Here is a 144,179-nt window from a genome sequence, read left to right as displayed (position 1 = left end):
AAAACAGCTTTAATTTTTAAAAGTATAAAAACAACTATTAATCTGACACAGGAGTACTAAATAACTTTCTTGAGGAGATAAAAATTGGCATGATTCCTAGTTCTTGAAGAGATTTTGTAAGTGAAATTGTGTTATGTCAAGACAATTAATAAAGCATTAAATGTCATTAAATTACGTAACATAAAATTGTATTAACAAATCATTAATAATGATTTTTATTTAAATTTTTTTATGTTTTACTAATTTGACAACATTGAGTGAGATAAATGTACTGTAAATTAGTATTTCTTTTTTATAAGAGAATAAATTTTTTAAAAAATGAAGCTGATACATTATAATGTACTACTCTCAAACTGGCAAAAAAAGTTCCACAAATTTTCAACACGTAGTAAAACAGTTCTTATTATAAATGCTTTAAGAGATTTTTTTAAAAATGTGTGTAATATTTTTAGTGTTTTAGGTCGATTCAGTGTAAGCTAGTTTTCTCATGGAAATGCATATGCAGGAAACTGTACTTAATATTTCAAACATTATTAATTTTAAAGCCTAATATCAATTTTAATTATTGTTAAGGGTGCGTTGAGCAACAGCAAGTGCAATATTCAGATATTTTTTTCAATTTTTAAAGTGTAATTTTATAATAAAAATCAGAGTATCATTCGGTTATTATATTTTAGACATTTGGTGCGATATGCTATATGAGAGAAAACATTTCTGAAGGCTAAGACATTTGTGAAAGAAAAACTTTGAAAAGTAAGCAGAAAATATCTTGAAGAGAGTCTTTCCTCATACGTATGAGATGACCGACACACAATGTAGCTGTCAAACTCTCAAACGGGTGAGCACACAAAACTCAACGACATAAGTGACCAAAAACACTTTTTTCTTTGTCTGCTTGCTTGCCTTTAGAGCTAAGTAAGTTTTGCACATGCGCAGCAAAGTTAAAGTCTCTGAGAAAAATGGTGTTACCATTTTTTTTTAAAGGAACAAGAAAAAGGCGAAAATTTGATTTTTAAAAAAAATGATTCAAATGAGGGTAGTATTAGGGGGACCGGAAAGCAATGTCGTTTCGGCGCATTAAATATTCGTTAGTCTTAAAAACCAATTCATTTTTTTCACCCATTTCGATTCATTTTTGATCAGGCATTGAAAAGTTGTTGCTAGCGAGGGTGAATACATTATTGATTAGAAATAAGATCTCGATAACAAATATCAAATGAACCGAAATGACATTATTTTCCGGTACCCCTAATATATACTTAACGCTATGTATGAAAAAAGTAAAACAGCGAAAATAAAGCACAAATAATGTTACAAAAATGGACATACTATAGATTCGACTCGCATAAACAATCTTCCTCAGTGTCTTTTTTGCGTAGACACTAATGAAAGCTCTTGTTAATAGAACCGAATCTATAATATGTCCATTTCTATATTATTATCTTTGCTTTATCCTCGTCGTTTTGCTTTATTCACTACAATTATTCATACATTCTACGATATTAAATTGCATATTTCAATATTAAATAGAACCGAAACTATGATATGTCTATTTCTATATTATTATCTGTGCTTTATCCTCGTCGTTTTGCTTTATTCAATACAATTATTCATACATTCTACGACATTAAATTGCATATTTAAATATTAAATAGAACCGAAACTATAATATGTCCATTTCTATATTATTATCTGTGCTTTATCCTCGTCGTTCTGCTTTATTCACTACAATTATTCATACATTCTACGGCATTAAATTGCATATTTAAATATTAAATAGAACCGAAACTAGAATATGTCCATTTCTATACTATTATCTGTGCTTTATTCTCGTCGTTTTGCTTTATTCACTACAATTATTTATACATTTTACGACATTAAATTGCATATTTAAATATTAAATAGAACCGAAACTATAATATGTCCATTTCTATATTATTATCTGCGCTTTATCCACGTCGTTTTGCTTTATTCACAACAATTATTCATACATTCTACGACTGTAAATTGCATATTTAAATAGTTTCTTTACATGCTATCCAGCTTTCACCTCATTCCCCTCTCCAGCGTTATTTAAAAAAAAAATATTCGAATAAATTATCAGAACTGCCAATTATCAATCAGTTTTTAAAGATCAAAGTGATCTAATCATGACATTAATAATAAAATATCTGAACTCAGTCATTTTCCTGAAGCATCATTTCCGTGGTCAACTACGCGTGAAATGTTTCTTCATTGATACCATTGTAAGATTCAGCATTTGCAAGACTCTACTGATAAGATGATAAGGGATAATTTATTTATTTCTAGACGACAATGATGAGTTTCGAAAATTTAGAAGTTGCTGCAATATATGGCAGAATGATGTTTTAATTTTTCTGTTTTAAAAGAAACTCAAGAAAATATTTCAAGACAGAGAGACAAATTAGACGTTGCCAAAATGAATGTTAATCCAGGTATTCGCGTTGATAAATGAACAATAGAACAATTTAATATTATTATTTCTTTGTAAATGGAAGAAAGAAGCTTAAAATAGTGAGATTGTATTCATTTTATTGGTTAACCATTAAATTCACGTTAATATCGTATGAACTAAAAAAAAATTTGTTCATAGACGTGATTGCATCGAAATAAAATTTAAAAAAAAGAAAGATTATTATTTGGGGGTACTAAGGTAAATTTAATTTACGAGGATTTTAAAGAATTTTGACTTAACATTTCAACACTATAATTATTCAGATAATGTTTGAAAATATTATTTATTTTTATTTTTTAAAAACATTTCATAAGTTGAGAGCCCTTGGTGATTTTTAATTCATCCAAAACATCAGTTAAATGTTTTATTAGTTCATAGCCCTTTAACGTAGATAAGACATCGGTATCTCTTTTATGTATTTTTTCTAACGCTCTAATTACAAGCAAAAATATATTTCGGTATTTTTCAATTATAAAAAAACTGTCTAATAGAAACTAAAATCTGTTAGATTATCGGAATTATATTTTGTTTCAAAATATAAAATCCCCCCCCCCAAAAAAATTACATTTTTTTAAAATTCATATTTAAATATTTATCTATAATTGATAGTAAATTAAGGAAATTTCAATGATAAATAACTGTTTCTTTTTGATCAAAATAACTATAAATGAGTGTAAATTTGAAATAATATTGTTTAGAAGTGAGCAGTAATTAGAAAATATCACCTTTAAAAATACGTAGGTGTTTCATGTTGTATTTTATGACCATAAATCAATAAAATGCTAAATATAATATTTTTTACTTATTTTGACGTAAATTAATACAAAACAATGAAAAATATGTTTAATAAAAATTCTGTTTTAAGGTAGATAGATGGATTGCTCTAAAACTAGTGACATTAGATATATTAGTTTCGATGTTAGACATTAGTAGTTAAGAAATTAATTCTTTAAGTAGGAATCAATGTGGTTTTTGTCACCTTTTTAATTCCGTCGAGAAGCAATTTTTATTCACGTGATGACGTTTTTAATGCGGTCATAAATAATCCATCTAATATTACCATAATAATATATAATATTGCAGAGAAACTAAATATTACTCGAAATAAAGTTTATGTTGAAAAAAAAGTACACATTAGACACGTGTTATAAATATCTTATTTTAACGACGCGTAATTAGTTCTTTTCTATAACGCACTTATCAGTTTGCACCGCGAGGGGCATATTTAAATATGATATACTTCATTCACTACCGCGTAATATCTAAGGGGATAAAATTATGAATTAAAAAAAAAATACTCATTTTTTTGCAGCTGTCATTTCGATAAAGGTTTGAGAGGAACAACCGGAAATGAGGTCTTTTTCAGACGTTTTTGCCCCCTACCAAATAGGAACACACGTTGTTTTTTCTTAGCACAGCCTTTGTTGCCTAATTTCCTTTTTTTAATACTGCTTCAGTAATGAGATTAATATCATTTTTGTTCATATCATTACAATTATTGTTTCAGTATTTGAATATCGAGGCAACATTATCATACTAATTACTGGGTAATAATGTACAGGGTTCAAAAATTCTGTCGGGTTCGAGTACCCGATGAAAATAGATTTTTTCTAACCGGCCGGTTCCGAGTACCCGCAAAACTTTTTTTTGGTACTCGACCGGTTCCGGTTACCCGGTAAAATTTGCATTTATTACCTAGTTGGTTCCGGTATTATTTTATTTTACAACCTGGGTTGAACAGCCGACCCTATTCTCAGTTTAAGACGATCAATGTTCAACTCCGTAGCTTCTTAATTTTGAACCCAACCCAGAAGACAAGAGAGCTCCTGAATCAAGCACTGGAACAAACTAGCCTTTGTGGAGGACTTTTTGATGGAACTAACCAGCATTTGCGTTACGTTTAGAAGTAAACGACGATACCCTCCCATGGTTAGCCCGACGGTAAAGGTTTTCTAAACCATGATTCATCTACTACTGAAGATGTTTAACGTCAGTACGATGGTCGGTGCGAGCGAGGAGTAGAACTCGTCCAATCAGCCACAGTTGGGATTCGAACCTGGGCTCGTCTCAGAGGGAGGCAATCGCTCTATCCCCTGAGTCAACACTGCCCAAGGCAGCATTATCACACTAATTAGCGATGTAAAGGGTCCAAAAATTGAATCCTTTACTCGGTTCCGGGTATCCGGCAAAAATGTTTTTGCTACCCGATAAAATTTAATTATTATTATTTTATAATATATATCTATATATTATAAAATTTATTTTTAATTTATACCATTAAAATATGTATGCAAAACAATAATAAAATATATTTTTAATAGACTTGAGCTTCTATTTTTTAGCGAACATATTTCCCTTTTCTAAAGGTGTCCATTTTACCAAGATTTTTGATTTCTAAGAGGGAGTGAATCAAATTTTTGTAATCATTTTGTGTGAATTATTTGTATGGATTAAATTATTGTTCTCGATTCCCCACTCTTCGAAATATCCATTCAACATTGAACCATCCTGTCGGTGCTTTGAACTATGATAGGGTGCCAATTTTCTACTAATTTAACAACGTGTCAAATTGAATCAAATGTCAAGCATCATGTAAACAAATTTAAATCGTAGTAGATAATACGGTTCAACATGACAACAAATTTAGATTGCAGCAAATTAGTAGAATAGTGTTCAATACCCTTCAAAACTTTTAATAATGTACCGAATTTCCTTTTGCATACTTATAATATGAAAGAAATATGTATTTATTATGTATTTATTTTGCACTGTTCTTAAACAGTTTTTTTTTTATTTATATTTACAGCCTGACTCGAGGCTTTTTTTATTACTCAAAAACACCTATGAGAAAATTTGAAAACGTTACTTTTTTTTTTCTTTTATAAAAAAGAAGTTTCGTCACAAACAATATATTAAATATCGAAATAAATGAACCTAAAAAACACGCGGAAAGAAGCTTTTTCAATGGTAAGATTTTATCAGTTTTGAAAATTAAATTGGAAAGAGTTGACATGTTTCGAGCACTCAAAAAAGACGCCCATTATCCAGATTGATCAATGTGATAGATGAAAATAAAGCAAATTTTAAAATGAAAAAGGAAAAAAACTGTGCCAACGAAAGAGTAGAAAAATAGAAAAGAAGTTATATTTCTCATCATTAATATTTTCCATTTTTCTCGCTAAAAGAATTTAAGTTTTGAATCACCATGTTACAGCTGTACATAATTGGAATATGTCTACTATCCGAAGAAGGTTCGGTCCCAGTTACTTCGGATAATCAATGCTATATTTCTACTCTTAACAATTTCATTATATTGCATTTAAATTTTTCAGGAAGTTTTACAAAATTTTTCTAAGACGCACATCTTTGAAAAAGTTTCAGTTTATCTTATACATTTACATATCCCGTTTAAAAATTTTGTTTTACATCAATTATAAACTTGACAAATGAAAAAAAAAATCACTAAAGACTTTATACGTTAGAAAAAACTATAAATAAATATTTCAAAATAAAACAAACCTTCAATTCTTAGAAATGTAATTTCATTTAAAAAAAACTACATTTAGAGGTCAAATTTATTAGTTTAGTTGTAATATTAATTTTTTGTATATTTCAGTCTAGAAAAAAAACTAGTCATTTCAGTTTATATTTTCCAAATTATAGCTACTTCCTTATCCTATTAAGATATTCAATTATAGTTTATGAAAATCTATAAATTCAATTAAGTATATCAAGAGACAGGTTATTTTAGAAAGGCTATTGCCCGAAAAACTCCCCTTCCCCCATATCGAAAGAAAAACATAATATTCCTATTAAATAAAATACGTATTACTCCAAGAAATTTATGTGCATCGGTTTCCATGGTAACGCTCTATGCTTCTCTTTAGCACTTTTTTTTAAATGTATATTCATTTTTTCTTCTCTTGAAAGCGGTCAAAACTATCATTAATGTCTGTTGAAAGTTAATTTTACTTTTTCAGTGAACTGATTCTAATGAATATGTTAGTTAATGATATGAAATGAAACTATTTCTTTGGTATTTATTTTTAAAATACAGTCAACGCTAGATGAAACGACCTTCATGGTCTGGGAAAAAATGAACGCTATAACTTAAGGTTGTTATATCATGAGAGTACGAAAATACCGTAAATGTTTACTTGTGAGCTGCGATGGCTCAGGGGATAGAGCGTTCGCCTTCCAATGCGGTGAACCGGGTTCGAATCCCAGTCGATACGAATTCCGCATCCGGCTTACACCGACCACAATGCTGATGTGAAATATTCTCAGTGGTAAACGGATCATGGGTTAGAGTCCCCTTGCCGTCAGGCTAACCGTGGGAGGTTCCCGTGGTCTTCCTCTCCACGTAACGCAAATGCGGGTTAGCTCCATCAAAACGTCCTCCACGAAGGCAAAATTTCTCTCAATACTCGATCCAGGAGTTCCCTTGTCTTCTGGATTGGGTTCAAAATGACAAGGCAAAGGAGTTGAACGTTGGCAGTCGTAAACCCATAAAATTGGGTCGACTGCTCAGCAACGGTTATAAAATATAAAATAAAATGTTTACTCTTAGCTAAAATAATGCAAAGATAAAGTTAAGTAAGGATTAACCTTAAAAAAGAATTTGGTAAATGACAGAAAAAGTGATAATAATGCAACTTTTTTACTATATTTAGATATGTATAAGAGCATCCTTAAAAATAATACTTAATAAGTGAAAAATTCATTAATGATAATATATTGATTAGGATCTGCCATTTTTCGATAAATAACTTGTGTCAAGATAACAGCGAAGACCACATTTTATTTTTTTTATTTTTTTAATATCTACCTGGAGAATGAACTTCCGTCATATAGGCATCTAAAAGGCAGATTTGTTGGTCGCTCTTTTTTTTTTTCTTTTTAAATTTTTTTTTTTTTTTTTTTTTTTTTTTTTTTTTTTTTTTTAATGACGGGCACTTGGGACATTGACCCAGTGGCCTCAGGAATGCCAGAACTGCTACTCTCTTCTCGTTACCCAGTGGGCACCTGTGGCGAAGTCACGGCAGTGGAGCAGCGTCGCCCACGTCACACAACCACAAACCCGTTTATAGGGAGGGTCACATTCACACACACAGAGGAGAAAGGACATAGAACACACAGAGAGAGAAAGAAGCATCCATGCTCTGAGCGGGATTTGAACCCGCAACCATCGGCTCCGCAGTCAGGCACGCTAACCACTCGGTCACCTGGTCGGCTAGTCACTCTTTCAGGGGCACCATATTAGGTGAGTCAACATTGCTCCCACAGTAAGGACAGATAGTACAGAGAAGGGAAGAATATCCATGCCTTGCAAGGAATTCGAACCCAGAACCTTTCTGATATAAGTTTAGTTACCTAACCCCTACACAGGCCAGTCGGCGAAGATCATATGTTTTGACTCGAAAATAAACCACATAAAGGGACCGACATTTTACAGAAAGCGTGAATACAATTTTTAAACAAGAAAAGTATGACTGATAAATTTATTGCATCCTGAATGATCATAAATTTTAATCACCTAAAACTTATGAACAAAAAAAATTCATGTTAATCTTCCTTCATTTAAAGAGGATTCAAGAATTTAACATTTATTGAGTGGTTAAATAATAAAATTATATAAAAAATTAAAATTAAATTAAATTAAATTAAGCAAATAAATAAATAAAAAATTCTTTAAACCTTTTTCTAAATCAAATGACTAAATTTCAATCGCTATATTAGAATGAGCGGTTCAGTGTGGACGTTCTAAAGAACATTAAAATAACATTACGCCAATGCAATAGCAAATGAGACTTTAAGCTTCGGTCGTTATAATGGAAGGATTACTGAAATAGGGGGTCGTACAAAGCATAAACTGTAATTTTAAAATTATTTTTCATGAGTGTCTGAAAATATCAATAATTCGTACAATGTATCTTTTCTCTAGTAATTTCATGTATATATGCATTAAAAAACCAACTAATCAAATGAAAGATAAAGCGAATAAAATTAAATCTAAGAGTTTATTAAATAGGATAGGTATAATATTTTTTAGATTTTTCTGAAATAAAGATGAATTGCGTTTTTAATTTTGCTGATATAAATATTAGTTGCATATTAGTGAGATACATAAAAAGTCTAAAAACATTGTACAATCAAAGCTAAAGCTTATAATTAATTATTTTTTGTACAATTGATTAGTAAGTTAGGTTATATTAATAAGTTAGTTATTAGAAAAAGTAAATGCCTCTTAACACGTAACTATGCAAATCTATTTACCAATTAATAAAAATATTAATCTAAGCCTTTTTTGTGCCATATTCTTTACAGTCAAAGCTGAAGACATCTGTTTAAAACATCTGCTTTTTTTTAAGGAAAAAAAAAACATTTTTTAAACAGAGAGAGGACAATTTTTTTCAACCATCAGAACCAGTTATTCGCAGCGATTAATTTCTTGATCGACCGGGCAATTGAGCAATCGTAAGACATTCGAATCCATTTTTCTAGGATATCAATCAGTCAAGTTTACAGATTTTAAAATGCTACCGTGACATAAAAGTGCTACGTAAATTCATAATAACCCTATTTAATTTCATAATAATAATAATAATAATATTAATAATTAACAGTATGGAGTGAAAGCAAGTCTATTACGTAAAATTTACACTCTGTTTTTACTCACGTATTTATTAGCTACTGATGTTGTCTAACTTAATAGTGTATTTAGCTTCGTTTTTTTTTTAAAAAAAAGTGTCGTAAGAGTGTCTTCTGTGGGGACGATGTCTCATAATTTACAGATGTCTTCTAAACAAAGGGACTTTTGACAAACCAAAAATAAAGCTCCTCAGGGAATGCATTGATGAGCAGTTATTTAAAGCTTCAGTTTGGCTCCTTTACAATGTCCTCTTTCAGCATTTTTACACCTAATAATTTCAGACTTTCAAACAAAAATATTGATTAGACATTAAAATGAGTTCACTCAATTAATTATAGGGATAAAGAAAAATATTACATTTCGCATTCAAAATTCCTGTGTTATATTTTCTAGATATCATGATATTCGTGCTCTTAATAGCATAAACTTATTGCTATCACGTGTAATAAAATGCAAATTATATGGATTTTTTTTGTATTCATGCTCTGAACAAAATTAACGGATTGCTTCTACAATGCTATTTTCTGTAATTTTCTTAACCCTTTGACTCAGATGGGACACCGGTGTCCCTGTTATATATTTTTTCTGACGCTCTAATTACAAATAAAATGTATTTTGACTTTTTTTAAATATATTTTGATACAAATTAAATATATTTTGATTTTCAGATGGGACACCGGTGTCCCTTTTATATATTTTTTCTGACGCTCTAATTACAAATAAAATGTATTTTGATTTTTTTTAAATATATTTTGATTCAAATTAAATATATTTTGATTTTTAGATGGGACACCGGTGTCCCTTTTATATATTTTTTCTGATGCTCTAATTACAAATAAAATGTATTTTGATTTTTTTAAAATATATTTTGATACAAATTAAATATATTTTGATTTTCAGATTGGACACCGGTGTCCCTTTTATATATTTTTTCTGACGCTCTAATTACAAATAAAATATATTTTGATTTTTTTAATTATAAAAAACAGTTTAATAGTTACGAAAAAGACCTGTTAGATTATCAGAATTATATCTGTACTAAAATATGAAATCCATAAAAAGTAGCTTGAAAAATATTTGCTTTCATTCATACTAAAATATTATCAATAATTGATTTTGTAATTTAAAGAAATTTCAACGATGAATATCTGTTTCTCTTAAATCAAAATAAAGGCAAATAAGTGCAAATTTGGAAAATTATTAATGAAAGTAAGGCGTGTGTTAAGAAGATTTTACTTTAAACGCAGAGAAAGACATCGGTTTTTCTTGCTGTATTTCATAATCATAAGTTATTAAAATGCTAAATATATTATTTTTCACCCATTTTGACTTAAATTAATACAAAATAATGAAAAAAGTATGAATAATATATATACCAAATATTCTGCGTCAAGGAGTTAATAATTTATTGGTTACAATGAAGTTTATATCTTAGCATTTCCTTTGCAAATATCAGGCCCGGTAACAGAATTGACGGAGTGAATTAGCAGCATTATCCTCATAAATCCAAATTTGTTTGCAAGTGAAAAATGGTGTAAGACGATTAAAAACGGTGTTATTACCAACCAAATTTAGCTTATCTAACAAATATGTAGCAAAATGATGCATAAAAACTTTTTTAACAATACAATGGCACTAAAAACGTTCAAATCAATCCTTAGACAAGTTAAGTCTGTAATCAAGCAGCAGAAAAAAAATCTTTAATTTTTGTTCTTTACGATGTTCTCAAATTTCAACTTTTCAATTTTGATTAGAAACTAATTTAAGCATGGCTTAGAAATGAGTCTTAGCAATTTCCCCCTATTTGTTTATTTGTTATTTGCTTTTAAAAAATAAAAAGAAAGATAAATGAAAAATGATCTGCAGATACCGTAATAATGTGAAACAACCACTATCGTGCTAACACAGGTATAAAGAAAATAACTGGGAAAATAACTTCCGTATTTATATTTTCCTGTTCAATACAAAAACCATTCTTTTAAATTCATTTCTTTATTCTCTAAACGCCATTTAATATCAGGAAACGTATGTAGTACAAAATCATTTCATTTTACGATACAAAATTAAAATTTCTCACTGTTTTAAAAATCCTACAATAATTTTTCAAATCTGATATACAATGGAAAATGGGTTTTTTTCCAGTGCTAATATTTTCTATTTCTTGATATTTTTCAGTCCAATACAAGAATTGTTCTCTTAAAGGCAATTAAATTTAGACAAAGAGAAAAGTTGATGTTGAAAAAAGAAAGAAAGAATAAGAACTTAAAACACCTGCCTTACATTTACCCCCGTGCACTAACGGAGAATTATTCTTCTTTTATATGTATTAAAAGGGAAAAACATCTGTCCCAAAATGTCACAATATAAGTTATAATGACCTTTTCCTCATCACATCAAACCAGGTTTGATAGGAATTTTTGCTTCTTTCTCATATTATGATATCAATTTTATTCCATTGTTAAAATATGGCTTCTGACTTCGCATGTTCGAGTTTTTTTTATTTTGATATTCACATAATTTTACTCCTTTTGCCTAAATCGAATTTTTAAAAATGATAATGACTGTTTCATTGTAACCAAAAGAAAAATTAGAAACGGAAATACTTCTGGTATACATTTTTGGAAATCAATTTTATACTTATCTGTGTAAATATGTTTAGAAACGTCTGTTTTTTAAATAATTTTAAGAGTTCACTTCATGAAAAGGCAAAATAAAAGCATAAACTGATCAAAGTAATAAATTAGATCTGCATAAAAAATAATAAAGGCAAATGGTATTAAAATAGCTGTTTGTTCTGACATCAAGATTTTAAAAAATGTAAAGTTGTTTGTAAGAAAATTAATTCGAAAAATTCAAATGGAATGTCGTAATAATTCACTTAATGATGTCATCGTGATGTTTCTTTTTATTTTATTATTCAGGTTACTTTACTTCCGTTGACAAAATCGCATTTTTAAAAATGATGACTGTTTTGTTTTAACAAAAACAAAAATTAGAAGTGCAAATACTTTTAGTATATATTTTTGGACGCAATTTTATTGTTATTTTTGAAAATATATTTAGGAATACCTGTTTTTAAAATATTTGTAAGAGTTTTCTTCATGAGAAAGCAAAATAAAAGTCTAGACTAATCAGAGTTCTAAAATTAGATCGGTATAAAAAATGATAAAAGCAAATGGTATTAAAATAGCTTTTTGTTGTGACATCAAGAATTTAAAAGATGTAAAGTTGTTTGCAAATCTTAAGAAAATTTATTCACGAAGTTCAAATTTCGTGATAATTCACTTAATGATGTCAATTGTAATGATTTAGATCGTGATATTTCTTTTTATTTTATTATTCACGTAATTTTACCCTTATTGACTAAATCACATTTTTAAAAATGATAATGATCGTTTCGTTTTAACCAAAACAAAAATTAGACACGAAAAATACTTTTGGTCAGCAATTTCATCAACAATTAACAATTTTTGGACACAATATTTTTTCCTTATCTATATAAAATTTTTTAGAAATACCTGTTTTTAAAATATTTTTGGAGTTTACTGCATGAAAAAGCAAAATAAAAGCATACACTGATCTAAGTATTAAAATTAGATCTATTTTAAAAATAATGAAGTCAAATTGTACAAGAATAGCTTTTTGTCCTGACATCAAAGTTTTAAAAAAATGTAAAGTTGTCTGTAAATCGTAAGAAAATTTATTCGCAAGGTTCAAATGTCGTGATAATTCACTTAATGATGTCATCGTGATTTAGATAAACGACTCTTTGTTCTTTCAAGCAACAAACAACAAAATTCATTTTATTTTTTACCCTAAAAATAGCTATATACAAAAAACGCCAACAGTAAAAAAAGCCTTTTTTTTTATCCCACAAAAAAACTGTCTGATATTAACTATTCAAAAAGAAGAAAGAAAAGAAGTAAGCAAGACGCGACATATTAAATTTTAATTACATAATTGAATTCATATTTGTTTTTTGTTTTTTATCGATATAGTTCCTACATGTCTGCGCATTTAAGTCTTCAATCTTTCTGATTGAAATAGAATCATTTGTTATTTTCTAATGATTCAGTTCCTTCCTCATTGAAAGCCTTCAAACCTTATGAATAAGAAATAAACAACAATTTCTTCCTTGCTTACGTCCTGATTAGTGACTACATTATTTCATATGCTGTATCCTCCCATTTCTAAAAGGAAAAAATTCGCCCTAAGAAATGGAGCTCTCATTAAACCATGTTTTTGAGAGGTGGGACACTTTTTCTTAGACGATCATTTCTTGATTATAAATATTGCTTTTGGTAGTTGATCGAACTTGTTGCTTAGTTGCAACGCAAAAAGAAAACTGACAATATGGAATTATGGCGTTGGAAACTAAAATTGTCAATTAGTAAAATTTTATTATTTAATCAACATAAGTACAAAATGAATTCAGGATGAAAACAATGCGGATTAAAATAAAATTTAGAGAAGCGTTATTCTTTTTTCACTTTGTGAGGATATCTGTAAAAAAGAAGTTTAAAAACAAAACAAATAAATAAAATTAGTAATTTACAGAGTTCATATTATCTGTACCTCACAAAATGTCAATCAAGAATTTTTACTTACAGTTTCAACTTCATGCTTCAAATTGTTTTTCGAATCATGATTCGAATTGGATTTATGACTTGAAAACGGTATTATGAAACAGTATTTGCAAGATTTCAAATTTTGTCACAACACTAAAATAAGGAATTAGTATTTCTGTAACCTCTTCAAATTGTATGCTTTATTTTTTTACTTTACAAAGATAAATTTATTTAAGTAAAAATGTATTAATACATTCCAAAAAAGAAATATTTTATAGAAATATGTAAACCAATGTTTTAAATTTTTAAAAGATAAAATGTTTAAAATTCGTGTGTACTTAAAAAAAATCAAAATATAATACTATAAATATCATAGTTTAATATTGGTAGTTAAATTTCATACAGTATTTAGTTACCCTCAGCAAGAAATCGAAAGCAGGCGCTGCCATAGCAAACAGCTTGAATCAAGAGTGCTTGTTTTGCAAAATAAAACTTCACAACACCACGAAATTATCCATCTATTGGTTAAATTCGCATCTGAGAGAAAAAGATGAGATAGAGTCAGCCTAAACCCGACGCGGATTCGGGCTCGTTTACAGAAAAAAGATTTCAAATGGGATCGAACTCATGATAAAATATTCATAAACTTTTTTACTAATCGTAAACAAACATTTGGTTTAGTTCTTGAGTAAAAAAATTTAAATTTCATTAAGTATTAATAATTACATAGATCTGTTAACACTAATTGTCAAATGACTTTTATTTAGCTTATGATTTTGATTTTCTTTTTTAATTTTTGTTACAGTCACCCTGAATTTTCCATCGGATTTCTTTTCACTTTTTACTTAACAGGTTAGTGATAAAAAGGTTGACCCATTTCTTTGTTTATACTTCAAAGGTTTGATATATTGAAAAATTAAAATATCAAGCTTTAGACTATTCAAGATAGAAGAGTTTTGCATTAAGTTGTCACTGGCACAGTTCGTTGCCGCACTATTTTCCAAAGCACAACAGCACAATAGTACAATTCTTCAACGCTACAATTCGTAACCAGATTCCTAGTGAAATTACATTAAACCAGAAAACCATTTTTGTTTAAATGGGCTTTAAAAGTTTTAGAGTTTTCAGACTTTTTTTTTTACAATTTTATTTTTTATGAAAACTTGAAAAAAAAAACGCGTTGGTTTGCTACTACAACAAGTTGTATTCTCGACATATAGTATCTTCAATTATTTTTGTTTGAGAGAAATTGACAAAAACAAACTGTGCGCGACGAGTGGTCCTGTTTAGAGTGCCTAGAGTAAAATACAGGCACTCTAGTCCTGTTTCCAACGAGTTGCGCATGACAAATTGACCTACGGCAAACTGTGAGCCCCAACAAGTTTTACTGTCCCTTGTTTTACCTAATTTTATGTAAAAAAGTATTCAACAATTACACATTCATTAAAAAAATATTTATGAAAATTCTTTTATCAATTCATGACATCAGAATTTTTGTCATATACAATGAACGTAACTGTTATATAAAACTTATTACTAGTATATATACTTATTCTTTTTTCATATTATCCTTTCCACATTTATATTTTCTAACCGTATACTTAGATTAAAAATAATATAATATTTGTATCAACTAGTTTGCATTAAAATGAAAGCAATATAATGATAACTTTGAAAATTCCCTCTATCAACAACGATTCATTGTGAAATTATATTATACCGGAAAACTATTTTTATTTTAAAAAGTTTTTAAAGGTTCTTTTATAGTTCCCAGACATTGTTTTTATAGTTTTAAATCTTATACAGAGTGAGAAAAAGCGCGTTGATGCTACTACAACAAATTGTGTCTACGACATATAGCATCCTCAATTATTTTTGTATACGAGAAATTGTCATCAAGACAAACTGTGCTCAACGAGTTGTCTTGTTTCCAACGAGTTGCGCATGACAAATTGACCTACAGCAAACTGAAAACTCTAACAAGTTTTAGTGTCCCTTGTTTTACTAAAGACGTATTACGCATTCAAAGAAAAAATATTTATGAAAATTCTTTTATCAATTCATGATATCAAAGTTTTTATCATATAAATCGGCTACAACGAACATAACAGTTATATAATACTTATTACGTTTTTACATTACACCAATACATATACTTGTTCTTTTTTCATGTTATCTTTTCTACATTTATATTCTCTAACCGTATACTTAGATTAAAAATTTAAAAGAAAAGATTTGTATCAACTAGTAAGCATTAAAACGAAAGCTATATAATGTTAACCTTGAAAATGCACTCTAACGACAACTACTAAAAGGCAGAAAAAATTAGATGCTACTACGCACGTTTGAAGATTATTTTCATCAGCCTTCATTCAAGAATAGAATACATGTGTTGAGAAAATCACGTTTCGTTTCAAGTATAAACTATATTTAAAAAGTAACAACTTTTTTGATTTACATTAATGTTGTTCAACCTCGTCATATATTAATTCCCAAGAATAAACATTATAAACGGGGTTTTGTTTTGAAGTTAAGTCGATTAATATTAATGAAAATTCTTTTCTAACTTTTTAAAAATAGTTTATTTAAATTAATTACTTATATTTTCAGTTTAGTTTGCTATAATTTGAGAACGGGATCTTTTAGCAATTATAAACAGTTTTTAGGTACTGAAGTGTTACCTATCACTCAAACTAAAATTTTATACAGTAGAATCGGTCTATAACAGGGAACTCGGGAAACAGAGAAATGCTCGTTTAATCCAGTCGCTTGTTATATCCGAATTCAAGGTTTGTTTAAAAAAATAATAAAAAATAAAAAAATAACTTTCCGATTTATATTGATGGTGGTCAACCTCATCAAATATTGATTCCCAACCGTAAACATTATAAACGAGGCTTTGTTTTGAAAAGTTATGTCGAATAATTTCAATAAAAATTCTTTTCTAACTTTTAAAAAATAGTTTATTTAAATTAATTACTTATATTTTCAGTTTAGTTTGCTATAATTTAAGAACGGGATCTTTTAGCAGTTATGAACAGTTTTTAGGTAGTGAAGTGTTACCTGTTACTCAAACTGAAATTTTATACAGTAGAACCCGTCTATAACAGGGAACTCGGGAAACAGAGAAATGCTCGTTTAATCCGGTCACTCGTTATATCTGAATTCAAGGTTTGTAAAAAAAAAAAAAAAAAAAAATATAATAATAATAATAACTTTTTGATTTATATTGATGATGGTCAACCTCATCAAATATTGATTACCAACCGTAAACATTATAAACGAGGTTTTGAAAAGTTATGTCGAATGATTTCAATAAAAAAATTTCTAATTTTTAAAATAATTTGTTGAAATTAATTGCAGATATTTTCAGTTTAGTTTGCTATATTTTAAGAACGTAATCTTTTCGCAATTTTAAACAGTCTTTAGAGGTAAGGTAGGGAAGTGTCATGTGTCATTCAAACTGAAATTTTAGACTTTAGAGCCAGTCTATAACTAGGAATTTGGGAAACAGAAAAAATGCTCGTTAAATCCGGTCGCTCGCTGTATCCGAATTCTAAGCTTGTTTAAAAAATAATAAATAAACGTGATAAACATTTTACGTGAATTGCTTTATTTTAATTAATTTTAATAACATATTGTGATATTTCTTATTCATCTAAAAGTTTGATAACTTCATGTTTTTTTTATTGTTTTTTTCCTTGCTTACTGATAGAACTTTTTTTTTCAACGTTTGAAACAACTGAATAAAAAGCACGTTTTCAAGATAAGGTAAGGGCCCGGAATTAGCTTTTCTTACAAGTGACTCTTAAACTGGAAATGATTCTGAAACTAAACTTGAAAATAATCACTCGCCACGTGGAGAGGCTACAAAAAAATGTGGCGACTTATAAGCAACCGGGGTTACTTTTTCCCATCGTTTTATTTGTTTTGAAAATCGTTTAATGATAAAAGCTTATCAATGGAGAAAAACTCTGAAAAACAGAATTTTCTTTGAAATGTTTAATGTCTCCATTGAAAATTTTGACCCTTCAGAATCCTCCAACTTGTAATGGAAAAAGTCATGTAGAAGGAGATTTCTTTAACAATTCACATATTTCAAAGTTGTAATGTTTACAGTAAATGCATTTTGCTTCACCAAATATTTTTAAATAAAATTTTTGAAAGTCAGTATGTTTAACTTAATTTTTTCACAACCCAACTGAAAATTTAAATTTTCAGGTTTATCTGAAACCCCTTAGGTTATTCTCTGATGATAATTAAATTTCTTCCAATTCCCCCCCCCCTTCTAGTCTGGAAATGAGGCAATGGGCAGTGTCCAGTGAGGGAGGCATTCCCGTTTTCTCTCTTTTTTAATTTTTCATCATTTTTGTTACTCTTTGTTGCTTCCAAAATTATTTTCCTCGTTAAATTTGAGAAAAGTGAAAAAATTGCTCTCTTATCTAGTACATTTAACAAAACATTAAATTTCGCTCGTTAAATCCGAAATCTCGCTAAAAGTGGGCTCGTTGTAAGTGGATTCTCCTTATATCGGGAGGAAAAAAAAGTTTTGTCGTTTTCAAAGTAGTTATAAAATTATAGATTATTGAAATTTCCTATTTTTTATTGAAATTTTATCTAAAATAAACCCTTAATTACTACTTATCATGAAGTGCAGAAAAGTAACTAGGCAAAGTAGCATTTATTTCAAGCAAAATGGAGTTCTATTATAACCCTGTAGTGTTCTAAATAATTCAGGTAGTTTGAAAACAACTAGATTCCAAATTTTAGCTTCCTAATTGCCAATAATTGTTACGAAAATTATTTTTAATATAGAAAGTGTCCTTATGTGTTTTATTTATATCAACATTTTATAAATATTTATATTTGAAAGTCAGGAAAATGTTTTTAGGCTCCTTTTCGAAACTTGTTAATAACTTTCGCAATAAATTCCTTTCTAAAAATGACTTTGGATATTAAAATGTATGCACTTATTCGCCTTCGGTAACCAATTTTCTGCATTCTTTTCGTAATTATTTCGTATTATCCAGCTTCGTAATTATTTTTCTTTTTTAGGCATAGCTCAAATTTCTTGGTTATCTTCTTCAGACTTGCCTCTTTGTGGCTTCCATTTAATTATTCTCAATTTGTAGATTTAAAAAAAAGAAGAAAAAAATTGAAACTGCGCATTTAATTTGACATAATCCTAAAAACAGCGACAAAAAAGTCTACTAAATAATGAAAACAATGCAAAACGAAAATGGTGAAACTCGTACCCGGACTCGCCCTTTTGTGACTCCCTATTGATTCTCCTGTAAAAATAATAGGCAAAAATAGGAAGAATGCCATCAATCACGCTTCTTAAAGGCCGAGAATGCAATTGAAAATGGAATGGGGAAATGCTTTTCTGCAGCAGTGGTTTATGAGTTAAAAGTAGTTCATGAGTCATCTTGGAAAATATGAGTACACACTTTTTATGTATTTTACATTAAGGAAAAGCAATCTTAATGGTTACATTGCGAATTTATGTACAACGAAAACGTATATGAACAGATAGCGAAAAATGGAAGAAAACTTTTATCTATCTCGCCGACCATCTATATTTATACACGAAATTATTCTAAATTATCAAACAAGATCGCATTTTGTTTATTTTAAATAAGTATTCTGACTCAGTTTATCAATTTATGGGGCGTTTAACTAAATTTTATATGAGATTTACGTTATGGAGATTTTTATTACATATTATTGAAATAAAGTTAAAATTATGATATTTATACAATTCTTTATTATATGTAACGCATATTTGCTGTTTCAATGCTATCATAAAATATTCTGACGTAATATTGTTGTTTAAGGAATGTTTTAGCTAAATTTTATTTAAGATATACGTTAAGGTTGTTATAGTAATAGGCTTAATATATTTAGTAAATGCCATTTTAAAAAAATTCTATTTATTTGCCAAATAACAAATGGCAATTTTATTTACTAGAAATTGATAAAAATTACCATATTTTATTTTACAAATAAATAGTTTTTTTTTTATTAAGGCATTTATTGTACACACTACCTTACAATAATGGAAGGTACAATTTGGTTTTTGATATTTTTTTGAATTTCTCAAGAAATACTTAAAGTACTATTTTATAATTTTAGAAGTATTTGGGTCATGCGATTTCTCATATTTCGCAAAAAAGCTTAAAGCTTTCAAGGGTTTTAAGGACCGACAGTAAATTACAAAAAAAAATTATTTTTGAGCACCCTATGCCAAAAAAATCAGGCAATAAGCGTGTAACTTGTTTTGATTACTTTGGTTGTTATTTGCAAGAACTGCATTAAATTCCGTAAATCTAGCCTAAATATTTATGGAGACATGAATATTCTAATAAAAAACTAATTTTTTTGTCGAATGGTTTTTTTGTTACAATTATAAAAATATTCAATAAAATCAAACAAAATTTTCGGAGCTATAATACAAAATTATTGTTCCAAAATTTGAATAAAAAAGTTAAAAAATTCGAAAGATATGAGTATTTAAAGTAGTTCTTTTGTACTGCGCATGCGAAGATAAAATTTAAAATTATATTTTTATTTTATGGTGAATAAAGTTTTTTATAGTGATTATCTAAAAAACGCAAAAAGTTTCAAACTGAATATCTCATACCTAATGCTTTAATTGTCTTTCTTTCAAGTTTTTGAATAAAATTTTAAATTACGATATATATAAAGCTGTTGACTACTTTGTGGCTTCCATAAACTGGTAACTAGAATTTTATCCAAAACTTTCCTAAAATATTCTAAAGCAATATAATTATTTGTGGGTGTTTTAGCTAAATTGCATTTAAGATTTACTTTAAGGTTGTTGTTTTTTATGTCTTATTATGTATGCAATTAAATGTCAAACTTATGATATGTATGTATATAAAATTGTAGACTATTTGTAGCCATATATTGGAAACTAGAATTTTTTTGAATTGTTACATTTGAATTGTTATAAAAGGAAATATTGCATGTATATTTTGACGTCTGGATCAATGTTAACATTTCATTCTTTAACAAGTCCAATAAGCTATTTGAGCAAATAAGGAAGCAAAATTAAAATAGAATAGGTCGGGGGGGGGATATTTTTTTGAATGAATGAATAATTTGAACTGCGTATCAGACATAGATCTTTTTTATTTTCGATAAAATAAACAACTATGTTTTCATATGGCAAACGTCAATGCAATACTCCTTTTTCTTCATTCAATATCTACTAAGACAAGTCAAGAATTAGATTTGACATTTTGCTTTTTATTTTTTATCTATTTTATTTTTCTTATATCATTTCAATGCCATTTCCTTTTTATTGATCAGTTCATCTTAAGACGAAACATCGAATAGAATATTGCTTTTATTTTATCCGTATCATTCGTCCCCGCTTCTTTATGTGCCAACACTGTAAAAAATTGGATGCTTAAATTTCACGAAACTTTCTTTGCTTTTGACGAAACCGTTTCCTGGTATATGCATCGAGCAAAACTTTCGTCAAAGTATCAAAATAACTATCGTCATTTCTTCGGTAAAACGAATTTCATCAAAATTAAAGAAGTTTTTCGTCATTCGACTTTAAAAAAAAATAATAAATAAATAAAACGCAATAAAAAATTCACATAAGTGGATTAATGTCGCTTAAACAACACAAGAGGGCCAGATAGAACAGAACGAAAAATTACGTGAATGCCCGAAACGGAATTCGAGCCCGGGATCTTCCTAGTACGAGACCAACTTCCTTGACCACCAAACAGGCCGGTCAGCTGGTTTTGTCACTCTAGTTTCGACAGTCTAGTCTTTATTCTCGTCAGTCATTTCCGTCATTCCAGTCTCCCGCAATGCACTGCAATGAGGTTCCGAGATAAGATAACATTTTCGTCATATATTTGTGAGTTCGCGTTTAGTCGCAAATAACGTGATTCCCTGAAGAAATGATTCGAAAAAATTAACGGATTACAGTTCAAAGATTGCTGAATCATCAAAAGTGAGAGTTTTATTTCTTAGAGTGAATTTGGGGCAGTGTATTAATGTAAACAAAATAAAAAAAATGAAAATTCATCATAATTTTTATCAAACAATATTAATCCAATCACGTCATTTGTTGAGTGAGAATTGTCACGCATTCATTTCAAATAAATTAAAAGTGGTAGTCAAATATTCTGTTCTAATGACAGGTACTAAAGTCTTACGTCTTACAACTGGCCGGAAGTGTTGCTCATTTTACGTTATCCAGTGGGCACCTGTGAACCTAAGTTACGGAGGTGAGTAACATTACCCACACCACACTGTCACAGATACCCGTTCACATATCACACACAACAGAGGACAACACATAGAGAGAAACATCTATGCCCAGAGCGGGAAGCTTAAGAAATTTGGAGCGGGCTCTTAAAGCTTCGTGTCGTAGAACAGACCTATTATTCTGACCAAAGTTTTAACATACCCAACCTAATTAATATCTTGCGTAAAGAACGATCAAAAGACGCAAAGTAACACACTTCCTCGTCTAAATAATTTATAATTTTAACTGTCTATTTCTTGAGTATTCTCAATTAAAGTAGCAGCCGGAAGTGATATTCACAGCATTCAGAAATATCTTTTGCGTATAAAATACGCGCAATCAACAGAATAGCTGCTATATCAGAAAACTTTACTCATCAATGTAACTATAAAGTAATGGTTTTTATTACATAATTTTTCTGTACCTCTTTTTAATCTAAAATTAAGTTGTTAAATTCGGTTCTTAAAGATGATATTCATCAAGTTCAAGCTATGATTTTCAATTAAAAATATTTTAAAAAATTATTATTTAATAATAATATTATTAATATTATTAAAATATTATTATTATTAAAAATAATATTAATAATATTTTCAATTAAATAATATTATTATTAAAAACATTATTATATTATTTGCAATTTTAGTAATAATATTTTTAATTGAAAAATATTATTATTAAAATTGCACTATGAAACCGATTTGTTGTAATTTGTACATTTTAGCGTTAAAAAATTACGTAGATGAAGGTAAAAACATTCATGTTTAATAATGTAAGACGTTTTTGTCATTTTAAATTTAAATGCTAAAAGGAATAAGTAATTTTTAAAATATTTTCCATAAAAATATCTTGGGACACACAGATTTTACAATTGTTTAATTCCAAACAGCATTATTTCTATAAAATCATATTTTCCCAAGGGAGAAACAAAACAATATTTTATTTGCCCTAATTCGAATTATCTACATTTTAATAGAGATAAATGCAAAAATGAAAAATGTTTGTCTTATTATACTACTTTTTATAACTTTTACCTACTAATCATAAAGAATGCGAAACGAAAAACGCGTTCTAGTTATTCCGAAACAAGTTTTCAAATTTTATTTCCGTACACCGTCTTTTTGAGAATAATATTTCATACGGAAAACTCAAATTCGAAGACTTTTGACAGTTCCAGTGAAAAGAAACAAAGCGCAAGTTTAGAATTTTCAGTGATCCATGTTTCATAACTTTGCGAAACAAATTCAAAACTTTTCTATCTAAGCACAAAAAGTAATTTAATTTCAAGTTTAGCGTGATTAATTCTAATTTATTTCCTCATTCAAGTTGCATCTCCGTTAACTATCTTCTCAAAATAACACTTGAGTTGAATAGAAAACTCACATTCAAAGATTTCTTAGAGTCCCAATGAAAGGAAACAGACAACACACGTATTTTTCCGTGTCAGATAGATTTTTAGAGACACTTTTGATTAATGTTTTATGGCTTTGACAAATTAATTAAAAGTTATCCCTTCAAAACTATTTTATTCAATAGATTTCGAAAAAAACAATTTTTAATAATAAAGACATTCATTTTGGTTTAATCTCCGTAAACTCCTTTTTAGTAGCAATATTTATTTCTCCAGGAAAACTCAAATTCATAGACTTTTGACAATCCCTATGAAAACAAACAAACATGTTTACATGGATAGTTTTCTTTAACGATTTTTTTTTGACGAACATTTTATTACTTAGACGAATTAATTGATTCAAAATTATCCCGCAAAAGTTATTTTAACAGATAGCACGAAAACCAATTTAATTCCAAAATACTCATCAGTAAGCTCTTGAAAACAAAATATCTGGTCCATACGGAAAACACCAATTCGAGGTCTTCTCAGTCTCAAACAAGATAAACAATCAAACCTCAACGTAAGTTTTGACCTTGTCAGCTAGTTTTTAAAACGTCTAACATTCGAAATTTTAATGTAGTTGCCATTAAACGTTTGACCTCGAACTTTCAATAATTTACGTAATCAGTTTTTAAGTGAGCTAATAAAACTACTTTGCCACCTAAAAGTTTTTTTTGAGGGGGATTCTCCAATTTATCTAAACATTTATGATAAAGAATTCTGAGCTAGAATGACCTCGTTACTAACATAGAAAAGGGTTCGCTTATGATTGTCAACCGGGAAGAATATAAATTTTCTGATTCGACAGAACAATGGTTGAGTTCGACAGTGATTTTCCTCACAGATAATAAAGGGAAGAGAGTGTTTCGACTAAAATAAAGGACATTTCTTCATCGCTTTGCCTTTTCACTGCCCATTTGAAGATTCGGGAAGCGAAAATATTATATCGTTGAATTTATTTGAATTATTCTTGATTTATTTTTATTTAAAAGCCACAAATTATTTTCTGCTATTTTAGAATTCTTTCCATTCCTTTAATGTTACTTTCAGATTTTGGAAACGCGTTCACATTGTCGTTTTCTGAGCATCTTTTCAATATTTTCAAAATCGCAGAACGCAGTGTTATATAAATTATTATTTTTTGGAACACTATGACAAATTAAAACAGTCTATAATTTTTATCGTTATTGAATTAGTTTAATAAATTTTTATAGTGATTTTATAATTTTTCACTCATTTAGGTGATGCTCGATATAACGACCTTCGTAGGCCGGGTGAAAACAGACGTTATAACGTTTGGTCGTTATATCAGGAGTGCACAAAAATATCGTAAATATTAACTAATAGTTAAAAAAAATGCCTTATACTAATAATAAATATGGGATCTAGCAGAAAAATTGGTAATAACGCTACCTTTTCAATAGCAATATATGCATAAAAGTGCCCTTTAAAATAATACTTCATAGGTGAAAAATGCATTAATTATAATTTGCTGGGATAAATAATATGCTTCCAGAAAATGCGAAAACCACACATTTTCACTCTAAAATAAACTGCAAGAAGGGGACAGATATTTCACGAAAAGAGTGAATACAATTAAATAGCATGACTTTAAGCCAAGGAAAATACCTTTTTATATTCTTTGTTTAAGCATCGAACGATATAGTAAAAGAGTCGCTGGCATGGAGGTCGTACTAGAGAGCATAATCTGTATAATAATTTCAATGAAATGTAATGTTTTGAGCGCCATAACTCGTGGATTTAGAAATATATATCTATTTGTTGATCTGCAGATAACAAAAATCAATTTAATATAAAATTTGGTCCCAGTTTATTAAGCATTAAGGGACTCGCTTCACGCAACTGAATCTTAAGCTCGTATTGTTAAAAAGCTTTATTTTTTGGAACGTTTTTAAAAACTGAAAACACGCAAAGCTTGATATGTTTTCTAACGATAAGTAAACGATAAGTGACTAATTTATGAACGCTCTTTTAAAAAGTTTGATCAAAATTGATTAGAAAATTTTTTAAAGATTTAACTTAGGTAAATCATGAAAAATTTGCTTAATAACAAATAAAAAAATAAATAAGACTTTTTCTTCTGCTGCTTAGAGTTTTTGAATTGTTATTGACTATATTTGATTGGCTGCTTTCAAGGAAGAAAATACTTTTTAAGTTTTGATTTTAGAGATCGAGTTTAAATAAATTATAGGACACATTCAGAACCAATTTCGCATTAAACCAAGCTCACAAAAATAAAAATTAGTTACACATAAATATGTATTTTACGCAGTATTTTCCTCAAAGTATTCTTGACATTTTAAAATGAAAGAATTTCCCGATTATTTCAAAACTTTTAGGCCAGGTTTGATATGCAATCGTCATTTTATTATTCAACTAATTCAGCAGGTATGCTGCGCTTTTATCAGAAAAATGGCTTTCATATTTGAAACTAGTTCGCTAAATAGAAATGAAACTAAACTGAACTCAGTGGCGCGACAGTCTATGGAGAGCCAAGGCCTTCTGTGTCCATCTCAGTTTTCTTGACCTTGGGTTCTGAGATGCAGGAGCAGATGTTCCGGTTAGGCGGTCAGCCGAAAGCGGAAACCCCAGTGTTTAGTTCCCAAGCATGCTTGGTACTCATTTATCGACCCACTGAAGGGATGAAAGGCTGGAAACGAAACCAGTTTAAATATTTCAAGCAAAAGCAATTCTCTTAATCCATAAAATTAAATACTTCCCAGTTATGTCCAAAAGGCAATGTTCTATAAAAATACACCCAAGTATGACAAAAACAATAATATCCTAATAGTAATGGCACAAATCGAAGTTGATATACATGTTCAAACTTGATGAGCATCACAGTAAGATAGTCCAAAAATGATGTAGCAAAACTACACTTGATCAGGGTTAAAACGGTTCTGAAACTGAACAGATTCAACCCCTCTAGCGACATAAAGGGTCTCATAACGAATTTTTACACTGTTCATGAGGTTGACAAATGTTCGGGGTTAATAAATCCCACTCTTTTATTAAGATCATTTTTAATCCTACAATATTGCTGAGAAGAGGTGGCAAGGTGAAATTGCTCTGTCAAAAGTAATCCAGACATGATCGATGGGATTTAAGCCTGGAGAACTGACTGGCCTGTCTAATCTCCAAATATCATCAGTTTTAGTGAATTCTTTGAAGAGCCAAACTCTGTGTAAACGCATGTTGTTATTAGTAAGATTATACTAGAGGAAAACAGCGCCTTTGAATAATCTGATATGGGGCTTTAATATGACAGCTTTAAACCTCAAAAAGTTTAGGATATCTCCTGGTCACTTCAGACCACAATAGAACCCACATGAATTTTCTCAGGTAGCCTCAACATGGACACAGGCGCAATGAACCCATGTTCTTTTAACTGGCGATCCCTGATTCAATTTGAACAATGATACTCGACATGCTCTTACTTTGGGTTAGAGAACCAAGGATCAGGTATCACCCTTCATCATGGAAGTGGTCCACTTTGTATTTCGAGGTGGTATGGTGTTTCTTTGAGGTCTAAATTTTTGAGCCATTAAGTAAGATTGTGCAGAGGGGCGCCGTTGGTCATCTAGTTCAGTTTTATGAATGAAAACAAGAATCCACGTAGTGTTGGACTGATCAAAGATTACCCCTAGCAACTTCATGTGATTAAAAACTGTCCTAATAAGGGAGTGGAATATACTTTTTTCCCAAAACATTAGATTCATTGTCCATTAAACAGCACAAGAATTCGTTGTGAGATCTTATTTCTGTCAGAAGGGAAGGTCATGCCACATATAAAACTTATCGCAAGTGTTATTTTGTTAAATCGTTTTTGAACTAATTTGCTGATAAATACATACCAATGCTCATCAATTAATGATCGTTTAAGCTATTGTCTTTTTTCTGTCATCGTTTCGGTTATACTTTATTTTCGTATAAAATTTCACGTGTTCACATCTCTTGAGTCATTCGAAAAAATTTATTTGTTCGTAAACTTATGGACATGAGTGTAGTTACATTGAACATCCATAAAAGCAAGAAGATTCAGTTGCAGTTTTAATATCCCTAAGTGTTTAAAAATCATTTTTTATTCCACCAATGCCGTGACCGATTATACTTATTAATACTTAAATATGACTGGTAGTGTATACCTCCTCTTTATAATAGCGACGTTCTGAGAAAGTAACCCTTTTACTTGTCTTCGTTATTATTTATCAAAATGGGAGACTCCGCACCCTCCTCACTATCACTCGCCAATAAAAATTTAAATTCACTATCATTATAAAGAAGAAAGCAAAAAAAAATCTATCTATGTTTATTTACATAAATATTAAATCGAAAAATAAAAGACTAATTGCAAGTAGACTGTTGGGGTAAGTTTAAAAAAAGATATTTAAATTTTTTATCAATCTTTCAGGATGACGTAAAGAAATTTCATTGAAAAAAGTCCGAAAACAAACCTTAAAATTTAATATATCAAAAACTGACTCTAATATTAGAAAATTACAATATCATTTTATCTTCAGATAAAATAGTACGTGATTGCAAAAAAATATAGTGTGTTTTTCAATGGGGACCGTTAAAAAACAAAAACTATTTAATTACTCTAAAATTAATTGAACCTTATGAAACAAAGTGCTCATCTTCAGACATAAGAGTACATGGTTGCAAAAAGAGAACAAGCTGCTCTTGTTAATTTTTTTCGCTAAACTGAAATACGCGAAGCACAAAAAAAAAAAAAAAAAAACGAAATTGAAATTTAACTTATAATTACTCAAAAATTAATGTCCGCATCAATAACTTATAATTACTCAAAATTTAATGTCCGCATCAATAACATTTTGATAAGTATCAGAATCTTTTTTAAATCATTTTTCTAAAAATGTAGAGCATTTTATATTTTTTCATTGTTTAGTTTTTGCATTGTTATAGTAGGAAGCATACTCGGCGAAGATTTTCCAAAACTGCAAATTTACCGCTAGTATTTTATTTTTTTAACACAGAGAGATAATTTGTCACTTTCCAGCAAAAAAACTTTTGATGGCTTTTTTCAACAGTAATATTTGTCGGCAGAAGCGTACCATTCAATTGGAACTGTTATAAGGATGATAAAAGCTAGATTCTAATTTATGACCATTTCAATTGTGTTTAGAATTTAATAATTTTATTTTTTGTACTCAGTTGAAATGCATTTATAGTGCTTAAAAAGCTTTCCTTGCAACACTATTTACGTTAGAAAAAAATTTAATTTCAAACAATAATTGAATGAAAAAGAAAACACGTTTTCAAGGCTTTTGAATATTAGAAACATATCACCTGTTTAAGATTTTAAATTAATTTTATTTTTGGCTCAGGATTTTTTTTTGTACCAGAACCTAAACTCTGTTTGTAATTTTTTAATTCAAAACTGTTTTTATAAAAACGACTAGGTTTTTTTTTATAATGAAGTTTTAGATTTTGTAAACAATACATGATTTGTTTTGATAAATTAAGTTGTTACGCTTATGCATTATAAGTCATACGTAAACAAGTGAATGCTGAATATGTGTGTAAAAAGCATTTATTTTTCTAAAAACATTATAAAAATTTCAGCAATGCAGTAATTTTTTTGAAACTTTCTATAAGAACAACAATTTAATAAATGTTTGACGTAAAAATACTCTGAAACATGTAAAAAATTATATTATTATTTATGAATAATTCTCATGAGCAGAATGCAAATAAAATAAAACATCTAAATCACTATTTCAAAATTATAAAGACTACCAACTAATTTTTTTCTCATCAGAAATGGAAACTAATTCACCTTGACTCGCAGTTACTTTGTCTTTGAGTGTAAATTAAATTAAATAATTGGTTTGACAACTTACTAAGTATAAGACTTTTATTAACTATAAATGCGGTTCCAAGTTCGTGGCGGGGTGAATTCCACGAATTCATAATTTGTTTTCTAAAATCAGTTAATTTTTCAAAATTTCTAAAGCTTTTGTGTTGAAAAATGTGATAAAATCCTGGCTGGAAAATATTAAGAGAACGATAAACATAAATGAAAATAATTTAGCAACGTGCGATATCGAACCAAAGTACTGTTCATTTGTATAAAATTAGTAATATTGCAAAAAATTGAAAGAAATATTCTTTCATGTCTTTTATATTTCTCTTTTATAGCTTGCATGATGTGATACCTGTGAATACAATGTATATTTTTTTTGACTTTGTGTTCCCACAAAATGCTTTAAATTTTTTACGAATTTTTCCTGCGACAAACTAGGAAACCTAACTATGATTCCCACACGATGTATGTAAGAAAAGGTACAAGAAATAAGTCACTCCTAAACAAATTACGAATAGCATCCTTTAATACCCTGTAACCCTGCCTCTGGATTTGATAACAGCCTTTATATAGCCAGGAAGTGAGTCCACAAAGTTTTGCAAGTATATGCATCGCATCTAGTTTAAGCTACTATAGATTTTGACCGAGAAAATCCATCGACTTACAGGGATTCTGTTTTCGGCGTTTTACCCATTGTTCCAAGATGCCTCACGAGTTTTCTATGGGGTTCAAGTCAGTTAACTTTGAAGGCCAATCGGGATGCAGCATAGCGTTCAAAATACCTGCCATGTATTTTCTCAGCTCAATGGATATTGATGTTGTCATTTTGAAAAATAGGGATATTAACAGTACATGTTGAAGATGTTGGTGTTGAATATGAAGATTTTGACTGAACGGCTACACTTAATGATACAGAATGCTAAAATAAACGAGCTGGTTCATCCAAATGAGGATAAGGTATGCTTTGTGCTACGTTAAATAAAGCAAACCAACGTGAATAAAGTCCAAATAAAAATGCAGAAATGGACATACTAGGTTTTCGGTTCCATAAACAAGAACGTTCCCCCACGTCTAAATACAAAGCTTAGGGTGGGCTTAGATTTTGTGTTTAGAGACTGAGGAAAGTTCTTTAATAATAGAACCAAAAATGTAGTATGTCTATTTCTGTACTTTTATTTGTGTTATTTACCTTGTTTTTCTTTATTATGGGCTATGTTATTGATCCCCTCAGTGAGCAAACCCCATCTATAATCAGAAAACATGCTCAAAATACCACCCCAATCTCTATTAGAGCATGTTTTTTTACAATTTAAATTTGAAATGTAGTATCATACGTACTGCTAAGTAATGACTTTACTTATTTCAAAATTTACATTATATCATTATAACATTATTCAGTTAATATTTTTATTGACAAAAAAAGGTTATTCAATATTCTCAAGTCAAAATAAATATATTATATTGAAGGGAAAATTTTTAATTTTCTAGACTTTTTTACAATTTTTATGTAAATCAAATTATTTATTCGTAACATTTTGAATTAATACTGTTATGTAAATTTTATAAATCCACGCTCCTTTGTAAATGAAAAATAATCATAGTTAAAATCAATATTTGTAAATTTTATAGCTGCTTGTAAATCTTTGATTTGTAAAGATACTACTATATAACAATTGTATACTTCAATATGTATCAAAGATATTCCTATGCAATATTTGTATCTATGTAAATAAAATATACACCCATGAAGCATTTGTATAAAATGAAGATTATCCTATGTATTATTTTATCTCCTATGTAAATAAAAAATGAGCCTGTGTAGCATTTGTTTAAAGCGAAGATACTCCTATGTTACAGTTATATACTTTAATATTATTCAAAGCTTCTAGTATGTGGCATTTCAAAATTATTACTATTAGGAAAATAAAAGGTAAAGATGTAACTCGCTAATCAAAAAAAAATATCGCTTGGGCTTCCTAGCGGAATTTTTTCAAGTAATAATAGTAAAAAAATAACGAAAATTTAAGTAAGCTAAATTTGTTAAGAGTATTTTAAAGCTGGAATCAATAATGAAATTCAAAATTTAAAAAAAAAATCCTTGAAAATTGTATGCAAGTGAAAATTACTCTTTTTTAGCAAAGAACTTTAGAGCTTTAAAAACAATTTACAATATCAGCAAATAAAAAGAACACTTTGTGTAAATATACATATTACACTTAAAATTGTTTAGTTTAAAGTAGTTAAAACTGTTCTTCGAAATGATATTCAATCATTATAATTCCGAATGATACTTTACGCACTTTTAAAACCGATAACGGATAAAAATAACAACCAATTTCTCTTTTCAAGAGTGACCTTCGAGTTTATTGATAGTTAATAAATAGAAAAGAATTTTTCTAAACCGGATCACTTTCATTTCCCTCAAAAAATTCCGTATGATTTTTAATATAAGAGAAAACAAATATTTGATTGAATGACATTTTCTTTCGTTTGCAAGAATATATAGTCACACATTATTGATATATTTAATAGAGATGCATTGTTTTTTTTTTATATTTAGTTGGTGGCAAATAATAAGGATGTGTCGATATGCGTTTGAATTGTTGTGCCAATAATAATCTTTCCGGAGGGGGTTGTTATCTGTTGGGCGCAGAATTTGTTGTGCGGGGATATTCTAAGAACTCTATTTGTAGTGGCATCCACAAATCTTCTAAGGTTACCGGATGAACCTCTAATAAGTGTTTATTTATTTTCTCATCTTTACCAGGAAGTTCTATAGCTTCAAAAAGAAAACTAAATTACTAGGTGAACATTTTGACATATCTACAAGGCTATCTTCTTTATGATAGTCTCCGAAAATGAATCATTTTACCTTATTTAGTTTGTCTGCGTATTATGAAACACTCTCGGTTAAATCAGTTTAAAATTGAATCACAATATTGTCTCTTTAAGCCAAAATACCTTTAGACTTGCAGCAACTTTAGCCCTTTGGTGCAGATGAGACTTCGGAGTTCCTTATATATTTTTTTTTTCAGACGCTCTAATTACAAGAAAAAATATATTCTGGTATTTTTTAATCATATAAACAGTCTGATAGTTTCTAAAAAAATTATTACATTATCGGAATTATATTTAAACTAAAGTATAAAATCCAAAAAAAAAAATTTAAGTTTCAACTCTTTTTAAATTCACATTCAAAAATTTATCAATAATCGAATTTCTAAATTAAAGAATTTCTAATGATGAATAACTGTTTTTCTTATGTCTTGCTTCATGCTGTATTTCATTACAATAAATCATTAAAATGTTAAATTATTTAAATGTTAAATTTCATTATCAAAATGCTAAATTATTACTTATTAAAAAATAATATACTTCACTTATTTTTACATAAATTGGTACAAAATAAAAAAAAAGGAAAATAATATGAAAAATCTGTTTAATAAAAATTCTGTGCCAAAGGTGTTAAAATATGGTGTTAAAATAAATAGTATTTTCTTTTGCTTTGAACCATAAAATCGCGTAATAAAGTTTAAGACGGATTAATTTTCATGATACTTTATCAATTTATATCTTATAAAAAATTCTTCTCAAAAGGTACATTTTTGACACTGTTGCTGTCAACTCTGCCAATGTAACAAAAAAATATTGAGCGATTACTTGATAACATTATAAACAAATGGCGTCATTCGATTTAATTGACTATCGGATCTTTACGTTCTAGGACTCAATCTTAATGGTTCGAGAGGGTGACCTCAAATATGCTAATTAATTAATGCAGACGATATTTGAAGTTATTATGTTTGATTTCGTAACTTAAAATATTGTCTGCACTATTTAATTAACATATTTAAGGTCACCCCTTCGAACCATTAAGATTGAGTCCCAGAACGTGAAGATCCGATCATTGGGTCAAGAGTTATCAGGGAGGACCGTTTCTTTTATTTTGCGCATGCATATGTATAATCTGCATAACAAAAAAAATTAAGCTTAAATTAAAAAGTATGGTCGAAAGCCTTAGATACAATAAAAATTTGCATTTAATGCTGCCCTTGGTATAAAGTATGCACCCTTTAAGTTTTTATTCATTTACTAATAAAATAATAAAACTTTCATTTACTCAATTTACAAAATTCATTTATTAATAAAATAATAAAACTGTATTTCCCGCGATTCGTGGCGTAACGCTTTTAACATCTATCCGCTTTCTAACTGACTTTCTAACTAATTAATAATTATTAAGTGTGTTTTATTTAAAATATTTTTTTTAAAATTTAAATTAGTTTTTTTGCAAAATCTAAACTTTTGAAAGCAAAAAATTCATGGATATTTTATCATTTTTTAATTAAAATATATGAGTTATTTAAAAATTGTAATTTAGTAATTTAACTATTTTAATGTTTTAACTAAATTTCCTTTACTTTGTAAAAAAATAATTAAAGTTTTGTTAAGTTTATTTTGGAAAATATAAACAAGACTACATTATAATTTTTCTTAAATTCGATAGATAGTAGGGATTAAGTGAAAAGATGTATTTATTACTAAAAAGTAAATTATGTCATTGAAAATACTGGATTTTTTGGTAATACGTATATATTTTTTAGCAAGAATTATAATGTAATTTTATTTACATTTTCATAATTAAATTTAATAAAAACTTTGAATATTTTTCACAAAATAAAAAAAGACAATTACTTAAATTAAAATTTTTTAAATTGCATGTTCTTCTTAAATATTTAAAAAGAACATGTAATTTAAAAATTGTAATTGATTTTAATCAAAAAATATAAATACAGCATCTACCAATTTTTTGTTTTGTTTTTAAAAGTTTAAATTCTGTAAAAAAATTAATTTAAATTAAAAAAAAACTATATAGTCATATCTATATAGTTACCAATCATATTAAATCAAAAATATAAATCAAATATCGCAGATGGGATTTAAAGCACCGTTCTCTCAGCTAGAGAGTGGATAGCAAACCGAATTCACGGGAATTAAAAAGTTTTATTACTTTATAAGTTAATGAACTAATTCATTACCCCAGAAGCAGCAATATCTAACGTTTACAGCCATGCTCTTTAATTTAAGCCTAATTTCGTTTCAATACAAATTTTACAAAAGTTCAGTGAGGAAGAAGCCATCTTTAATAACTTTTCATCCTAATGATCGGACCTTCACATTCCAGGACTCGATCTTAATAGTTCGAGAGAGAAATTTAAATATGCCAATTAATTAGAAGAAACGATAATGTCTGATGTCTTATGTCTGATTTCGTAACAGTGAAGTTACGAAATCAGACATAAGAACGTTATTTTTTTGAAGAAACATACCTTTTTTTTCTAAAGACTTGGATTTCTGATCCTCAAAATATAGAGGATAGCCAATAAAAATATGGTCCAAATACACTAGTATTGTTAAAATTACCGAATGTTTCTACATGTACGACCAATTAACAAAGTGATAAAACCATGTCTTATGGTTAGTCATTTTTTAAAAGTCATAGCAAAAGAGCTTCAGTAAAAATTATCGTACGTTTTAATGTTCCCTAGGAGCCAGAAACTATGTAAATTTTACCATATTTTGGTAGTTTTGACCATACTTTTTTTTTCACAGATTGATCGAGATATATAAATTATGAGCTTGATAAGAGAAAGTAGCAAGTGATATTCTAAGAAACCGAAAAACTTTGACTTTAAAAACATGTTTTTAAAGCCAAAAACATATTTTAAAACATGTACATGGCTTAAACCATACATATATGGAAAAAGGTAACGATTAAAAGCAACGACCATAATAACTAATTTAACAAAACATTTATTAAACAAATACAAGACAGAACAATTAATACAAATGAAGCCATTTGTCTCGTAAGCCTCATAGCGTTAAAAACGTGTTTTTAAAAGCTATATGTATGGAACTAAATCTTTTCTCCTATCAGGTCGTGGTTTTTAATGAGAAAATGTATTTAAATATCTTTCTGCTGATGATATATTTTCTAAAATTGATGTACTTGAATCCCCTAAAATGAAATGAATAGAACTGTCTACACTGTAAACTTTGAAGCATTCTCAACCATAATAACAATCAGGTTTGCTGCAACCTTAATATGGTGCTAAGTTAAGCGTACGTCTTAAACTTGATAACAGAATACTGTGGTGCAACTTGAACAGAAATCAAATTAACACCTTATTAAGGGTGCAGCAAATTTGCACCATTCAAGATATCGGTTCAACGTTGAACTGATTTTCCTAAAAGTGTAGACAATGTTATCAATGGATAAGCAAAATGGCAAAACATTAAATATCCAATTGAACAAATATTGAATTCAAGATATTTGTATCAAAAATTAAAAAATAGAAATAATGACGTACTCCTTTTCTTATTTTAGAGTCACGTTGCTGCTTAAAACTGTTTATTTATTTATATATATATATATATATATATATATATATATATTTTAAATTTAAAGTTTTCATGAATTTGCACCATAATATGGTTCAAGATATCAGTTCAACGTTGAACTGATTTTCCTAAAAGTGCAGACAATGTTATCAATGGATAAGCAAAATGGCAAAACATTAAATATCTAATTGAACTCAAGATGTTTGTATCAAAAATTAAAAAAATAGAAATAATAATGTACTCCTTTTTTATTTTAGAGTCACGTTGCTGCTTAAAATTGTTCATTTATATATATATATATATATATATATATATATATATATATATATATATATATATATATATATATATATATATATATATATATATATATATATATATATATATATATATATATATATATATATATATATATATATATATATATATATATATATATATATATATATATATATATATATATATATATATATATATATATATATATATATATATATATATATATATATATATTTAAAATTTAAATTTTTCATGAAGACCTACATTGTATTTTTATGCTACACGACAGGCTTCGTTTCTTCAACTGATCATACTTTTGAAAACTCGAGACAAGATGGAATTACAGCCTTGTCAACCACATTTAAATAGAACTCCGGTTGATCACCTGTTCGCATCGTGATATCAGCTATAATATTCAATGAGAAAAGAATGAATATTCAATGAAAGACATGAATTGAATAACACACACCTCAGAGAAATCGTCTCAATAGTGAACGTTATCTTGAACTATAAAATCTCGCAAATTTTCACAGCTACAATAAGGGGTTGCATTAAACCGTGTTTTTGAAGACGTTCAACCGAAATATCGATTTTTACTATAGCCAAAAAAAAAAATTTTATTTTATATTATATTCGACGTTGAACAGCCGACCCAATTCTTAATTTACGACTATTACTGTTCAACTCCGATTTGATTAAATTTCGAACCCTACCCAGAAGGCTAGAGGACTCCTGGATCAAGCATTGGAACAAACTTGAACTCTTTTTAATGGAACTAAGTCGCAACCGCATTAATTGGAAGAGAACGGAAACCACACATGGTTAGAGCGACGGCAAAGGGTTTCTAACCTATGATCCGTCTATCGCTGAGGATATTTTATGTCAGCACTGTGGTCCATACGAGACGCAAGCAGAATTCGCTTCAACCAGCCATCCCTGGGATTCGAATCTGAATCACCTCATTTGGTGGCGACCACTCTATACCCTAAGCCACCGAGGCTCAATATTAAGAATTATTAATTTGCATGATAATGTAATTTTTATCAATCTTTTATCAAGATTGTTTGAAATATGCATGGAAGTTTGAAATATATATGATCTAAAATTTTCCGCATTGAAGGATTTCGCACATTGTTAAGTCACAGCTTTAATTTGTGTTCCTTGATAATCATTTTTTATTTGAAAAATGTTCTTCTTTCGAAGGGTTAAGAGAATTTAACAGTGAAAATAACATTGATTTAATTACAAAGGTACTCTAAAGGCAAATTTCTAAAAAAAGGCATTTTCCTCAATATTTTCATGCATATTTCAATAACATTTTTTTGTTATACTTCAATTCAAAGATCGTTTCTTTAACAGACCATTCTTTCGAAGAGTCGGGACAAGGTGGAATTATAGCCTTGTCAACCACATTTAAATAGTAGAAGAACTTCGGCTGATCACCTGTTCGTTTCGTGATATCAGCTGTGTAAATGCAATTTATAGCAAATAAATGGAAGGTCTATCGTGCCTTTCCTTAAAGAAGAAAATATTTTTTCTGAAGAGCTCATAAATTTAACTTAACTGTTAAGAAATATAGTATAATCACTATTTTGCGCTTCGTGAAACATTTGTTTGGTACAAAAGATAAATTTTGCAAGCGATAATTTAGCTACTTTTTTTTAAAATTAAAAATACGTTTCGAATATAATACTTTTGTGAATTGCTTTTCTTCAAAAGAATTAACTTTCAGTTAGTTCACTAACTGATTCATCTTAAGGCATGCGACTTCCTAAATATTATTATTTATTTTTTTCTGTGTTTTTCCTTAAGAGGCCTTTTTTTCTCCACCCAACTCAACAGTCGAAGGGGTGGAGACGGAGGAGGAAAATTCTAAATATGTTTTTAATTCTCTTTCGTAAATTTTCACAAATAAACTAATGGTGAATATTTGCGTCATTCGGCAGTATCTTTCAATACATGTAAAATACGAGGCCATTTACCCAATCAAAATTTGAGATGTAATGCGTGCAGTACTTTGGACAAAGTTATTTCGATACAATTCTGCAATCGACAGTTATGAAAACATGTATAGTATGCAACAGTCTGTTTATAGAATTTTATAAATATATTTGTTTTTGAGCAATAAATGTTAAAAGAATTATTAACATCGTCCAAATCGGTTTTGATTAGTTTAAACTGTAATAAAATTAAATTTTTAAAAATCTAAAAACTGACAAATGTGTAGTTTTAAAATACTCAAAACCACAAATCGCATGGATTTTCTAAGAATTATTATACGCTATTTCTCCAAATCTAATAAAGTATCCCCTTTATTTTCGACCATTTTTAAAAAGGGCTGTGCAGTCAAATAATAGTATATCATCACAAGTTTGTTAAATACAAAAAAGGACATAAATAAAACGCAAATCAAATAAAAACTTAATCTGAAATCTAAGATGGCGTGGGAAAGGACCTCCTAAAAATTTCGAGCTTGTAATTAGTTTCGAATTAGATTCACAAGTTAACAAAAAATGGAATAAATATAAACTAAAATTTAATAATCTATAATAATTGACTTACGGTATAGACAATTAAAAAGCATTTTTTACGTAAACAACATGTAAATTAAGCTTAAAATTATGATCCTCAGACAGTTTTTTGTCTTCAGCCCACAGCAGATATTCAAATTATTTTTAACATCATACTTGCGCTATATTTTTTAACCGTGTTCTAAAATAAAAAGTTAATGAAGAGATTACTAACGAATAATCAATTCAGATATCCAAAATTTGAAGAAAAAATAAATAATGCTTAATCTCCTAATTAAAGTTAGGTTTAGGCCAATTAACTCTTCTGACAGCAATTTTGTTTCCCCTTCTTTAATTATCTTGTAAATAGAATTTATTAGGCAATTCTTTTTGCTTCATACGACCAATGAAATGGGCTTTACGCTTTTAATTACTTCTTTATAAAGAAATTTTCAACCCGAATAAACATTCATTTAACATTAATAATTAAAGGTTTGTTAGTCACACTTTTTTTCTTACTTTAATGATTTACGACTCCAAATGTGTATATCCTAGCAATTTTATTTCTGATAATTATTCGAAAAACATACAGCGTTGTTCCCCAATCATCGCTCTTGATGTATATTGTTAGACTATTTTTCAAAAAGTGTGCACATTAGGAAATTAATATTTAAGTAAACTCTACTAAAAGACGAAATAAAAAAAAACTTCAAAACCTGTTTGATTGCTGATAAAAGAAAAACTACTAGGTGATTATTAAAAACTATTTTCTTTTTCATTTCAACAATAATTAATCACAACTACTGAAAACAGCATAAATAAAACTCTCAGAAAAATCATTTCAAAGTTGGACCATATTATTGCCATCTTAAACTATAATATCGCGCATATTTTCTGCTACCTTTTTAAATTGAACCATAGTTTCTCATAATGAGGTTTAAGAATTGTTTATTTGCATAATAGCGTAGTTCAAAGGGGCACCATATCCAGGTTACAGCAAATTTGAACGATATTATGGTTTAACAGGGCAGTGTTAAATATATTCTTAGCTTACAGCTTTAATTTTTGTTCTCAGAAAATAATTTAGTTTGAAAAATGTAGTTTCCACATTTAGAAGGTTAACAAAGTGTAAAGCAGTGAAAATAAAATTTTGACCATGATGATACTACAAGTTAAAAACTTGTAAGAGTAAAAAAAAAAAAAAAAGAAAGATAAAAGCTAATTTTCTAGCAATGTATTGCTGAGACCACTCTTCCCATTTAATTTAATTATGACAAAGTAATCATTGGAACTATATTTTAGACAGAAGGAAGAAGTATTTGTGACTTCCGTATGGTTAAGGTAGTTGAAGGAAATTAGTATTTCTTTGGTGGTCCAAAATCAAATTCTGACTGATACTTCGTTGGTCGCAATGATAACTAAAATATATCATTTATTGCAATGACTCCTTTGTTGAAATCATCACGCCTCTCAAAAAGTAGGTACAATGTTCAACTATATTATGAATACCAAAATACAGTTCAAATTTGCTGCAGCTTTATTAAGTTATCAAACTAAACCATGTTTCAGTTCAAATTGAACCATGATATAGTGTAGTTATTTTTAAGAAGGATTAATTTGCAGAATAATATGGTTCAACTTGTCACTATATAAAGGATGCAGAAGCACGCACCTAATCCAAAATCTGTAACAGTGTACAGCAAATGTTGAGAAATATTTGCAGCGTAGATTATTTTTGGAAGGAGAAAATAATATTAGTAAACAATATCTTAATCTAACTTTTAATGACGCTTAGACGCTAATCAGTAGATGGTCCAAAATATCTAACAGTGCACAGTAATTGTTCAGAAATGTTTGCAAAGCAGTTTTTTTTTTATCGGGAGAAAATAATGTTAATAAACAATAACCCAATCTAATTTACAATGACGTTTAGAGCTAAACCCTTAATTTACTTGAAAATGAATAATTAAAATGGAAAAATTATGTTTTATTAAAGTCTCGAGAATCGAAAATATATTCAGGTACCTGTAACCAAAAATCTACAAAAATATAAAAAAGTTAAAAGCCATCTTGTTATGAAATGGAAAAATAGAAGAAGAGCTTGTATTTATCTTACATTTTACTAAATTATTGAACATCAGTTACAATTTTTAGTCGCCATAACGGCGGGGTTTGTAGATCCCTGCCTGCAACAAATGATTTAATCAATAGCCTTTTATCTCGGTTTGATACTGTTAAATTTTCATCCGCAGATAAGAATCATTCTGAAAAAAGAAGGAAAAAGAAAGAACTTCGAATTGCTGCTCTTGTTAATGCTCTGGGTGTGTGAGGAAGGAGAGGTTTTTTCTCCTTGTGTAGAGACACCTAGACTACGTAAGCGTGATAACGTCGCGTAACACCCTTAAACGCACTTATTCGTCACTAAATATTACATGTTAGCTTCTACAAGTTTTCCGCTAGATACAATGCGTCCCCACTTAATAAACCTTGTTGTCGTGCCATAATTTTACACAACGAAATCCAATTAGAACCAAAAATATATATTATGTAAGCCTATATCTAAACGTATATTTACAAGGAGTAACTCACTTCCTGTTCCATCTAAACAGGAAAAAAAATCGAATAGATAAAAAAGGAGGGGGGAAAGTGCTCCATCGAAATAAAGGTTCCTCTAATTATAGCTAAAATACCCACTGTATTTATATCTGACATAATAAATGTGATTTTACATACTATTTTACCAATCCCAAGAAAACAATAGCATCAATAATATATATCCGTAGTTGAACAGCCGACCCTACTTCGGGTTTACGACTACTTATGTTCCACTATGTAGCCTTGTAATTTTGAACCAATCCAGAAGACAAGGAAACTCCTGAATCAGTACCCCGAGAGGTATTGATTTGTTATGGGAACATGGAGGACTTTGCGACTCGACAGATTTAACGAGCATCAGTCACCATTTACTATACGGGGAGTCTTCGGCCGGCAGGGATCGAACCCACGAACTCTTGAACATGGGCCCAGTGTCCTACCAACCAAGCTATGTCAAGTTTCATTGATGGCATTCTTCAATTTTACCGCAGACTGAAACTGCTACTTTGTTGTATTTATAGTCTTACCAAAGACGCCTCTTCACTTTTTCCTGGAATTTGAGGTCATGAAAAAGGGTAGGTCGTTTATGACATGCACCCTATTATTCAAAAACCACCTGTTCCTCGTTCTTATTTCCAGATAGGTTCTTTTCAAATTTCAGATACCTCCGCTAGATAACAGGATAATAAGTAAAAATATATCTTATTGTCTACGTCCACCGTGATGGTTTTCACCATGTAAAAAGTGCTCTACTGAACAATTTCAAAATGTGGCTTATCATTATATTGCCCAAGTTCTTAAATTAAATTAGTCATTTTAGCGAGAAATCATTTCTACAGTAAAAAATTCAGGGGATGATATATTTTAAAAATCCTGTGTACAATTATGATCTAGAATTATACATGCAAAGAAATCAATTTTTAATATGAAATTGAGTATTTTAAGTAATTTATAAAAAATAAATCATTAATGAAAAGCATGGAGCAAAATTTTACTGAAGTTTTAAGTTCAAAAATATCTGAAGCTGACTCAGGGTGAAATTTTTGTATCATGTCTACCTTATGTGTTTCCATGTGTGTATTTGAAGCATTTCTTAGCACAGCTTCTGAACCAAGTTTCCAAAAATTTAGAAAAGCAGCGAAGAAAGAAAAGTCATTAAGAAAAATGACTAAGTTTTTCCTCGTCGCTAAGAGAAAAGGAGTCAATATCACTTATTCGTTTCCAGGAAGTGGGAAAATTTATTCCATCTGTAATGTTTCTTCCCGATAGTAATAGTTTTATGCAACTTCACCCTCACGTGATCTAGGAGTATAAAATATAAATACACTAATTAATTATTGTATTTGGCAGTGAAACCAAATTTTTACCAAATTTTTTTAACATTAATTTTAAAACAGATTTTAAGAACTAAATTAGTTAACTTCCGGATTAAGTTTATATATATATATATATATATATATATATATATATATATATATATATATATATATATATATATATATATATAAATTTATAAATTTGCAATGAAAGTAAAGAAAGTTACTAATGTTTATAAACTGCACATAAGCTGCAAGTACATCGAACCCATATAATAAGTTAGGTAAGTAGGTACTTAATTTACGTCGCCCTATAGCTGCATAATGGGCTACTGACACCGGTCTGGAGAACATATCTTAGTTTCCCAGACAAACATGTCATATAATAAGATAAAAATACAAAGGAAACTAGTAAAGAAGTAAGAGGAAAAACATTTTTTATGGAGAAGAAGAAAATCTACTAAAAATAACAAAATTACTTCGAAAATTATTTCAAAAATTTAAAAAGAAATTAAACGGCCAGAAAAATTACAAAGAGATAAATATTTTTTAAAACATTAAAAAGTCAGAATACAAAATAACAAAAAAATGTAATCTCGTTGTCAGCTTACACTATTATATCCGTAAATTAGAGTGCTTTCTAATATTGTATCAATATAACCAAAGCAAAATATATCAATACATTATATTAATTATATTGATACAGTAAATAAATACTCACACTATTGTATTAATTAATTTTGTTTTGACTATGCTGATATAGAAAGCATTCTAATTTGTGAATATAATCGTGTGAGCTGACGACGAGATAATATCTTTTTGTTGTTTTGTTTTCTAACTTTGTCATTCTTTTTTGAAAATTTCTCTCTAACTTTATTCTTATATATCTACAGTCGAACCTCTATTTAACGAAGTCGCTAAATCCCGATAATAAGTTCGTTATTTGGAAGATTCGTTAATTAGAAAATCACCTTTTGAAATACTTCAACAACACAAAACAGGTTTTAAATTCATAAACATTAGACACAATTAAAATAGCAATTGATGCACCTTAAACTAGTATCTACTATTTATTTTAAACATCTTAAGCATAGAAATCTGCATGAAAAGCAAGAATAGAGCAAAACATTATCCACTGTTACATTATCATGCTACATACCTTTTCAACTAAAAAAAGTTAAATTTATGTATAAAACTACAGCTGCATTTATTATAAAACTATTTATAAGCATACATTACCACATGCTTTCTTAAGTTTAATTGCTACTTATAAAATCCGTAAATTTTGTCTGAATTTTTCGTTTGAAATGCAAACAAAAAGGGAAAGGGATTTTACTGCTTTCTTTAAAAGTTAAGTGGCTTCGAAAATCAATTTAAGGTCATTTCCCCCATTTATTGCGTCAACAAGTTTGAAATGTTCTGAAATATTTTGGGAAATAGGGAAAGTGGATCTCAAAGAAAAGTTCGTTAAATAGAAAGTCGACTGTATATATATATATATATATATATATATATATATATATATATATATATATATATATATATATATATATATATATATATATATATATATATATATATATATATATATATATATATATATATATATATATATATATATATATATATACATGTAGATTAGAGAAATCGCTTATCTATTTTTTAAGCAAATGATATAAATGGAATGATATAAATTATTTAATTAACTGATCATCACCTTGTCGTCATGTTAGCCATACGAAGTTTTCGTGGTTTTTCTCTCTGTGTTACGTAAACACGGGTTAGTTCCATCAAAAAATCCTCCACCAAAGCAAATTTCTCCCTATAATTTATCCAAGTTCCTTGTCTTCTGGAATGAGTTCGAAATTACGAAGCTACAAGGTTGAACATTAGTTGTCGTAAACTCAAAATTGAGTCCGCTGTTTAACGACGCTTACAAAATAAAATATGAAATGTGCTAAACCGTGTTTAGTTTGTGCTATTTTTAATATACCTTCGCGTACATCACACGTGAAATGATATTTTAAATACTTTTTTTTTTCTAATACTCGCAAAAACGCGATTGTTTGTGCTCAGAAAAAAAAATGATAGACCATGAATTAATTTTTAACTAATGATCAGAATATGACGTGCTGTAATTCAATCTTCATAGTTCGGAGAATATACTTTATGCAAATTAATTAGTGCAAAAGATATTTTAGTCATGAAATCAAACAAAGAAAGGTACTTTGCCTGAATAAACATACCCCTTTTATGATTATTATGATTGCTTTTTTTATTTCATTTCCTGACGGACTCGGAATTTTGACTCTTTAGAAATGTAGGTAGTCACAATCTGTGAAATATGGTTTCAATAGTTTAAACGGGAGTTAGTCAGGAACCCATTTCACTGAAACTATTTTCGCAAATAAAAAAATTTACACACAACTAAAAAAATTCACTTACTTACAGATAATTCAGTGCAAAAAAATATTTATTATTAATTTATTTTAGTTTTATTAATAATAATGAAAAATCTATGGTATAAAACTTTTTCAATATATTCGAACAATATAATTTTCAAAGACAAAATTCAAAGGGATTCGAGTACTTGCTAACTCTTCTGCTTTTTTGTATAAAGATACGTAGTAATACAACTTTAAAATATGTTTAACTAATCGAAATTAAAATGTTTATGTTATTAAAATTCTAAATTTATAATGTTTTTCAAAATTTCAGAAGTTTAAGAAATAATTTGCAATCATTTTGCTCAATTATGTTTAGTACTAATATTTGACACAGAATTTTTAACAGATTTTTCGCAGAGCATATTTAACGCAGAAATATATTTCTCATACTTTTCTCATTATTTTGCATTAATTCAGATGAAATTAATTAAAAAATATTATATTTATCATTTTAATAATTTATGGTCATGAAACATCAGTGTCTTTTTCTGCTTTCTTTCAAACGCGGTTCACTTTTAAACACTAATTTTTCAAATTTGCTCTTATTTGCAGTTGTTTAGATCTAAAAGACATAGTTATTCATTATTGAAATTATTGAAATTTCTTTAATTTTCAAAATCAATTATTGATAAATTTTTGAATATGGTTGAAAAAAATTCTTTATATTTTATATTTTAGTACTAATATATTTCCGATAATCTAGCAGAGGATTTTTAGAAACTATTAGACTGTTTTTTTATAATTAAAAAATACTGAAATAGATTTTTACTTGTAACTAGAGAGCCAGAAAAAGATATATAAAAGGGACACCGGTATCTCATCTGCGTCAAAAGGTGAACATTTTCCAACAAAAAATAAAATTTTATTTAAAAAAAATTTTCTAAGTGGTAAAGTAATTTTTTTTTTGCCTTTAGGCATACGTTAAAAAAACTAATGTTTTTATAAAACATGGCTTTTTTTAGTTAAAAAATACCTTTTATTTTTTGGCATTATTTTTACTTAATTTATTGAAATAACTAGAGAAAAGAGAAGCAACAAAAATCAGAAAACCGTAAATAAATATGAAATTTATTCTTTAAATAAAGCAAAAATTTGCTCAAAATGTTTAAATATACACTGTTTAGTTCACTAAATATATGAAGGTATTAATAATTAGGGTTTTAAATTTTTTTCACAGCGTAACTTATATTTAGATTTAATAATAATTTCAAGTTCTAAAAATACTTAAAATTTTGTTTTTACCTCCTATAAATTAATGCTAATTCTATTTACAAGAATTGTCAGTTGATTTTTTTAAAATAATGTTTATTAATTATCTTTATCTAAATGAAATAAGTGACGAATTTAAAAATTTTTTATGAAGTAAGTAAGTTAGTTAGGTAAGACAATTATTAGGTAAGAGTATTTGTAACAAGTTTTCAAACAAATTTTAACTACATAAATTAGTTAATTATTGAAAAACAATTGTCTTATATTTAAATCGAAGATTTATTTGAGCCAAAATAATTAAGAACTCAAATAAACTTCGTGCAAAAAAATGTCTTTCACTTTTTTAACTGATTATTAAGCTAGACCAGACAATAGCTGAGCGTAAAAATAACAAAATGATTGGCATGACAACAAGACGAAAAACCGCCAAAAATAAAGTTTCCAGAATTGCATGAGACACGCAAATAATTTAGAACAAACTATCATATTTGTTTGGATAAAAAAAAAATAAAAAATAATTAAGACAGCATCCAAATAGATAATTTACACATATATTAAAATAAGATTTTTTTACAAATATATTTTATTTTTGGCTCTTGTAGAGATTTCTTTTCCGTTCTTGTAGGAATGAAATCACCAGCAATGAAAAGAATCAACTGAATCTTTGGGTCTAAATTTACAGCAATCGCTTATTTACTTATTTTTTTTAATTTATTTTAGTTTCCTTTATTTTAATTTTCTAAAATAAAAAAAAACATCAGTATCTAAATTAATGAAAAGTGAAAAAAAAGTTATTTTTAAAATTGCTATTACAAGAGTACATATCTTCTTTATATCTTCTATATATACAAGAGCATATATTCTCTATGCAAAAAAAAACTGTATTTGAATCCCAGTCTTAAAAATAAAAGAAAGACTACATTCTCAACCGAACGTCTAATGTGGGTTACCATTGATAATTTGCTTTTCAAAAAATAAAATAATAAAAAAATTATTAAATTAAATTCCGATATTCGTCATGGGAGCCTTAGAAAGCCATTCAAGGATCCTTGGTTCTGATTCCAGCGATGACTAACAGATACGAATTCTGTTCCCGATTCGCACCGACCACAATGTTAACACGAAATATACTCAATAGTAGACGGATCAAGGGTTAGAATCCATTAGCCGCCGGACTAACCGTGGAAGGTTTTGTGATTTTTCCTTCCATGTAACGCAAAGGCAGATTGATTTCATCAAAAAGACCTCCACGAAGGCTACTTTGTCTAAATTTTTGATCCGGAACTTTAGTTGTCTTTTCGATTTGATACAAAATTACAAGGCCTCGAAGTTAAACATTGATATTCGTAAACTCAGAATTGAGTCGGCTGATCAACACCGGTTATAATACAATAAAAAATAGTTTAAATATGGTATAATTAATATTAAAACGACATGCAAAATGGACACTTTATGATTGGTGATTTTTATTGCAACTTTTCAGTAAGCGAATATTATTAGCTTGGTAAACTATTCATCCAGCAAATATGGAATATTTGATCAAGTCAAACAAATAACTAAACTAAAATTTATACTCTGGAAAATTCCTCAGGATTTAAAGATAAATCTCATAATTTCAAAGACCTTAATCTACTATCTAAATAAGTTCAAATCCAATTTCAGTTTTATCGAAATTAAGATTAAAATTTAAAAAAAAATTATATCAAATAAAATTCGAAAAATTATTTCAAAAGCTTATACATTTAAAATGCATACCAAAAAAAATTTTTTAGTCAATAAAAAAAACACTCTTTATTTTGCTTCAAGTTTATTTATTTACACAGGATGCATTTGTTAAAAAAATTTTTTGTTTTGTCTATAAAATTTGCAGGCAACCACTTAATTAAAATAAGGTATGTCTTTAAAAGAATTAGTCGTCTCCCGCCTCTTTTAAGAGAGTAATTAGGTTTTTTAATTCCGCAATTTACGCCTACGGGTAAATAAATAAATCAACCTGAGTAAAAAGGAGCTTTAATCAATACCAGCGAAAATAATACACAGTGAGGCATTTTTATCTTTATTAAGTAATACGCTAAGTAATCTTTACACAAAAAAGTAAATAATAACTCTTTATCAACAGTATGTCAAGGACTGCTTGCCGAAATGACACTCTAAATGTTTTTTAATCATAGCCACTGAACTCTTCAAATACAAAAATTAACAACTAAAATATGTAACACACATTTAATTGCTTTCCGAAATGGAATAGATGGCAAAAATTCACTATTTTTTTAAAAATTTGATTTCTCAGAAACTAGTGAACCAATTTCGCTCAAATTTGTATTTAAGTTTTTTTTCTTCTTTTTTTGTCCTTTAATTCTGTATAAAAATTACTTTCTTCAAAATGATGTAAAAAATTGCGTACCTTACAAAGCAAAATTTTTTCGACCATTATTAAATATAATCATAAAAAATATATATTTACTAATAGTCATTTTTTTTGCATGGAATTCTTCGGATAAATGAATTTCATAACTGTGCACAAAAATGTTTTCATTTTCGAGACACAGCGAAATACGCAAAAATTAAAATTAACATTAAGCAGTCAAAATTTTAAATATTGCCTGCATTAATTAATTAGCATATTTGAGGTCATCCCTTTGAACCATTAAGTCTTAGAATGTGAGGATACGATTATTAAATTAAAAGTTATTCAGTGTGGTCCTTTTATCTATTGCGCACTGTACATACTTTCAAAAAACCGGTTCAACTTAAGACCACAATACCGATTATTTTAACCATAATATGGCGTAAATTTGCTGCAACATTAAATTGTTAAATTGAACCATGCAGATGTCAAAGTTGAACAAAACTACCATGAAAAAAAGTTTATGACGTGCAATAATAAGGTTCAATATAGCACCATATTAACGTTGAAAATTATAGCACTAATTATTATTTAATTAAAGTCAACCACTTAAATCAAATCAGATACGCGAAAAAGGAACAAAATATTTAAATGAAGTATTACCACACAGTCAAATAAATACTGATTATTTAGGTTTGATTACAGCGTGTTACTATTTAGCTTGCTTACAGTGTGTTGACGTCTTTGCTAGAATGAAAGTGGGTTGACTGTCTTTCTCGACAAACAGATTGTATAGCTGTGTGTTAACTATCTTGTTTGATTACAGTGTGCTGAAAGTTCTGCAAAGTGGTAAAAAAAACTTATGCGGTTATGTTTAATAGCCATTTATCAGTTTAAACAAAATAAAACTTTTACTGTTTGCGTAATTATAATCTATTTATCCAATATTTTAAACGCATTGACATGCTTGTATTCAAATTTTAATCCCTAGAAAATAAATTTAGCAACACAAACCTCATTGCTGTAAAACAGGGTGATTGTTTGATCGTACTGGATTCAACCTTACGATTTCCGTTACAAATTGGATGTGATTTTGTTTTTAAAAAAAGTGGAAAAAATACAAAAGAATAAACAGATAGACATTGAAAATAAATTATTTTTTATTAGCTTGCCTGATATCTCTGATCTAAACTTACAATCATAATAACTTCTAAAGTGAATAAATACAACGCCAAATATCTTGATCCAATTTTTTCATTACTTTTTTTTATTTATTAATAAACTTTTCATCACAACACACTTAATTTGTGAATCGTTTAAAAATGGTGAAAATGATTGTATCAAAGGTCATATATCCTTTTTATAGTATCCTTTAGGTGATGTGTAAAGCAAGAAATCAAATTAAACCGATTCTCATTCATTGTTTGCATATTTAAAATATATTAATTTACTATTTTAAATATTTTGATATGTTTATATTCGTATTTTAATCACTACAAAGCAAATTTAACAATATTAGCCTCATTGTTTAAAACGGTGTGATTGTTAGAGGTTAAGTACAGATGCCTACGGTTGCATCCACGCTGGATTCAGCCTTACGATCTTCGTTACAAATTAAATATGATTTTATGTGAAAAAAAGCAAAACAAAAGACAAAAAGCTAAAGAGAAAATATAAATTGAAAATAAATTATTGTTTTTATTAATTGGCTGATATCTGATCTAAACATACAACTTCTGAAACGAAGAAGCGCCAAATATCTTGATCCGAATTTTTCATTTTTTCTTTCTATTTGTTGATAAATTTTTTGTCACAACGCAATTAATTTGTGAATTAATTAAAAATTGTAAAAATGATGATATCAAAAGTCATATTGTGGTACCGATTGTAGTATTTAGGTATCCTTTAGGTGATGTGTGAAGCAAAGGCATCAAATTAAACCGATTCCCATTCATTGCCAGCATATTTAAAATATATTAGTTCACTAATTTAAATATTTTGATATGTTTATATTCATATTTTAATTGCTATAAATTTTTTTTTACAATACAAGCCTGTAAACGGTGAGTTGTAAAACAGTATGAAAGTATGAGGCTAAGCATGGGTACCCAAGGTTGTATCCATGGTGGATTCTAACTTACGATCTCCGTTACAAACTGGGTATGATTTTATGCGGAAAAAAAGCGACAAGAAATACAAAAGGCTAAACTGAAAATACAAATTGAAAATATTTTTTTTATTAGTTAGCTAATATCTGATATAAACTTACAATCTTATTAAAGCGAATGCAGCGCCAAATATCTTGCTCAGAATTTTTCATTTCTTCTATTATTTGTTGATAAACTTTCTGTCACAACACGCTTAATTTGTAAATTATTTAAAAGTGGTGAAATTTATTGTATCAAAGGTCATATTGTGGTACTTAAGTATCCTTTAGGTGATGTGTGAAACAAAGGCTTCGAATTAGACCAATTCCCTTTCATTTCTGATAACTACAATGTTAAAGAATGAAAACAAATGCTTTAACAGTTTATACAAATAAAGACTACGCAGAGATAACCCAAATACTACGAGGTTATCTAATATAAATTGAAGCAGGTTCTCAATTTCTCATTCGTCTTCTTATCACGGAGTCCTTGGTTCCTATTATCTTTTCAATGAGAAGAAGAGTAAATCACGTGATTGATAAGTTGTAATTACGCCTTTCCTTTTTATGACTTCAACTAAATTAAATTCAAAAACTGTGTAGACTTTTTTTTTTTAGGATTATTACTTTTATTTAAGCAGATTTGCAAATACAAACCTTAGTTCTCCATAAGTAAATCACTCTGATTTTTCTTCCTTGTCTGAAGTAGTTTATCTTAACTTGTTTTTAACCCTTTCTAGCTAGAAATATTTTGGTGATGGTGGAAAAAAACATTAAATTTTTCTTATTGGTTTGTATAAAAATTGAGAAAAAAAGTTTTCAATAAAACAGCCTAAAAATAAGCGCTAAATTTTAATTTCAAAGTACCTCATTTAGTTTTTCTTTTCCACTTCATTCCACTTTCTATTCCATTTTTTATGAAGTAACGAATTCCATTTCCTTCTAGAACGATTTTTTTAGATATTTAAAAGAAAAATTACCGTAGCACATTTTGTAAATGCCCTATCTTCTACCTAAGCAACCACAACAGTTACTAGAACAAAAAGGCTTCATTAGTTAAATTTAGTTCAGTTAAAAGTCTTAAAAGTTTAAATTATTTAAACATTTCTCATCCGAATTATTTTCGTGATTGAGAAAATCTTTTTCCTCTTTTTTTGCGAAAAGAAAATACAAATTTTAAATCTAAAATCAAGGCTTTTAAATTAAATTCTGTCTTTTCCTTCATTCCATTTTTTTATAACCGGCACAAAACGGTCGACCCAATTCTAAGTTAACAATTATCAATGTTCAACTCTGTAGCCTTGTAATTTTGAACCCAATCCAGAAGATAAGGAATTCCTGGTAGCATTGGTGCAAAATAGCCTTCATGGAGGACTTTTTTGATGGAACTAATCTGCATTGGCGTTACACGAGGAGGAAAACAACGAAAATCTTCCATGGTTAGCCCGATGACAAGGGATTCTAACCCATAATTCGTCAACCACAGAGGATATTTTACATCACCACTATGGTTGATGCGAGCCGGGAGTAGAATTTGTATCGATCAGCCTTCGCTGGGATTCGAGCCTGGTAGCTCTATTCCATTTTTTAATAATAAAAAAAATTCCTTTTTTTGCTGAAATGATTTTTTTTCTGAAATACTTTTAAAAATATCGCGTTATATGTTTTTTTTAATATCTTATCTTCTACCATTAACCAACCCTAAAACAACCAGGAAAAAATAGGTTTAATTTATTAGCAAATGAACACAAATACAAATCTCTTAAGTATTGCGAGACGCGGTGGTTCAGGGGATAGAGCGTTCGTCTCCCTGTGAGATGACCCAGGTTCGAATTCCGGTGGTATCTGATTGATACGAATTCTGTTTCCGACTCGCACCAACTACAGTGCTGACGTAAAATATCCTCAGTGGTAGACGGGTCGTGGATTAGAATCCTCTTACCTTCGAGCTAACCATGGGAGGTTTTTGGAATTTTCCTCTCTATATCCATTGGGTTCAAAAATACAAGGCTACAGAGTTGAAGATTGACAGATGTTTACTCAGAATTGGGTCGGCTATTCAACACCAGTTATAAAAAAAGAAGAAAAAAAATGCAATAAAAAACTGAAACTCACACTTGGCATACGTATGGATAATATCTTATTTAAAGAATTTCCATTATGCAAATAATGTTCATTCGACAAGAAAAATAACTACATGAAAAGAAAACTATTATTAATTTCAGAAATTGTTTGGTTACAAGCTCAGGCTACAAAATTCTTTTTTTTTTTTTTTTTTTTTTTCTTTTGAGTTATTGAGTTCGTTACGCTAGATTTGTTTAAAACAATGTGTTTAAAACGAAAAAGGAGGGAAAACATTAAAAACAATTAGTTCTAAAATTAATATATTTCCTAAGTACTTTCAAATATTTTTTTATGTGAAACAGTATTATTATTTCAAATTTAGTTTCATTCTTTTGATAATGAATCTTAAAATAGACAAACACGATAAAATAGAGAAAAGAATTGAAGAAAGAAAAAGTAGCTTCCGATTATTTTTCCTTCCTTTCTATTTCATTTTATTAATTATTGGGCAATAGAGGCAATTTTGAAAAAAAGTATCGATTGTAATTGTGTTTTAAAAGTCGATGGAATTAAAATTTAAGAACAATTCATCTTTTGATTACTATCTAACATCACAATAGGGGGCTTTATGATGATGGTTTTGATGGAGAGCAAAATTTTTATGTGAGTGAAAATAAATAACTAAAACACTCTGCATAACTTTTGATGGAATGGTCAAATTTTCACGTAATAGCAATTAAACTTACTGATTCACGAGGGTGACCTCATATAAGCTAATTAATTTCTGCAGATGATATTTTAAGTTGCGAAATCAGACACAAAACGTACTTTCTCTGAATCGATATAGCTTTCTAGAATCCTTACCCTCAAAATGTAGCAGCAATCTGAAAAATATTGAATGTCTTTTCAAGTCTGTCAAGTTCATGATGCTCATTAGAATTTTTATTCAAAAAGAAAATGTTTAAGAATCAATATATTTTTCTTTTTCTGTTAATTTAACATCTAATATTTATTTCAGTTTTTAATGAAAGCAGAACATGTATAGCTTTAATATTCTCATATGAATAAAAAATTTAAAAAGGAAAGCATTGTTTTCGTTTAATATTTTTACTTAAATAAAGGGCATTCTCAGTATTTTTATTGCATTTACAGGGATTTTTTCTTTTATCAAACTCCGGTCTCTAGCTATCAAGATTATTTTCTAGACATGTTGGAATAATAAATTCAAATAAATTGTTTGTTTTATTAATGCCTTTAGATTTTTTTTCTTATTGAAAATTTCGGCCTCGCAATGTTAAAGTATAGAATATTTTCTGTGCGAATTAACAATGATTATAATTGAAAATGTAGTTGTAATCAGCAACTTTTACAGAAAAAAAAATTCTTATCAGAGCTTTCAATTCTTAGAACTGCATAAAAAAAATTATGGTTTTCGGCAACAGCGATAGCTCATTTGGGATCCATCAATTTATTTTTTGGAAAAAGAACGATTTGAGTTGAAGTCAAATATAAAATCTGGTTTGTATCGATTTTTTTTATTTCCCTTATAAATCAAAAAGACACCTTGTCATTATGCTTTAGATGCATTTTTGGCACAGTAAATGAAAGTGATAAATAAATGTTTTCTGATTGATCGGAAATGATAAATAAAAGTTTTCTGATTCTTGCAGAGATTATTGGGGACGGACCAATGTCATATATATATATATATATATATATATATATATATATATATATATATATATATATATATATATATATATATATATATATATATATATATATATATATATATATATATATATGTTGCTACGTATTAGAACCACTTGAACGTCTTTTTTTTTTTTTTTTTTTTTTGAGGAAATCAGGAAATTACCTATGAGGCAAACATTAACATTCAAACCTAAACAGTTAAGAGGTTCCGTCTTATTCGCGCTGTGAATTAGATGGGTAGCTATTGAAGATTAAAATTAAGTAATGTTGTTAACCCTTTAACTTGTGCGCTCGAGTTAATTCGAGCGTGCTAAGCGGGCCAAACTGTGCACACTCGAGATAATTCGAGCGGCGTTGCATTTTATGCTGCTATAATTTTTCACACTCGAATATAATCGAGAATAGAAAATAACAACGTGAAAACTGAGAATGATTTTTTATAAGAATGATTAAAAAAAATTTTGTTCGGTTTTTTTTCCAATAAGGGGTTAATATAAGTTACGTTAAGGCAGTGCTCCTTAACCTTTTAGATATAATGGACCCCTTTTAAAATTTTTTAAGAAGTCATGGACCACCCCCCTGTGAAAAAAATAATAGCGAAAAACGTCAATTACTAGAAAACATTTAATTTTATTATTTTAATAGTATACAAAATTTTTAAAATTGAAATTTTTAAAGTGTGAAGGTTGCTGCTGCTTTTCCTTACTTAACAAATTGAATTGGGGGAAGGTTTTCAACAAAGCAAACAGGCATATCATGTTCAACATTCAATCGATTTCGATGTTATGTTTTTATTGTCACAATTGTGGAAAATACCGCTTCGCAAAGATACACTGTAGCAAACGGAATTATACCTGCCATAACTCGCTTTACAAGCAATGGGTAGGCTTCCAAACGTTTTAAAAATTAGGAGTAGTCAGCGGATCCCCAAAATATAACTCATGGACCCCTTAGGGGTTCATGAACCACAGGTTAAGTAACCCTGCGTTAAGGGGTTAATATACATACAGATAAAAAAAAATTCCGCAATTTTCTTTCTGCTAGATTTCAGTTTTATAGAGATGAATTACATCTTCATTCGAAATCAACATATGGTTATTCGAAATTAACTGTTATTGTGTTTTCAATGTTTTGAGATAGCATTATTTTGGAGAAAGTTTTCAAAAACTTTCATTTTTTCTTTTTGTCATTCAAGTTTAATTAATAAAAGGAAAAAAAATAATGCTAAATTGATTGTACTATCAAATCTAACAATCTTGAAGATAGCTTTCAGTGATATTTCCGGTATTTCAAAAGAGATTAAAGTATTTCATGAAAGATTTTATTTTAGATTATCAAAGTTTACTAATAATATCAATTTTCAAATTGGCGGAAACACTTCATTCGTAAGGTACTTTTCAATAGGCTATCTATCGCTATCACATCGTAAAAAACTTAGTGTAATTGTAGTAAGAACATTCATATTTTTAAATTATTTTTTAACAATTTCAAAAAACAAGTTTAAACTATTTTTTTTAAATAATGGATACATAATATGGATAGGATAATTAGATAAATTGTAAAAATAAATCATTAAATTGTGAAAAAGAATACATAATATGGATAGGATGTTCCGTGGAACCACGCTTAATACATATTTTTAAATTCTTTATCAAAAATGAAAACAAAAGTATGCGCATCATTGAGGGTTGCAAATTAATACTTTAACGAAGAAAAAAAAACTATCTAAATCTGACCAAATACAGTAGAGAATGGCGAATGTAATAAACATCAAAACAGATTTCAACTGGAGGTTGAAGCTTGATTTAATTTCAACTCTTCATGATTCCTCCTGCAATCAAACCTGCTTTGTTTTTCCTGTACCGTGATTTGTCAGATTTAGAAAGTGTTTTTGTTTTTCCTTGATCAAATATTAATTTGCACCACGGAGTATGTAATTTTTTTGATTTTCATTCCTAATAAAAATACTAAAAACACAAATTAATATGGTCTATAATATATGACATCCTGTAAATGTATAGATAAAACTTTCGTAAAATTTAATGGAAGCAAATTTTATTTAAGTCAGAAAGCTAAAAAAAATTATTTCGTTTGCTAAAACTTAAGTGCATCAGATTAAAGGTTAAAGGGGAGGTTAGAGTATTAAGAGGGTACTCTACTAAAAAGATTTCCTTTAATCAATTGACTTCCGAATCTTTTTTATTTATTTATATTTATTCTCCACTTTAAGACTGTAGTTTTTATCTTATAATATAGTTCATTATATATAAGAGCTTGTGGCAGTATAAAGATAAATCAAATTCAAAACGAATAAACATTCTCTTAAACTTTATGTAAACTGTTCAAGAGGACGTTTATGATTTAAGAAAAAAAAAACTTAAATTTTGTTAAATAATAATATTTTTTCTAGTTGGGAACTTGTAAGTACCTATCCAGAAACAATCCTAAGAACAGTTTGTTGTAAAAATGTTACATTTAAAGAACGTGCTGAATATCACTATATTTCCTCAAACCTTTTATATTGATGTTTTCTGTATGATGCATTACCATCAAAGGGATGGAGAGATAAAACGTAATTACAAAGTTGAAACGTGACTTCTCTTTTACAGTCCCTTTTCCGCCTCACTGGGTAAACTAGGTTTGTTATAAAAACAGTTTAACATTGTTTTCTACTGATAAAGTTAGCCAACTGTTCTGAAGTTGGGATGTATCAACGGGACCCAAGTTTGAATCCCAGTGATGGCTGGTTGATGCGTATCCTACTCCTGGCTCACACCGAACGCAGTGCTCTAACAAAAAATATAAAGAGTGGTTGGTAGATCATATATTGAGTCCCCTTGCTATCCTATTTTATAATCGGCGTTGTATAGCCGATTCGATACTGAGTTTACGACTATCAATGTTCATCTCCGTAGCTTTGTAATTTTGAACCCAACCCAAAAGACAAGGTAACTTCTTAATCAAGTATTGAGATAAACTAGCCTTTTTGGAGGACTTTCTGATGGAACTAGCTTGCATTTGTATTTGCGTTGCATAGAGAGGAAAACCTCCCACGGTTAGCATGACGGCAACGGGATTTAAACCCATGATCCGTCCACCACTGAGGATATTTCAAGTCAGCACTGTAATCGGTACGAGCAGGGAGCAAAATTTGTATCAACCAGCAACCACTGGAATTCGAACCTGGGTTACCACATCGGGGGACGAACGCTCTATCTTCGGAGTCACCGCAACTCTCCCTTTGCGGTTTGGCTTATTGGGAAAAGTTTCGTGGCTTTCCTCTCCATGAAATACAAATGCTGGTTAGCCCAACTTAAAATTCCTCACCAAAGGTGAGCTTGTTCCAATGATCAATTCAGAAGTTTCATTGTTTTTTGAGTAGGGTTCAAAATTAGAGTTGAAAATTGTTATATCCGTAAATCTGACATGGATCCGCTGTTGTTTTTTATAATAAAATAAAAAGCGGTATTAACATAATTTAAGATTATTAAGTTAAATGCCGCGTTATTTTTAGTTGATGAATACAAATCAAAATTAAATGAAATATTGACATATTTCAACCGAAATACTCAAATAGAATTTTTTCATTGTTTCTAATATTTGTTTTTAGAAGTCTCAAATTTTGAAAAAGGCATTTTGTGCAACCCCTCGAATTATTTATAATTTTTACAGTACAACTCGTGCATTTAATAAATAACAAAGATGATTTATAATGATGATTAATCATATAAAGTGTTAAAATAAATAAGAATCAATACCAGCTTCATCAAATCAAGCAAAAAATAAAAACTTATTATCATTATTTTAGTATTCTTTTATAGAAATCTAAGCTTTCCTTAATATTTTTATTGTTAACACAGCTGACTTACTAGTTCATACTTTCATCTTTATTGAGAATATTAAAAAAAGAGTAAACTTTGAAATCATTATTTTTTGCTCCTCAACTCAACGGTTATTATTTACTTTTGTCTCTGTCACTTTTCTGAGCAATGTTTATTTTCGAAATGATATTTTTGATAATACTTCCTCAATACTAAAGTATTAAAATATTATTTCTTAATAAATAACTGTACAAAATTTTAAAAAATATATATGTGATTTTCAATTAACAATGGAATTCACGGATAATTATGAAATAATTAAGAAAGTAACTGTAACTGCAACGTTTCAAAACTATTTTCCCCTCTCGCATCTTGGATATAAAACCAATTTTAAGATTTTCCTTTTTTATGCTTTTTAGGTGAAGTATGTGATGTTAGATACACAAAAAAGATGTTTGTCTTATGATGTTTGTCTTATACACAAAAAAGGAGACATTCTTGAATGTTCAAACTACCGGGGTATCAGCATGCTCTGCACTGCATATAAAGTCTTTTCAAAAATTCTATTCAACAGACTTAGCCCCTATGTAGAAAACATCATTGGTGAATACCAGTGCGGCTTTAGGAGGGGCAGGTCTACAACTGACCAAATATTTTGCATAAGACAGATTCTGGAAAAGACCAGGGAATTTGGAATTGGTACCCACCACCTATTTGTGGATTTCAAAACTGCTTACGACAGTGTAAACCGGAAGCGACTCATTGAAGCTATGCGAGAATTCAATATCCCGGACAAGCTTGTACGACTCACCACACTTACACTGTGTAAGACCATGCAGAAAGTTAAAATCCAAAATGACTTCTCGGAACCAATGGAGGTAAAAAATGGTGTAAGGCAAGGCGATGCTTTGGCATGCCTACTCTTCAATTTGGCATTAGAAAAAATTATCAGAGATTCAGGAATCAATACCAGAGGACATATCTTTCATAAGTCTGTCCAAATTTTCGCTTTTGCCGATGACATTGACATCATAGCTCGAACACAATCTGACTTAAAGCAAGCCTTTCTATCCATGGAAAAAGAGGCAGAAAAAATGCATCTCACTATTAACCAGGAGAAAACCAAGTACATGCAATGCACCAAAATAACTGATTCTACAACTCACTTGCAAATTGGTGAATACAAGTTTGAAAAAGTAAACAGTTTTGTTTATCTTGGTTCTGAAGTCAACGTTAATGGCAATATCGCACCCGAAATACAAAGAAGAATCAATAGTGCAAGTAAATGTTTCTATGGATTAAAAAAATATTTAAACTCAAACCTACTAAAAAGAGATACTAAACTGTTAATTTATAAATGCTTGATCAGACCTATCCTAACATATGCCTCAGAAACTTGGACAACAACACAGAAAGATGAGAATTCCTTGGGAATCTTCGAACGTCGGATCCTAAGATCCATTTTTGGGGGCAAACAAGTTGATGGTACTTGGTACAGACGTTCAAACTCACAACTCTATCGGGCCCTTAGAGAGCCTGAAGTTGTCAAGTACGTAAAAATTCAAAGAATTAAATGGGCTGGTCACATCATTCGGATGAACAGAGAGCGTCCGACAAACATAATCTTTTCGGCTCGGCCCATCGGATCAAGGCCCAGAGGTCGACCAAAGCTGAGATGGGCCGACTGCGTGGAAAGAGACTTTTCAGTCTTAAAAGTCTCAAACTGGAAGACAACTGCCAGGCAGAGACAGGCCTGGAGGAAGTTGATTGAGAAGGCCAGGGCCCACCTGAGGCTGTCGTGCCATTGAGGAAGGAAGGAAGGATGTGATGTTAGATTTGGAACTTTGCTTTGTTAGATTTGGAACTTAAAAAGCTTTTAAAAACTTTAGAACTCCCACAGATCTTATGACAAAAATTAAAACTGAAAAATTATGTGTTTATTAGTAATTTTAAATACGTAATTCAGTATTAAAAACTTTAGAACTTTTTTTCAGCATTAAAAACTTTATTTTAAAAACTTTAGAGCTCCCACAGACCTTATCACAAAAATTAAAACTAAAAAATTATGTGTTTATTAGTAATTTTAAATACGTAATTCAGTATTAAAAACTTTAGAACTTTTTTTCAGCATTAAAAACTTTATTTTAAAAACTTTAGAACTCCCACAGATCTTATCACAAAAATTAAAACTAAAAAATTATGTGTTTATTAGTAATTTTAAATACGTAATTCAGTATTAAAAACTTTAGAACTTTTTTTCAGCATTAAAAACTTTAGAGCTCCTACAGATCTTATCACAAAAATTAAAACTAAAAAATTATGTGTTTATCGGTAATTTTAAATACGTAATTCAGTATTGTTAATTTGTCTATAATTTTATGGATTTAGATTTTTAAAAATTTAAATTTACTTCTGTTTAAAATGAGGTAAACCGATTTGGATGGCACTAAAAAATCATTTTAACTTCATTTTTATAATTTTTATAAATTTTATTCAAGAAAATGTTTATAAATTTTATCAAGTAGTACAAATGTAGAAATATAACCATATTTTAATGAAATCTAAAAACGGGAAAAAGCAAAATACGAAACTAGCTTTTTAAAAATGCAGATTGCATCGGTATAATTTTGACAGAAAAAATTCATGTTAATTAAAATACACCACGTGCTATACTTCTCCGATTCTGATTTGGCGACGACTTGGCATTTTATGTTTGGAAAGATATCTGAGTCTGTAAAATAAATAAATAACGTTCACTTTCTTAACTTTCAGTAATATTTGATATTATACAATTGTCTGAGTCTAGATTCATAACAAAATTACTTTCATTTCTTTTTAAAATAATGAAAACTGATTTGGATAAAGCTGGAAAATTCCTTTAACATAAATTGCATAATAATAAAGATATTTTTATAATATTTAAATACAAGCAAAAAGGAGGGAGATAGCCTAGTTGATAGGACGTTGGGTCTATGCTCAAGAGGCCGTGAGTTCGATTCCAGCCGGCCGAAGACAATCCATGTGGTGACTGGTGCACATTAAATCTGTCGGATTAAAAAGTCCTCCATGTTTCCATTACAAATCAATAACTCTGGGAAGGGGCGTAGTGGCTCAGGGGATAGAGCCAATGAAGTAAACCGGACTTGTATCCCAGATATTCGAATTCCGCTTGCACTGACTACAGTGCTGACGCAAAATATCCACAGTGGTAGACGGATCATGAGTTAGAGTCCCCTTGCCACCAGGCTAACCGTGGGAGATTTTCGTGATTTTCCTCTCCTTGTAACGCAAATGCGGGTTAGTTCCATTAAAAGTCCTCCACGAAAGCAAATTTCTTCCAACACTTGATCCAGGAGTTCCTTTGTCGTCTGGATTGGGTTCAAAATTACAAGGCTTACGCAGCTGAACATTAGTAGTCGTAAACCCGAAATTGGGTCAGTTGTTCAACGACGGTTATAAATAACTCTGGCGGTACTGAATAGGAAATTGATTGTTTCTGATTCAATTCAAAATTACAATCTGTTAATGAATGAATGAAGTATGAATGAGTTCTCCCTGGAAAACGGGATGTGATGTGTGTGTGTGTGACTAAAGTCGTATTCTTGGCCATAGTTGGAGCCACTATAAAACCAGAAGCGCACCGTCTGCCTTAAATTCGCTTGGTTTCACCTAGCAGGCTTGCTGGTATTGGCAAGTGGCATTAGAAACAACAGAAACAACAACACAGACGAAAGTAAAAGACTAAACTATATTTTTAAATATGCTGAATTGCATCGGTATTATTCTGTCAAAAAAAATCCATTCAAAATCAAATATATTGCGCTTTCTATTTCTTCGATTTTAGCTTGGAAGACGACATTGCGTTTTACATGTTTCGAAAGATAACTCAGTCGACTAAAGTAAATATCAGTTTTAACCGCTCTTTATTATGTTTCAGATACTCACCTTTTCCTCTCCTTTGTTTTTCTTACTGTTTAAAAAACTTTTCTGACAAAACGCATCATAACATTGTAAGTTTAAAAAAAATGTCTTAAGAATTCTCATTGGTCAAATAACACTTAAAAACAGTTTCATTTAACATTATAATCAGGAGTTTTCTTATACAAAACTTCAAATAATCCCTAAAAGACACTATTTTACTTGAGAGATATTGACAATTTCTTGAAAAAGGCCTATAGATACCTGAGATACCATGCAAGATCCCGATCAAGGAACATACTGAACCTACTGAACTTAAATCAGTGTTACTGTGTAACTATTAGTTAGGCTCATAGACCACTATTTAAAAATAAGTTAATGTTTTCTATATTTATAAAGAACAAATCAGCGTAGCTCAGAGAAAATACCGTACTGTTATTAAAATAAAAAAAATGATAAAATTTAAAGTCTGCAAACTTTGAAATTGTAAAAAGTTATATTTTCATACAGACTTCCCAATACTGGCTTATATCGGTAGTCTATAAAATGAATGTTTAGTTATCTATGGTTATATCACATATACATTGTCGCGAATACAATAACAGAAATATTGAAATACCCTTAATATTTTACAAATAAATAAAATTAAAATTAAAAAACAGAAGTGCAAGGATTAAAAAAGAAATTAAACTACTTTTTCCTATTCTACAATGAAATAAAGATAACTACGTATTTTCTTCGAAACAAACATTCTTTAAGAACTGTCAAATTGTCCTAAAACATAAAATAAGAATTTATTCTACCCTAAGGCCTTGAAATATATGATAGAAAATGAAGTAAGATCAGTGCAATCTAATCAAAAGCAGGCGAATGACTGACATTGAAACGGAAAAAAAAATAGTTGAAACAGCTACTTGCCTATTACTTCTGCTTTTTACTAAAATTCAAAACAAGATATGTATGTATACATTGGTCAGCAAAACAAGGATATCGAATCAGAAAGGATTAAGAAATTACGGAAGTTAGCGTGCTTAATTTTTTTTTTTTTTTAATTTGAGTCAAATAAATTTTAAGTATCATCTTTAAAATAGCTAGAATAAATATCAATAAAAATTGTTAGTAGTAAAAAATTTAATGTTTTATTGAAATTCCGCAACTATTTCAGTATTTACAAAACAGTTCAGTTACTAAGTAGTTGAATACGAAAATAATAAAGGATAAGTTAAGAATTGTTTTAAAATTCTTAATTCTTAATTCTTCAGTTTAGAATTTTTTAGACTTTGATATGTAAAATTTAAACTTTAAAATAGAATATTTAAGCTTTTTGTCCACTATTAAAAATTAATGTTATTAAAAAAACAATAATTGAACTTTTTTATGAAAAATCGTTGAAATATGGCGAGGTTCTTCCACTTTAAAAATTATTAACAATGTTTTTGGAAGCTTTTTCAAAAGAAGAAAAGAAAATTGAATGTAAGTTTCCTTACACTTGAGACAAAACTATAATTTTTGACTAGAAATACTATCTTGTTTTAAAGAATAATCTAGGTTTAAGAATGGGCAAATAACTTAAATATTATATTATTAAAACTATTTTAAAAATCTCTAATTCCGCGAGAGATGTTTCCACTTGAATGAAAATTATCAAAATTAATAATAATCCTCAATTTTTCCAGATTTTTACGAGCCCAGATAACGCAGCTTCGAAACTACTTTTTAAATATTAAAAAATAGATCACAAAAGTTTTTATTTTCACAAATCTGTGAATTTTCTTTGACTTGACGTTTTGTGTCATTTTCAGAACTAGCATAGTGGGCGTTGCCTAAGATTAGCTAAATTGAACCAACAATCAAGAATAACAACCTTCGAAAAACAGCCTATATACCTTATAAATATTTAAAAAACAATTGGATTATTAACGCTTTTCTTTTTTCACATAACTATGGTTTCTCTTTAGTTTGACATTTTACGTCATTTTCATAATTACCATAAAAAGCTCCGACTAAAGGAATGGCAAAACTTAGACATACAGTCATGAATAACAAACAACTGATTAACTCCCAATAGTCATCAAAATAGCATAATATTCGCTAAAAAGTGTTATTTCATATGCAAGAACGTAACTGAGGAACGTAACAGTTCGAAAATTATTTTACGTTTTTATGATTTAACAGAAAACGTTATTTTAGTTTCAAATCATTCAACTGCAATTGAAATGAAATACAATCGTAATTTCCTTCGCTTCTTCCACTGATTTCTGAACAATCACACGGGCTTCGAAAAGATTGATATCAAAAATTTCCTTTTCCACTTCTATGTTTTTCATTGGTCATTGGTAAAAAAAATTTTGATAAATTTGTCTTAAGCTTTTTATAAAACCTTTACAATATGAAGTTTTTATGTCATGTTGGATAGAAAAAAGGCAAGCTAGATGGATTGCAAATTTTAAATCATTTTAGAATGGTCGGACAATTGTTAATGAATAACAAAAAAAAAATATTTTTTTAAGCTGAAATTTGTGGCCAATTGTTGATAGGCCTTCTTCAAGAACTGTACTCGTTATCCATGCCTTTTTGGTTACTTTTTTTTATTTATTTATTTATTTATTTTTTAATTTGAGACAAAGATTAAACGATAGAAAAACATATCGGCTTCATCGATTTTCTTTCTACGGTCATGTTATTTCCAACGGTAACAATTATTCTTTTCTTACTCATTTTTCCCTATGACATCTTTCTTCTTTCATCTTTACGGATAAGCATCTGAAAAAAATACAATTTTTTGTCTGTGTTAATAATATCAAGAGGATTGTAGCTCGCTAGTAAGGAAGGTAGTATATTGCGAATGTAATATTCTCCAACTTCGGATATACTGGCATTTTCACGGGACATGACTCTCTGTACAATTACATTTCGTAATTTAAATTTGTCAAGATATCCGGTACTTCCTTGAAATGATTTATTCCCAATTCTTTTTAAAAAATTCTACAGCTTGTTTTTGTACGAGACCAGCTTGAAGAGGAACTTTTCTATCTCGCATTTGTTTTACCCATTTAAATACGCCATTCTTGTTTGGGAAAACTCGGTTGTTTCAAACATTTTCTATCAGATGACTAGACACGGCTCTTCAACAGATTTTCTTATTCTTTTTCACTGTTAAAAGATAATTAGGGAGGAATTTCGATTTCAGTGGTGATTCTTTTTTTATTTCTATAGCCATTTAACTTCTTTAGTTAGTCTCGGTTTCTCCCGGACGCCTAAGGTTTTAAGAATTCTTTTTTCTCCTGTTTTTAAGCTTCAATACAGTTTTGAATCACTGCTTAATTTATACCACTTCTCAAAACCCCTTATCAAAAGACTGGCAAACCAAACAACTGTGAAACTACGAGCAGAAACCAGAATTTTCCAACAAAATATGCTTTAGAATGACATTGCACGTGATCAAATGTTATTTATAACAATCTTTTAATATCCAGAACTATGTGCACCACTTCTCACATCTCAAACTAATTCAAATTTCTACCCAGAAATAAAAATTTGAAACTATCATTATAACCCCAGGGTACCTGCCTGGAGAGAATCATAGATAAGGAAGTAAAATGGAATCAATCTCACAAAGCTATACCATGAATAAGCACAATACCATGAATAAAAAAAACTAAGTCCTTTTGCATTCTTAATTTTCAAAACTTTTCAAATTTTTTTTCTGTTTTTTTTCCAATGGCCTCCTGGGAAATGACCTACGTCATACAGGCACCTGAAGGACAGATTTGTTGGCCACTTTTCCAGGAGCACCATATTAGGTGGGCCAACGTTGCTTCCACAGAAGGGACAGATAGTACAGAGAATGAAAGAACATCCATGCCTTGATGGGATTCGAACCCAAAACCTTTCTGATGTAAGGTCAGTTACCTGACCCCTACACAGGCCGGTCGGCACTTTTCAGCGTAATAATAAACAAAACTGCAATTTAACCATATGCTCTTATTTACAGTTTTTTTAAAATAGAGATATCAAGCCAGAGGCTGAAATATATTTGACTATTATCTTTCATTCAATTACAGTAAAATTTAAAAAAAAAAATAAAAACAAGAGACCTTACTTTTGAGATAGCCCTCATAATCTATTGTAAGACCAAAACAATTATGTCATAATATAAAATGGGTAGTCCTTAATGTAAAGTATTGATAGCAAACAAGCCTTAGTTTTAATAATTAAAGTTTTTTTCCTTCTTTTTTTTTAAATATTTCTCTGTCATTTTAACACTGAAACATGTATATGATTTAGAATATTCTGAAATTTAAGTTAGTAGTTTTAAAGAATAAAATTTGTAACGAGTTTAATTTTAATCGCACAATGAAAAAAAATAGTTTAAAAGGATTTGATAATTTGATTATAGATTTATAAATTTCCATATGACCGTATACATTATTTTTAATGCTTCAACTCATGAGCTAATTTTCAGAACTTTTTCTATAATATATTACCCTCCTAATTTATTGCAGATGATGAAAGAGCTTTTGATTTACTGCTAATCTGATGAAATTGAGAATTTTTTTTTATTTTTCATGGCCAACTCGTGATAAGAAAGTGTTTATTTACTTGCTACATTGTTTACTGTGAGGAATGTATTGAAATAGCATGAGATATAATTCATACAAATAAAAATGTTATATTTTAGACGACAACATATAATTAGCACTTTATTGCTGCATTTTTAAAATAAATACATTCTTAAAATACAGCATACAGCAGTCATATGTGGTCCAAAATTAAATACTTTTCACTTAATTGTCTTAAAAAACTATTAATGTATTTTAAAATTTAACTTATGGTTCAGTTAAAAGCATATTTGGTTTGTTTTATCCCACTATGTTAATGAAATTATTTACTAATTGTGAAAATCATTCATGATAAAATTTACATAAAAGTATTTGTATTATGAAGCAGTCATTTTTTTTAAAGGTTGAGCTGTTGTAACAATGGATCTTCATGTTTTAGGACTCAATCTTATTGGTTCAATCTCAGGGCTACCTCAAATATGCTAATTAATTAGTGCAGACGATATTTTAAGTTACGAAATCAGACACAAAAGCGTAATTTTTCTGAATAAACATACCTTTTTTTCGACGAATTTAGATTTCTAACCCCAAAATATAGGAGTATCCGTGATTTGGTCCAAATAGTTTGATCAGGAGAGTGGTCCAAAGTTTTAACCCCTTAATGTCAATTTTACTTTTTGTGTATTTCGCCATATCTGGAAAATTTGCTTGTCCAAAGATAATTCCATGAAGAAAAAAATTTTAGTAAATATTTCGCATTTTTTATTATTTTATTTAATAAAAGTCGAAAAACTTTTGTAACTCAATCCAGTATTTCAAGATATATTAGATAATCAATAATTTTAAATGGACTTAAATGACATAGGAGACATGATTGGCAATGCTGCTCTAAACTTGAATGGTATTACATGCTCAAAATAGTGAAACTAACGGTACTTTTAAACGGTATACTACACCAACATATAAAATGCATGAAGCAATAATAATAAAGAATGGCCGGGATAGTCCTGTTGATAGGACGTTGGGTTCGTGTGCGTGAGAAAGTGAGTTTGAATTCCACCGGTCGAAGACTCTCCGTGTATTAAATGTAGACTGGTAAACGTTTAACCTGTCGGGATCACAAAGTCCTCCAAGTTCCCAAAACAATTCAATACATCTAGGGGTATTGATCGTTCTCTGATTCTGTTCAAAATTACGATCTGTGAATCAATGGAGTATGACTAGGTTTTCCCTGTTAAACGGGCTGTGACGTCTGTATGGCTGAGGTCTTATTCTTGGCTAGATGGCTCCATTGAAAAACAAGAAACGCACCCTCAGCCTTAAATATTCGCCTCATTTCAAACAGGATTGCTGGTATTGGCAATTGGTATAAGTAACAACAACAGAGCCGCGTAGCTAAGGTGAAAGAACGTTCGCCTTCCAATGAGGTGAACTGGGTTCGATCTTGGCTGTGGATGGTAGATGCAAATTCCGCCTTCTGCTTGCACCGACCACAGTGCTGACGTGAAATAACCTCAGTGGTAGACTGATCATAAATTAAAATCCCTTTGCCGTCATGCTAACCGTGGCAGGTTTTCATGGTCTTCCTCTCCATGTAAAGCAAATGCTGGTTAGTTCCATTAAAAAGTCCTCCACAAAGGTAAATTTCTAACAATACTTGATCCAATAGTCTCCTTGTCTTCTGGATTAGGTTCAAAATTACAAGGCAAGTCGTAAACCCAAAAATTGGGTCGGCTGTTCAACAACGGTAATAAATTAAAATTTAAAAAAAGTAACAGCAACAAAGTAATAGAAATTATTATTCGTTTATCGTTTGCTACGAGACATTTGTGGAAAAAAAAGTGTTAACATATAAATTCAAAAAATTTATTATCGAATATTTATGAGTTAAATACCAAACAGTAATAAAATTTTCCACAGATTTCAAATATGTAGATATTTATACTAAATCTTTAAAGAATAGGGTGGTAGAAATGTAAACAGGACAAATAAATGATGCAGAAATAATAATGAAGTATTACAACAAATATGTACATAAATATCACATGCCGAAAAGTGAGTCAAGCTGGTTTTTCTTTTTCGTTTTACCATCACGCATTTAACTTTTTTCAAAAAGAATATTAATTTTAAAGAATTTTATGCTCGCTCAGTTCTTCTTCATTACTGATATTCTTGAATCTGTAGTTGATTCTACCCTCCTCCTTTAGCAAAAATATAAACAAAATTAATGCAATCAATTCCATAGCAGTGGAATATTGCACATCGTATCGTAATATATTCAATGCTTAAAGGTTAGGCTTGCCGTGAATATACTAATTGCAAATTTATGAAGCAAACTGCTTACACAATTATGACGTTATCATAAAATAAAGTAAGCATGATCTTCTTTCTATTTTAGTTAACGACTGAGAGAAATTGAAATTATTAAAGGGGAAAACTAGGTTATTGTTACTAAGTAATTATTATTAAACTAGATTGAGATGTATTTATTAATACATCTAGAACTAATTTTGAGAAACTCAGCAAATTTTAAAAACTTTCAAAAAAAAGGGAAAAGAAAGAATAATACAGCATGATATAAATGCTCTTTTATGTTTACTTTATACATATATATATATATATATATATATATATATATATATATATATATATTGTATTTGTATACTCAATCAGTGTAACTATACTATACTATAGTTTAGATTAAGAAAACATTTTCTGTAACGTGTTATGTAACGTAAGAAGTGCAATTTTTTAGTAAAAATTATTTTTAAGTTACTGTCTTCTTTAATTTTTTCGTTAATATTTTGAAATTATAGGTAGAAATCATACTTACAATCAGATTTGTACCCTTGGTGGTTCCCCACGAGTAATACACCTTTATTGTAAGGCTAAAAGAAGAAGAAAGATTTAAATTCCGAAAACCTTTAATTTTCTTAATACTTTAAATGTTGTTAAAGTGAAAAATTGATTTTAAATGTTGATGAGATTTTAAATGCTTCTCTAAGTTTTTCACTTTAAGCCAGCGTTTTCCAAACTGGGAGGCGCGCCTCCCTAGGGAGGCGCGGACTAGCCTAAAGGGAGCCGCGAAAATTAGTCGCAGTGAACAATTTTCCAAATTACTGCTAAAGTTTTCTATGTAAAAAATGAGAGAATAAATGAAAAAATGCCATCGTACTTTATCGCGCATAGTTCAACTAAACATTTCGTAACTTAGCATCCATATACCTAGACGTCCTAGACCCCGGCAAATCTTTTGAACTAAGGCCGTCGTTAATTTGGCGACACTAGCTCCACTCGACCAACACAACTTAGCAAAAGCCAGATGCGCGCGCACTAACGCCACTAGATGCCACACATCCAGAAAAGATCGACAACGTTTAGCTCACCAATTTGTTTCGTGTCACAGCTAATATTTAATTGGTTCAGCAGTGTTGGGTTGTGTTTCTATTGTTATTGACGTGATTGCCCACTAATAATAGTAATAATAGTAAGTAATTTAATAGTTTTAATTTTTTCGAATAATATAATATTATTCCGAATATTTCCATACAAATGGATAAGTTTTTGATAGGATGTAAGCGAAAATCCACTAATAATGAAGATTCTGATGTTGGCACAAGTAGTTGTCCTGATGTTGGAATACAAGCCACAAGGAACAGGAAGGAAGAACTCCCAAGACAAGGAAATACGACTTATCCTATTTATCGTTCGGATTTACTAATATTATTAACGATAATGTGGAAAAACCAATGTGTTTGTTGTGTTCAAAAGTTTTAGCTGCTGATAGTATGAGACCCGGCAAATTGAAACGGCACCTTGAAACTATTCATTCTGAATACGTTGGTAAGCCTCAAGAATTCTTTCAAAGAACATTGGATGAGTTATCTAAAAACAAGCAAAATTTCAAAAAAATTGTTCATATTCCATCAAATGCATTACTAGCATCATTATACCTAGTGTCGTACAGAATCGCGCAATGTAAAAAATCCCACACAATAGCAAAAACCTTAGTTTTGCCAGCAGCTATTGATATGGTCAAAACAATGTTTGGCCAATCTTATGCGAATCAGCTGCGACAAATACCGCTTGCTGATAATACAATTGATAGAAGAATTGATGATATATCTGAAGATCTTTGTGACCAATTAGTTTCTCGAATGCGTACTTCAAAATTCGCCATACAAGTAGATGAAGCTACTGATGTAGCTAAAGACGCATTTTTAATTGCATATGTTCGATATGTTGACGATACTAATATGATTGAAGATATCTTATTTTGCAAACCAATTCCTGACAGAGCCACATCCAATGAAATTTTCAAAATAATAGACAGATTTTTGAATGAGAACGGCATAATGTGGAATAATTGCATTGGGCTCTGTGCTGACGGTGCACAATCAATGGCGGGACACAAAACTGGTCTTCAAACACTAGTTGAAATGAAAACACTTGAGGTTCTCTGGAAGCACTGCATGCTCGACAGAGCAGCTCTCGTATCAAAAACTATAAGCGAGGAACTTAACAATGTTTTTGCAAAAGTAACGAAAGTTATAAATTACATAAAAAACAGTCATTTAAAAGCAAGGTTGTTCGTCGTTGTTGTTGTTGTTAATTTACGTCGCACTAGAGCTGCACAATGGGCTATTGGCGACGGTCTGGGAAACATCTCGGAGGATGATCCGAGGACATGCCATCACAATTTTGATCCTCTGCGGAGGGGATGGCACCCCCGCTTCGGTAGCCCGACGACCTGCGCGCGAAGTCGAGCACTTTACGGTAGCACAGTTTAACGAGGACCAATACCGCACACCCTCGGTCCCTACGCAGACTGATCCAAGTGGTCACCCACCCGCACACTGACCGTATTCAGTGATGCTTGACTTCGGTGATCTGCTGGGAACCGTGTCTTAACGATCAGTCCACTGCGGGACCAAGGTTGCTCGCAAAACTGTGTGAAGATATGCGAGCTAATTACACGTCACTTCTGTACTATTGTGAAATGCGTTGGCTATCTCGTGCAAAAGTGATTCAAAGTGCAGTTGAACTCAAAGAAGAAATTGCTATGTTTCTCGAGGAAAATCATAAAGAAGACGGCAATATGTTTAGGGATGATAATTATATCGTTAAACTTACATATTTGGTTGACATTTTTGAAAAATTGAGTGTTCTTAATAAATCAATGCAAGGACCTCAAATGCATTTGCTTATACAAAAAGACAAAGTGAAAGCATTTATTAAAAAAGCGGAGCTATGGAAATCAAATTTGCAAAAAAATAAGATTGACATGTTTCCACGTTTAAATTTATGCACCCGAGATAACATAGAAGCACACAAAAATCTCTTTGTGGAACACTTGAATGGTTTGTTGCTTCAATTTTCGAATTATTTTGGTGATCTTGATTTTGCAAAGTTTGCGTGGATACAGAATCCATTTATTGACAAAGAAGATGATGAATTTGGATTGACAAGTATTGAAAATTTTTTTTTATTGAATTATCTTGTGATTCTACATTAAAACATAAATTTCAGACTGTATCTCTGGTTCAATTCTGGTTGAATCTTCATACAGAATATAACACTTTGTCAAACGAAGCTTTGAAAGTACTGCTGCCGTTCGCAATATCATATTTATGCGAAACGGGTTTTTCAGCCTTGGCTGCAATGAAATCCAAATATCGAGCTCGTTTAGTTGCAGAAAAAGAGCTACGGGTAGCTATATCGACACAAACACCAAGATTTGATAAACTTTGATAATAGACAAGCACATCCATCTCATTAAAAACAATAATAAAATATCGTTTTCCATTAGTTTGTATGAATAAGTTTTATAAGAGTAAAAACGTTTGTGTTTTTATCTTATGAAATCTTCAGGGGGGGCGCCAAATTATTAAAAATTTTTAAGGGAGGCGTAGTAACATCAAGTTTGGAAACCACTGCTTTAAGCTATCATACATTTTTTGTAATTGTAAATATGAAAGAGAAAGACATGCTGTAACACTTTAGCATAACACTTTGAAACACATGAAGGCATAACATTTTCAAGACTTACCACTTTTTTTTTACTGTAAAAAAACATAAAAGTAATGACAAATGTAGGAGAAATAATTAAAAAGTAGAGTACAAACATTGCTATATAAAAAATTATATTATATTAAACGTAAAAAAATAATGCTTAAAAATAAACCATTGCGACTTCATTGTTGCTAATTTATTTATTTCAAATAATAAATTTTTTTTCAACAGATAATTCAATTAGAGTTTATTCTAATTCAATCCGCAAGAGCATAAAGTTAGCAACGAAAACACCGTTTCCAAGTAGAAAAATTACTCCAACAATACAACGCGAGAAAAATAAATGTTATATTCAGGATTTTTTAAAAACTGATATATTTATTTCGGATTTAGTTAACAAAACAAATATTTTTACATTTGTATTTTAACTGGGGAGTAACTAAGGAAGATATCCGAAATATTGAAAAATTGAAATACAGAAGAGAGGGAGAAACATTTTGCAGATTAACGACTTATTTAACAAAAAAAAGAGGAAAATAAAAAGAGAGATTGTGTTGAGGATTTTGTGGAACTCTTGTAACTTTATTATTAGCCATTTATACCATCTGAATAATTTTTCTTTAATTAGAGATTTCTTCAAAAAGCTATTTTTTATTTGTTCATACTCCATTCATATATACAAATGTACTCTCACTAATTAACCATTTCCTTAAACTGTATACCAATTTTACTTAACGGTCTTAATAAAGTTTGCTCAAGATCAATATACTAAGCTCTAAAAGAAGAGTTTGTGTAGTAAGGTGAACAAAGAGCAAAGGAAATTTAGGGAAAACATTAAGTTTTATGATGGGTTGTTTGAATTAGCTAAGGAGAGCATTGATATTGTAGAGAGATTAACATCACAACGAGAGAAATTCTAAAAACACATACCTACATTTTCCTTTTTATAATAATATACGAAATAGTTTGATATAAAAATTATTTAAGAATATTTCTACGCAAGCGTGGAAAAAAAAGCTAAATACGGAAGTAATTTTTCAAAATAAAAAGAAAGCTAGATATTGTTTTAAAATTTTTTATTTATGTCCAATATTGATGTCAAAAGCTTGTCACTCCTCTAATTTAATTACTATTTTGAATTCCCTGAGAGGTATAGATAGCAATGTCAAGTGAGTAAATAGATAAATTGAAAATTGTACTGCTTTTGCATAAAATTTAACAACTTCTAACTCCTTAGTTTTATTGAATTAAGTTCAGTTTCCTTTATCCTACTTATTTGGAGAGCAATGTTTAAGTTTCCTCCCTTTTGACCTGTTCAGTAAATTCAAGACAAGATGGCGCTTTAATTCCCCGGAAGTAAGGGAGCAAACTTCAGCTATCCATATTGAGCATAAATCGTAACTTTCAAAATTATTTTCTGCCTTCTCCCAATTATTTTCATATTCAGCATTTATTGAAATGCTCTTACTTTATTGCGAGAAAATGATAAAAGTAATTAGATTTAATTTTTTTAAATTAAATGTTCTTTTATGAAAGACTATTCGATAAACATTTCTCGGAGTAATTCCAATCTTACGAAAAAATAAACATCTTTATCCATTTATATTCAAGAGCAATGAAGCTCTCGAATATTTGAAATTGTTTCGATTAGAGATAATAAAGTTAAAAATTAAACAACAAAGAGGCATCACCAATCAAACTTTCACTATCTTAAGTTTCAACATAATTTCCTTTATGATATAAATTTCGAAAGACTCACGCAGTAACTACAATCAAAATAACCCAAAGCGATTTTGATAGTGTCTTTCATATCCTTTGTCCTTCAATTTTTGATTCGTGACGAGATTCCTAACAGCTCATCATAAAATTTCAGTGGCATTCTAACAAATTTTATTCTATCGAATGCAACTTTTTCTGAAGGTTTTCAGAAGGTAACTTATTTATCCCCTCACAAATATTTATCGAATGCGTTATCAGAAGTGCTTTAAGAATTGAAATGAAACCCTCAAGTTTGAAACCATGTTTTTTTTTACGCTTTTTTTATGATAATTTTGTTACATTATAAGAAAAATTGGCTCTGTGTAGGATAGTGATAAGTTGTTTAATTTAACAATGTTTTTGTTCAAATTGAAACATAATAATGATTAATAAAGTTCAAAAAAGTGACAATCTGCATAGATGCTATATTTTGCATACATGATAATTTGCATGATAATGTTCATATATGAGTTAATTTGTGTAATAATGTGCATGTTTATATTTATTCCCTGACAAATATCAATCGGATGCGTTATCAGAAGTATCTCAAGAATTGAAATTAAACCCTTCAGTTTAGAACCATGTTTTTTGCACTTGTTTTGATGGCTCATGGTTCTTGAAATACGGTCACCCGATTGCCATTGGCGACTAATAAATTTAAAGCGGCGACTATATTTTTAGCTTTTTAGTTACGATCTGATTTTTTTATTTTTAAATATTTATTTAAAAAAAATAGGTCTGAAAATTGAGCTCAAATGATATCCCCTACACATTAATACACCCCGACACTAAAAATTATATTTTTCCTTATCTTTTCACCTTTTTCCTTATCTTTTAAACTCAATATAATTCGAAACGAGGTGAGTATAGCTAATATTTTTACTGGCTACTAGAAATATTTGATGGTTACCATTATTTTTCGAATTCTAGAGACCTGTTTATGGAACATTATCAGGAAAATTAGCTCGACGCAGAATCATAATAAGGAGTCTAATTTAACCATGTTTCTGTGTCAAATTGAACGGTAACATCGATTAATAAGGATCAAAAAAACCTAATTTGGATAATAGTATGGTTTAACTGTTTACCAGTCAATGTTCCAAAATGGTATTTGGACTCAATCTTAATTCTAAGAGTCTTAACTCAAACTCAAAATAATATTATTTTTGCCTAAATCTAAACTTCACATTAAAGTATTTTTTGCGTTAAGTTTGTATTTATCTCCCTAATTTTTTTTTCCTATTAATTTTTGAAGTTCGCTATAATTTGTGAATTTTGCTCCCACTTGTACTTTAATTTACCGAAAAGCTAATTTTTATTAGAAAATTACAGTACTTACGAGTTTTTTAAAAGAGCAATATACTCTACAGGTCAGTATCTAGTAATCATAATTTTAAAATTTGAAATTTGAAACATTTATTCAAAAACAAAAGCTTCATTTTTTTTTCATCACCGGCATTCCAAGAGTTCGATTTCATCTAACGTATTGTGCTATGTTATGTGCATTTCAAGAGTTCTATTTATTAGACTTCATTTAACTCGTTGAGTTATGTTATACACTTAAAAAAATTCCGGATGAAACTACGGTATAAGGCACTGGCACTATGGTTGCATCATCAGTAAATTCCATTTTTACCATGAAATACTATATCATATTTTTAAATGAATTCAGTGATTTTACTGTAATTTTTACTGTAAAAATTACTGTATATCAGATTGTTTGTTCCGTGACATGTTCCGGTAAAAATGGATTTTACCACAAAAAGTAACGGCATCCTGAGTGTCGGCAACTTTTACCATAGTTTGATTCGGAATTTTTTACAGTATGTACATTTCAAGAGTTCTATTTATTAGAGTTCATATTCCGCATTGAGCTATGTTGAGTACATTTCATTCATTTGTTGTTATGACACTCATTCAAGAAATATAATGATATTAAAAAGAGATAGAGTTTTACTTTTTGAAGGTCAGGAAGTAAAATGAATTTACAGGTGACAAAATAAAATTGAAAAGAGTTATCGCAATGCTTAGAAAGTCAAAATATGTACTTATTCATTTTCAAGGAATTTTTCGCTTTCGTAAAATTCTGACAACAAAGTCTGAAATTCTTTTAGGGGTGTTACACTTTTCCTAGTGTTATTTGACAAGGACAGAGTTTGACAACAACTTCGTTTTTTTAATGTGTTTGTCACACAAATTGAATAGATACTCTTGCTAAGCATAGTTTTTCCTAACTTTTTTGTGAATTATGATATTTTCAGGATAAACTTGATGATGAATCTCATAACAATGCGACTTCTGCGACATTCCATTATCTTATAGTGATCTTATAGTACTGTGATCGGTGCGAAGCGGGATCGAATTTGTATCAACTCGCAACGGCTGGGGTTTGAACGTTGGTTACCTCATAAGGAGGCGAAGGCTCTATACCCTGAGCCACCGTGACTCTGATAAGACTTTTTCACATTTGATACGTACTTTTTTATAAAAACTAGCGTTGATGCTAAAAAAATTGATTTCCTTGTTTAACATCGAAAAGACACATTTTGAGCTATATCTAATCTTATTGGCGCGCATTTTGAGTTTAATGCAAGCGCGCTTTTCAAACAATATTTCTTTCTAAAACACGTCTTTTGTGCTATATCCAAAATAAAATTTTCGCCTATGATATACTAAAAGAAATGCACCAGGACACAAATACATTGAATTCAAATTCTACCTTAATTTGTGAAGAGAACATCTTAATCAGGGCCCGAGCTAAGCATTCGCCACTTCGTCAAATGCGATAAAATCGTCAATTTGGCGAATAAAACTGTGCTTTGGCGAAAGTATTGACGAATGATTTTTTCCACTGGAAAGAAGAAAAAATAAATTTAAGTAAATAAAAAATTTTAAGATTTGCATTTGGCGAAGACTTTCGAAAATTGGCGATTACTTACGATATTTGGCTAATTTACTGGCTAATAATTTGAAATCCTTAGCACGGGCCCCGTTTAATCTATATTCTATATGATTTGTGAGATCAAGGGCAAATTTTTATTTGGTAAAGAAAAGAAAGAAAAATCACCTTCAAGTATAATGTGCAACAAATTTATGAAACATACCCCATTTAATTATTCAACTTAATTACAGATAAAATTTAAATTGTCTTAATTTTATAATCAATTTTGAAAGAATTAAAAATGAGCTTACATCTAATTTTTTTAAGTTAGACTGTTGCCGGAAAAGTTTGGAAAAGAAAAAAATTAACTCTCCAATAGTGAGTTTCAGGAAAAGCTTTTAATTCGACAGCAGTTTTTGAAAAAAAAAATAATAGGTTATTCCGTAATCTTGCTTATAAACATTTTGATTATTTTTAAATTTTTAAAACTGTCAAACGCAAAGCGTTAAGTATTAAAATTTTTAGAATAGTGTTTATCTTTAACGCTAGAAAACATTTTGACTCTCACATTCATTCTTAAAACTCTCACACACAAAGCCTTTAGCATTGAAATTCGTAGAGTATTGCTACTACTTAATGCTTAAAAACATTTGAAATATTTTTTAAACCTTAAAACTGTCATACACAAAACTTTTTGTATTGAAATTTGTTGAGTACTGTTACTACCTAATGCTTAAAAGCATATTGATTATTTTTAAATTCTTAACAGACCAAATCCCATTTGAGATCAGATAACGAACTTTTTATTTCGTCCTTCGTTCGTGAGATTTTCGTTTCACCAATTAATTTTTTTCTACGCTTAAAAGCACGTGTTTTTATTCCCTATGAAACGCTTCACGTTTTATACCTGATCGGGAAGTGGTGATTAGTGTTTATGACGAATCAAAATTTGGTTATAACAATATATGACAGTGTCTTATTTATCTAAATTTGTCATCACCTACTTGTTCAGGAATCAGAGAAAAACATTTATAGACATTTTAGAAGAAAAAATATACGCTTTGATGCTGTTTTTAATATCTTGATTATTAGCTTAACATTTATTCTAAAACATTATTGTACTTCAAATTGAGCTAATTTTGCTTCAGGATTCAATTAATCTTCCTTCAAAAAATCGGCTCAATGTTAAACCATATATCTATACTTCTAACCATAATATCCTTAAGATTTAATTCAACCTAATTAAAGTATTAATTTGAATTAAAATATCATATTTCAGAGAAAAAGAGTTGAATTTTTTCCGATATTTCGGATTAACGTGTGTTAAGATTTTTAAAATAATATATTTTTTTGCTTTTTTAAGAGGTCGTTCAAATATTACGTAAGCACCAAATGGGGGTGGGGATTGGCTTTTGCTTATTTTTACTGATAAGGTGGGAGGAGAGGTAAGAGCAATTAGTTTGAACGACATTAAAATCTCATTACTTTTATTTTTTTAATGTTAAAAAAATTTAACAAAAAATTTGGGAAAAAGTTACACTTCGATAAATTTTTAATTTGTAACAAAAGTTAAGTTTGCTGAAAGAATGTCATGCCTAAAAAATTTTGACATATCAGGAGAAAACTTGAGGTTCCGCTTTCATCGCCTGTTTCAAATGTTAAAACAAGAGCTATAAAATCTTTGAAAACTTCCTTGTTCAGATTATTAGATTATTTTGAAATAAAGCAATTTTTTAGTTTTTTTTTGTTGCTATTTTAGTGTTGTAGATTTTAAACTACGATGGATTATGACAAATTTCCAAATAATAGCCGTTATATGAGATAATATTTATCTTTAAAAAACTGTTGTTCAACTATGTATTAAACCCTTTGATGCAGATGGGGCACCGATGTCTCTTTTATATATAGTTTTTTTTCTACTACTCTAATTACAAATAAAAATATATTTGGTATTTTTTAATTGTAAAAAATAATTACTAAATAAATCTGTTGAATCCTTTGAATTATATTTGAACTGAAATGCAGAATCCAAATACAAAATACAAATACGCAATACAAAATGTTTCAATTAGGAAAATTACTAAACATGAAGTTATTAAAATACTAAATATAATATTTTTATTTATTTTAACCTAAATTAATACAAAATAGTGAGAAAAGTATGAAAAATATATCCAATGAAAGTTCTGTGTCAAAGGGTTAACCATAGTGTCAGCTTTTTATAAAAATTAATGCAAGTTGTATAATGTATCTATATCATTCATGATGTGATTTTTCTTTCCACAAATACCATTCTTAAAAATCTTTGACATTTTGCCTATTTTTTGCAACACCAACATGCTAAAAGATGCTTGAGAAGAACAAAAATGCTCAAAATTTTTGTGATCTAAAATAGATCTTCCAAAAAATCTCTAAAAAAAGATAACGAGTTGTTAAAAGTCGCTGGATTGTAAATTAGCAACCTGGACCACGTATCAAAGAATGGAAGATGGACTAAATTTTTTGAGACCATTCATGCTAATTTGACCTGACCTAGTCTGGCTTAGGCAAAACTATTCATACGAAACTATACTCTTTATTTCTTTTTCTTTTTTTTAAAAAAAATAGGGAGAGAGAGATTCAGTAAAACCGTCATCAGATCTATTGTAATAGTGTGTTGCAGCTTTTTTTTTTAAAGATCCAAGTCAGTGATTCAGTGGCGCTGCAGCCACACAAAAAAAATCAGCCATTTACTTGCATAATAACATTCGCTAAAAAAGTTTAAATTTTTTTTTTATATTTTAGAATTGCAATCGCGTCTAAAGTATAAAAAATAATATATCTTAAAGCATAAAAAAAGAAAAAGCAAACATTTGATGAACATAATTTGTACTAAGAAAGATAAAATGTTATCAATGAGAAACTTTCTCTGCTAAATTCGAGTTTAATTGTTAAACTCTTTCGTCTGTTTTACATTGAGGAAAATCTGTAGTTGTTTACATAAGCAATGTGACTATCTTGTCTGTTGTGTTAGAGATAAGCTTCGGTACCAAGTTCATTGAGAATATTTTTATCAGTAATAGCCACATAAATAGGAGAGGATTAGATTAGATTCATAATTTCCTTGGCGCTTTGACAGTCAGTTGACCTTTTTATGTTTTGACAATTATTTCTGTCAAAGTCTTACATGGAAGATTAAGGATGATCGTTTTTCTTATGCAATACAGCTTTCCCTTTCTTTATACATAAATAATTTTTTCGTTTCGTTTATTCGCATGTTTTTTCTTCTTTTTATATATTAACATATTTTAGATACATGTTTTCACTTATCTCTCCAGATGTATTTTCATACAAAATAATTTTTTCGTTTCATAGATTCAAATTTTCTCTTATTTATGTTTTCATGTATCTTTTCAGAAGAGTTTATTTGCGTAAATAATTTTTTCGTTTCATATATTCACGTATTTTTGATACATGTTTTCATGAATATTTTCATACGTGTTTTTATATATGAGTAGCATAGATTCAAATCCTGCTAACTGCATTTTAGAATATTAACGATTGAAATAGACCATCATTTAAATTTTATCTCAGCTTCGTTATAGACAAATTCTTCTTTTTATTATTATTTTTATTTTTTGGGTTTAAATTCTTTTTTAACTAAAACGCTAATTAGCAAGTTTAGTAGTAAAAGCGGTTATCCTATTTTCTTTATTTCCCATGTTTCATCGAAAATGCTGTTTGAGTCTGAGCTAAAAATTTAGCTTTTTCGAAAAATACTCTAAAATATGGTTTGACTAAAGAGAAATGGGATGTTGTGCCATATAAAAATTGTGATAGCTACAGTAATTAAAAACTTGAGTAGAAATTAGAATAAATTCAATCTTCTAATTCTGTTAATGTTTCAATCAAATAGATTACTTAAAAGATTGATCATAAATGTATTATTTTTGTAGTTATCACTGTACGTATTTTGCATTAGTGTTTTGGGGTAAATTAATCCCAATTTTCGTTCAATATGCTGCTATTCTGTTAAAATTTTTGAATACGTTTTAAATAAATGAATCTACATCAATTTAACTTTATTAAAAACTGATGAAAATTAAAAAGGTTATCAAGTATACTCCTTTCATACGTCTCCAAAAAGGAGAATAGTTTCATATAATCTCCTTGATCATAGTACGTATTTCTGAAAACGTTTCAAATAAATGAATCTCCATCAATTAAGCACATGCTGCTAAAATTTTAGGAAAATTTAAAATGTTATCGAGTATACTCCCTTCATATGTCTTCAGAAAAGAGAACAATTTCATATAATCTCCTTGATCATAACACGCATTTCTGAAAACGTTTCAAATAAATGAGTCTCCATCAATTAAACACATGCTGTTAAAATTTTAGGAAAATTGAAGATGTTATCGAGTATACTCCCTTCATATGTCTTCAGAAAGGAGAATAGTTTAATATAATCTCCTTGATCATAGCACGCATTTCTGAAAACGTTTCAAATAAATGAATCTCCATCAATTAAACACATGCTGTTAAAATTTTAGGAAAATTGAAAATGCTATCGAGTATACTCCCTTCATATGTCTTCAGAAAGGAGAATGGTTTCATATTATCTCCTTGATCATAGCACGCATTTAGTTTCCCAGCATTTCAGTTATTAAATATTTTAAATTAATAATTTTGTGCAACATAATAATAAGTCACATTTTCAAACTGCTCCAAAGAGCATTTTAAAAAGCCTTTTCAGTTAAAAGCACCGCAGTTTTTATGTAGGAAATAAGATGTTTCAATGAAAACTATATTTCTATATTCTTTGGTGTTATCTAAGCAAAATTCTGAAAAATTTCGAAGTATCTACTTGGAAACAACACAAAAATACCGTAATTTTGCTGTGAAAAATTGTGGTTTACGTCTTTAATACCAAAAGTGCTATAAATTCAGTTCAATACAAATAGAGGAACCGTAATATTATACGAAGGATATTTTTCTATTTTTTATACATAGAACAAATTTATTTTAAAAAACAAGTCATTTCTAAGGTCATCGCCACATTGTTTCCTTTGAAAAAAAACCTTCTTAAGGCAGGAGGGAAAAGGGAAATAATAATATTAGAAAATGAGCGTTATTTATTTATTTATATTTGCAATGCAGTGTTATTTGAATTGTCCTCATCGCTTCAGCAACATTGGAGTGAAAAAGAAGAAAATAGCGGTTTTAAAGAGTGGAAGTATATTTAGGTTGCCATCACTGCCAAGAGAGTCGTTGAAATGTCAAAACGACATGTGACATTTGTTGTTAACTCTTATATAATTCTTTTTTTAACTTTAACATTTCACAAATGGCATCGAATATTGTTTGTTATAGCATCCATTGGTAAAGATATTTATGTCCTCTTTGTCGGCATCAGTCTTACTCGTAATCAAGGAATTATAATAAGACGATCTATTTCAGCAGCAAAAAAATCTGCATTATTATTAAACAAATTATTATTTATAACGTTATAAATATCCAATGTGTTTCTTATTCATCGCCTTTCATGCAGATTTTAAGAATCGCTGTCAAAAATGAAGACATTTGCGTATATGGGATCGCAAATTATTGGGCTGTTCTGAAAATAATTTCGTTTTTCTTTTTAATGAGAATAAAAGGCAATTTTCATCGTGATTAAATATTTTATTGAATCACACTTTCAGATCCAATACCTTTTGCTATCTCTCTGACAGTAGTAGGACTTCACGTGCATCAAACTTTTGTTCTTTGCCGACAAAAAACTGATCCAAGTGATTTTTGACATCCTTATTTACTTTACTGTCTAAAATTTTGCAGAGATAGGAGCATTTCTGGACTGTTCAACGACGGTTATTAAAAATAACTCTATAACTTTGGGAGGCTTTGGGCAAAAAATTTTTATGTGGCCTTAAATGAATCTCTTACCTTAGATTTTCTCTGATTTATTGAGATACATTGTGTTTTTTTTTTTTTTTTTTCTTCTTCTTCCTGAATTCTTTTTTACGTATGAACAATTTTAACTTTTTTTTTTCTCTATTATAGTTTTTTTTCTTCAAGTTTTTCGTTATCATTGAATGATATATCAGGTGTCTTTATAAAAAAAAATCCCCACTATATCAAACACAGGAGCGGGGCTTTCGATGACGCCGGGCCTATAGCTACAGCCTCGGGCCGGCTCTGGTTGTATAAGAAATCGTGTTACGCGAGAAAAATATATCACGTGTCTATATAAAATGAGGAGAAAAAAGACTTAATTGAATAGATTGCATACTGAAAATTCGGAACCAAAAAATTTTTTTTCCAAACTAATGTTTGATAAGTTTTAATTTCATATAAATTATATAAAAAAATATTTATATATAATTTTCTTGAATAAAATTATTCTAAATGACTGTTTTTTTTTTTTTTTTGTTTTTTGTTTTCTTTTTTTGCGAAGTTACGCGATGAAGTTGAACTTTATTTAAATGAAGTGAAAAAATAATACATGTTTCTTAATAAAATTATTCTAAAAAGTAGTTTCAGCTTTAAATTTATGAAGCATACTACTAATGCTCAATTCCGTAGCCTTGTAATTTTGAACCCAATGCAGAAGACAAGGAAACTCCTGGATTGGGAGAAATTTGCCATCGTGTATGATTTTTTTTATGAAACTTACCCGCATTTGCGTTACATGGAGAGGAAAACCACGAAGAATCCTACGGTTAGCCTGACGGCAAGGAGACTCTAACACATGATCCGTCTACCACTGAGGATATTTATGTCAGCTCTGTGGTCGGTGCGAGTCGGGTGCAGAGTTCGTATCGCTCAGAAGATTTCTCAGAAGATTAAAAGTTATAAAAAATATCTAAAATCTTATTTGAATTTTTTTTCAAAATTTAATTCACTGGGTGTTTTATCAATTTAATCGTTAAAAGGTGAAATTTTGAAAATATTATCAATGAATGTGCCTAAAAACATGCATAGCAAGAAGGTATTTTAGTATATAGAAATAACCCGTCATCCATTCAAAAAATAACTAAGAATTTCATTTTTCTTCGAATGTAATAGCGTCTTGGGCCATGTTTTTACTTTCACGTGTTTAATTTGGTCAAAAAACTTGAATAACATATTAAAATTTAATTTAATGTGCTTTACTAACAGCAAAAACTGTTTTTTTTTCTTCCTTTTTTAATTTTTGTTCATTTTAAATTATTAGTTTCCTTACTCTTCAGGATGGCTTTCTTCTGTCACCTATATTCATTTTTTTAGAAATTGAAGTTCAATATTTTTTTTATCAAGTATAAAAATTGACGAAGACATATTTAATTAGATGTTAGGAAGAACTGTTCATAACACCTTTTCATTGATCTGTTGTGTTGTTAAAGTTATAAATTGAAAAATGTGCAAAAATACAAAATAATAGTTTCTAATTATTCTCTTTTTTGTGTTTCTCAAACGATTGTGTGTGTGTATGTGTATATATATATATATATATATATATATATATATATATATATATATATATATATATATATATATATATATATATATATATATATATATATATATATATATATATATTATTATTATTATTGTTAAAATAGGGCACTTTTTCTTCTACAAGACATACTAATTTAATTTTCTCAGTTAAATATAATACACAAGGTGATTTTTTTTTAATAATTTAAAAAATTCAAGAATTTAATCAAATAATATGAACTGTCATCGGTCCTACTACTCCAAAAGTGTATTTTAGATCAAGATCTGAAGTGCCAGAATAATGAGCCATTCCGTCAAAATGTGCTCGTAAAACGAACGAAACTTGACAAACAGAAAAACTAATTGGGCTGTGAAAATAGTACTGTCAGAAACTTTTTTACCCAAAACATTACACGTAGTACAACGTTGGCTGATCACGTGATATAACGTTTCTATGGCAACGGTGAATGCTTGCGATCAACTTAGTATACAGGAAAAAGATGCTACTTTGGAGAAAGTTTGTTCTCCATACACCTTTAATCTGGAAACGGCGCTGTGACATTTCGTCACTTACAGGCAACCAATAAGAGAAAGTGTGCCTTCAGTGCCATCTATGATCGAGCAGATAGTGACTATTCAGCAGATGAGAGAAGTAGGATCTCTGCACATTGTGACCTTTGTGGCTGTTCTAAGAGTCTGCGACCTTGTTGAAGATTTCCGTGTTTTTAAGATGTATAGTTGTGTCCGTTAGCGTGTATGCGCTCAAAACTGACAGTATTTTTTAAACGTTAAAAACTGTGGATTACTTTTGTGAATTAGATAGTAGAAACATCTTATAAGGATAACATTACCGGTACGTCCAATTTTTTTTCTTCTTTTCTTTAAAATTAAAATGTTATGTAACAAGACTCACTAAGTATCATTTGTTTTGATTTCCTAATTTTAAGAAACAAGTGAAAAATTTCTTTTTATTTGTTTCATAAAATAGCCTCCCATTTTTAGATTTTAAAAATAATTAAATTGAATGTTTTGTTTGTTTTTTTAATTTGAGAAGCGCTGCGTTTAATTGTGGAAAAGAATATTTGACAGATGGAATAAGGCTTTGCGCCTTATGTTTTATTAAACCGAAAAGAACATTAATGAACGTTGAAAATTTGTTCATTTCTTAATATGTGTTTATACATTGATTTTTTTTTTATTAATTTCGATCAAATGTTTTGAAAATCTTAAAAAAAAAATCTTATGCTCCTGTCATGCATTGGGCCTGTCATTTGTCAAACGAGAGATGGATTCAGATATTTTTTTCGTTTCTTTTGAGTGATTGTTTTTCAGTATTATATCGATTTTCTTTACTAAGAAATACTTTCCAATTTAAAATTATTGATTTCATTTTATGTATTTTTAATTTTAAAAAAAAAGGCTAACTTAGGTAATTCTTTGAAGGAAGAAATTTATTGTTACTATTATCATGAAACTCAAGAACAATTTTAAAAGATAATAATCCTTATTAAAGAGTATTTTCTAAAATTTTTTTGCTCTTAAAATAGTATTTTGATAAAGCATATTGTATTTTATTAACATCTTCATTAAAATACAATTTTTTGAAAATAGAGATTTGTTTTGTAATTAGTAGATTTTTTTTTCTGAAATTAGTAATTATTTTTGGAATTAGTAAAATATTTTTATTTCTCGAATAGAAAAATCTCTTTAGGATTAGAATCAGCAGTATTTCTTTGATTATAATATTTCCTTCTAACTTTTTTTTTTGTTTTTGATTTACCGAGAACATATTTTTTACTTTTAAACATTTTTATTACCAAAAGCTAAAAATCAAATAAAATATTAATTTATTAAATAAAATTTAATGTGCCTTCTAAATTTAGCACAATTTACGTTACTATATACTAATAAATAAATTTAGCGTAATAATCGTTACTATATAAATTACATATAATCATAAATTATTAATGAGATAACATTTTTCTTTTTTGCTTAGAAATAGAAATTCCAGCTCAACAAAGGTAAACAAAATTATAAAATCATCTGCGAAACATATTTCATTATTTTTTCATACCTAAATAGTATAATATATAATAATAAAAATAGTATAATAAATAAAATATTTAGTTATTTTCTATTCATATATTTAGTTATTATACTATTATCATTATACCTTCTCTTATACATTTTTTTAAATAATTTTTATGTTAAAAATTAACATTTCTGAAAACGTCGATTATATTCAATTCTTATATGCGTTACATATACTTTAGGTTTCTTTTTATTAAAAAAAATAATTTTGGATCTTTTTATTAAAAAAATAATAATAAAATAAATTAATCTAAAAAATAAATGTTTTAGATTAATTTGTGGTATTTCGAGAATATTTTTAAACACAATTCCATCTCCAGTCTCACATGGCAATTGGAGATGAACGATGCGGCGAAACTGTATTCCCTGCATTCCACATGGGAAACCTGATGACGTTTCACTATGTTTATGAAAGAGTAATTCAATAATTTAGGAGCTATTCTTTCCGTTAAAAAAAAAACCGGAAAGATTTGTGATTGTTAAATTGATTATTATCTTTTCCTTTGACCTTTTCATTATTCGTTTTATTTACAAATGATGTTTATTGCAATTGAAAATATTAAGTAGCATCAAACGCACCATTGAATGGTACATAAGGGGGAGGGGGCATAAATAATATACACTCATGTCACAAAAATCGTTTTTAATCGTTTAATTAAAAAACAACGTACACGCATTTTTATGTTTTTCCTTTAGATTTTTTTTTTTTTTTTTTTTTTTTTTTTTTAATAATTGATTTTAAAAAAACGAAGCACGTGGAATTGTTTCTGTGAGTTTTTATTGTGTTATCTTACAAGACAATCTTAATGCGCGTTTTTTTAAGGGTTTTAAAATTGTAATATTATGTTTCTTGTAATTGAAAATATTAAGTAGCATCAAACGCACCATTGAATGGTACATATGGGGGGAGGCATAAATAATATACACTCATGTCACAAAAATCGTTTTTAATTTTTTAATTAAAAAACAACGTACACGCATTTCTATGTCTTTCCTTTAGATTTATTTTTTTAAACAATTAATTTTAGAAAAACGAAGCACGTGGAATTGTTTTTATTGTGTTATCTTACATGACAATTTTAATGCGCGTGTTTTTAAGGGTTTTAAAAAATTCAAATATGATACAATAAATACAAATATGATACAATTCAAACGCGATACAATGAAGCGCAATGTTATTGCAATTGACACGGTGACGCAACTCAGTTCACTTTTTTTTAAACTAATTTCAATCATATCGCACAATTTTGAGATCAGCATCATTGTTGAATATAGTGTAGAATTATAAAAAAGTACCAAAAAAATTATTATATGTAGTTTTAATGAAATTGCTTTTCATTATAAGACAACACCACGAAAGTTATTTATTTTTATTTCAAATGCCAGGCGTTTAGCAACTAAGCCATTGGCCTTCTAGCTTCCCAGTATTTTTGTACAACAGAGTTAAAAGAATAAAATGCAGTGCATGTGTCTAAATGTTCCCAGTTCATAGTTTGTCTAGAGTTACATAAAATACGATTAGGATAATTGCTTAGTCCAACTTTAAACAAGTGAGCAAAAAGACAGTCATGTTCAGTTAAAAGACGAAACATCGTAACAGCAGAGGCTCGAGGAAAATCCAGAATAATGGAAGCCAGACACTCCCAGATTTTATCCTTTGCATAATTATTAAGTAGTAGTTTATGTCGTTTGTTAAATTCCAGTTTTATCATTCGTTTTGCTGAATGAAAAGTCAGCAGAGCCTTTGACCTCTTGAGAGTGGTGGTACCTTTTCTAGCTAGGAAGTCAGCCTTCCACTCCATTGCGAGAGGGAGCCCACTGCAAAACTATAGTCCACTACAGAAAATTTAGAGGTGATCGACAGGCATGGACACGTTTCGAGTTGCACGTTTCATTACTGGAAATAGTAGAGCAGCTTTAGAATCGGAAAGGACAATAATTTTATTAAAAATATGTCCTTTGGCAACAATCTGTTCCAGAGCCATGCAAATGTCCTCTACCTCTCCATCGAAGCTAGTGGTAATACTACTGACAGCTCTGTAAGAAGAAAAATGATCACAAAAAATACCAGCTCCCGCACCAACATCCTCATTCATCAAGGAACCACCAATGTACACATGATCCCACTGGCCATTTGGATTTCTATAATTAATACGCAACGAAAGTTGAGTATTTTGAAATATAAATTTTCACAGCGTCTCTGATATGCAGATTTGATTAAAAATAAATTCCCAAAATTACATGTCCATTGGAGACAAAGAATCATAAAAAGAATATTCATCATTTCTGCAACATTGATATACATTCATTCGTGGAATGTTCTTGCTGTTTGGTTTATTCATGCCTGCGTCATTTTCAGAGGAATTTCAAGTTCTTTAAAATCTATTATTTCAATTTTCACTCTTATGTTTACTTAAATTTTTCCGTTATTTTACAATTTATTACAGAGATTTTAATTTTTCGTACGCGTATCTCCGCAAATTTTGATATCTGAATAAAAAATAATTTTATGCACTCTTATAATATTTAACTGACCATAATAATTTTTTTTTGTGCTTCAAGAAGATAGTGTGAAAAAAATTAAATTGTAAATTTTTGTTCTGCATGATAAATTTCATCGCAAGTATACGCCTTAACATAAGAACTAATATTAGATTGGATCAAGTAAATGAGCATGATTAGTCAATTTATTTGTTTAGAATAGTTTAAATAAATATAAACGAAAATAATACATTAAAACATTGAAATTGAGTTGTCTTAAATCTATATTTTATACGATAAGAACTATGCAGTTAATAATTTGAATTTTACAAACAATATCGTTATAGAATATCAGAGTGATATCTTTGCAAAGCAAAATTTATTCTTTTTATTGATTTATTTACTTATTTATTTTCAATGTGGTACCTACAATCAAGGTTTAATGGAGAATAAGACATTCTCACTCAATTCTTATTTGATTAAAAGAAATATCGATATAAAATCCTTAAAGGTAATTTTAAGTTATCGTCTTCATTTTATTTTTTAAACTTTAAAATCAGGCTCTCTCATTGATGCAAAATAAAGTTCACAACCAATTACCTAAGGAAGAAACAAAGATTGACCATGCACGGAGAAAAAAATTCTGGTAAAATTACTGTACCGTATGGTAATAACAATTTCTGGTTGAAAAAAGTAATTCTGTTTAATAAAATTAAAATATACATTATTTAGATATGGTAACGATTTTCCAGAAATTCTTGTTTTCAAAATTAAAGTTCTTATTACCGCACATTTAGTAAAATATGCGTTACTGGAAAATGTATTTAGCCGAATAAATGGTTTTCATGATATGTTCTATGATGCCATAAAAAATTACCAAATTTTATAAAAATTTTTCTCAAATTAACTCTATATTACAGTTAATTTTACAAAAATTAGTACCGTAATATTTATGTTAAAATTACGAGTTTTTTGTATTCCCATAGAGCCAGAAATACGGTAGTTTTAACCATACTTTTCTATCTGAATATTGATTTTTAAAAATTTCAAAAGAAATTTGAGATCGCACAACTTTGCATATGTAAGAGCTACAACTAAAATCATAAGAGATTTAATTCCAAACAGTTAAAGGTTACATTACCATACAAATAATTTTTAATTTTCAAAATTATAGTAACTATTAGAAAATCAACAAATGCAGTAAAAAAACTATCCGAAACATTTATTTAAATTTCTCATAAGCCTTCCTCTTAGACGTTAACATATAAAATTTAATAAACATATAAAATTTATTTTGAATTTTTTTTGAAAAAGACAATCTTTTACCTTCTTTCAGAGTGTTACAAAGTACCATTTATCAATCATGGGGATTTTTTTTCTTTGTATATGATAATTTTTTGCATACATTGCGAGAAATTTTTTTGTCTTATTTTCTTAGTGTTATGATGTATTTCAAATGAAAGTGCTTGGTGACAGTCTTTAACTTTAGTAAAAATTGGCGAAATGTTCACCTGGTTATTTCATTTTTAAAATCGACTTGACTTCTTCAATGGTTTATTCCGTTAAGTTAATTTTCGTTTTCCGGCATTACTTAAACCTATTCTAAACCAATGAAAAATCTCCTACCTTCTGCTCGTTCAACAAAGCAGGTTTCTTGAATGCAGCAATAAGGAAAAACTGACTTTAGTACTCCTGGTAACGGACGTAACGCTAAAAGAGTCAAAAATTTGTGCGTTTTCAGTTTGTGCGCTTGCCTGTTTTTCCATTAAAAAAATATTTAAAAAAATCGAGTAAGCTTAAAACAACTATTGTGCTTTTACTTCGCGTAAAATTAAATTTGGTGGCATTTCAAAACAAAAAGGTAATATTGCATCGTACATATTAAGTACAAATCAAAATAAAGTTCAAAATGCAATTATATACAAATTGCAAAATTCAATACTACCAGCGATTGACATTTCATATAGCTTCCGTGTACACTGTAAAAAATTCCGAATCAAATTACAGTATAAAATACCGCCACTTTGTATGCAGCTTCCGTAAAATCCATTTTTACTATAAAATCCATTTTTATCGTAAAATATTCTACCATAATTTTTACTGAGATATTTATTTAATTAGAATGATGCAGTTACTTTAGGGTAATTATTGCTGTAAAAATTACGGTATATCAGATCATTTTGTTCCGCTACATGTTTTGGTAAAAATGGATCTTAGGTTAAAAGTGCCGGCACTGTTAGTGCCGGTATTTTTTATCGCAATTTGATTCGGAATTTTTCACAGGGTAAAACAAAATTGCTAATATATGGCAATTTTAAAAATGTTATTCTTAAGCAATATTACAAATTATACTACCTGGAAATATTATAAATTGCTAAGATATATTACAAATTATATTACTACTACTGCTATTAAGATATTGAAATAAAATATCTGTTCGCGTTGGTTGTAAAATGTCCACGTCTGCACAATACATTTAAAAGATTTGTTACTTGAAGCTAGTTCTTACATTTATGACTAGTGATATACAAGAAAATCTAAGCAAAATATAGCTCATTCTTTTGAAAATTCTAATGTATGACAAAAAAAAGCTGTTGAAATATTTTTGTTTGATACTCGCGATGACATTTATGGCTGATAACGCTGGTTTGTGATAACCTACGTCATTATAAGGAAACGAGCAAAACTGAGAGAAATACGGCACCACATTCTTAACTTTAACAAAGAAACTGTGCGAAAAACATATTAATGTAGTGATAAAGGTACGAAAATGGTCTTCGTAAAGTAAGCATATTTTAAAAAAAGATAATTGTGTCTTCCTGCATGGTGCCTTACCTGTTAAATGGGAAAAATATAAAATAAGGATTTTTAAATATAAATATTTCTTCGCAATTTTTAAGAGTATTTTTTTCGATTTTTACGAATGATTTATGATATATTTGTGAACACGTTTTTTTTTTTCAATATAGCTCAAATGATTGTTATTACAACATTTTTATACATTATTTATTTATTTTTTTGTGGTAATATTCATGTGGAAAAGTTTGTAGTTTTACCCTTTCAATTTTAAAGTTTTCAATTTTGTTTCAGAGATATCATGTTACATTAATAATTTTTACATTAATAAAGAGAATATGGAAAAAATTATCAAAAAATTTTTTTTTCTTAAAAAAGGCTAAAGCTTATATTATTTAATAATATACAATCAAAACCAGGCACAGATTTAAGGAACGGCATTCGGGACATGTGCCAAGTACTCCCAACTTGTAAGGGGCCCCACCCCAAACTATATATATATATATATATATATATATATATATATATATATATATATATATATATATATATATATATATATATATATATATATATATATATATATATATATATATATATATATATATATATATATATATATATATGAATTTTTTTTTAACTAGTTCGGCTTTTAATTTGTAAGGGCCTCCAAATTTTTTTAGTACTGTTTCCTTCATAATTTGCATCATTCTCACCAACGATTCTTTTAATTTTAGTAGTTCTTCATGGTTTAGGCAAAGAAAATATTGAATTCTGAATGATATGCTGCATGTTGTTTGCAATGCTGCATGTTGTTTGCAATGCTGCATGTTGTTTACAATTTGCTGAAGTGTAAAAAATTATCTTTTAATTCTATAATTTAAAACTATGCATGTTAATTGTAACTTGTCGATTCTTTCAGCGAGCCTCCAATTGGCTTTGTGCCCAAGGCCCCGGGCCCTTGTCGAAACTCAAACTACACAGTAACAACAACAGGAAAAAGAAAATAAATGCAACACTTCAAAATCTCTAGGAAACTGGATTCATAAGCTTTTCAGTAAATATGCAGCTTTTTTTTAAAAAAAAATTTAAGTGATTTAGTCTAAATCACTCAAATCTAGGAGATAGTTATTCATAAAATCGTTAGAAGTGATTTTCCTAGTGATTCCTAGTGATTTTCTAGCTGCACTGCAGGTTTTTTTTTACTGTGCAACATGCAAATATTTAGTTGCATAATTTATTAACGTTGCGTTTATTAATAGTTGAAGAATTTCTTGAAAACAAGTGCTAGGTGAAGTTTTATTGAATTAAAGAATTTTAATTTTACAAAATATAACAAAAGTCAGTTGGAAGCTCATTATTACAATATATGTTATATTATATACTATATAATTACATACTATATGTTTTTAAAATAAAAATTGAGTTATTTAAGAACTAAAAAATAATAATAGCGTTTTGCAGTGTACATCTTTTTTCTAATAAGATAATAACGTGGTGAACAGCAGTTTCGATCAGTTTTAGAATGTCATTTAGCATCTTATCCCCCAAAACTTATTATAATGAATATTAAATGTTCAAACATAAAGTTTTACAATAAGTGTTTATTTATCACTCTTCTGTATTGTGTTTTTTTAGCACAATTTTATCCGCTACTTCTTTTTTTTATCCGACTGTTTACCATCTATGTTTCTTTGGTTTCCATGATATTTTTTGAAAACTGATTAAGAAAAATACTAACTAATTAATGTAACATTAACGAAATATTTATATATTCTTCAAACTAACCATAAATGGAAAATAGATGAATCTAATAAATAATATTTTTTAAAAAATGAAATGTATATAAATTCACCAAATCATCAAGTTTTTATTATTAATATTTTAAAATCGCACCTGTCAATAGTTTTAGCACTTTAAGAGTCATGAAATCAAAATAAAGTATATTTGTAGTTTCGATTGACAATCACCTTTTTGTTAGACATACAAAAGGTGAATTGGTTGAGTAGTTTTACAGTAGACAGTTACATAATCAAATGATTCAGCTTCATCGACTCTTAAATAGTCTGCTCTGAACGTAGTTTGCCTTTACGTGATTCTCTTATTATGTCAGTCACATAAAAAGTTCATAAAACTATTTTAATTAAGGGTGTTGTCTTCTATTGTTAATCTATACGTAAGCTAGATTCATACTGCTTTTTTTTTTAATATAAGCTAAAAATAACTTTTAGACTTAACGCACAATACAGAATTTTTTTTAAAGTTTTTTTTTTATCTAAAATGTATCTAAATGTATCTCCTTTTATTTAGAAGCAAAGTTTTAAAATTTTAAATTAATATACGGTTTTAAAAACGTGCCATATATAGCATCAATTGTTCAACAAATATCTTTTTTTTTTCTCTCCTTAATTTGTTGTCTTTAAACCCTTTGACGTAGATGGGACATAGGTGTCCATTTTATATATTTTTTTCTGACACTAATTACAACTAAAAATATTTTTTGATATTTTTAAGTATAAAAAATAATCTATTAGTTACTAAAAATTTTTTTAGAATATCGGAATCATATTTGAACTAAAATATAAAATCCAAAAAAAAAAAATTAAGTTCTTTTTTTCATTTATATATATAGATTTATCAATGATTGATTTTGTAAATTCGAGAAATTTCTAAGATGAAAAACTGTTTCTCTTAGAACTTCAAATAGTGCAAATGTGGAAAATAATTGTTTGGAAGATTTTATCTTTAACGCAAAAAAGATACCTATGTTTCGTGTTGTATTTCATAACCATAAAATATTAAAATGTTAAATATAATATTTTTCTCCTATCTTGACCTAAATTAATAAAATATAATGAAAAAAATATGTTTAATAAAACTTTTACTTCAGAGGTTCAAAATAAGCCATATCATAACACTTTTGGACGTAAAAAATTATTTTACAGCAATAATTTTCAATCATAAATTTAATTGCCTAATATGTTCAAATTCATACAAATGTATTCTAATATGAAAAAAAAAGATTAAGAGAGCGATTTTATAAATAACCGTTTTTGATATAGATTTAAAATTTTTTGTTCTTAAAAAAATATAATCTATTATTGAGATCTTTTTTGGATAACATATACTTACCGCCCTTACCGTATATAACAATATATAACACAGTATAAAACGACAACGTATAATAACAATTGCTTAGTGTAGATACCAATAAACGGTAAGATATTCAAAACTTATGTTACTATATTTATTCGAAAAATTATAATTTTCCTCTTTAATATCAGATGCTTCTAATATAGTTTTACAACACATACTACAATTTATTAATTTTTGAAAAACGCGTGTTTAAAAATGCTCAAAAGACAGCTGCCAGTTTATAAGGAAGTGAGGAGAAATGTTTCAAAATCAAATATGAAACGATACTAGATTATTTTCTTTGGAAATTCGTGTCACACACCTTGTTTGTATGTAAATAGTAAAGTACTCAACTAATCCAAACGACTTTTTTTTCTGCACTAGTTTTATCATCTATTTATTTAATCTATTTCCTGTTAGGTTTTATCTTTTTTTTATTGTTATTATTTTACAATTTCTGTCAAGTTAACCGAAACTGCATAATTTACAAATTTAAAAAACCGTGCAATGATTTCTTTTTTAGCACTGAAGTTTTTTGACAATATTGTCATTTAAGAAATAATTTTACTTTTAGTTTTTTTTTTTTTTAACTTTGTATGTTTACTTTTTTTTTCTTTTTTTTTTTTTTTTTTTTGGCAAGGTTGAAAATAATTCGTAAGATGACACAGCTATTGTTAGTTTTAAATAAGGTTAAAGCAAATGCTGTTTTAGGAAAAAAACTATTAAGATTTTTTAAACAAATAATTAACTAAAGCATTGCATACCAGAACTAAAAACCAACTATTCTCTTAAAATACACCACGTCCCATCGGAACTTTATTAAGACTAAAAAGAGGCACAATGGAATGACAAGAATTTTTTTAATAATAGAAACACAAATTCAAAATAAAAGTTAGCAATTATTTGAAAGCAATATTTATTTTTTTCTGAAAGAGGAATTGTTATAAATAATAAGAAATCTTCCTTCATATAACTTTGACTTACCTTCTTTTATTTATCTATTTTTTTTAATATTTAATTTATAGAACATAGATTTCTTTTTTCAGCTCAATTCTGTATATAAAAGTAAAATTTATTAAACTGGTATTTTTTTTGAAAAAGCATTTATAAATTTATATACACCTATTATTTTATTTTTGTAAAATTAATTAAGTTGGCTTAAATGTTGACAATTACTTGGGTTCCTTACTAATTCTTCCGTTTTTTTCAAATCCGTTTGTCAAATATAATGACAAATTTCTGAAATCAATTTTATAATCAATTAAATATTACTTACTACTATATTTGGTAAATGTGCGGGCCAGGTTGCCGAGCGGTTAGCGTGCCTGCGGTTCAAATAGGCTGCGGGTTCGAATCCCGCTCTGGGCATGGATATTTCTCTCTCTCTCTTTGTGCTGTCCTCTGTTGTGTGTGTATGATGTGTGAATGTGACCCACCATATAAACGGGTTTGTGGCAGTGTGGCGTGGGCAATGTTGCTCGCCTCCGTGACTTTGGTTCACAGGTGCCCACTGGGTAACGCGAAATGAGCAACAATTCTGGCATAGTATAGGCAAAGATTCAAATTCAGTGCCTGCCATTGGGGAAAAAAATATTTAGTAAATGTAACTTCGCTAGAAGTGGTTTCATAAAAATAATTGCAAGATATTAATGAATGCAGAGCCTATTCTATAAAATAATATTATTAAGATTACGCGAGAACTTCTTTCCATATATATCTTTTCATACAATTACATTAATATTAATAGATTTTTTTAAGTTTTTAAGTTAATTTTTATCACGTGCCAAAAAAAAATTAGATTGTTTGTTCAGTTTGTTCATATTCACTGCGTAAAATTGCAATCGATTTTATTTTGATAATTTTGTAATCGGGGAAAAAAAAACCAAGAGAAGAAATTATATTTAAGGGAAATTTAAACAAAGTTTTTACAGTCTGATATTTTTGTTAGCGTGCAAAAAATATTTAGAGACATTTAATAAAATTATTTCAAAATATGTAACACTTAAAGAAAAATTGAAATGCATCAATTTTTTTACTAATTAAAAGCAATTTTTTCTCACTTGATTGGATCGACATTTAAGAGTTAAACATATTTCTACCGTGAGCTGAGTCTCACGGCAGAAAAAACCACCTCATGGGTATATTTTTAAAATCCTTATCAAAAACAAAAATTAATCTTTCCCATATGCGATCGTATATTATTTAAGAACAAACAAAGACGATATCGAAAAATGTTGAAATACGAGTGAGAAAAAGCGAAAGGAAAAACATTTGAACCAGTTTGATTGCATGATGAAACAATCCTTTCAACTCCTCTGTACTTCCCCCGGCAATGACACATGTTAGAATGTTTTTTGTCCTTCTTTCCAGAGTGGTGATTCGCTGGATGTATAACGGTCCCCCCATTTTTTGAGTTTATGACTACCAATAACTCCGTAGCCTTGTAATTTTGAACCCAATCCAGGAGACAAGGGAACTCCTGCAACAAGTTTTGGGGAAAATTTACCTTCTTAGAGGACTTTTTGATAGAACTAACCCGCATTTGCGTTACATGGAGAGGAAAACCAAGTAAACCTCCCACGGTTAGCCTAACGGCAAGAGGACTCTAACCCATGATCCGTTTACCACTGAGGATATTTTTCGTCAGCACTGTGGTTGTTCCACTCGAGCTGGGTACAGAATTCTTATCGACCTGTCATCGCTGGGATTCGAACCCACGGCACCTCATTGGGAGGTGAACGTTCTATCACCTGAGCCCCGACGGCTCTCATTCGCTAGATTGTGACTTAGTTTTTTTCCCCTCGCTGATTGTTGATTAAGAAGCATCCTTTGCATATGCAACTCTCAAAATTAAAATCTGCTTAAGCACATGGCAGTTTTTTTTATTTTAAAAAATTGGAAATAATTTTTAATTAAGAATAACAACGAAACATGCTTAGTGAAATCCAGTATAAAAGCGATAAGTACAAAAGCGATAACTAGGTAATTTACAAAACCAGTGTTACTCAGAAGTAATTTCGTTTAAATATAATAATTAAAGTGAGTTATAGTTAGATGATGCTTGCCAACTCATTTAGAGTAAATTGTCACACAAGCGTTGTTCGATGAACTTAAAGCAATGGCGAAATCTTTTACATTGTCAGGATTTGGATTCGTGTCAACAAAATGTTAGCTATAATAAACTCACTCCGCTTTGGAACTCATGTCTTGGATGCATATCGACATATTTTTAATATGCGTCAGACATTCTCCTAGTTTTATACTTGAAGATAAAGTTAATTAAAAGTAATAATGCTATTTTAGATAATTGCAGATTTTAACTATTCGATACTATTTATAATTTACAGATGATGATAGAAAGTTTTTAAACACAATTTTACATTGTATGGGAATTTTCATGCCTTTAACTTGTGGGACAGTTATATCTTATTGAAAAACTTGGAGCAATATAATTATAAGCCACATTTTTAAGTCTTAAGGAAGATGTTTTTATGATGTCCATGTAGGCAAACGTGTAAAGTATCTACCTTTAAGCAATACTAAGGAACAATCGGATGGAGAAGTGTACATTTTTAAATTTATAATTCACACTATATTTTCTTAATCTCTTCAATTGCACTGTCATTTATTAAAATTCAGAAAGTTAACAAAATATAAGAAATAATATCTAATTTTTATACTTATGCTTTACATAATCCTACTTATGATGGCTTCTAATTTATGTATTTATTTATAATTTAAAACCAGCGTTGAACGGCTGACCCAATTCTGAGTTGACGACTATCAATGTTCAACTCCATAGCCTTGGAATTTTGAACCCAATCCAGAAGACAAGGGCACTCCTGGATCAAGTATTGGAGCAAACGAGCCTTCGTGGAGGACTTTTTGATGAAACTAACCCTCATTTGCCTTACAGGGAGAGGAGACCCAGGAAAAAACCCCACGGTTAGCCTGAAGGCAAGGGGATACTAACCCATGATCCGCCTACCACTAAGGATATTTTATGTCAACACTGTGGTCAGTACAAGCCGGGAGCAAAATTCGTATCCACAAGTGGACTTTGGGATTTGAACCGGGTCACCTTATTGGGAAGTAAGCGCTCTATCCCCTGAGCCACCACGTGTCCGGCGGTTTCTCATTATAACGAGTCCGCTAACCAATATACTGTTTGTTTGTGTTGGAAATATTTTTACTTAACAAGAAAAAATTTTCATGTCAAAACCGCCGAATTATTACCGCCTTTGGCTTAAATAACACAGAAAAACAAATTTTTTGTTGCATTTATGCAGATACTTGATATTGCCTAATTCGGATGTGGGGATTTCATATATATAATTAGTTTTGTTCTTATAGCAACACATTTTTTAAAATGACATTTTTGGTCTATTTTTATCTCTATGTACAAATTTAAAAACTTTACATTCGATAGGGGGTCAGGTAAATGTTGCCATAACCTACAAGAGGAGTTAAGGCACATAATCAGGATTAAAATTTCATAGAAATCCATATCCAGAAATGTCATCGTACGCGGCTGGGAGCGCTCCATATTATAACCTATTCAGAAGCACTCGATGAAATAGTTTATAAGAGAGAAGCGCCCCTAGCGACCGTATGACATTTCCGGGTATGGGTTCCTGAGCAATTTTAATCCTGATTATGTCCCCTAGAAGTTTGACGCAATATTTATATGACCCCCTGTTATATATAATGTTTCTAAACTTATACATTTCGATAAAAAATTTACTTTAAAAGTAATTTTTAAAAAACCTGTAGCGTGGCGAAAGTAACCGATTACAGATGTAAAATCAGCGACAGGAAAATATCTTAGATCTGTTAAAAAATCTCAAGCAAAAAAAAGAATATATATATATATATATATATATATATATATATATATATATATATATATATATATATATATATATATATATATATATATATATATATATATATATATATATATATTGTTCACTAGTGCAATCAATGCTTATGGTTACATGGTTACGTACAGTTGTTAAATTATAAGGACAGGTGAATAAATACTGAAATTAAAAATTAAACTTATAATTATGGACCATTAATATTTTAAGAACAGACTAATAATTAATAAATGAATATTATAAATATAATGATAAAAATCTTTTCTATCATAAAAGAAAAAAAAAATTTTCAAAAATTCATTGACTTTCCCTAAAGATATTGCGCGTAATTAATTACTTTTGAAAAATACGCAAAATGTGAAGGCTATTACTTGTAATTAATCCTGAATGTAATCAAACATTTTTAATATAATAGTTTCCATGATGCTTATTTTTTTTTCAGTATTTGAATTTTTGTTGTTGTGGCAGAAATTTCTTTTTCTAAAGAATGAAAAAGCTTAATTTAAAATTTTCCATATATGGGAAAAATTTTTGGCCAATTTCTTGCCTAGAATTGACTACTCGTGTTATGTTATTTACACTTTAATTTATGTTCTTATATTGTGGAAAATGTTTTTCATTTTGAAAGTATATACATATTAGCAATACGAAAACTGTCATCTTGTTTTTTTTTATAAATTGATATTAAGATTAATATTAAAAATTTTACACTACTTACAAACTTTTAATCAAGAATATTTTTTACCAAAAATACATGGTATTGTTGAATAAGTTGCGTCGCATTTTCAAAATCCTAAATGTGAAAACGATTCCAAGAATTTCCATTAATAGAATCGTCTGCTCCTTAAATGTCGTTCTTTTTATCATTTTTAAGTGTTATTAGATACTACTACATTTATTGCACAAAGTTCATGGTGTTCCGTTGCTTTGAATTGCTTCAATTAGTAGTTGTTACTTGGATAAAGGTAAGTTGAGCTTAATTGGCGACTAGTGTGGTCTATTTCACTCTAGCAAGTGCGCAATATTTTTGAAAGGTAAGTCAGAATCCTTTCTTGTTCTTAGTCATTTTCTGTTGGATGAATTTTTTGTCAAATATTTTCAGATAAGTATGAATTTAATTGGTGCCACTAGAATTACTCATTATGAACAAATGCTTTATTTTATTGTAAGAATACTTATATTTTAATGTTAAAGGTTTAGATGAGACAACGAAAAGGCTACTAATGACACATTTCTACGTTTAAATAGGCAGCTACATATACTGTTATATGTACGTTATGTATATTGTTGTTAAAATCAGAGGAAAAAAAGGTAAACAATAACATAGTTCTGAGGATATATATAAGCATCTAATTTTAATATAGTAGTTGCGAGATGTTTTTTTTTTTTTTTTTTCACTTTTAAAGCTAAGAACATCGAAGTGCAGTTAAACTTATTTTATTTTTAATTCCAGTATAATTATTAATTATAAACTAAATAAATTTAAATTATTATGTATTTTGATTGAATTATTTATTTATCGAAAGTGAACTTTTTTAGAATTGCAAAATAATTACGAAATTACTCCTAAAAATCACAACATGTAAATTGTTAGCAAAATTATCCAGAGTTTGACCAATAATTGGAAATGACAAGTTTCATTTGCGTTTGAGAAATATTTTTACTCTTTAAAAATATAATTTATGCTTTCAAAATTGTTTCTGTGATATTTTGGGTGTGTAACTAAACTAAATGTATTTTACAAGTCATTGTAAACTTTTTTTGAATGTGTGGAAAGTAATTTAAAAGTTTCAATAGTTATTGAAGAAAGATAAAATAGTGCGATGCTTTTAAGATGTTTAGAATTTAAACTTTTCTTGACATTTTTTGAAACAATGTAATAGTTTTAAAATCTTTTTCGATGGGTTTAAAATAAATACTTTTAGCATGGTATCATTTGTTTTTAAAGCATTCTCTGGGGTCTTCAGCGAATCTAACAAGTGTGTTTTCGATAAACAGTTTAATGCATGCTTTAAATTTTTAAGAAGTAATTGCGTTGTGCATGCTTGCATGGTAAGACCAAAAACCTTTAATCAATCTACGATGCTACCTAACAGCCAATATTTGTGGTAACATTTTTAAAAGAAATTCCACCATTTTTTTTTCTTTTATTCAAACTACTTGTTTTCATCACAATTAAAAAGAGGGAAAAAATTTTTTAATGAATTTCCTATTCGCTCTGTTTATAAATTTTTATTTTATTTTTTTTTATATTATATTATTTTGTAACCGTCGTTGAACAGCCGATTTTTGGGTTTATGACTTCTAATGTTCAACTCCGTAGCCTTGTAATTTTGAACCCAATTCAGAAGACAAGGAAACTCCTGGATCAAGTACTGGGAGAAATTTGTCTTTGTGGCGGACATAAATTTTTATTTATACTCTTCAGAGGTTGAAATTTGTGCTTAACAAAATATTTTGTAGTAAAATCCATCCTCAGATCTGTAAAAATCATAAAAATTGTACTATTTTTCCCTTTCTTTAAATGGCTGCTTCATAAAGTTTTATTTTTTATTTTCAAAAGTGGAATCGATGGCATTTTAATTCGTAATTTTGAAACTATATTTCTTTGTGTAGTCCGTGGATCGAGATTCAGACAGAAAGTAAAAGTTTATTAACAAAAAGCAAACAAACACATACAAATTTAAAAAGAACGCCATCTGGCGGTATTAAAAGAAAAAGACTTCGTAGCTATCCTTCCCAGGGAATGACAACAATCTCCCCCTGCGAGAAGGATTTTACTTTTTAACACATATAACAATATACATATAAAAAATATTAATTCTCTTAACATAAATTTCAAATTAAACTTATTTTTTCCAAAGAAAAAATTAACTTCTCAAAAGTTACAGCTTTAGTTAAAAAATCAGAAATATTATCATTAGTATTCTTATAAACAGTTTTTAAAATTTTATCTTCTATCATATCTCTTACAAAATGAAATTTAAGGTTTACATGCCTGGTTTTGTTAGAAGATTTACCATTATTCAACCAGTCAATAGCTGCTTGGCTATCAGAAAACATAGTAACAGGAGCATCAATAAATTTTTTACAGTTCAGTTCATTTAACATATTTATTATCCAAGTAAGTTCTCCAGCTGTGTCAGCTGCAGCAAATAATTCAGCTTCACATGTTGAAAGTCCTACACATCTTTGTTTTCTACTTTTCCATGTTATAAGAGAATTACCTATCATAATTACACAACCTGAAAAAGATTTTCCTCCTTCTGCATTGCCCCAACTTGCATCCGCACTACAGCTTAAAAAACCAAATTCTTTACTATAAAACAAGACTCTATCTTTTGAACCGTTCAAATATTTCAAAACTCTTTTGGCCAAAACATAATGCCTTTTTTCAGGACGTTTATTAAATTGTGATAAATAACTAGTTACAAAAGCAATATCTGGTCGGGTTCTATTTGCTAAATATAAAAGTTCACCGACGATTTCCTGATAATCAGTTTGATCTACTAAATCATCAGTAGGATTAAAACATCTATCTTCACCTTTAATTATGGGAATATTTGTTTTCTTGCAATTTTCCAAACCATATTTTTTCATTAAAGTTTCAATGTAATCAGTTTGAGATAAACCAATTCCGTTTTCTTTTTGTGAAATCTCAATGCCTAAAAATTTTGAATCATTAGTTGTTTCTTTTAATTCAAATGTTTGATTAAGTTTTGAAATAATTTCCTTGTATAATTTCGAATTATTAGAAAATATTGCCAAATCATCTACGTAAACACAAATTGCGAAAAAATCATTATCATTAATTTTAGTAAATACGCAATTGTCAGATGCAAGTTGAGTGAGACCAATCTTTCTAAGTTCATTTTTTAACTTTATATGCCAATTTCTACCAGATTGAGGTAGACCATAAATACTTTTATTTAATTTACACACTTTATTTTTACCATATTTATCTTCAAAGCCTGGAGGTATTTCCATATACAGAGTTTCATCAATATCACCATATAAATAAGCAGTTTTAATATCAAAAAATTTAACAAATAAATCCAATTTTGCTGATAAAGCAATTAATAACCTGAATGATTCAATATTTACCACAGGTGAATATGATTCAGAATAATCAACATTTTTAATTTGATTAAATCCAGCTGCAACCAGTCGCGCTTTGTAAATTTTGTTATTATTGTCATTTTTAATTGTATACACCCATTTACTTTTTATTATTTTATCCTTCTTAGGCCTCTCAATTAATTCGAAAACCTTATGTTTCTCCATCGAAAGAAGTTCGTTTTCCATTGCGGTTTTCCACTCGGAATATTTATTACTATTTATCGCCTGGTCATAATTTTGAGGAATAGATGATCCTTTCAAGGCAAAGTTCGCGTTTGCGGATATTTTATTTTTAATTCTTTCAGAACGTCTTAATGCAGGAGTATTTTGATTATTTTCATTTTGTGAATCAGCACTTTCTTGAGAAGATTTATGAGAAAAAGAATGTTCACTGCTTGATTCAGTTGGAGGGGAGTTTTGGGTTTCAGTTTCGATCTGTGGTAGAGTTATATTAAACTGGGTCAAATCCTCAATGTTCCATATGCTACATTCATTTTTGTTTGTTAGAAATTTACTTCCACTTAATGATTCGTTAAATTTAACAGATCGCTCTTCAATTACAATATTTTTATCAACATCATATATTCTATAAGCGCGCCTTTCTCTAGAATAACCGACGAAAATCCCACGTTTTCCCGGAACATCAAATTTATTTCGGAATTGTTTAGGTATATGAAAATAAACAACGCATCCAAATACCTTTAAGTAGTTAAGTTTAGGTTCTTTTCCTGACCATATTTCAATCGGAAGATTCTGTTTATTTTTACGCGGTGTAAGATTAGAAATGTGTGTGCTAAAATTTATCGCCTCAGCCCAAAATTTTAATGGTAATTCACTTTCATATAATAATGTCCTAGCCCTTTCTACTAATACTCTTATGGCTCGCTCAGCACGCCCATTTGACGAAGGATTATACGGTACTGTTTTTTCATGTATGATCCCATATTTTTCTAAAAAACTATCAATCTCGTTATTAACAAATTCTAAACCGTTATCTGTTCTGAATCTTTTGATTTTCTTATTCATTAAATTTTCATATCTTTCTTTAAACATACAAAACATTTCAAATACATCATTTTTATGCTTCAAAAAATAAGAAAAGTACATCCCAGAAAAATCATCCACTAGAACTAAAAAATATTTTGAATTTCCTAATGAATCACAATTTATAGGGCCTGCAAGGTCCGCATGAATTAACTCTAATACAGAATTACTTTGTGCAATATTAACTGATGGATGACTCTTATGAGTTACTTTACTTATATCACAAGATTCACAATGATAATTTTCAAAATCTTTAAAATTTATGCCAATAACATTTTGCATTTTAACCATGTATTGTGGATTTAAATGACATAGTCTTTTATGCCAAATATTATAAGTATCCAAATTACTTACTTCATTACATTGTAACTCATAATTATTTACATCGTTAAAATCAAATGTTTTAGGTGAAATGTTACTACACGGTTCCATTAAAATTTCAAAACGATTGTTTACTTTTACGGCTTTTAAAACACTGCGATTATCATTAGTTAAAACCAAAATATTATTACCATTAGATTCAATTTTATAACCTTTATCAATTAATTTAGATACTGAAATTAAATTGTTTCGTAAATCTGGTACATATATTACATCATATATTGTTAGATTTTTACTGCAATTATCAACTGTTGTTGTAGCTTTTACAATGCCAATTCCTTTAGAAATTAAATTTGATTTCTTACCTGCTAATTGTATTATCCCATTAACATGATTAATGTTTTCAAAAAAGTTTAAATCTTTTACCATGTGTGAAGTAGCACCAGAATCCAAAATGAAAACAGATTTGTTTTTATCAGTAGCACTAGAATTTATTTGGTGTTGTTCTTGTTCTGCCGTAAGTGCAAAATTTTCACTAGAATGTTTATCTTGATTTTCAAATGCACAATAAGCGTTATTATTTTTGATTTTGTTCATACCCGATTTATAGTTCGAAAATGTTCTTTTTTCTTGAGATGTTTGGTTTTGATTTCCCTCGGTCTTGTTTCGGAAGTAGCAGTCTTTAGCTAGGTGATTCGTTTTATGGCAGATGAAACATTTCTTCCTGATTCTATTTTCATTTTTATGTTTTACTCCGAATGCTTCTGTTCGTCTAGGAATTTCATTTTTTAATTTTGATAAGATGTTTTCATCTTCACGCAGTATTTCTAAAATTTCATCCATTTGTTTTTCGCGTTGGGTTTTCAAGATCTCTCTTATTTTTGCAAATTTTCCTCTTAATCCTCTAACAGTATAATAAACAAGTTCTCTTTCAGAAATTTGCAGTCCAAGTGATGAACATTTCGTTTTAAGTCCTCGTGATCTTGCAATATAGTCTGACACATTTTCATTTTCCTTCATTTCAAGATTTTTTACTTCGTTACTTGCATCGATTTTTCGATCTTCGGTTTTACCAGTAAATGTGCTTTGAATTTTTTCCCATAGAATTTTAGCGTTAGTTTCGTTTGCGAACTGAAGACTTTGGTCATCAGAAAGCGATAGTTGTATGTATGCAACTGCGTCATCATTGTTTAATGTCCATTGTTCCCGCAATTTTGGATCAACGGGGGCTTCTTCAGTTAGCACATTAGCTATTTTCTTAAGTGTCAGTAAAGCCTTGACTTTAATACTCCACTGATAGAAGTTATCACTGTTCAGCAGTGGGATACTCGGCAGATCCCTGTTCATTTTGATTTTGGAATCCAAACGATGTAAATCACGGCGAAACTAAGTGAAACTTTTTACTGCGTCATAATTTTCAAAACCACAGCCGTGCTGCCAACTGTAGTCCGTGGATCGAGATTCAGACAGAAAGTAAAAGTTTATTAACAAAAAGCAAACAAACACATACAAATTTAAAAAGAACGCCATCTGGCGGTATTAAAAGAAAAAGACTTCGTAGCTATCCTTCCCAGGGAATGACAACACTTTGAATATCCTGTTTTTACCCCAAAACATGGAATCGATTAGCAATAATTATATCAGCAACATAACATATCAAAAACTCAGAAAATCTGCAGAAAAGTGTCAATTCTATGATAATTTTAAATTCAGAAAATTCTGAGCATTTTTTTGACAAATTCACAAAAACAGAACCTTTCAGAGACCACTGGTTTTTGCAAATTTCCACAAAAACAGAACGCTATTTTCACATTCACAAAATTATAAGTTGAGTTTTTACAATTTCTAAAAGACAGCACCTTCAGAAAAAGGCAAGAAAAGTCTCTGATATTTTAAAATGATGACAGAGGTTAGAATAAAAAAGTTTTGTTATTCTTCGGAGATTATTTAACGGTTTTTCCATTAAATATTGAACTCTGGTGTAAACTTATTTTATGCAACTGGTTCTGGTTTTAAGACAAGTAACCAAATAAAGTATCTAGTATTAATAATATTAAAGGAGCTAAATTTCTGTGGAATTCTTTTAAAATTTAGTCTGACATAGTACAGAAGTACGGGTTTTGCAAACCAAGGATCTATTATGAAATTAACGTCATTTCTTAAATATTCATTATTACGCAAAATTGATAGGATTCAAATTTTCTAAATGAGAAAAACCAAGGAATAAAAAATTATTAAGTCTGAAGATTATTTTTATAATAGAACTACACAAATAATGAGCTTCATCTATGGTAAAATATCTATAATTTTTATGTATTATTCATTGAATTGATAAGCTAAATAAAGAATTAGATTAATAAATAAAATCTTCATTGCTACATCCCTGTGTTACTACACGTTTTACAAGGAAATATTCAAGGTTTAAAATTAAAAGATAAATTAAATGTTTTTATTCAAAAATCTCCAACCCGATCCTTGTGCTCCCAACCGAAATGTGTCATAAACTAAAGAGATCAAAGTCCATAGGTTAGGTATCCCTGCACAGAACATGTCCACATAATTAAAAATCTAAATCAACAAAAGTGTTCAAAAAGCAGTTTTTTTAAGATAGTTCGTCAGTATTTATAAATTTTGACTTTTGAGTCGATATCGTTTAAATAATTATCACTTTTGGTCATTTTGAATAGTGAAACTTAGGGATATCTTTATATCATACTAAATTTTTATTGAATTCTCCCAGAATTCTCTTTTTATAACGAGATCCTTAAATCTGTTTACTTAACTGCAACTGATAAGCATAGGCGAGGCAATTTCTTAGAGCTATCTAAATACGTTAAAAATCTTCCATTATTGACTTTTACTTGATAAGTGTTGTTATCAAAATAAATTGGAAACAATGAAATAAATGTAAAGAAGATATTTGTATTTATATATATAAAAAAAATTAGGATTATGAATCTCTGTATAAAGCGTTTTAATTACATTTTAGGTTCTTTTACTTTTAGCACTTAAAACGGGTGTCTATAGCTTAATTGTTTCTCGAAAGTTAGTGCATTCAACTGAAAGTACTGTAACTTTTATCAGCAATGGCAATCCAACTGACACTTTGCATAATTGGTGTGATAATCGTCTTCCTTAAACAATACAATGTCATAAAGATAATAATTTTTTAGGAAATTTAAATACTTACATACATTGTATACATAGTTCTTGCATTAAGCCAGAAATTTATTAAAACTGTTTAAAATGTTTATGTTGCTTAATTCGGGAGAGAGAATTTCATATCTGAAATTAGTTTAGCTTCCATAGCTAAGAGTTTTTAAATGACATTTTTAGTCTATTTTTGTAGAAATACGCATATTTAAGAACGTCATATATAACAGGAGGTCGCATAAATGCTTCGACAAACTTCTTGGGAAGTTAAGGCACATCATCAGGATTAAAATTGTACGGAAGCGCTTGGCCGGAAATGTCGTTGCATGCGAGTAGGGACGCTTCCCTATTATAACCTGTTCAGAAGTACACTAGGAAACAATTCATAATAAGGGAAGCCCCCCTAGAGGCGTATAATGGCATTTTTCAGGCATGGGTTTCCATGCAATATTAATCCGGATGATGTGCAATAACTCACAGCATATATGCGACCAAATGCTATATTTAACGTTTTTAAACTTGTAAACTTCGGCAAAGGAACAAACTAAAAATATCATTAAAAAATGGGGCTTGAAGAGAGAAACAGATTGCAGATTTAAAATTAGCGATACAAAGGTATCTAAGATCTGTTAAAAATCGAATACAACAAAAAAAAAAAAAAAAAAAAAAAAAAAGTTTCATATATGACAAAAATTAATTAAATAAAACCAACTGTTGTAATTGAGAATCCGTTTGATTTCTTTTCGGAATTATTATTCAATACTTTAATCAAACAATTGTTTAAAATATACACAATGTGAATAAAAAATCTCCCATTCATATTTTCTTTTTTCACAGTAAAAGGAAATGCTACATTTGTAGCTGTAGTTCCATTCAATTGATTTGTTTATGTTAGGAAATAAATTTATTTCTTATGAATGAAGAAGACATGATATTTGTGATCTCATTCAGAAACTGTAACACAGGAAACACACTGTAAGGAATCTGATGAGTGATCGACTCATGGATGAATGACATTTACTTCCTTAGATCTTAATTTAATATGTTCATTCAACAATAAAATATATTAATATGTTTTTCGAATAATTATTGTTACAACATTACGTGTTACATAATTTTACAAACATGAAAAATGACGTAACGATAATAATTTAACAACGTTTCCGTATGCTATCACAATTTCATGTAATGTACACTGAGAAAAAAAGCATGGTCGAAACTACCAGATTATGGTAAAATTCGCGGCTTTATGGAAATACCAAAAATTAATTTTTGCGAAGCGCTTTAGTAATTTTTTTTTGGTAAAATTAACAATAAAATATGGTTTTATAATATATGACAAAACTTGGTAAATAGGGTAAAATTTGGGAATTTTAAAATAATGCCTCAGAGTAGTGCAACCCAAAATGTGGTACGCGTACCCCCAAGGGTACGGGATAGTGGGGGTACGCGTTCCTATGTGAAATATGAACAAACGAAAATTTCAAAAAATTTTATTTAAAAATAAAGCTAGTCATGAAAATTACGATTATGTATTTTTCTATTGGCTATTTTTTGCAGAGTTAACAGTTAATAATTAGTGGTGTCAACAGCCAGTTGTGATTTTTATCTTTTGTGCAATTTCTTATAGTAAAAAATACATTATTTTTTTCCTATTGGTGGTAGACAGCGTTACGAAAAATTTAGAAAGGGTACACAGAAGTCATAAGTTTGGGAAACACTGCCTTAGAGGATGGCATAAAAATTATTCGTTCGGATAAATTTACTTTTTAGTTTCGTATTTTTTACTAATTGTGTGGTAATAAAAATTACAATTTTAAAAACCAGAATTTCTGGTAAAACGTCACCATATATTACGGAAAAATTACCAAATTAATGGTTTAAATATCATATATTTTGGTTTTATTAAGCAGAATATTGTTTGTTTGTTTGTTTTTAATTTTAACTATAATTTCCATACAGTATGGTAATTTTACCAGATTTTTTTTCTCCGTGTAAAAACAGGTATGTTGAGAACACAAACCCTCACGAGGACCAAAAAAATTTTGAGAAGAAAAAAAGGAAGGGCTCAATAGCTAAAATAAAAATCAATTGTTAATATTTTTAATTCAATAAGATTATTTATTCAGCTTTAAAAACGCTTTTAATGAAATCTTTTAAATCTGCATACATATTGATTCTTTAAAAAAAATTGCTTACAATTATTTTTGTATAAGCGAATACGTTTAAACCATTTAAGATAAATCATTTCTGAGCAGTTGAAACTTATCTTAAATTCAATACTAGAACTTAAAATCGGGAATAAATTTCTGATTTTTTTTAACATATAATTTCAGAAATTTTTTAAGTAATTTTTATCTGATAATCCCTTACAATAAATATATATATAGGCTTAGACAGTAAAAATGGTCATACAAAGTGGTCCCAGTTCCCCCTTTTAAGAATTTTGCCACTTCTTACTGTTCTTTATATTATTTAATTGTTTTTTTACATGTCAGATTTTATGAAAACTAGGCACATTGTTGTATATGTTGTTCCGTAATGACCACCCTTAATATATATTTTTAGAATTCTTTCTAAAGAGGTTTACACGTTAGGGTTCGAAAATTAATGCTGTAGGAAGGTAAAGAACAAAATTTTATTAACTAATGAAGTGGATAGCACTTGTCATTCAAAATACAATCATTAAGAATAATCAAACAGGTTTAGGTGTTAGCAGCCCAGTCGAAATAAATAGTGATTTGTTAGTTTCCTATAGTGTTTTTATTTCCACTTGCTTAAATATTAATTCATGGCCCCTGATGCAAATATTTTCTTATTATTTCATGTTTGAAAGATTCTAAATATATTGTATATTGCGGATTATGAATATTGAACACTCTATATATAGCCAGATAGTGTTAAAATTAGTTGTTGTTGCGCTGTTTCATCACTGTACTATAGCATTTCATTTTATAAATGTTCAAAAGCCTGAAATGATGTAGATTAAAAGATAGCAGTTTTTGCAATTCCGTCAATTCGTGCAAATATTGTTGAAATCTTAAATTGAACAATGATTCTAATCGAGTTAAAGAAATATTAGTTTTCACTGTAATATGGCTTAATTCAGCTATGGATTAAGATTTCTCAACAAATTCGAACCATATTCAGACTAAAATACCTGTTTTAAATGTGAAAAGTGGATACCAGTTGCAATATCAGGCATAATGAATTTGTCCTTTGTCTAATCGTTAGAAGACTCGATATATTGGTAATAAATCCTCATTTACTTTATTATGTAAAGATTACTTTCTGTTCAGATTTAAGTCATGTCTCTTAAACTAATAATGAAAATTGAAAAACTATTTAAAAAAAAAGAAGAAAATTAATTGGGATGCTATTTTTAGTGAATTAAGCGAATAATTTTTAGCGCATTGTTATTGTTATTGTGCATTCATGGTTGTCGAAAAGTTTCGTAATTTTAGCTGTTTTCGTTACATTTTGGCTGTTAGATTATATAATGAGCATATCTAATGCAAAGGGAAATAATGAAAATTTAGTGGGGAACATTTAGGAAAATGACTTTAACAAGGATCTCTCTTCCTTTCATCTTTTAAATGAACGATTATATTGATCTTATTTCCCGAATCCTTCAAGATGTTGCGTGATGGATTTAGATAGATTTTCTTAAGTCCTTTCTTAGGTTTTCTTAAGTTTTTTCTCTCTGTTTTTTTTCACCACACAAATTGAACCTAGCTATCGACTTTTCCCTAAATCGTGAAATATATTTGATGGTAAAAACATACTTTTGGAAAGACTATTTTTGGGTTTGCATGAAGCGTTGGTTAGAAGTTCTTCTGTTTATCAAAAAAAAACTTGTTCTTTTGAACATAATTCAAAGCAGCTTTAATTAAAACTTAATTATCTTTCAAACATCAGGGATCTATTTACGATAACCAAAATAAATAAATTAAAGTAGAAATCTTTGAAAACCACGTTTTAAAAAAGAGACATATATATATATATATATATATATATATATATATATATATATATATATATATATATATATATATATATATATATATATTAGTGACATTTTTAACTGTTACGAAATATTTTATTCAAAATTTTGTAACATGAATTGAAGCATGAATTTTGTTTTAGCAAAATTACATCGTTTATTTGATTTAATCGTGAAATTAGATTGCTACAAGTAAAAATCCCAGTTAAAGTAAAAGGGAAAGGATGAGGTTTGTGATTTGCTTATTTTTGCCGACAAAGAAGTCCAAAACTATTAAAACATGCTTGCGTCATGTTTGAACGACCCCCCCCCCCACCTAAAAGTACCCCACGTTCTTCGTTTGATGTGTGAAAAAAAATACAATTATTTCTTCCTTTTTTAGTAAACTTGAAATCTTCAGTTTTTAATTTATTTTTTTTAATTTTATAACTTAGATAAACAACTAGACGTCTTACGTAATTGTAAGCAAATAAAAGCGAGTATCTTGTTAGTTTTATATTTAGTCCACAAACAAATATTTCTTTTTAGAAACTTTTCTTTTCTTTTGTTTACCTCGTTTTTTTCCGCTTAAGTTTAATTATTAATAGTTTATTTCCCTTAATGAAAACTAATTCGTTCTGGAACAATGACTACACATCAACCACATGCTTCTAGCATAATTATTTTTGGAAATCTTTTGTTTTGATCAATTCAAAAAATTATTTTATAAAAGTTTAAGCAGATTTAAGTTATTTTATAAAATCAAAGTCTTACAATTTTTTCATAATGTAACAATGAAACATTCTACTGTAACGAGAAAAAAAACAATTTGTGAAAGAGTATTTCTTTGTTTTTCTCAATAAATAAATATAAATTCATAATACGCAATCAATATTGCGTATTATGAAATTTCAATATAATAGTGGCATTTTAAAAAATTTATTAATCATCTGGTTTCCATTACAACATTAATATCTTTAGTTGATTTATTTCACATTTTTCGACTGAGCAACTTAACTTTTTATTAACAATGCTATATGTGCCAAAAAGGACTATGCTAATGATATTGTTTCATGATCTTGAAGTCATGCTGTCACGGAGTTTAAAACAATAGACTTGAATAAAGCATTTCCTTTTCCTAAGCATAAGAAAGCATAATTCTTCATACGTTAAACAGAGGCTAGATAAGCTCCTTCCTATTTGACTATTTTGCGATAAAAAAAATTTAAGCTACTCCTTCATTGTAACATTTTTATCATAACATATCGTCCCCATTTAATTGTATACGGAACAAAATTATGTTGTATGAAACCAATGTTAAACCACTTCACTACCATCAGTTATAATGTGGTAATATAAAAATTAGAAATTTAACGCGTCTGAATATTCTTCAATTAGAGATTTCTTTGGAAGGAAAAAATAGTATTATCGCACACATATTATGCCTTTGATTTGCATTGATCTATTTTTAAATCTAAATGTCACTTATATTTATTCATGCAAATATTAACAGTTCTAATTATAATTGTTTATTAATCATTAAATATCAAATAGTTAACACTGATTCTTCAAAATACTATACTAATATAAATGTATTACATACTATTTAAAATTAAAATTTCATAAAAATTACAGCATTTAAGAATGCACTCCCCCCCCCCTTTGTAACTGAATAATCCACAACGTAAAAAATTCCGGTGAATTCAAATTACAGTAAAAAATACTGGTACCCAGGGTGCATCTTCCGAAAGAATAATTTTACCGTAAAATTTTATGCCGTACATTTCAAAGTATTATTTAAATTTAATATAGTGATTCAGTGATTTTACAATAAATATTGCTGTAAAAATTACGGTGTATCAGATTTTTTGTACCGTAAAATTGCACGGTAAAAAGAATAGGCACCCTGGGTGCTGGTATATTTTAACTTAATTTGTTCCGGAATTTTTTACATTGCGCTTTATTAAATAATATGAAATAAGTATAAATTATTTCATATTATATTAGTGGTACTTCTTTGAGTGGGCTGATTGTATTCGTTTCATAATATTAAACTCAACAAGTTAAAATTTTGCAACCCAATTCAGATAAACGGGTAACTCTCAAGTTAAATGGGACTAACTCCTGTAAAATGATTAAATAAAATCAGTTTTGTTTTTGCATAGATAGGAAGTCAAACAAAACAGGTCATAATAATGATATCTAAAATCTAAAGTTATTCCACATTCATAACAAACGAACCTCTATCATATTTCTAATAAAAGTCCTTTTGTATATCAAGTCAAAGTGCTCAATAAATATCGAATATTTGATCTTAATCGTAAGCGATGCACTTCATTAAGAAATGAATCAACTACAATATATAAATATATATATATATATATATCTTATAGAACATAACTTTATAACAAATTTAGAACTAAATCACTCGAATGGCTATCCAGAAATTGAATTTTAATTACAATAGTTGAGGTTTTCCTTTCAAACCGTTAAGATTCCATTCTAGTTCGTGAAAATCCAAACGTTAGAACAAAAGTTATTTTGAGAGATTCGTTTTTTTTTTTTTTTCTACCACACTGTACTACCTTTTTTTCATATATAAACAACTTTTTGTCGCCGAAAATTAGTGGATTAATGTATAAAAAGTTACAGGCATCATTTTCATTATTTTTTTTTATCTAGCAATATTTTTAGCTTAATTATATTTGATTAAAATAGCAAAGAAAAATTATAAATAAATAAAAATCAAGAAATAGAAATTAATATCATTTCAAAGATATCTAACCTAATGTATATAATTCTAATATAACTCTATGTGTTTCAAGTATCTTTTATATAATTTTCAATATGAATGTAAAAAAAATTTCAGTATGTCGTATTATTATTAATGCACTATCTCTTAACTCTTTTCTTCTTGAATTTTTTCCCATATTAACTCCTTTTTTCCCCTAACTTCGGCTTACTTTTTTGTAAAACATTCACTCAGTCTAATAATTTTGGTATTAACTTTTTCGTCAGATTGTTCTTGATTTATTGGTGGTGAAAAAATATTAATGGTATAAAAATGATGCGAGCGTTACTTTCAACAACTATCAATTTAGATGGAAAAATTGCTGGGCTTGACCCCATTCCTTTTCAGAACCAAAAGGTAATCAATTTTGAATCATCAATTTTTCATGCTCTTGTTCATTCGTGGAACTCGAACCTTCATTTGAATCTAATTTTTAGAAAGTCTAATTTTTTTTCGGAATTCTTAAGAAGAAAAAAGAAACGATGTCGAAAATGTATAAATTGTATGTTGACTAAAACTAATAAATAAAAACTAGTGAAATTTCAACTATCACATTTAAATCTTTACTCCAGTAAAATGAATATTTTAACTTAATATTTAAATCCTTTGGCATTTCTGTTCATTGTGTGTAGCTTTATTCAAAATAGAAAATATCAGAATTTAAAAAGAGCAAGGCATGAAATATCATTGAAATCAAAATTTGTTGTATTTTGATTAATAAAACTCGAATTCAATTTTAACAAATTTTGCAATAAATCAAAATTTAACAGACTACGATTACCTTTAATTTCCTCTTAAGTTGAAACCATTAAGATATTTCTTTCACCATAAGTTTTAAACTTAATGTATTTCAAGTTATTTTTATGGCGATAATTTTTTCATAAAGATAACTCTTCAAACCACTGTTTCTCGCAAAAGTTTCAGGTACGTTAATTCTAATAAAATTCATGTATAAATTTTAATTACATCACTTCATTTATTTTGGAAAAAAATTTCGTATAAATACACGGCTGTGACATTTTGAAAATTCTCAAATATCCAGCTTAAAAGTTCTGTCTAGCTATGAGTGCATTGTGGCTACCCCCTATAAATTCAATAACTGTAAATTCTACAGAAAAAAAGAGAAAAAAACATTTTTCACTGGAAGAAACTGTTTAAAGAAAAATACAATTTTTTTCTGTCTTTAACCCCTTGGGGACGGGTGATTCAGAAAAGCATTCGTACAAAATCAGGATCAGGACGTAATTAAATAAAAAACGGTAACTTAAATGTAGTCGTTTCTAATTTGACAGACTTACTTTGCTTTTACTTTAATTATTGTTAGTTTAATCATATATATAATCAATGTTAATTCAAAGTATAACTAAATAGTTTTATTTTGAACAAAGTAATGGTGAATTAAATAAATCCAGTTTTATCTTTTTACCCTGGTTGATACGGTTTTATGCTGGCACGTATTTGTGACAGTTGGCTCGAAAGGGTTAACTGTTATTCGCGAAGTGTATAACATTTCCGTTTTTTTACGGACTTTCTCCTTATATTTGCTTAAAGCTGTTCTGTTGACAATACGGTTTTTTACTGTTTTTCATCTTAATCATAAACGGATTAAAACCGTTATTTCAAATTCCTGTTTTTGGCTTTCAGTTTTGTTTACCATACAATAAGTTTACCTTTTTTCGAATCATTTTACGATTATTTTCTATACTTGCTCTTACTTTTCAGAAACTACTTTATGGTTTTGTATAAATAAAACTGCTATTCGACTTTAGAATCAAAATGATTCGCTATCGCATTATGTTTCTTTAGGAATAAGTTTTTGGTAAGTTAAGTTGCCAGGCAATTTTATAAGGGTGAGTCACGATAATTTCATGTGCTTTTACACTTAAATATGAGTTCAATAAGACAGTTTAAGAGTTTTCTTCATAATCAAAACTAGAGCTTTGGCAGCACAGAGGACTGAGTACTCGTCTCCAGTGAGGTGACCGAGGTCCGAATCCCTGCGTTGATTGGTCTTGCGTAGCTTTGCTTGTGGCTCTCATCCACCTCAATGCTGAAATAATTAGTTTATTAAGTTTTTTTCTTCTGTTAAAATAGCAGCACTTATCTGCTTAAAAGATAGGTGTTAGTTTTTAAATAACAGTATTTCTCTATGAAATAAGCAGTTTTATACTGGCACACCAGCTGACAGGTTTTTACCCCGCGTATTTAACAGATTCATTTATTCTGCTAAATACAAGGTGCCCCAGAGTATGATTAAAACTGTTGGCGACGCTTAATATTTTAATCTGACAGCTTTCAATGGGGGGAAAATATTGTAAACAACTTCTTGGTGTCTCTTTATATTCTAAAGCTCTTTTGTCTTTGAATTCTTGTTTAACTTGTTCTTCTGATACTCTTTAATTTATTTACATTATCAATATAAAATATAAGTACTTTAAATTGATGATTTTACTAAAAGAAATTCTTGTAACGAGAAACAGTTTAAATGCTAAATAGCGTTCGATTTGAGGAAAACTAAAGTAGGAAACAGTTCTTAGATTCAATTATTTAAAAGAACTTAATGGATTTGAAATATTCACTAACTACATTTTGCATTAAACAATACGAGTTAAGAAATCATTTTAGAAGAACTTAAGGTCCGTTAATGGACTCTCTAAAGATTATCTTATCTTTAAAAACAGAACCCTTCACAAAACATATTGTCTTAAAAACGGATCATTTACTATATTTTTGATTCAAAAAAAAGATCCTTCATTAAATTCTTCTTTTGGAAAACGGAGTCGAAGGAATCTTTAGATCATTATTTTAAAACAGCTCCAAGGAAAAGATGCATTTTGTGCTTTTCTTCCAGAGAAACAGAACATTGTAATTTTAGGTTCTGACTATGATAAGTTTGTTCACAAATTCACAAAAGCCTCTGGAGACTGTTAGTTTTTGTGCTCTTTCACAAACATGATATTTCCCAAAATAACTCCTGATTTTTAATATAACTAAAATTTCAAAAATTCAAGTCTTAGATTTGGATCACTTTCAAAGACTCGTTTGCATTCGAAAAAATTCATGACTTAAATTTCACATTAAAAGTACAAAAAATCATTAATTTTAAGGAAGTCGTATATTTAAAATTCGATTCTTGAAAATCTTAAACTCAAACATTTCACACAAGTTCTCACAATTCAAACTTTTTCGATTTTTACTAAACAAAATAAAACATAGTAAATTTTAAAAAAATTTGCACGAAATTTTCTTTAGATAAGCTAATTTCATAATTGTGTGTAGAAAATTTTTGATTCACTTAAAATATACTCAAAATATAAGGCAATATTTGAAAATTAAAATTGAAATTACCTTTCGACAGCTCTTCTGATTGGGATCCGATTGGGACCATATTTTCCAGATTTTAAGGGTCAGAAATCTGAAACCGCCGAATATAAGGTATGTTTATTCAGAGAAAGTACGTTTTTGTGCCGGATTTCGCAACCTAAAATATCGTCGGAGTTAATTAATTAGCATGTTTGAGGTCACACCAATAAAATTGAATCTCAGTACATAAAAATCCGATAATTCGATTAAAAATTGTTCAAGGTGTTCCATTTATTTATTTTTCATGCACAGTACATCATTCTAAGCAATTTGCCAATTTAAAACACTCACTAATTACTTTTCACACTGAACATTCAGCTAGTTAAGTACAAAAAACTAAAATATGTTATCTTCGGTATGGTTCGCTTGAAGAATTTCGTATTTAATCTATTTAACTGTGTTAGACTTTTATAATTATAATAAATCGTTCATAAAATATTTAAAATCACCATAAATTATTAACAAAATGAATTAAGCTTTTTTCCTTAAGTATTTTTTATCGGGATTGCGTAAACACTGAGAAATGTCAGTTTAATAGGGCTTCAAACTTTCAACAAAACAAGCAATATAAAAGAAACCTTAAAGTATAGTTTGTAATTAGAAAGAATCAAATCGAGAAGTCTAACATTTTGTAAAAAGCCTTTAAAAGTATTTAGTTTCTTTCGTATTTTCTTTAACAGATCTTAAGCATCTCTTACAATAAATCTTAACCATCTATAACTCTAAAGATAAAGCATCAGTTATTCAAATAATTTCTGTTTCAGGCTAACCTGAGTATTTGCCAGAAACTTCAAAAATTTGTTCTTATTTTCCTGTTTTAAACCTTGTAATATATTTAAATATTTAGATTAGTATTTTTAGTACCTTGCCTTCCAACAATTTTCTGATATATATACAAATTTAAAAAATAATAATTTAAGGTCTAGATTAGCAAACATTACATAGATAAAAATTTTCTAAAATGGTAAATTATTCTGCTTTTAAAAAAATACTATAATCAGGTTCATTTTTTTTCTTAAGCGAACGTAAATACTTTTAGTATAATCGTTAAATGAAAGCTAAAAGTTTTACGTATATTTTTGCCTAATTTGAATGAGGAAATATGTTTTTATGATATCATTTTTAAATATTAAATCAATATTCTGTTTTATAACGCAGTGTAATTGAAGAATTGCAGCGTTTTTCATAATAAACGAAAATATTTTTGCTAAGTAAGCAAACAAATTTTATTTGATCTGAAATAAATTCATAAAAATATGTATTTGATGTATTATATAATCTTCAATACGCATTTGATAGACGAGCATTAAATATTTCTGAAGAATATTTTTTTAATATTAATCTTCGAATTGAAATGAAATGATAAAATAAATTGTTATTGGTTCAACCAAAATGCCGACAGTATTTTTTCATCAGCGGTATAATTTTGTTAAAAAACAAAGTTGCATACATGATTTTCAATTTGTTTTTCTTATAAAAACCTGTCTAATAGTTTGTGCGTAAAATTTTATCTAAATTTTTATATTAAAATTTAATCAGATAAAGGTAAAAAATTAAGTATACTATAAATTTTAATTATTGATCGATATTCATTGTTATAAAAAGAAATAATTGGCATTTGATTTGCAAACATCGCAACTCTTTTTGAAAAACAATCTTTTTTTTTTTTCAAAATTCAAGAGCTTTTAAATAATTATTGTCAATAATATTTTGTTTGACAACAAATAAAACAATAAAAACAATAGCAAAAAATTAAAAGCAAAAAAAAAACTTTATTAATGACTCTTTATCCCTGTTGACATTTGAATTAATGAGGCTAATTGTTTACAATTCTTTTTGGCTTCTGACAAATGTTATTGTAATTATTTTTAAAAAAATGTAGAGCATAATGAACAATATTTTAAGCAAATCATATTTTTTAAATAGTTATTTGAATTATAAATCTGTTATATACGAGATGTTAAAGAAATGTTTTAATGAATGATAAAAAAAAAGTCGATAGCTTTTGTTACAACAAAAGTGTTATATAGAATAAATAAGGTTTTAAATTTTATACGAATCCAAAAATAATAATAATAATAATTTTTTATATTATATTTACGCTCCCACCATATTAGGAAAATTATTACATATATTAGTCATAAAATATAATTGTCTATATAAAAGTTTTAAAATATTTGTAGTTTGACAAAAGGATCGTTTTCCTTTTTTTTTTCTTTTTTTAAACTAAAATACATATTTCTTTCGAAAAAATAAATAATCATATCTCAATGCAAATATTAATCCTTCAAACGTTGACTATGATGTAAACTGTACAATGATAGGGTTCAATATAATCTAAAGTATCTTTAAGCTGAACAACTTATTAAGTTTTCTGCTATTACATATTTTAACGATTTTTCTTAGAGTGTAATAAATTGTTTCTTAAAGCCGTGCTTGCTAGAACTTTTATTCAGAATAATGAGAACAGTACATCCGAACATTTTTGTTTCATGCATAAAGTAGTGGGTTCTTATTTTATTTTACATATTATTTTATTATATATATATATATATATATATATATATATATATATATATATATATATATATATATATATATATATATATATATATATATATATATATATATATATATATATATCGGTTAGATTAAGCAAATACTATGCCATGTCTAGTATTGTCATACTACTACGCGCTCAGACTATTGATGCTTGATAAGAATATTTTATTATTTTATTAAATACAACAATGACTTTTTTCTATAAGGATAAAAACAAGACATCTTCTTCTAAGCGCCTGTATCTCGAATCGGAATTATCTCTATTGGTTAGATTGATCATCAATAAGAAATTCACTAATAAAAGATTGAGCAACTTTTAAAAAATTAAGGGGAAAAGTACCCCAAATATCAGTCGCCAATAGAAAAGTAATCTACTTTATACTATTCTTTACTTTCCAGCTTTGCTCAACTTACAAACTACTCTTAAGTTATAATTTCATAGAAAGAAAAACATTTTGTCTGTGCAGTATTCTAGTTTGTTATTATAAAAAAATATTAGATCTATTTATTACTATATGTGTTTTATACGTATTTATATCCTCATTATAATGAGTTCTTATAATTAGAATTCTATGTTAATTCATTTAATTGAATTTAATTTGTCTCAATCAGTACTCCATCAATTCTTAATTTAATCCTAAAAATTGCAAGACCCAGATTTAAAATGGTGCGTGTTCTTTTAAATGCGCTTAATCTTACAAAAATAGCGAGCTCTGTGATCTATCTTTCAAATTTTTGTATCGGCATAAATCATTCTGAAGTATAAAACAATTGGGGAAAATCAAAGATATTAAAGAAAGTCCAACTCTTCGACAAAATAGGCATTGATATTAAAGTATTTTAGTCGCAATTTCAATATCAATGCTTTGCTTATTTACTGAAGCCGTGAATCACACTGGCAATATGATGAATTTCTTCGAAGTCACGAAGGTCTTTTACAATCCTCCGCTTTGCAAGTATTTTTGTCCGAAAAGACCCCTTCATTTTTGAGAAAAAGTTGTAATTCACTAAATGCAAGCTAAAATTTCAAAAAAGGAACCGTCGAAAATATCACGCTACTCTTCCTTCATCCTTTTTTAAGTTTGCGCTCTCTGTTTTCTAAGAATTAGAGCTGGAATTTAGAATGAGTGTTTCATATGTAAACAAGATCTTGTTTCTATCAACAATGCAAGTCAAAAGAACGAAATATGCGAAGCAAAGCAGTCACGATTTTTCCAGGTTCTCCAATTTTAATCAGTACTCCTTTCTGTAAGTAAAATGTAAAATTCGTAAAAATTACCTTTAAATACCATAAAAGTTTTGTCCAACGTTTTATATCTTTATGTCTATTTAATTTACTGCAATAATGATTTGTTTTAGAACATCTAATATAAAATATTCTTTCAAACTTCTGATTTCTGAAAGGAATATTCGAGCTATAATTTAGAAGTTCATTATTCAAAAGCTTCTAAAAAATTTTTTAAATAAAGGTGAGAATTCTTTATTATAATTTAATGAAAGATACTTCACATTTTTATTTTCTATCAAGTGCATAAAACAAATTCTTCTAAACAAGGCATTTGGTGCACATTTAGACATTTTGTTAATAATTTCTTGGTACTTTTTTCATATGAACTCTTCTGCATTCTTCAAACTTACAGTTTTTTTTTATTTTTCAGAAAATGATCTACCAGAGATGATATTCAGCTCACTTTGACTCAGTCGTCTATTTTAGTGATCGAGTAAAAGATACGCCTATTTTTCTCGTCAAATCTGGTAGGTATAAATTCCCCTATCGTTTCCATACATATAAATGTATTATTCTATTCTCACTCTAATCTGTTTAAAGTGTTTTACAAAAATATTGAAATCATAAAATTTAAATATACTCTCTTTACACCGAAAAATTATTTTAAGAGCTAAGAAGAAAATAAACATCAGTCCAAGTGAGGTAGTTTTAATGCTAACGCCGTTTTAAATTTATTTGATATCAAATTGTGGTAAAACGGTTAAATAAAATTAAAAATCAGATAAATGAAGAGCAAAAAATGGTTCTTAATCAATTTAATTACAAAGAAAGGCTCCAAACGTTTCATTGCTACAAAATTGATTTTTTTTTCTTACGGAAAACTTATGTGGATTAAAGTTTGTATGGGGTTTATTAATCGCTCTTAATTAAGGGAAATTTTCAATGTTCACTTGCCGAGTGAAATAGAAAAGCCACAATTTAAGCCTTGAAAACTGAAATAAATTTTTTTATTTAAAAAGTATGTTAAAAGTAAGTTCCATGGCGAAGGTACAATTAGAGCTATTAATTTTGCACAGTTTTTTTTATAAATATATAAAATTTTTATATTTTTATAATACATACAAATTTGGAAAATATTTTTTGACAAATAAATAAATATGCGTCACGTTTGGGATAAAAACGTGGTATCGAATCTAGTTAAAAAGAATTGACTGTACTTTATAATGTACAAATACGTTAAATATAGCTCCAATATTGCTTGATTTCTCTTAATAGATGAAAATCATTAAAATCAAGAAGTAATTCTTAATTTTGCACATTTTATGAGCCCAAATACTGCAGTGTTGAAGTACCTGAAAGTACCTACAATGTAATAGTTCCTGAAGTACCTAAATCCGGTACGTTTTTTATTTTTCGAAAACTGAGACTTTTCTTGATATTGACATTATGAGCCATCTTTTTTATTAGCATTTGGAACACAGGCTTAAGATAGCATATTTAACCTAACAGCTGTGACTAACTATTACAATTATAAATACAACATCATTGATTAAAAAGCATTTTTTTCATACGAAAGTCTTAACATTATGTTGATCCGGGTTAGAATCCTGTGATATCCTTGTTGATTCATATGTTGCTATCGGTTCTTATTGATCACAGTCAAGATATTTCCAGATATCAACGGATTACGGTTTAAAGACCCTTTTTAATCAGGCTAACCGTGAAAGGTTTTCTTCACCATGTAACATATATATCGACCATTTTCCTTCAATAAGTTTTTTGCGAAGAATTAGTCGCAATTATCTCCAAAGACGACTTTGTTTAGTTAGTTTAATATAGTTTTCTTAGTTAGTAGTTAATAAGTAATATATAATAGTTTTTTTGTCTTATGGGTTGGGTTCAGAATCACTAGGATATGAATTTGAACAAAGAGAGACGCACAGCTATATGAATCGGCTACCGGATTATTATTAAAGTATGGATTGAGTATTCAACGTTAGTGAACAGTTTCATTTTAAGAATTGTTGAGCTGAAAGTGATTTCTCTTTGTACTTACCATTAAGTATTAATAGTAGTGTTGTCTTAACTGTCATTTATAATTAATGGAAAAATTAAGATTACTTATACTTGAGCTAACTTTAATCAATAAATAAAGATAACTTAATTAACATAGAATTATAGTCGAATTTGTAAGTATAAGTTGTTTTGTAGTCATTAAATTTATGTTGCCTTTGTTTGTATTTTTGATGCAATTTCTTTAAAAATGAAATAAAACGCGATATTGCAATTTTACTGCACTATTACAGTGGCAAAATATAATGAAAAGTGAAACGGTTGAGTATTTTCGGAAAAATCCAAAGCAATATTGATTAAATGAAATTCATTAAATGTTTGGACGATAACATAGTTTCAAATAATATTTTTTTTTATTACTTTGAACATTTTTTGTTTACTCTTCAACTGATGCTCTGTATTTGATAACAAACTTAGTGAGACAAAATAAATTATCCGGAAATATTTTTGATCTCAAACATTCTTATCATGGAAACTTCTATGATATTCATGTAAACTCTTCAATCAACAAGACTAATACTCGATTTAAAAAAATTATGCCTTAAGATAGGAGGAACATTTTTTTTTCATTGTTTACTTATTTATTTTTTACCCTTGAAATAAATTATTCGATATGGATCTTTCTAGGATCTTTAACTGCTTATTTTTAAAACCGTATGCCTTATTTTGAATTAAAATTTATTTCAAACTATATGTGCTTAGTTAACAGTGAACACACTCTCAAAAAGTTAATTATTTTAGCTTAAAAAATGTTTCCATAAATACATTTTTGATAAATTATAAACTGTGATACGATGAAGCTCAAAACTACAAAAAATTATTACTGTTATAATTATTATCTGACTCCTATTACATTATATTTATATTGCTAAATATACTATTATATTGATAACTACACAGTTCAGTCACATTAAGGTGACTACTTGTCAAAAGTCAGAATAACCGCCGTTCACAGAAGGACCACTGCAAGACGTGTAGAAAGAGAGTCAATTGAATACTTAAAGATGTTTACTAGAATGTTGAGCCATGTCGACTCCAGTATCATGATCAGCTGGGTTAGGTTACGTGACAGATGATTCATGGAGCGACTAACCCAATCAAGATGGTCTCATCGATTCTCGATCGTTTTAAGTCCGAGTAGTAGTTTGTGGCCCATTCTGTTGCTCTTCGAGCCTCGCACGAAAACTGTGAGCTGTATGACACGTCACATTGATATGCTGGTAGATGCGAATTGTTTTTCATCAGGATTATGGCATGTAAGGCTGGGCATAGTGCACCTGGAAAATGCCACCGAATCATTCCTCAGACTACAATGCTCCCTTCTTCAGATTGAATCCTTTCGGCCCTTTTTGCAAGATGTTAGATTTCAGACGTTTCACGTCGTACACGCCAACAATCATCTATCCGATAGAGCATAAAACGTGATTCATCGGAAAAAGTCATTTGTCACCACTCTGTGGAGATCTAGTTGGGGTACTGGCATGCAAATCCCTGCCTTCGTCGCCGATAAACAGCAGTCAGTATAAGTGTATTAACCAGGCCTTCGCTGAACCGTCACATAGGAGACACTGTTGGTAGCCTATTGATTCATCTAAGCTGTCAGTTCTTCAACAGTTACGTGTTTATTCGCCCGAATACATCTCCGCAGCCGTAGTTAATTTCTGTCATCCATGGTCCGTGGTGAATCACATTTGCCCCGAAGTTGATTTTGGATAGTGGCATTTTGTTTCAATGCACGATGCGGATGGTGTTTTTAATATAAATGTAAACAATACCAATCTCGAGTTCTCGAGAAATGACAGGTCTTGAAATGGCGATTCTCGTAACGATTTTCTTCTTTAAAATACAAATAATAAATCTGGCAACAAATATACGTATACAAAAAATGCAACTCAAGAGAGTCTCAAAATACAATGATCACGTTGTGAGCCAAATGGGTTCAAAATACATCGGAAGCAGTAACCCGGATGTATAGGCAGTAAAGAGCTTGCAGTGCACCATAGCTTAGAAAACTCCATCCATATTTTTGGCATGTTGGCAGGCAAACAGTTTAAGAAATTGGCCGTTTCAGAAATGCTTCCCCCCTTGATCCGAAAGGCAATCATCATGCCTTTTTGGTCATCAAATAAATCGTTCTATTTTTGAATCACACCACTGATTTGAATGTTTACCGATTCACTCGGACACCCTTTATATACGCCGCTCCACTGCAATGTGCTGCCATCTGTCATTTGTTATTTCACGTTGACGTCATAAGTAGGTAGTGGTCACATTAATGTAACTGAACTGTGTATTTATATTGGCAGATCCTAGTCAATTTTTACTAGTCTTACTAATAAAAAAAATTTTATCCTATAGTTTCTTCTAAAAAATAAAGCAAGATCATTATAGCAAATTTTGAATATCGTTAGAATTAATATATTGAATCTTGGTTTAAATTAATGCGTAAATGTAAGATTTAAACAGTTACGGACTATTCTATTAACACTAGATAATTTTATTCTACTAATTTTTTTCTTTCAAAATCTCACTTCTGAACTAAACTGTGACTTTTTTCTTAGAGGTAAATTAGTAACTCTTTCCATTTTTTTTTTTTTTTTTTTTTTTTTTTTGCATTTGAGCTTACTTATTTTTATCCTTTAATGTACTTTATTTGATAACTTAGCGTAAGCAATTATACCATACGCTAAATCACCCTATGCCGCACTGCATCATTTTTTCCCTCCACCACAACTCCTAAACTTATATTTCTAATCAATAAACTTTATTCGCAAAATAAGGAATTTGATCCAATAGTATTTTTGCTGAAAATGATTAATTTATGATTAATCATGAATTTCAAAAATCCATACAATTATTATAGTTTTTAATCATAAGTATTGATAAATTTATATTTTTTGTTTTCATTGACAATCTTTGAAATATATTTATTCCTAACATAAAATCTTTACATCATTTTTACATTATATTAAAATTCTTTTATATTTAAAGAATAAGAACTAATTATTCTTGCCAAATAGTACAATTTTGTTTTAAAATGTAGTCTTAATCATGCACTTTAAAGAAGTTTCATCCCAGGTATATCATCCGTAAAAACCATTTTTAGGGAAGATTTTATACCGTATTTTTTACAGTAATATTTATTTAATTGCAGTGATATTACAGTAAATATTACTGTAAAAACTACAGTATATCAGAGTTTTTTGTTCCGTAAACGGTAAAATGGATTTCACGATTTAAAAAAAAATGCTGGCACTCTGAGTGCCGGTACTTAACCTTAATTTGATGCGGAATTTTTAACAGTGAATATTTTACAGTGCCTTATAAATTTTTTGGCGATCGACTGGGACTTCTGTTCCAACTTTGTACCCTAATTTCTTTAAAATCTAACTTTCAAAATCTTTGAAGTCTGAACTATTTTATTCTTAAAAAAATTTTAAGAGCGTCTTCCTTCGCCATTTTGGATTTAGCTTAAATTCTTAATTTTTGTTTTCTTGATATTTTTGTGCGTATCCAACTTTTGATGATGTAGTATAATTCTGCAGTACAATAAAAGTCGAAAATAATGAGGTTGCTTAGTTATAGATTAGGATAAATAGCGCTTAATAATTTTTAGAACTATAAATTTTTCCTCAAAACTTTAGAGCAATAAAATGATGCAATTTGCGGTTTTGAGTAAGTTATTTAAAACTACACGTTTCTCAGTGTTTAGATTTTTTTTTAAATCTAATTTTAATACAGTTTATACTGCTAAAAGCAAATTTGGATGACAAAATTCTTGTAACATTAATTGCATAAAAACAAAGATACTTATCAAATATCTAAAAACAGGCAACTGTATACTATATAACTCCTTATTAAACTGTTGATTGCAGAATCGCATTGGCAAAATTTTGCCAGAAAAATTAATGCAGAATCAAAAATACCGCAAGATTCTCCAATTTGATTGAGAAGCGGCCTTGTATTTTACAAGTTTCGAAAGATATTGCCAAATAGAGTAAATATCCATCATCAGGTTATTTGCAAAAATTTAATAAGAATTAAAATAATATTTAGAATTTTCCCTCCCCGTCTCCACCCCTTCGACAATTAAGTTCGGTTGAGAGGGAAAAGCTTCTTAAGTGTTGAATTTAATATCGTTATCAATCATTGCAATATACTTTCCTATAAACTTTTAATGTCTCAGTTAAGAAAAATATTATATTACTTAATAAATCGATACTATTCTCACAGTGACCTTGCACCTCAAGCGTTTAAAATTTGTTCAATCAGCGACTTCCCATGACCCCTTTATCGCCATTAGTAAAATGATCAGGTCTAACCATTATCGTTAATTTCCCTTACAGCAACTTAAAGAAAAATCTGATGCGTTGACCATTTTTAAGAATCAGATTTTGCGTCATTCAATTTATTTTAGTTTTAAAAGGCAAAATTGTTGAAAAGAACATCTTGTGAATGAAATGTTTAAAAAGGTGCGATTGGAAGTTGTCAAAAGTTTTTACAAAAAAAAAAAATCACTACACCAGAGATTCTCAAATTGTACTCTGCGGAGCACTCAGTACTCCTTAAAACAATTCTCAGTGCTCCTGAAGCAAAATATATGTAACAATGAATAAACAATTTATTTTAGTTTTAAAAGGCAAAATTGTTGAAAAGAATATCTTGTAAATGTAATGTTTAAAAGGTGCGAGTGGAAGTTGTCAAAGGCTTTTAAAAAAAAAATCACTACTCCAGAGAGTTTTAAATTGTACTCTGCGGAGCACTCAGTACTCCTCAAAACATTTCCTAGTCTTCCTTGAGGCAATATATATGTTTAGAATTAAAAATAGTAGTTTCTTTAGGAAAAAAATTGGAAAAAATCTTTGGGTATATTCTACTAGGAAATTTTGGATTTCGTCGTGCTTGCTGTATTTAAAATGAAAAAAATAAGTCGAGTATCAATTGTTTATTACTGATCAGGGAAACATAGATTATATGTAAAGAAAGTCAGCATTTAATGTGCCAGTTTCTCGTCAACAAAGAATAAAAAATCTCGCTAAAAGGCAACACTCGACAACGCTATTCGATCGCCAACCAAATATAAACCCATAGCCAAACAACCTCATTAAATTTGAGTTTCACGAAAGTAAAAATATAATAATGCCAAAACAATAAAGTAAGAAATTGTAAATCTGCAAACTTTGCCGAAAATTAAATTTTTTTTTTTTTGTATGTTAATTCAAATGCAAAAAATCCATTTAAATGGTGAAATATAGTGTTTGTCAGCTTTACTCCACGAAATCATCATTAACGCTAATTTTGTTATTAAATTTGCTGGATATAGTCCATAACTAAGATATAAATATGTAGCGCTCACGTTGAATTTTCAATTTCAAAAGTTGTTCGTGACTGAAAAGTTTGAAAACCTTTGCACTATACTTTAAGACTTGATCTATAACTAAATTATTAATCAGAATGTGTAATAGCGTTTTCTGAAAAATATGACTATTAGTAATGGTGATAACATCATAACTAAATTCGTATTTTTCAGAAAAAACGTATTTTAAATCAAAGACAGTCGGTTTCTGGGGTACCAGGGTTCAAATTCTGCAATAAAATAACGTCATGAGTGTTATGCTAGTATATTCATCATTTTACTAATAAATAATAAACTGAATTTTATTAAGGGAGAAAAAAAAATTTCAGTTTTTGCTTTCTGCATTAGTTTGATATATTTATGACAGCTGAATACGATATGAACCATTGAAAGATTTTCAAAATGTATTTAACAACGGCTTTTTTATTTCTTTTATTAAATTTATCATTTAATCGAAGTGTCCATTAACACGTGTCTCATTACTTTCTAAAGGGTAGCTTTTATCGTCCCACGGATAATTAATCATTCGAATAGTTTAAATTTCTTATTCCGACTGAATCACAAAATTCATTTCATAGGTTTCATGTTTAAATTTGATTAGAACACTGTCTTTGAATTAATACTTAAATTTTATGTTTTGTAAATTTAAGTATCAATGAATAACGTGTGTTTTTTCTTTCAACAGACCAACAGTCTCCCGATGCACTTATCTGACGACGCAATGCCTTATCCTCGACCTGAGTCCCGTTTAGCAGGGGAATCAAGCCGTAAAAGACGTGGCAATCTTCCCAAAGAATCTGTTCGTATTTTACGCATGTGGCTGTATGAGCATAGATATAGTGCTTATCCATCAGAAAAAGAAAAAGTGAAATTAGCCGAGGATGCCAAATTAACGACTCTCCAAGTTTGCAACTGGTTCATTAACGCCAGACGGCGTATTTTGCCAGACATTATTCGAAGAGAAGGCCACGACCCCCTGCAGTACACAATTACGAGAAGAAATGGTGTTCCAAGATCCGTGCCAACATCATCTTCTAATAACCGATCCAATAATTACAGTCGTTCACTTGTGTCCAATAGTAATTCGATGACAGACGATAGTGTTACTGACATTGATGCAGATAGTGAGGATTCTGATAACAGTTCGACATCTACATCATCTTCACAAATTTCGCAAGAAGGTTGTCATTTGAAACTCACTAAACGATGGCGGAGGACGCATGAGCAAGAGTTGCTTGTTCAACCTGATCCTACTGAATCATCTGTTGATGGAGAAACCTCAAGCCAACCTAGTTCTCGAAACTCAATTCCAGAAGCATGGCCATCATCCACAACACCCGATAACTCATTGCATTACCTTTATATTCTTGTGGACGTTGCTTGTGAGCTTCGTGATCAACAATTGCGTCAGAAAAGTTTAGATTTATGAACTTTGAGTGCCTTAAAGGAGAAGAAAATCTTTCATAATATCATTCTTGTCGTTTTTATTTTTAAAACTTGTTTTTTAACTCGATTTCAAATATTTAATCATTATTACATTGAATCTTTAAAGATATAAATGTGGTTTGGTATTTTAAAGAGAAATTAGCAATTGCAGCATATTATACCTTGAAGAAAAAGCGAAATGATTAGATACTGTCAAATGTGATACTTTCAAGACTCAGAACAATGTCTTCGTTTATTGATAATTGATCATTTCTTTGACTTAAAATGACTTCTAAAAGACAAAGTTTGTCTAGAAATATTATTTCAAACAAAAATCACTGCCGTTGATGAATAAATATTTTAAGTTTCTGTTTTAATGCTCATTGAACTGAAAGTTTGAATGTTGGAATAATTCTTCATAGTTATGCAAAAGAAGAAAGATTGGTTTTAAATCCTACTGTTAAATGAGAACTAAAGCTTCAAGACTCTTCTAACGTAGCAGTTTCTTTTTTTTTTTTCTTTTTTTTTCTTGTATTGTGGAAAGTAGTGAGTATCGAAAAGAGTTCAAATTTAATGAGGTTCTTATTGAAATAATTTTATAATTACTTTACAATTTAGTTATGAGTATTTTAGATTTATAATGAAGATTTTATGCTAGAGAGACATGTTTTTATATTTATTTTCTATTTATCAAGAAACTATAAAAAATCATAAACTCTTTTTTCTTAAAAAAAATAATTTTTCTTGATATGATCATATTTTTTATTTAAATATTTTTTACTTCTTTACTTTTTATACACATATAATGGGCAACTTATTTCTCTGAATGAAACTCTTAAAAAGACATTCAATTAATAGTCAACGTAAAGGATAATAATCCTGGGTGTAACTTTTTTTTATGATAAATTAACTATTCAGGTTTTGTTTTAAATTACGTTTTTTCTTATTAGAAATTCATTTCACCAAAAATTAAGTTTATTTATTTTCGTTGGAATGGTCAAGATATAACACAACTTGAGACTGGTGACGTCATTTATTATTCAAGCTATAAATATGAAGCACGGCAATTACTTCAAAAAATGTATTGGGTAATTTTATGATAGAAATAACAAAATGTCTATAGACAAGCATGAATTCAATTTGTACTAAACAGAAATATGTTCTAAATATACTACAAAAATTCATAAAATTCCCTTTGAAGAAATCACTTCTATCCCTCAAAATAAGCTTGCATGTCTCATTTTGTATTAAATTTTAAATTCATGAATGTGGCTAGATTTTACAACTTGCAGACAATTCGTATATTCAATATTAATTTTGAAAAAATTCAAAATGTAAGCAATTTTTTTCTTCCTTTTTTTACAAATATTATAAAAAGTTACCTTATGGTCTGTTACCGGTATTTATTGTGCATGTTTTAGAAATTATATATAAAATTATTACTTTTTTCCCCTCAAAGATAGCGAAACATGGGAACAAAATTAAGTAAAGTGTGTAAAGTAGGCGACAAAATTCTGCATTTAATAACTAAACTAAAGCAACAATTTTTGAATCAATTACCTATTGAAGTATGTAGGCAAATTTTCTTTCCTGAATGTATCCTTGAAAGTTAAAATTTGGAAAATTATTAGGTGATAAATTATATAAAATTATTGAAAAAAGACTATCAATTACGTATAAAAGTGGTAACGTACTTGAATAAAAAGTGTATCTCAAAGTAATATACAATTCTTGAATGCTCCCTATTTTTGTCCAATCTGAAAAACACGATTTCGTGCTATGAATACTGCCGTGCAATCGGAAAAACAAAGTGACTGCTTCATGCATTTCGAAAAAAGCACCGTGAGAACTATATTCTTTCCTTTATTAATACTATCAAAGGTAAAATATAATTTCAGAAAATTGATTTAAAAAAGTTTGCAATGCGTAGTTTATCGTGAGAACTATATTCTTTCCCTTATTAATACTATCAAAGTTAAAATATAATAATTTCAGGAAATTTATTTAAAAAGTTTCGCAATCTTCGTACAAAACTGCCAAATATATAGAAATCTCAATTTTTTATTTTTTGTCGGTTACTCTGATCTTTTTATTACCCGGCGAAATACAGCGTAAATGTTTCTCCCAAGTGCAAAACTTTTTTTCTGTTTTCTATGAAAACCTTAATGAATTAGAGATATTTTTTTTGTAAAATTTTAAAAAATACTATTAATTTCTGCTCAGTCTTCCCCACTATTACTTTTGACCAAAATGAGCTATATAACACAAAAATCTGGGTGCTACAAAACCCGGGCTCCCGGACGTCAGGCAGCTTTAAATAATGTCGTATATGGCATCCAATAATATATTATAATTTAATCCTTAAAAAAATCTGAATATTTTTGGACTAGCTTTTATAACTTAATTCTGGCTCAAAAGAAAAAATTTTAACTTTTATAGATTAACTCTAGAAAAAAAAAATTTTTTTTTCTCTAAATTCCATCGAAACCATTATCCTTATTATATTAGACTTTATTTTCAAACTTTTAATTTGTCTTTACGAGCTACAATCCTCACGTGGCGAAAGCTTTTTTCTATTGTTTGTCTTGAAAAAGCTTTCCAATGGTAAATTACGGTAAAATATTCTAGCATTGAAATGACTAGTCGAATAATCACGCGGATGACATGATTACCGTTACCATCCAACTTATAGTCGCACTACTTCAAAATCAGTTTTTTTTTACTATCTCTTACTCCTAACCTGTTCCAATTCCTTTAAGCGGTGTTCCAAACTGCTCCAAAATAAATAAATTTCATGCAACTTAGCAAATCAACTCAAACATATTTTTTCACAAAATTTTTCTAGGCTTTTCCTAGAAATTATTTTTTTATGTGCGCAAGTGGGAAATAAAAGAATTTTAATCATCATTGTATCATTAATCAAATTATTTAAAGCGTTATAAACAGCTTGATTAAAGTATAATTATTACTTTTAAAAAATTGCTGCTCCAAGCTAATACCCTAGCAGAAATTTAAGGTAATTTTGAGGTTGTTTTGAGGTGTCAAGGTTTATTTGAGGTTCATTCGAGGTTGATTTTGAAAACAACCTAAAAGATTTACCTTCCAAGGTATATAATCAAGGTGTATGAAGTTGTTTTATTCGCACTTGAGGTTGTTTTGAGTTATATATGAGGTTGATTTTGTTAGGTTGAATAATGAGGTTATTTTTGGAAATAAACAACCTTAAAAGCACCTTATTTTTATTTTTTTTTTTTTTTTTTTTTTTGTAAGGATAGACCATCTTCACATCACTGATCATCATAATCAATTTAAAACAAACAAACTAGCATTTATTTTTTTCAAGTACCCACGTTATATGAATATGATAATGAATTTAAAAAATTTTAATAAACAGGATAAAAATGATTATGTAAATGATTAAAAAATGACTTTATAAATATGATAAAAAATGATAATATAAATATGATGCCAACTGATAATACCAAGATTATACAACTTTAATGTTATTCATTATATAATTAAACATTGGAAGACAAATCCGATAGCCAATCAATAAATTAAAGAATTAAAGAAAAGAAATGAGAATCGAATCGTAGCCTTCATATGATATTTCAAAATTTAGCATTAACGACGAGATTAAGTTTCTACATAGATTCATTTTTCACCACAACAATTGTTAGATATGTAAATAAAACACAGCTATTATTTAATGTTTTATCAAACACAATTTCATTTCGCCTTTTTTTTAAACCGTCATTTTCGATAGTTAGTCGAAACCAATACTACGATAATTTTTGTTAGTCAACTTTAAACAAACGGTGGCTTAGTCTATATATATGATGTGGTGTAACAACAAGCAAACTTTCTCTTTTGAATGTAATTTAATTTCGAAGTTCCTATTTCGGAATTTCTTGAATTTTATTTTTACCACACATATTATATAATAGTATTATTATAAAACTATCCATGAAAAGGAAATTTTTCTTTTCTTATCAATTGAAAAATTATGAAGAGAAAAAAACTGTGTAAAGATTTTGCTAATGATCATATCGTGTCATTCTAAGTCCAAAGCAATCAAAAACTAAAAGAAAAGTGTTTTTAAAATATTATTAGCATTTTTTTATTTCATCTAAACGCTGATTTCATTCTTGTCTTCCATTTTTGACAAAATAGTTTATTAAATAGCTGTTAAACTGCAATAGAGCAACAGTTTGGCGTAGTATCCTAAAAAAAAACACTATCACTTAGTTATTTAAAATCTAAAACTCTATTCGAATTATCATCAAATTGATCATTGCATAGAATCCCACAAAATTTGTTTCTCAAAGCAGGTTATGCCATTTAATTATCTAAGTTTATGGAATCTGGCATTAACTACTTTTTATTCTTCTCAGTATGTCTAGCAATTTTAAAGTCAACCGCTATGCCAGTATGTCTAGAAATTCTGTCAGCCTCTAAACTTTAGAAAGTGCTATTATAAGTTTAATTTTTTTAATAATTGACTCACCATGTCATGAAATCATCTAATACTCCTCCGACAGATTCAAAAAGCTTCACCTAAAGAAGACATTGATTAATATAGTATTTAATAAGTTAATTTTTATATTGAAACATTAAATTTTTCTTTTATTTCATCGGTAATAAATTACCGTATGTCGTGTGACTTAACATTTAGTCGGTTAACTTATAATTTTGAACCTAACAAACTTTCATAAACAGAAAAAATTTCCCGCGTATGCGAGGAAAACCTAAGCAAACATGTTCCCAGTTTGAGCGATACTAGTAGGAAGTGGGTACTAGAAATTTGTTTTACCAACGATGTGGTGAAGTCAAAACTGAGGTTTGAACTTGGGACTTTTGTATAAGCAAAGACTTTATACCAATAACTTGTCTCACATATAGTTTGTCTAAAGTAAGAACTCCTCTAGCCATTCGTCTGGACCCGTGGTGGTGACTATGGAAACGAGGTATAACTATTTCAAGTAGGGGTGTGGGGTTACTGTTTAGGACAGGTTTTGGCTCTGGTGGGCCGGAGAAAGGGAATCTTTTTCAACGGTCTATTGTGTTTGCCCTAGAGTGAAGAAAAGCTACCCTCCCTGAAATGCGCTATTCTTGTTCCCATAGCAACAAATGGCCTCAGACTTTGCGGCAGGGGGAGCTTTTACCGTAGACAAATTATATTTCTCTTACTCTTAATCGTGAATTTATTTTTGTTGTGTATTATGATTTAAAATGAAGCACTTAACAGCTAAAATTCCCAGTAAATGAGAACCGGTGATGGCTATAATGAGACCGCAAAATGTTTACATATAAGGGACTTTATTCTTTTTATGAGCCAAAAAAATTTTATTTTTATCTCACTGGCTGTATTTAGAACCTTTTATCTCGTATTTATGTATGCATTATTGCACAGATGATTTGTCAAATGTATATATAATTTTTAAATATTTAATTATAATTTTTAAAAAATCATATCAAGAGGAAAATTTTTCATTGTAAAAAAATGCAGCATTTAATGAATGTTAATGATCATACTTAGGATGTCAATGTATGAACAACTATTTTACTGTGTATTAAATATTTATTCCTATGTTTGCTTTTTGTTAAATTAACGTATAGCAAAGTTAAAACATTTTAAAAAAACCGCCAACAGAACAGAAAAATCGAATATACACTACGAAATTATCTATAGTGTTTTTTACCTGACTGGTAAAAGATCCTTTAACTTTTAAAATTGCTAATCATATTCTTCAGCATTTCTTCATGCATAAATTTTGAAATTTAATGAATTTAGAATATAGACGTTTGTTGTATAATAATGAAGTTTATACTGGAGAAAAAGTTTCCTCTTGGTTTTGTAAAATGTAATAGTGGTAAAAATCCTCGATCGTATAATATATTTGTGGCCACCACAATATGTCATTTTGTAAAATGAATACACCTGTATGAAAACTAAGTCGTACAAGCCCTGCAGACATTAAGATGGTATTTTAAAAAAGGAAATTCTTATAAACATTAACGTTGATTTTCTACCACTATTTCATTTTACTAAGCTATATGGGAATGGGGAAAATTATTATACAATTTTCGAATGAGAATCAAAATTAGATTGCTGAATGTATGATTATCTCTGTTGATACAGTGTTAAAATACAGTCAACCTCTTTTATATTATTATTATTGCAATTGTATATAATAATTTTACAGTTTATGGATGCTTTTTTAGAAATATCAATATTTGAATTTCTTATAATTAAAACTTTAGCTTGTTATTTTTTAGTGAAAAGCAAGTATTTAGTTTGAAATGTTTGCTTTCTAACAAAAACGACACTATAATACGCTTAAATTGATTTATTTTTCATGTTTTAGATAAAAAGTAGGCAATGACATCGCATGGATTGTTGAATACTGCAAGACGTGCAAGGTTTTAAAACCGCTACGGTCATTATTTTATAGAATTAAAAATGACAACAACAAAAATATTTTTCCTTAAAAATGTATGTTGAAAATCCCCTTTTAATAGTTTATTAGCGAAAAAGTAATTTTATTTCAACCGTAAATAGTGAACAGGGACCGTTCAAATATATGCAAATGTCTAAGGGTCAAGGGGAGTTAGTTTTCTTGTTTTTGTTAACACTGAAAGAAACCGTTTGAGCAAAGCTTACGTAAGGCACTAAATACTAAATTCCTTTTTTTCTGGTCAAATTGTTTTTTTACAAATTGCAAAAATATCAAATTTAGAAAGAATTAACACTCTAAAAAAATTGGGGGAAAAACTTTTTAAAAATATTCTTCTGAAGAAAATTAATGAAAAGTAAATTTTGCTGGTACAAATTCAAAATTAGACTATTATTGCTAAAATTTAAAATCTTAGGTAAGAATATGTGAGATTACGTAAGAAATTAATCATACTTTTAACAAGAGGTGAGGAGCTAAAATAGTATTTAAACTCCCCCTTTAATATAAAAGAGATAATATAAAATTGTTTGTACACCTTATTTATCATATGAAACAAAACTATTTCCTCTCGATTATTGATGTAAGTCTTATCATTACGTCCAGCTTTCCACGTCCCACAAATGTAGAATTAGTATTGTGATATTTTATAATTCAATTCAATTTTATTACATGTGCCTTTTTCAGCATTTTGTTTTGTAGAAAAATTTTGAAAGCCTTTTTCATGCTGTGTTATATGAGCAAAGAAAATTTTTTTCGCAGAAGGTTTTAGCTTTTTTTTTACTCAAAATTATCGTAAATGATTTTAGCCACAATTTATGCATACTTTTTCCCTCCTTGAATGGGAAAAAATAAAAAAAAATTCAAACTACGTCAAAAAAGCTTGATTTAAAAATATTGCATAAATTTCATTTTTTCCTCTTAAAAATTTTAGCAAAAATGCTCATTATTTCTCTAGCATGACGCAGTATAGCGCACTCGTATTCAAAAATCTTAGAATTTTCTTATCGGATTAGATAAATTGATATAGGTTTAATTTCACATATAGGTTGATATAGGTTTGACACTACAAAGAATTTCTCGTCAAATTCGACGATATATTTTGTATTAAGGTTATTACAATACGCTAAATATGTTCTCTGGCAATTTTAGTAAAAGTTTTTCTGTTTTTTTTTAAGAAAATATATATTTATACATAATGTCCACTTCCCCTATAGGAATTAAACATTAATAGAATTGACCATAAAAGGACCATTATAGGAAATGACCACAGAACTGGCCATTTTTTATTGACCATAGGTAGCTCGAAGCTCTATTTCTCGTTATGTTACACTCTCAGAAAAATCAGTTCAATAGTGAACCGTAATACGGTGTATATTTGCAGCAACCTTAATAAAATTTAAAATTGAACCATATTTACGATCAAGTTGTACCATAGTATCGTGCATTCAAGTTTACGACAATTATTTGGTTCAACTTTTAGGAGCAAATTTGAAAAATATTTTGATTTAGAACGCCAAAAAAATTTTCATTGTGTAGCAAACAATACTTTTATATCAATTATAACTTTCTTAATCCTTTTAAATAAATATCTGTTCTGTTTATAAACATTTTCTTATCATTTACTAGTTCCACCGCTATTTTGAAAAACTATTTTCTCTCACCCCCTATAAAAAAAAAACATTGTAGTATCGAATTCTGTTTTAAATAATCAATCAATCAATTAGACAACTGCTTGTAATTGATGTTAAAATTTACACTCTTAAGTCTTTTGTTTCCTTGTCTTTGTTATTAAATACAACAAGTACGTATTTGTTATCTGAGTACTCTGAATTTGCTCATAAAAAGTATGTATAGAATATAGATTATCCATTGTTGAAAAAGTTCTATATTATGTTAAAATATTTAAAATGTATTTTAGTGTGTATGAAATCCAAAACTTCTGTGTTAATGTCTAATTTGTGATTCCATTTGAATTAGAATGGTTGAAATGTTAATAGCCACTCAATTCTGTTTCTTTGTAGTCATATGATATTAAATTTACATTTGTTTTTATTTTATTTTCTTAGTTTTGTATAGATAACTATGTTATAGTTTTAGAAAAACCAAATTGCCTTATAAAGAAATTGCTACCACAAACTGTGTGCAACCGTAAGTACTTCGTATAACGTTTAAGTGTGATTGATGAAGTGCTGCTTAATTAAAAGTAGTTCATCAGTTGATGAAATTTGTTGGTGCTATAGCTAATTAAAAATGAGTCTTTCAGTATAGATGGTGGGCTATTTAGATCGAAGTACTTATTGCTCTTAGCGGATAAAGCTTTATAATATTGTTTTCACTGAAAGTATAAATAGTATATTGGTTGTTCCTTTCCCATAGGTAATATGGAGATGTTTTTTGGGTAGGGTGCCTTATATGACAAAGTGTGTTCCTAGAAAAGTGTGTAGCCTTTTTTATCGAAAAATTTTTTATATTTAGAGCTTGTTGTTTTTAGCTTTTTTTTTTTTAGAAGTCATGCTACATATCTGCCGAAAATTGTGCCTAGTCAGGACCTCAGTATAACATCCCTGTACATTCCACATCTCATATGATCGGCAGGTGGAATGTATTTCTTTGTACGTTTCTACCACTTGGTGTAATAATAGTGTGCAAAATAAAGTATCATTATTAAATCTTTGTCATTTTTACTCTAGCAAAATCACTCGCCAACCGTAAGCAATATTTCCCAGTTGGGAAAGTCTCCACACCTTGTTATGTCAGGAATTGGAGTCGTGTTGCTGGAGGCAAAGCAAATTTTGTAGGATTTGGAGTAGGAAAATATTTGCTCGACTCAGACCCCGGGTAGATAAAAGTTAGATGTAAACAAAAATATTATCGAATAAATTTTATGATAATTATTTGAATTATTCCTTAAAGGTAGTTTAATAAATCACATTTGAACGCTTTTATGACCATGTATAACCGAACAATTGAAAAAGAACGCGGATAATCATTAAAACTATTAAATTACTTAAACTAAAAAATCGATATTAATAAATGAATAATTAATCTGTTGTCACTTAAATTTATAAATTCAAAAACCAAATTTATTTAGCTAAATTACTAAGTTACTTTAAAAATGTATGTGAAAATGATTTTAATGAAACTCGCTAATAGTTTTGCAGTTCATGAATATTCACTAAACAATATGCTTGCCATAAGATTTTTATGCATGCGCTTATGATATGTTAATGTATTTAGTTCTTTTTTTATAATAGTTTCGCACAATTTCTTTCTTTTTTTTTCTTTTTTTTTAAAAAATTTCATTTTAAAATTTATTTCCTCAACTGTTATGCTGTAATACAAAATTTAATTTTAAATAATATGTTTTTATTTTAATTGTACGAAAAAAAATAGAAATATATCATTTGAAATTAACTACCACTTAGTATTTATTATTTTCCAGAGATTCGATGAACATTTTAATTGAATATAAGTCGGAGCTCTGCAGAAATTCTGAATTCGAAGTTCAATGCTGCTCAGATTACTTAAAAAGTAAACTGATTTGCACATTATTCAACAATTATCAGAAAGCGTGTAAGGACAAGAAAAATTAAAGCGATAAGAAATATACATCTTAAAATCTGCTTCATTGGAGATTAATTTTTTTTTTATTTTCCTTTGCAATCTTGTCGTAATAAATCAGATCTATAAATATTGAGATTAGACATTTTTCTTCGATGAATTTTAAGAAAAGATTGACTTATGCGCAAATTCATTTACATTTTAAATAGTCTGAACAGCTTGGTTAACATATTTTTCATACTTTTCATTATTTTGTATAAATTTAGGTCAAAATAAGTAAAAAATATTATAGTTAGCATTTTAATAATTTATGGTTAGGAAATACAACATTGAAACATCGGTATTTCTTTTGCGTTAGAGGTAAAATCTTCCAAACAAGGCTCACTTCCAAACAATTTTTTTTTAATTTGCAGTTATTTAGTTCTAAAAGAAATTACAATTACGTTTTATTACAAAGTCAATTATTGATAAATTTTTAAACATGAATGAAAAAAAAAATTTAACTTCTTTTTCTGGATTTTATATTTTAGCTAGTACAAATATAATTCCGATGATCTGACATATTTTTTTTAGAATCTATTACATTGTTTTTTACAATTAAAAAAATACCAAAATATATTTCAGCTTGTAATTAGAGAGTCAGAAATAATGTATATAAAAGGGACGCCAATGTCCCATCTGCGTCCAATGGTTCAATGGCGAAGTCACTTTTTTTTTAAATCAAAAATTACGCTTCTTTTTCGAAATAAAGTTTAGATTTTACAAATCCTAAAATAATTTTCTGTCTTATTGTAGCTTCATTAGAAGTATTTTTATATATTTTATGAACTCTTGGATAACATTGCTACCCGTTCTTTTGGTATCTTCCATCCCACAAAACTACAAATTTCCATACAGATATATTATATATTTTCTTCAAACATACTGCTACTACAAACCTGAAATTTGATATATATATATATATATATATATATATATATATATATATATATATATATATATATATATATATATATATATATATATATATATATATATATATAATTTAAATTATTTTAATGATAGCTCTTACCTAAATAGGAAAAAAAATCAATATAATCCCGATACTGTTAAGGTGATTTTTCAGAACAGCTCCTTCCATACTAGGCAAATATTTCCAAATAAAGATTTTAATAAAAATATTCTAACAGTTCTCTTTAAATAAATCAAAAGTTTAGAGTTATTTTTTTAAATATGAATTTGTGTGTATTGTCAATTTTTAGAAAATATTCCTTAAAAATGATACTTTTTAGTATTACAGGTATATAAATTCAATAGATTTAATAACATAAAGATTACAGCACACTTTTCAAACGAGAGGAATATTTTCAAAACAATGTTTTATTAATTAATTTTTATTTATTCATCAAATCTCTTTAAAGCACAAAAGTTTAGAGTTATTTATTATTTAAAAAAATATCTAATTTGTGTGTATTGTCATATTTAAAAAAATATTCCTTAAAAATAATGCTCTTTAGTATTACAGGTATATAAGTTCAATTCTTTTATTTACCCTCTAAAGATTAAAACACATTTTTCAAACGAGAAAAATATTCTCAAAACAATGTTTTATTAAATACTTTTTATTTATTCAACAAAGCTGTAATTAATTTTCAATTTTTCCAAACAAATCTATTGTAATAAATAAGTCACAAGCGAATATTAGATATCAAGGTATCCAAAACAAAAATTATTTTACTTGACCTTCCGTTTTACTTAAGGACGTGTTTTGTCCTATAATGCTAGAAAATCGATTGAGTTTTTCATTATTTGAAACCCACAAAGAAGGAAGTTAAAAACAGCTGAAAATCATGCTACAAATGATGTTATAAAAGCATTATAAATTACTAATCTGTGATTTAATGAAACAATAAACAATGTCAATGTATTTATCTAAAGGTTATGTAATTATCTAAAAAAATCATAACTTTCATTTAAGGAAACGACAAAGTTCATCTTATAAGAATGAACCGAAAATTTCACACAAATATTTTCTTATTCATACGAAAATACTTATGTTTTTCATTTTATTTTTACTTTATAAAATTTAAAATTTAATTTCAAACATTCTGAAATGAATGTTCTTGCATTTATGCATATACTCTTTGATAAATCAACTCAATGTTGTAACAGAATACGGTTTGCTGCTGTAACCTTATTAAGATGTTAAATTGAACCATATCATCAAGTTGACAGTATGATAATTTTCTTAAACTTATCACCATATTAATGTTGTTGATATTACAGATGAAGAGACTTCTTTATGTTTTCATATATTTTTTCCTTTAGAAAATTAAAATTTAAGTTTCGAACATTCTGAAACGATTGTTATTGCATGTATCCACACATTCTCAGATAAATCGGCTCATTGTTGTAACAGAACACGGTTCACAATTTGCTATAACCATAATAAGATGTTAAATTGAACCGTAGTTTAAAAAGTACGATAATTTGCTTAAGCATAGCACCATATTAAAGTTTTAAGGTTGCTGACATTCTAGATGATTAGACTTGTTTATGTAATCCTATTTTTTCCCTTTTATACAATTAAAGTTTAAGTTTCCAGCACTAAGACGTTTGTTCTTGAGTTTATGTATGCACTCTTTAAAAATCAGTTCAAAGATGAACTATAATACGTTTCACAATTTTCTGCAAT

The 144,179-nt window shown here is 28.7% G+C and overlaps 2 protein-coding genes across 3 annotated transcripts; one reads left to right on the top strand and one right to left on the bottom strand.

Moving 5' to 3' along the window:
* The first annotated feature begins 85,183 nt into the window (after nucleotides 1-85,183).
* On the top strand, nucleotides 85,184-140,592 carry LOC107436476 (uncharacterized). Of its 2 annotated transcripts, XM_016048213.4 has the most exons (4): nucleotides 85,186-85,518; nucleotides 92,956-93,090; nucleotides 123,042-123,138; nucleotides 130,726-140,592. In XM_016048213.4, the coding sequence occupies exon 4, from the start codon at nucleotides 130,741-130,743 to the stop codon at nucleotides 131,467-131,469; it is 729 nt and encodes a 242-aa protein (XP_015903699.1). In that variant the 5' UTR covers nucleotides 85,186-85,518; nucleotides 92,956-93,090; nucleotides 123,042-123,138; nucleotides 130,726-130,740; the 3' UTR covers nucleotides 131,470-140,592. The 2 variants fall into 2 exon arrangements, with proteins under 2 accessions (XP_015903698.1, XP_015903699.1); XM_016048212.4 differs by lacking the exon at nucleotides 92,956-93,090 and having other exon boundaries at nucleotides 85,184-85,518.
* LOC107436469 (uncharacterized) lies at nucleotides 88,154-88,558 on the bottom strand. The gene has a single exon (XM_016048205.3). The coding sequence runs from the start codon at nucleotides 88,556-88,558 to the stop codon at nucleotides 88,154-88,156; it is 405 nt and encodes a 134-aa protein (XP_015903691.3).
* Nucleotides 140,593-144,179: the final 3,587 nt, after the last annotated feature.

Source organism: Parasteatoda tepidariorum, chromosome 11, assembly GCF_982258835.1.
Source record: "Parasteatoda tepidariorum strain Cologne lab strain chromosome 11, Ptep-v5.0, whole genome shotgun sequence".
Lineage (NCBI taxonomy): Eukaryota > Metazoa > Arthropoda > Arachnida > Araneae > Theridiidae > Parasteatoda > Parasteatoda tepidariorum.
This window is presented reverse-complemented; position numbering and strand designations above follow the sequence as displayed.

Bases quoted from the DNA above. Each gene is read 5' to 3' on its own strand.
- LOC107436469 (XM_016048205.3), bottom strand. From the start codon at position 88,558: ATGGAGTGGAAGGCTGACTTCCTAGCTAGAAAAGGTACCACCACTCTC.
- LOC107436476 (XM_016048212.4), top strand. From the start codon at position 130,741: ATGCACTTATCTGACGACGCAATGCCTTATCCTCGACCTGAGTCCCGT.